This window comes from Melanerpes formicivorus, unplaced genomic scaffold, assembly GCF_026170545.1.
Source record: "Melanerpes formicivorus ecotype bairdi unplaced genomic scaffold, bMelFor1.0.p_v2 SCAF_98, whole genome shotgun sequence".
Lineage (NCBI taxonomy): Eukaryota > Metazoa > Chordata > Aves > Piciformes > Picidae > Melanerpes > Melanerpes formicivorus.
Genome location: NW_027142450.1, coordinates 1,831,155 through 1,954,068, shown reverse-complemented (window position 1 = coordinate 1,954,068; position 122,914 = coordinate 1,831,155). Strand labels below are relative to the sequence as shown.

Genomic DNA, 122,914 nt, shown 5'->3' with positions numbered 1-122,914 from the left:
GCATCGTGCTCCTTCCCCATCTGGCTGAGGAGTGCGGCGGGGAAAGAAGGGCCTTCAGCGTCACACATCCATTCTGTACCGGGGGTCTCTGTGGGGAGCATTTCATACATACATATGTATCTGTATGTATAAAGCACACCCGCAACTGTAAGCATGTATGTCTGCACAGGTGTTTATCTGGACAGGCAAGGCCAGCCTGGACTGTGTTGACTGTAAGATTTAAAAATCAGTCCTGGCCTTTTCCCACCAGAAATCCTGCCCTTTCTGCAGAGGACGGAAGGAAAAAGGAGCAGCTCAGTTCGCTATCAGCTATTTTCCATAACAACCTCCTCACTAGCCAGTGATGTCAGCAATAGGAAAATCCAAGCTCTATCCCAAGCGCTAGAAGTGATAAAGAGGGCACTTAGAAACAAAACATTCGCCTGTGGCAGAGCCTGGAGTCAGCTCTTCTAACCCCACCATGTGGTCACCATGCCAGACACCCTCAGCTACGTAGTAGCAAGGGTTGGAGTGCCCTAGTGCTATCCCCCGAGCCAGTACGAGTTTCAGCTCCTTTTCCCCCTCACGTTGTATCCCGTGTGTTCATTCTCTGGCCCCCGCTGACACATGAGTCATTCGGGGAGTGGAACAGGGACGTCAAATGGCATTTTGAAGCCCGTATGCCCTCACACATATCCTGTTCGGACAGCTATCCCACAGCCATGAACTCAGCCACATGAGGTGCAGATGGACAACCGAGATGTTGCAGAGTCGGTCTCTGGGCTGGTCGTGCCCAGACACAGCAGGGCTGATTCAGTGGCAGCTGTCAAAAGGAGCTGCATTGTAATTGCTGGGAGGGGAAAGTGACAATGAAAAATAACAGTAGCCCAGTTGTTCTCTGTGTTTTGAGGTGTCCACCAAAGAAGGAAAAGTATGTGTCCTTCTTTATTTCACTGTGATGGATGAAGAGATGGTGAAGAGTCTGTGTTTTAGTTTTATATTAGGAACTCAGTCTTTCTGAGTCACAGTATTAAAGCAGAGAGCCCACATCAGATGTTCCTAGATAGTGAAAGCTGACATGAGTCAGGAGAAGGACTTTTAACCATCCCTTTTAAGACTTGCCATTTAATGTTGTGGTTGACACCACCTCATGAGGGTTACTGAACACTGGGGAGAAAGGATGTTTAAATTAAAGATTCTACTTTCTGTGTGAATATTGAAAGAATCATAAGCTGCTAAAAACTAGCCTGAGGAAATCAGACTCCTGCTATTTCCAAAAGAAAAACAGAAAGGAAATACATTTTTAAAAGGAAAAAAAAAGAAAAAAAAGAAAAAAAAGAAAGTACTTGTTGATTTAAAACCCCCAAGAAAACAAAACAAGCAATGACAAAACCCCACAACAAACCAAACCACACCAACACCAAACAAATCTGCAGCTCATGCCACGTGGAAAGTAATCTCAGAGAGCTGTGCAGCCAAGTCTTCAGTAGAAGTACATTGCTGGTGGTGTTCATCAATACTGCTTTGCAAAGATTAAGGTTCAGCCATCATCACCAGGGAACTGATTGAATTCTTCTGCATCTGGCGACTGTTGCCTGAGGTCCTGATCTTTCATAAATGAGGTTGTGCAATGCCAGGTCCGTGTCATAGGGCAGTGATGAGCACGGCCATGCCACGCGTAGCACAGGTTGAGAACTTCAGCAGTGGGTTGCTTTACCAATGCATGGTGTACTGGAGGATGGTTTTCATGTTGCTTGGAAGTCTGCACAGATTCATGACTAAACCAAGGCACTGTGCTAGTGAAAAGCTCTTGCAGAGTACTTCTTGTCAGAGGGTCTCAAAGTTTTTTATCAAGGTTGAGGACAAGATTTCATCTGGTGTCAGCAGTTTGGAAATTTTAGTGAGTATCCTCAGTTAACCTCTCCACACAAAATCCTTGCTGCAAGGACTTTGCAAGGTTTGTTTCAAGTTGCTTGTTTATCTTCTGTAACCCTTTTTCTTCTGTTTCACAACTGGAAGTTGTAAAAAAGAAATAAGGGGAGAGTTGAATAAAGAGGGAATAAGCTGAGAACTGGGGAAGGAGCTGACCACTACCCCTCAGCCTCTGCCTAAAATAGAAGTTTGAAAAAATTCTCCTAGGATTATTTTCTACATCTCTTGCATTGTTTTTCTGAAGAAGCAGGAGACAATTTGAGCTTCAGAGCTTTTTCTAGGGATAGGGGAATCATGCTGTGGTCCTTCACAGAATCACAGAATGGTTTGGGTTGGAAGGGACCTTTAAAGGTCATCTGGGCCAAGCCCCCTGCAGTGAGCAGGGACATATGCAACCAGAGCTGGTTGCTTAGATCCCCAAGCAATGACCTAGAATGGTTCCATGGATGGGGCATCTACCACCTCTCTGGGAAACCTCTCCTTTCCTCCAAGAAGAATTGCTAGTGTGATTTTTCTGTCATTTCACCCATCCTCCTTTCTTTCTTCTTCAACCCCTCTATAAGAATCTGCCCTTCAGAGGATGGAGACCTTTGTGCAGAGCAGATGAACATCAGTGTGGTTCACCACTGCTGCCAACAGTTTCAGAAGCTGATAGTCCTCTTGGTTTTAACAGTATTGACTTCTGGGCAGAGTTAAGTGTTGCAGATAAATGAGGTGGTGGCCTGTGGCCATAGAATGAGTTGGGACAAGACATGGCTCAAGCGACAGGAGTTCAGAATTAATACCTACTGCAAAGATAAGGTAATGGCAACTGCACATTATTTAGGGATTGATAACAGGCTGATGATTGGGATAGGGTGCTTATCTCTGCACTTTGCTCCAACCATTGCTGCCCAACTCAGTGCCAGAACCCCTGCCCATCCTCCTCCCTCCCTGTTACCCCAAACAGGCTTTGCTTCTGGTCCTTGTGCTGCCAGCACAAGATTATATGCATCATGTACAGATGTCAAACATGTTACCTGATTCATCATTCTCCAATTCATGATGTACAATATCACTGACCAACCAAAACAGGTGAAAACCAATATCAAGAGAACAATGATGGGGTGACACAGCTTGTTCAGGATGCCTGTAGCCGTAAATGACCATCTGAAAAGGATGTTCTGCAACCTTTTCAACCCTTTTCAAAACACAGTTTATTTCTTTCACATTGTGATGAGCAGTTATCAGTGTTCTCTGTCCATTATCTCTGACCATTTCCAAAATTCTGATCAAATCTTGGTGCTGTAGCAGTTGCCTTACTAAAATGAGATTCATCCCAATGGTTACCGGCAACAGTTCATGAATAGTGCACTGTGTAATTAAATTGCAAGAGTCAGAGGGATGTGACCAAAGCTAAATAAGAAAAGTCACATCCAGTAATCTCACTAAAATTGGAGTGATTCTTAGTATTTACAACCACGTTGTCTGCAGATTCAAAATTGCAAGCAGTCCTAAAACATACACAGCCTTTGCCAATATACGCAAGGACTGTTTCAGGGTTTTCATCAGGATGAATCTCAAAGTGACAAATACTCTGTTCAGAGTCCAAACAAATGTCCTGAGTTCTTACTGCGTTACTCTCACAGATGAAACCTTGTTGTTCTCGTACAACACAAGATTCTCAATTCACAGTTTGTCATTTCTCATCCACCTTTCGGGTCCATACTTTATGCTTGAACAGATAGACTACAGCTCCATTGTGGTATAATCCTAATGCAATGACAGGGTAAATCAAGTGTATTGAAGCACTGTATATGCAAGAAAGTTGTAGCTGTGTTGGTGTTGGGGTCATAAGTGAAATTTACCAAGCTCAACCAGGATTGGACTTTCCTTTTGAAGTAAGTTCCACAGTCCCAAACTATTTCCCACATTTCAGTGGGGAAAGTGCCTTCTTCACTGTTTGCATCCACAGTTGAACCTGGATAAAACTGAGAGCCAGAGAGAGGTTATTTTGAATCACACCAAGTGCATCCATTCATGATCTTTTACATTCACTTTTTCCCATTTTGGTAATACATTTGATAGCAGCCACTGCTTAGTTCCCAGAGCCAAGAGTTGCAATTTAGCCCGATCACTAGTTGTAGCAGCCAATTTGTTCAATACCTCTGAATCAATAGTATTTAGAACTCCCAATCCTATTCCCAAAACACCAGTTGGATCACTCTACATTCATTTGGATTAGATGGAATCCATTTCCTCTGCCAGGTTGTCCATCCCTGTGACGGTTTTAGGCTGTGCCTTTAAGGAAGGGACAGTTACAGGAACACTCTGGCTGAAGGTTTTGGTGTAGAATGAAAAACAAAGATAAAGTCTAAATGAATTTCATTGGTAGATTGGTAGAATGCAACTTTAAGTTTTAGTTCAGTTTGAGTCTCTGCTCAGTTCCAGTCTGTTCTGTCTTTTCAGTCTGTTCTGTCTTTTCAGCCTGTCTGCTTCTGAGCAACAGCTGCGGGACCTGTTGACCTTGAGATAAGAAAACTAATCCTTGCATGCGCTTTGAGCCTAACAAGAATTTCCTCCTTAATAATTACCTTTTCTCTCTCTCTAACCCTTTTTTGGAAAAGAGGGAGGTGGGGGGAGAGAGGGGGTGGGGGGGTGGGGGGGGAACCCTCCTCTGGCCAGAGGAAGGAGTTTTGTTCTGTATTACTTTCTTTGCTGTGTATTTCTATATATATGGTAAATATTGTATATTGTGTATATATAGATTTGCATCTCATCCTGCTTGTAAATATAGCTCATATCCTTTGCTTCTCTGACTGAGCTAGCTGTGGTTTCTTTGTGGGGGAGGGAGAACTGAACCTTCTCTCACCACCACAATCCCTTGTACGATGCTTTTAGGAAAGGTGAGCAAGCTGGCTGAATTTCTGAAACATTATTTTGCATCAGCAGCTCAATTTGTTTAAGGCACCATGCCAGATTGAACAACATTTGTTCTTGCCCCATATTTCTGATTACATAAAGTCCAATTGGAAAAATCTTTGGACTAAGCACAACAGTTGGTTGGGTGGTAGGTATTACAACATCTATTTTGAGTTCTCCCCAGTACCTTGTATTGTTTTAACCATACATAACCTTATGCAAATCCTGTACAGCAGTCAGATTTAGCCAGCAATATCAACTTTGATTTTTGCATGACAACACCAGGACTTGTAGTCCAATTCCATAACTGTTTGTGGTTTCAACAAGGGATTCAGTTGTTGCAGCTGCTGTTCTACTGAGATGCATGCTGAATGCATGGGATTGCAAAATACTTTCTAACTGGCCAACTGCAAGCTGCAAACTCGTTTTCATATGTGAGCCAAGAACAACATCCGGCACAAGGTAGACCATTTGGACATGCTGGTGTCTTTCATTGGGGTGTGCTTTAGACTATACATGGATCTGGGTTTCATTGGTTAAGTGTAAGAGAAGTGTATGAAAATCATCGACTTTGGGCAATCAACACATTTGGGGGTGAGGGCTTCTATTAGGGACTTCTGTTAAGGGCTTCTTCTGTTAAGGGCTTCTGGGACTTCAGGGACTGTAGGACTCTGTAATGCTGGGGATTCTGCAACACTGTAATAAAGGACTTCTGAGATTCTCTACTCTCTGCATTTTGGGAATTCCATGGTGGAGCAAGGTTTGTACACTTGTCACGCAATGGCACCCCATTATCAGGGGGTACTACATCAGGCTCCTGAATCGGGGGAGCGATATTCAGTAATCAGTCTGCATCATGTTGTGATGTTGTCACCCTGTGCCATGGTAAAAGAAGGCAAAACTTCACTTTGTTAGTTAGTGTAAAGAGAGTATCCACACCACAGTGTATAACTATGGCAAGAAGCATCACTGGAGGTTTAGTTGTGGTATTTATTTTGAATTTGAATATTAGGCCTGATAGACCAGACCAATCCAGTGGATTAATTTGCCAGTTGCACACCACAGAGACAAGCTTGATCAAAGTGAAGTTGTACCAACAGTCACTTTTCTCCTTCCCACAGAATTGGATGATTTCAGCAGTGTAGGTACTTGGGCCCAGGGAGTAGTTACTGACATATTTTTGGTGGCAACATGGGGGAATCTTGCTTGTCACAATTCCAATCTGTAGAAAGACAAGGTTCTGCAGTGATGCTGGGGTGAATTTCAGTTGTCAAATTTGGATTGAAAAGATTTTCAGCAACTGTTATAGAGGAGACTCTTTCATAAAGAGATCCTTCCACTTTTCTGCATCCTACATGAATCCTTTCTCCAATTATTCCAGTCAGGATTCCAATATGATTCTTTTTATCCCATTCTCATTCAAGCAGGTGGTCCACTCCTGTGTCATGCATTAGCACCATAGCTAAATTTGGGAGTCAGTCCTTGAGGTAATGACCTAGAGAGTAAGTGTAACTGACAATGGCCTCAGACCGAGGGCATTTGGCATTCTTTTGGTTATATGTTAGTGGTAAGATGCAGAAAAGTATTATCAGTCCAATCATCAGCCCCACTAGACAACTGGTCATTTTAGAATTTGGGCCTCCACTTTGTCATTCAGGTGCCATCTGTGCGGTTTCTGAGGTCCTTCGGGGTTCTCCTGCAAGAGGAAAACAACAGAGCTTGCCTCCCTGAGGCAAAATTAATATGATAGAATTATTCAGCGGGTATTTATCCAATGCTCCTTGCCCAGGGCATCAGAGGCTAGCCATGAATATGCATTAAGTGGGGTTTTTAGTACCAGTCGCATCTTCCCACGGTGGGAAGTTCCACCAGAACAGGTTGTACTGGGAAGCGAGTTGGATTCCTATAATCATCTAGTCCCTTTAATGAGGGAACTAAAGTAGGATACTTTGGGCAGAAGGCAGTGATTTTGGGGCATCCATTTACCCCCCTTCTGTCATTTACACCTTTTACAGCTTCCCACAAGCAGGCATTCCAGTTACCTTCATGTGACTTCAAGAGTCGCTTTAAGAGACCGTTGGTTCATTAGCTTGAGGATAATAAGGGATGTGAAACGTCCATTAAATTCCTTTGGTTATTGCCCAGTCCTGTACAACTTTGTGAAGTGAAAACCGTTATCAGACTTTATTTCCTCTGGCTTTGGAAAAGTTCCAAACCATTCTTGCAGTGCTTTCACAGTGTTTTCTTCTGTAGCCCTATTAAAAGCTTTTGCCTGATGTTATTTCCACTCCTACCAGCACAAAATGTTTACCTTCTGATCTCTTAAAGGGGCCAATATAGTCCACCTGCCAGGCCTTCCACAAGCCTTTGCCCTCTCGTAAATGCAGGGGGTCATCCTCTAAGGGATGTCTTTCAAGCAGTATGCGGCATTGTTCACAGGCTGATCTGCAGGTTTTGCACATTTCTCGAGTGACAGGCCAGCCTTGGGCAGGGACTTCGGAAGACAGTTAACTCCCTCATACTGATAAGGTGTACTAATAGACCTCTATCTCTGCACAACACCCCTGCTCTCTGAGCCACCCCTTTAGGTGATATCCCTGGTATAATTGGCTTAATTACTTTGAATGGGCCTGTAAGTACACTTTATTGTTTCATCTTCTCTCAAAGCCAAGCTAACCACAAACAAACCCTTTTCCCCAAACGTGTGCAATGTTCCCCCCCCCCGCCCGGGATCCACCTGGGTCCATTTGCCATAAATGTACTTTTTTTTTTGTGAGCTATTTGATCTGTGTTCTTCACCCCCTGCTCACTACACAGGAGAGAAGGATCCAGTTTCCCTGGCAGGCACGCCCCTCCTCAGATGGTTCCACCAAGAGAGGAGCGGTGGGCACAGCCCTCTCCTTAGTCTCAGGCCAGCATTTCACAGTCATTTCTAATTGACGCGTGGATAAGCTGTCAATCGCTTCTTTAGGGATACCTTTCTTTTGGCCCACTCTCCATCTATGTTTTTGGGTGTTCATGTGTTCCCTTCCCTGTGTTCAGTGCCAACTAAGCACTGTCCCTTGGGGCTTGATAGTGGGTGATTCATTTTCACATGCCTCAGGTCTTTAGTTTCAGGTTTTTTAATTTCCTCAGGTACACTATACTGCCTGGCGTGATGTAATAATGCTCTGGCCACTTCTTCCCATGTCCATTGCTTTGAGTCAGACTGGCTCCCCCTGGGTGTTAATTTTTCCCTTAGAGTAGCTTGTATCCTCAAAGTAACTGGAGTGTCAGCTACTTCTTTTTAGAGCTGGATACCTTTTATTTTAAGGGGTTCAGGGGGTCCCCTGATTAAAGGAGTCATTTGGTTTGGATCCACCAGGAGAGAAAGGGGAGATTCAAAAGGGTGTTTAGTTTACAATCATATATCATTTGTAAGCAAGCATCCTTTTTCACATTTCCATCTAGCCACACTCCTGATGTTATGGAAGACAATGCCAGGGACGGGGAGGAAGAACTGCCCATTGTAAGTGCAGATCAGGTTCGTGATCACCTGAAGAACCTGAAAGTGTTCAAGTCCATGGGACCCGACGGGATACACCCATGGGTGCTGAGAGAACTGGCAGATGTGGTTGCTGAACCTCTCTCTATTATATTTCAAAAGTCATGGAAATCTGGTGAAGTCCCCATGGACTGGAAAAGGGGAAACATTGCCCCCATCTTCAAAAAGGGTAAGAAGGAGGAACCAGGGAACTACAGGCCAGTCAGTCTCACCTCTGTGCCTGGAAAGATCATGGAGCAGATCCTCCTGGAGTCACTACTCGCTCAAAAGAATAGTGAAGAGGTGATTGGGAATAGTCAGCATGGCTTTGCCAAGGGCAAATCCTGCCTGACCAACCTGGTGGCCTTCTATGAGCAGGTGACAAAATTAATAGATGAGGGGCGAGCAACTGATGTCGTTTACCTGGACCTGAGCAAAGCCTTCGACACTGTCCCGCACCGCATCCTGGTCTCCAAACTGGTGACACATGGGTTTGATGGGTGGACCACTAGATGGATAAGGAACTGGCTTGATGGCCGCACCCAGAGAGTGGCTGTCAATGGCTCCATGTCCCAGTGGAGGCCAGTGACAAGCGGAGTCCCTCAGGGATCAGTCCTGGGACCTGTCTTGTTCAACATCTTTGTGGGTGACATGGACAGTGGCATTGAGTGCACCCTCATCAAGTTTGCTGATGACACCAAGCTGTGTGGTGCAGCAGACACGCTGGAGGGAAGGGAGGCCATCCAGAGGGACCTTGACAGGCTGGAGAGGTGGGCACAAGCCAACCTCATGAAGTTCAACAAGAGCAAGTGCAGGGTCCTGCATCTGGGTCGAGGCAATCCCAGGCACAAATACAGGCTGGGCAGTGACTGGCTGGAAAGTAGCCCTGAGGAGAGAGACTTGGGGGTGCTGGTGGACAAAAAGCTCAACATGAGCTCTCAATGTGCACTTGCAGCCCGCAAAGCCAATCAGATCCTGGGCTGCATCAGGAGAAGTGTGGCTAGCAGGTCGAGGGAGGTGATCCTCCCCCTCTACTCAGCCCTGGTGAGACCCCACCTGGAGTACTGTGTCCAGTTCTGGAGCCCCTATTACAAGAGGGATGTGGAGGTGCTGGAACGTGTCCAGAGAAGGGCCACAAGGATGATCAGAGGGCTGGAGCACCTCTCCTATGAGGGCAGACTGAAGGAGTTGGGGCTGTTCAGTCTGCAGAAGAGAAGGCTCCCAGGTGACCTAATTGTGGCCTTCCAGTATCTGAAGGGGGCCTACAGGAAGGCTGGGGAAGGACTTCTCAGGATCTCAGGTAGTGATAGGACTAGGGGGAATGGAATGAAGCTGGAGGTGGGGAGATTCAGGCTAGATGTGAGGAGGAGGTTCTTCACCATGAGAGTGGTGAAACCCTGGAATGTGTTGTCCAGGGAGGTGGTCGAGGCCCCATCCCTGGGGGTGTTTAAGACCAGGCTGGATGAGGCTCTGGCCAGCCTGATCTAGTGTGGGGTGTCCCTGCCCATGGCAGGGGGGTTGGAACTAGATGATCCTTGTGGTCCCTTCCAACCCTGAATGAAACTATGAAACTATGAAACTATTTGATTCACCTCTCCCTACTGGACTAAGGGTTCCTACCCACTTCTTTGAATCAAAACCCAGTAAGCCCAGTAAGCAGCTTGCTATGTAAGGCTACAGGGTCCATTTCTGGGTTTCATAGTTAGAAAAACGTTAGCACCCCAATAGCCTGTGGCTTCAGCTTCTGTTAACATAATGTGATCCCTTCCAGGTTTGAAACGTGCCGTACATGTTCCGCCTCAGATTCCCCAGCAGAGTGGGCAAATTCTTTGCGGATTTTGCGTATCTCAGAGGAAGAGAAAGATACCTCTTTGATAATAATGGTGGGGATGTTTTCCCCATAAAATTTCAGTTTTAATGAGAGGCCTCAGGTGAATGGCAGCTTCCTTTGTCGTGATATATCTCAGTTCATAATAGAATCATAAGATTCCTACAGAGATGGAAAGGAGTCTGTGTTTTAGTTTTATATTAGGAACTCAGTCTTTCTGAGTCACAGTATTAAAGCAGAGAGCCCATATCAGATGTTCCTAGATAGTGAAAGCTGACATGAGTCAGGAGAAGGACTTTTAACCATCCCTTTTAAGACTTGCCATTTAATGTTGTGGTTGACACCACCTCATGAGGGTTACTGAACACTGGGGAGAAAGGATGTTTAAATTAAAGATTCTACTTTCTGTGTGAATATTGAAAGAATCATAAGCTGCTAAAAACTAGCCTGAGGAAATCAGACTCCTGCTATTTCAAAAGAAAAACAGAAAGGAAATACATTTTTAAAAGGAAAAAAAAGAAAAAAAGAAAAAAAGAAAAAAAGAAAGTACTTGTTGATTTAAAGCCCCCAAGAAAACAAAACAAGCAATGACAAAACCCCACAACAAACCAAACCACACCAACACCAAACAAATCTGCAGCTCATGCCACGTGGAAAGTAATCTCAGAGAGCTGTGCAGCCAAGTCTTCAGTAGAAGTACATTGCTGGTGGTGTTCATCAATACTGCTTTGCAAAGATTAAGGTTCAGCCATCATCACCAGGGAACTGATTGAATTCTTCTGCATCTGGCGACTGTTACCTGAGGTCCTGGTCTTTCATAAGTGAGATTGTGCAATGCCAGGTCCGTGTCATAGGGCAGTGATGAGCACGGCCATGCCACGCGTAGCACAGGTTGAGAACTTCAGCAGTGGGTTGCTTTACCAATGCATGGTGTACTGGAGGATGGTTTTCATGTTGCTTGGAAGTCTGCACAGATTCATGACTAAACCAAGGCACTGTGCTAGTGAAAAGCTCTTGCAGAGTACTTCTTGTCAGAGGGTCTCAAAGTATTTTTATCAAGGTTGAGGACCAGAGCTGCACAACCCAGCACTGTTTCTCACAAGGTACAATCTGTGAGCAAAGCACATAGGAGAAAGAACAATTGCCTGTCTCTCCCAGGATGTCTTAAGCAGCCTGGGTTGGCTAGCACAGTGCCAGGATACAGAAACAAGGCTGAGATGTTTCATCAAAACATTTTTCCTTCCTACTCTCCCGTTAAAAAAAAAAAAAAAAAAAAAAAAGAAAGAAAGAAAGAAAAAGAAAAAAAATCTCTTTCATTTACGAGTAAGTTTAGTAAGGAGATTTCATCGGGTGTCAGCAGTTTGGAAATTTTAGTGAGTATCCTCAGTTAACCTCTCCACACAAAATCCTTGCTGCAAGGACTTTGCAAGGTTTGTTTCAAGTTGCTTGTTTATCTTCTGTAACCCTTTTTCTTCTGTTTCACAACTGGAAGTTGTAAAAAAGAAATAAGGGGAGAGTTGAATAAAGAGGGAATAAGCTGAGAACTGGGGAAGGAGCTGACCACTACCCCTCAGCCTCTGCCTAAAATAGAAGTTTGAAAAAATTCTCCTAGGATTATTTTCTACATCTCTTGCATTGTTTTTTTGAAGAAGCAGTAGACAATTTGAGCTTCAGAGCTTTTTCTAGGGATAGGGGAATCATGCTATGGTCCTTCACAGAATCACAGAATGGTTTGGGTTGGAGGGGACCTTTAAAGGTCATCTGGGCCAAGCCCCCTGCAGTGAGCAGGGACATATGCAACCAGAGCTGGTTGCTTAGATCCCCAAGCAATGACCTAGAATGGTTCCATGGATGGGGCATCTACCACCTCTCTGGGAAACCTATTTGGGCAACCTCTCCTTTTATATACCAGTGGATCGGATGCCAGCTCATGGGGTCAACACCCTTGTTTAGGGTTGCTTTCCTCCCAGTGCTTTCTTTTGGATTCTGGTGATCTTGTATCATATTTCCACACATAATTCTATGGCCAGGAGAGCTAAGAAATGGCTTTCATTTTTTACATGAAAAACTAAGGTTCCTGTGTAGTCACCTGGCTCCAGAAACTGTGACGTGAGGAGTCTGAAATCATAGCATTATGAATGAGAATTATGTTTACAAGAACTGGAATTATCTTATTTGTTTGCTTGCTTTCTATCATATCTCCCCTTCCTCCTTAAAATGTCATTTACATAATTTCAGCCACCCTTAAACGATGGGTGAATTCAGTATGGCTTACCTGGGTTCTTCAGTTAGGAGCGGTTGTGGGGTGCTCCCAGAAGAGCAGCAGTGGTCAAATCCAGAGCTGCCTTCCCACAACTGCCTGGGGAAAGGCTAGGGATAAAAGAAACTTGATGTTCACTTTGCCATCCCACTGCTGCTCTGTGTGGTTACAGCAAGGTGATAAGATAGCAGAAATCACTCCTGTCAGAAGGGTCAGAAGGGAAAGATAAGTGGGGTGATGTGCCCTGCCTACAGGTTGTTACAAGGATGACTAAATTCTCTGCCATTAATCCAGTAACCAGCACTGAGAATTAGGCTGATAACAGGCTGATGATTTGGGTAGGGTGCTTATCTCTGCACTTTGCCCCACCCATTGCTTCCTGACTCAGTGCTGGAACCCCTGCCCATCCTCCTCCCTGCCTGTTACCCCAAACAGGCTTTGGTCCCAGTCCTTGTGCTGCCAGCAGCAAGAACCTAGCTGGTATTGTCTAAACAGAGCTATACAATGGGCAGCATTGTTGACACTGGATTTTTGCCCTCATTAAAGATGACCTCACAGCCCACCCCTTGGCCACTTCAGCCAGCCCCTCGGGACTGTGAGGCTGTCTTTTGAACTCGGGTAAATAAATTGGGAGAGGAGGGGGAGAAGGGGATGGGGGGCAGAGCAACACAGCAGTCTTTGTGTTGCCACCCTCTCTTCAGCACTGGCAATCTCTGATGTCTTTCTACCCACATCAGACATGGCAGGCCAGGTGCCAACAGCAAGCACATTACATGCCCTTCCCCATTCTCCCCAGCCTGCATTTGCTGTTCAGCGACACCCTTTGTGGTTCTGCAGCACACCCACCCCCCCACCCCCCCCACCCCCCCCTTATTCGAGATGCAGTTTGGATCATAAATGTCCATTATCCTCCTTCTGTGTCTTCTTTTCACACCTACAGCCCATACCCCTCGTCTTCAGGCTGAGACCATCCTCTCATGCATCCCGTGCTTTCAACGCTCTGGACATGCCAAGCATAGACCCGGGGAAATGTCCCCTCCTAGTGGCAGATATTGTGACCCAGCTTAGGTGGCGAGGGCAGTACAACACTTGGCTCCTGCTCCATGGTGTCACGCAGGTTTAGATGCAGCTAACACATCTAAGTTCCAGCTGCATTTAAGGATAGATATTCATCTCTGTGGGAAGAGAGGTGATACTGCAGGGCTGTGAGTATGAGTCCTGGAGATGGATTACCACGTACTCAGCACAGGGGAAAATTGCAGCACCAGGAAAGGATGAGGGCACATCCAAGGTAGTTTGCTGCTGCTTCTGTTTTTCAGAGCATGGTGTTCCATGCCACTGTGTATCCTCTTCATGTGTGTGCTCTGCATCATTGCATTCTACCCTGTTGCCTGGCTGGAACAGCAGCCTGGGCATTTGGGGGCTGCCCAATACTCCATTCAGAGAACAAAAAAATGTTTCCTAAAGACAACAATAACCTGTGATCTAGAGATCAGGGAGGCATCTCCCTTCTGAGCTGCTGGCTGGCTCCAGGTTATTTCTCCATATAGATTGGTTTCTTATAGAGTCCTGTAAGCAGAAGCAGGCATGCCCTGGCAGGAAGAAACTGCTGGTATGAGAAGCAAGAAGGTCAAAAGTAAAATATTGCTGGAACCTCAGCCCAGCCTTCTGTACTCTAGACTTAGCAATGGCACACAAAGATGGAGTGTGCCTCTTCCTGTCTGACATCCCCAACTTTGCCTACATCCATACCTCAGTCTCTTTTAAAGCCTGTGTTTTCTTTCCTCTTGGGCAATGGGACTAGAGCAGGGAGCTGACTTCTTTCCCTCCAGAAGTCTGTCTTGCTTTTCCCTCCTTTCCCTCTTTGCTTAGCTTGTATCTTGTGAGCAACATTTTTTAGTCTATAAAACAGGAGTGGTCCTTTGTCCAAGTCTTCTCACAACTGAAAATCCTTCAGGATTCTCACCTGAGCATAATGCCCTCCCACCGTGATGTGTGATGGGCAGCAGCAGTGTTCCTGACTGGTCAAGGAAAGGACATTCAGAGTCCTGAAGGAGAGGCACTACAAGCTGTTGCCTTGCTGGTCAGAAACATTTTTAGGTGCTGTTGCTGAGAATGAAGCCCCTACCTGCCTGCCTGGTTTTGCTGCCTTTCCAAGGTGTTTGAAGAACCTGTCTACCCTGTCTTCTTTAAAGAATTAAGCTGGAAATACACTCTTCCCTTTCCACATCTGCTTCCTCACTTAACAAAAAGGGCTGCAGACCTCTGTGCTCATTTTAGTTTTGGTGGGTAAAATGCCTTTTGTTAACCTACTGTTTGTGTTTGGAGTGTTAATAGGGGGGGAAACACTTTGCAAGTGTAAAAAGCATTCTGGGCAGGTAAAACTGAAGGGACCCTGCAGCCCAATATTCAATCCTTACTATTTCTGATTACCTTTCTAAAGTGTCCTTATTTTGACTCTCAAGTCTTGTGACAGGGCTAAAATAGAAATGTCATTAAAAAAAAATATCAATCTTTAATGGCCTCTTACAAAGTCTGGACCTCAAGGCACTGTCGAGCTGCAGTAGATGACCAATTACCACATGCATTCACACTTTCACACATTCACACTGCAGGCATTCAATGTGTTCTGGAAGGTATGCATTTTCCTTCATCCAAGCTGTGTTTTAGGGAGTTGTATTTGCAGGGAATTCAGGTATGGAATTAAAAAACAGCCCATTAGAATAAACCTTTATTAGAATAAACCAAACCAGGTTGGAAGAGACCTTCAAGATCATCATGTCCAACCCATCAACCAATCCAACCCACCCAAACAGCTAACCCATGGCACCAAGCACCCCATCAAGTCTCTTGAACACCTTGAATGATGGCGACTCCACCACCTCCCTGGGCAGCCCATTCCATAGCGCAATCACTCTTTCTGTATAGAACTTCTTCCTAACATCCAACCTGAACCTCCCCTGGCGCAGCCTGAAACTGTGTCCTCTTGTTCTGGTACTGGGTGCCTGGGAGAAGAGACCATCATCAGCCTGTCTACAACCTCCCTTCAGGTAGTTGTAGAGAGTGATAAGGTCACCCCTGAGTCTCCTCTTCTCCAGGCTAAGCAGCCCCAGCTTCCTCAGCCTCTCCTCATAGGGCTTGTGTTCCAAACCCCTCACCAACTTTGTTGCCCTTCTCTGGACTCGTTCCAGCAAGTCAACATCCTTCCTAAACTGAGGGGCCCAGAACTGGACACAGTACTCGAGGTGTGGCCTAACCAGTGCAGTGTACAGGGGCAGAATGACCTCCCTACTCCTGCTGGCCACACTGTTCCTGATGCAGGCCAGGATGCCATTGGCCCTCTTGGCTGCCTGGGCACACTGCAGGCTCATGTTCAGCCTACCATCGACCAGTACCCTCAGGTCCCTCTCTGCCTGGCTGCTCTCCAGCCACTCTGACCCCAGCCTGTAGCACTGCATGGGGTTGTTGTGGCCAATGTGCAGAACCCGGCACTTGGATGTGTTAAATCTCATGCCGTTGGACTCTGCCCAGCTGTCCAGCCTGTCGAGGTCACTCTGCAGAGCCTCTCTACCCTCCAGCAGATCAACTCTTGCCCCCAGCTTGGTGTCGTCAGCAAATTTACTGATGATGGACTCAATGCCCTCATCCAGATCATCAATAAAGATGTTAAAGAGCACAGGGCCCAGCACTGATCCCTGGGGCACACCACTAGTGACTGGCCGCCAGCTGGATGTGGCACCATTCACCACCACTCTCTGGGCTCGGCTCTCCAGCCAGTTCCTAACCCATCGCAGTGTGCTCCCGTCCAAGCCATGGGCTGACAGCTTGGCCAGCAGTTTGCTATGGGGGATGGTGTCAAAGGCCTTGCTGAGGTCCAGGTAGACTACATCAACAGGCCTCCCCACATCCACCAGGCGGGTCACCTGATCATAGAAGGAGATCAGGTTGGTCAGGCAGGACCTGCCCTTCCTAAATCCATGCTGGCTAGGCCTGATCCCTTGGCCATCCTGTAAGTGCTGTGTTATTGCACTCAGGATGACCTGTTCCATGATCTTGCCTGGCACTGAGGTCAGGCTGACAGGCCTGTAATTCCCTGGCTCATCCAACCGGCCCTTCTTATGGATGGGCACCACGTTGGCCAGCTTCCAGTCCTCTGGGACCTCGCCAGTGAGCCAGGACTGCTGGAAAATGATGGAGAGTGGCTTGGCCAGCTCATCTGCCAGCTCTCTCAGCACCCTAGGATGAATCCCATCTGGTCCCATGGACTTGTGGGGATCCAAGCTGCTAAGGAGAGTTCCAACCACCTCCTCATGGAACATAGGGAAACTGTGCAGCTCCCTGGCTCCTTCTGACAGCTCTGCAGGCCAGCTGTCAGGAAGACGTTCTGCCCTTCTAGTAAAAATTGAGGCAAAGAAGATGTTAAGTATCTCTGCCTTTTCCTCATCCTTTGTTACAATGTTCCCCTCCGTATCCACCAAGGAGTGGAGGTTGTCCTTTCCCTTCCTCTTACTATTAATGTATTTATGGAAGGACTTTTTGTTGTCCTTCACAGTAGAGGCCAGTTTAAGCTCCAAGTGTGCTTTTGCCTCCCTAATTTTCTTCCTACAACACCTAGCAACATCCTTAAACATTCTGTGGGTTGCCTCCCCTCTCTTCCAAAGATGATACACCCTCTTTTTTTCCCTCAGTTCCATTAAAAGTTCATGAACCATCTAGGCTGGCCGTCTGCCCCGGCAGCTCATCTTTCCAGCACATTGGCACAGCCTGTCCCTGAGCCTTCAACAATTCTTCATTGAAGTAGGTCCAGCTCTCCTGGACCCCTTTGTTTTTAAGGGCTTTATCCCAAGGAACCCTCTGAATTAGTTCCTTGAGTAACCTGAAGTCTGCCCTCTGGAAGTCCAGAGTGGAGGTCTTCTTGCTGCCCCTCTTGGCTTGACCAAAAACCGAGAATTCAATTATCTCGTGGTCACTGGACCCCAAACACCCTCCAACCACCACATCGCCCACCAGTCCTTCCCTGTTGGTGAAGAGGAGGTCAAGCATAGCCTTGCCCCTGGTAGGCTCTCACAGCATGCCATGATGGCATAGAAGTTACTTCAGCCTTCTTGAGTTGATAATGCCAGGTGATTTTATTGCTGAGTCTTTAAGAAAGTAAGGTAAGGGTGAAGTAGCAAAATTTTATGGCTTTTGGTATAGAGTTACATGACATCATCACAACTGTTCTTACCCTGCTAATTTTACCTGGTTGTGTAGGTTTGGGGAAACTGGGCTAAGAGTACCCACTTCGTTTTGAGGTTTTCTGGAATGGCTCTGGGATTCATACCTGCAGTACAGTTGCTCAGAATTTCTCTAGTGATATATCTGGCAGAGGACAGATCAAGCTTCCTACTTCTACAGACTGTACTAGTCTAGGAAGAGTGGGAAATGTGTTGGAGGTATCCCTACTTAGATTTCCAATGACATCTTGGCAAATAAGATACATGGACTGAAGTAAATAGCACAAAATTCACTAGATGAGTAAAAGATTCTGATTTGAGAGGAAGACAACTGTTCAAAGCTACACTGGGAGAGTAACTTGGTGAGATAGCAGTTTTGCAAATAAGGGTCTGGGGGCAAAAGTAGAGCATGTGCTTACAATGTCATGCTACTGCAAGTGCAATTGTAGATGTAGAAATAGTACCATAGGAAAGACACATGGAGTAACTGTCTGGTTCTACTTGGCACTGGGGACACCTTAGCTCTGAGGTTTTGTTTTGTTTGTCCATGGCACCATCCTGCTTTTTAGGCTGCTGGCTCTGTGTTGTGCCTTGGGAATGAGCACTCTGTATAAGAAACTGTGTATAAAGATTAGCAACCCTAAAAATTGAACAACCTTCCCCCTGAATAGAGAAAATAGCACACAGGGAGAATCCAGGCAAACTTACCCTGTCCTACAATAGCAAAACTTTGCATGTGTGACACCAGGCTGTGCAGCTCTGGGAGATGGATGTCTGTCAGGATGGCACCTCTCAAGCCACTGGCAAGGGACTGCATTCAATGTTGTGCCCCTGAGGATGTCCTGATCTGATCATAGCTTCTGTAGTAGGCTGAGAGCACCCCACAGGGACCCCAGGATCCCAGCTAACATGCCTGAATGCTGAGGTAGGATGAGTCTGGAAAGCACTGGAACGCAGATAAAAGCTAGCTGGTATAGAAACATGCAACATCGCTAGTGTGTGGTAGGGTTTCCCTTCTCCTTTATCTCCCCTTTCTCAGTCAGTCACATTTATGCTTAAAGAGCTGGTTCAACCATGTGTTTGACTCATCCATGAATATCAGACACATGGAAGTTCCAACCTCAAAGCCTGATTTGGGGCTTTTAAATGGCCACCTGAGCTTTCCTTATCTTTTCCTACCTATAAAATGAGACCTCCAGGGATTATTTGAAGTTGTGGTCAGGAATGATTAGAGGAACATGAGTACTGTGCAACATAGGACTGGGTAGATTGAGTTGATATAATTGCACTGTGAACAAATGGTCTTCATTTAAACAATGGCTTAGAAAAAACTGATGGACAAAGGTAAAAAAATGTGAATTATTTGCAGCTCCTGAAGAATCTGCACCTGTGCTCTCTACCCAGGACTTGGCCAACACCATCCTGCTGAAAATCAGTGCAATAAGCTCAAGACATGCAGATGTAGGATAAGGGTAGGTCTTTGCTGTCTGTAAGGTCCCTGTCTTAGTTTCCAAAGATATCAGGACTCCTTGTCCTGCATTTCCTCCCTGGGGCTCATGACTGGATCTCAGGAGGTGCCAAGCCCTCAGGTGCAGGGAGCCAGCTCTTCCTCTAGTAGTGTTGGATCTATCACAGACATTTGTTTCACCCCTGGGGACCACATCTCTCCTTTTCAGCTTGCGGGTGCTAATGTGGGTATCAGCCAAGGACTAAGAGGAAAAAAACAGCACCAAAATGTCAGCAGTTGACACCTGAGGGAAAGAGATACTCCTGCAGTAAGTGTCAGAGATGCTTAAGGTTTTGCTCTGTAGGTCCCTGACCTTATTGTGTCTCATCTCTGAAGTTTGCTCCAGGCGTGACAGGAACAGGCAGAGTGAGTTCCCCTGGGTATGAGTTACATGACAGCCAGTGCTAAGGATGTAAGCCTGAACTGCTGATCCACTTTTATCCCCCTAGCCCTACCTCTTTGAGCCTTCCCTAAATTACATGCATAGGATATTTGCATTGTCTTTCCCTGCCCTGAGAGGTAGGGGCATTCCCAAGGTCTTTTTCCCAGTCCCTCTCTATATGCAGTGATTTAGCTGGCAACTTTCAGCAGGTGGCTGCTGGTGGGGACTGTGGTGTGTCCTCCATGGCATGTGTGGGTCCTTCATACCACAGTGATAATATGCAGGGAGCAGCAACCTGCCAGAAAAAGCTTTCCCAGGTGGAATAAATTGCACTGCTGTAATCCCAAACACCTGCACTGATCCTCAGGCAGGATTGATAGATGAGTGTTCTGCCAAGCTCTTGAAGAAGACTGTCTGCTTTTTACTTAGTTTTCAGATGTCTCTGCTGCTTTGTCCTGGCAGTGACAGGAAGGGCCTTGCTTGGGCAGAGTGGGCAGTAACTGACTGAATTTGGCAGAAGACACCACCAATCTTGCATGGAGGTGAGTTCTAGTGGAACTGAGATTTCCTGTGCTTGTGGCTGCTGGGGGATGTGGTCCAAATCAGTAGGAGCCAACTAGAAGAGAAGGCCATGCAGACAGGACCCACAGCACAAAGGGAATGAGGTAGCAAGTGCTCAGACAGCTGTCCTGCGCAGCCTGGCCCAAGAGGCCTTGTGAAACCACAGCTGAACCCAAGTTAGCAGTGCCAGAGAGTTTCTGAATAAAGTAACACATCTTGGGCTGTGGCAGCAGGAGCAGCAGAGGTCAGTCACTATGTGAAGTCATCCTCACACCATGAAAGCACTGGTTGATGAAATGTGCTCAGCAGTGGGCAGCACGCCTTCTGACAGGGACAGTTCAGAAGGAAGCGAGGAAAGGAATGCAAGGTGTGTGCTCAGTGTGAAGGAGCTGATTAGTGGCAGCCACAGGAGGCAAGGATAAGGCTGGAAGAAGACAACAATCTGATCCCTCCCTGTAATGAACAAATGGGAATGGATTTATGTTGCAGTGAGGTTTATATTGGACCTTACTCTGTCTCACAAATGCTTAGCCTGCTGGCATGGTCCTTCCAGAGCCTCCCCACTGCTGCCCTCTGGCCTGACATGGGCAAGTGTGTGGGGAAGTCAGCATATGTGATGGTGTGCCATCACCCAGAGGGACCATTGCCCCCTCTGCTCATAGCCTGCCTGGGACCCTCGTGGAAAAGGCAGCAGACCTAAACCCACGTTACTGGGTGGCTCCTGGAACCGTAGTAGTGAAGATTTGACCTTGGACATGGGCTTTGCTGCACATGCATCGGGGGTCTGGCCACGTCCGGTCCCATGGAGGGACCACACGAATAGCTGGTTGCATAGGGCGAGTGGCGTTATCTGTCCAGGAGGCAGAGCTCACGGAGCAGAGCCGCTCGCTGGCCGCGTCCCGACTTGAGGGAGGCTGCGGACGGAGCGCTGCTGCCTCCCGGTGGCTGCGGCCAGGCGGCACCCCGGTGGTGTCGAGCAGAGAGCCCGAGGAAGGTGGAAGCTCGCCGGCTCCCCAGGTGATCTCAGGCAGGGGAGGGAGAGTGGGAGAGGTCAAGGTTCCGCTGCTGTGTCTCATGTATGTACCGCTGGTAGCCTGCCTTTGTCCTTCCCATCAGGCTACCACTTTTCTGTTCAGCGTGGTCCTGTGCTGCCACATGGCCCACGTTTGTAAGAGCACTGTTACAAAGGGGAAGGGGAGAAAGCTGGATATGGTGATGCTGTGTTCCATCATGCTTGCTTCTGTTAACAAGGATGATGGAAACTCCCATCTCATCTCTTACTTCTGATGCTTTCTGTTATTTTTTTTCCCTGTGCATTGGCCTATGAATTAGTGCAATGTTCACCAGTTTAGGCTTCCACTATCTTGCAAGCTTCTTATTTTCAAACTGTTCCTTATGCTACCTTATCATAAAAGCATGATGAGCATTGCTAGGGAAGGCATTCTGGGGACCCCTTCCTGTTGGGGCTGAGATATAGAAATGCAGGCTCCACATTTGCCAGAAATCTGCTGGGGTGGGAGTTTGGAGGGTTTCCTTGCTCAGCTCTCTCTGTCTGACATAAAAGAACCAGTTCCTTCACTTTTGTGCCTGCTTTTGTTTTCTTTCCTACTCATGTAAGGTCCTCTAAAGGAATGGACTATACAGAGGCTAAGAATTCCTGGTTACTGGAAAAGCTTTTATGGTGTAAGGATTTTTTTTCTCAGTTGCATAACACACCCTTTATTGGCTGGTTCTTCATTTTGTGCAGAGATACCAAGGGAAATCATCAAGTGTTTTGTGAACAGTCCCTGGCTAGAATAAAAGGTTCAGAGGAACAAGTCTTCCAAACAGGTGTTTATAAACCAGCGTATGCCCCTTGAGGAGCAAACCAAGGAATAGTGATCAGCATCCCTCCCTCTCATCATATTTACTCAACATGAGCTTGCAACCTATTGAATTCTCAGTGGTATTATGCAGGGACTCACCTGCACCTGGCAGATAGCTGGTTTGAGGAAGAAATCTTTGTTCTGAGTCCTGCTTTGTGTTTATTGGGACAATGGCAGGTGTTTGCTTGTGATATGCCACAGGACACAGGCATGTGCGTCCTGCTCCTTGCTCGCTGTGCTAAATCGAGGTCAAAGGAGCAGCCTGTGACCAAACACCCTGCCACCGTCACTAACAGCAGCCCACCCTACAGGAAGCAGCTCTTTAAGTACTTCGAAGGAAGATGCTTGACTGTAAGCATGGGTCACCTGGGAGTGAACTGCTGGGTGGTTGCCACCCCAGAGCTGGTTTCATTGCATGGGAGGAAGTACTTTGTGCTTTCAAGCCATGCCCTTTAGGGAATAGGGAATCTGTTCTTCTTTAGATGTGGTGCCCACCTGGGTGTTCATCCTTGTCCATGGTGTTAGAAAGACTGACTTTCCTCTTGGTAATACCAGCACAAAGTTGGACTAGACAACTGGGAGCATAGCGTATGCTTGCTGAGGAGATGCAGCATTAGAGTTATCCATTTTCTGGTGGTTCTTTCACTGACATCATGCTGTATCAGGGCTCAGCAAGGTTGAACTGGCCTTACTGGAATTGAGGTTACAGGAGCTGTGCAGCTGCTTGAGAGTCACTGGTGCAGGAATGCTCAAGATGCAGAGGAGCCAGGGGAATCCATGGAGCATGGAAGGTCCCATCCTCAGACTACCATGCTGAACAGCCTGGGTAAAACCAGGGGGGGAAGATGCTTGCCTGGCCTTGAGTTTAGAGAGGGAATGGTGGTTGGTTTTTGATGCTTGTTAGCTAATGTGGAACTCAACAGAAAATTCTATAGTACATATGTGTATATAATGCACACACACAGAGGTACACACCTGCCTGTGCTGCAATGGAGATTTAAGACACCTTGCAGAGCAATATTCAAAGTTATTCATCATCAAAGTGAGACTTAGTGATCAAGAATATTTAGTTATTATATTCTGAAAAGAGGAAAAATTACTTGTCTTGTAAATGACTTTGCTACATTCTCCTACAGCTGCTTCTTTCCATGCAGCCATAGCTGCAACGTGCCATTCATTGTGAGTCTCCAGCCAGACAGTGAAATCCTCACTGAGGGCCACCATCAGGTGGAGGAGTGCCAGACAGCTTTCCAACGTGAAGGGAAATTTCTAAGTGTTAGTAAATATATATTTCTACACATACAAATATTTGTGGAGGTTTATTACTAAGTTGTACAACACAGTAACAAGTTTCTTCTAACAAGGTCAATTTCAGTCTGCACTTAGGTCTAAGATGCACTTCATTCTGTCTCTACCTTCTCCTCATATAGATTTACCTTAATGTTTTAGAGACACAGGGGTGTTTGCTAACTCCATTTCTATGTCTTGATCCCCAGATAGCAACTTTTGCCTTTCATGTTGGTTTGTCGGTGAGTCTCTCGGGAAATGGTGAGATATCTTAGCCTCTGCACATTCTGAGAATAAGAATGGTATCAAGTCATTGAAATGCAGAGAAAACCCACTTATTTGAAGAAAAAATGGAGATAGCCAGAGAAGACTTGGTTTAAAGGAAAAGTGATGAAAACACCCCCATGTTAATATACTGTGCTGGGAAAATGTTCAAAATGCAGCATAAACAGTTCACTCAGCACCAAGGTACTCTGCTTGGGAAGTCTAGCTTCTTCTGATGTTTAGCAGTTGATTGGGACCAATGCCACCACTTCCCCATCTTCTTGCCCAGGGATAACCTCTAGCTCAGCTCATACTGCCTGGAAGTGGAAATCAAATGCTCCCATATGAGTTGTATGGGAACCTGCTGAAAATGGATTGTCACCAAGAGAATGAGCATAGCACTATAAATAAAAAAAAAATAAAAAAGGGGGAATTGGATGTAGAATTATTTATGTCTTTTTTGTTTCAGTTGTAGCAAAGACTGTCTATAGTATGTTGTGCAATGCTCTGACTTTGTTGTACATGTTTTCTCAAGAATGAGACATCTGGGAAACTGTACACCTCTCTGATGATTATTAAGCACCTGGAAGAAAACTAAAAGGACTGTTCAAAATCCAGATAGAAGCTGGTTATGTTATAGAGCTGGCCACTTCAGTCCTGGTCCTCCAGCAGTGGGGTAAGGATGAGGAATTGAGGACCTTCAGAGCTGAGCTTCCAGTTGTGCTCAATACAGAGTTTTAGTCTAACTGGTCAGCATCATCTCTAACTGATGAAAGAAGTTCCCTTCAGGGCTACTTCAGCAGTGGCTGGTGAGCTCCTGGAGAAGATGTCTTATCAGGTCTGGCAAGAATATTTTACTTTCAGTGTTTCAGCAAGTATTTGTTCTTTATTAACTGATTGAACTTTTTTCAGTCATGGAATTCAAGTGCTTTGTAGTTCTAGTTCAGCGTACAATACTGCTGTTTTGGGAGATATAGGAGCTTTTTGGTGCTTTCTTCTCCTTACACCTAGTTTAAAGCCCTATCAGTGACCCTTACCAACTTACATGCAAGAACCCTTCTCTTTTGAGACAGCTGAACTCTGTCTGTCCTCAGCAGGCCCAGTACTGCATAAATGTTCCCAAGATCAGAGAAACCAAGATTCTGCTTGTGGCACCAGCCCCTGAGCCACATTAGCTGTGTTTTCCTATTCCTTTCAGTGTCCAGTGCAGTCTTCCCTACCACTGAACATATTGAAGAAAACATTTCCTGTGCTCCCAATCCTTCAACCAATTGCCCGAGTGCCTTGGAGTCCATTTAAATAGCTTTTGTACTTCTCTACTAAACCTCATTGCTTCCAATCTGTGTGACCAGTAATGGGCCCTACCAGACTAGCAAGTTTCCTAGTAACATCTCTGACATGGACCCCAGGGAGGCAGCAGACTTCCCTGTGGGATGGATCAGGTCAGCATATGGGGCCCTCTGTTCCCTTCAGAAGGGAATCATCTACAACAATTACTCTCCTTTTATTCTTAACAAAGTAGTTCTAATGCATAGGGCTGAGTCAATTCAGGCAACCCCGGAGATGGACCTTCATCTACTTCCTCTGTTGCCTTACCTGTTGTGTAAGGGCAACTAGGAAGGTGCAGGAGGCTGGGGGGGGCGGGATTCGCCTGCCTCCCCGAGCAGGGACCTATTTCCACTACCCCCTATCACATAGGTTTCCTTCTATTGCCTGGTGGCAGGAGAAGATCCTATACTTCTTGATAAACCTGTCTGCTGCCTTTGCCTCAGGGTGTGGCTCCATCAGTCTATTTCTCTCTTATACATTCCCTGATACTCAGCCTTCCCAATTTCTCTTCCAGCTCTGCCTGCTACGCGGCTGAGCAGATCCCTGCCCTGCTCACACGACAAGCAGGCACCCTCTCTGCTGTCCTCCAGACTCGGACACTCCCTGCAACCGGACACTTGGACAGCTACATGTTTGTGGGCGAACTTCGTTTGGCTCCCCATATTCCTTCTGGCAACAACTTTCACCCGTGTGGTCACCATTCTGTGTCTTCTGGGAAAGGACGAGCTTAATCTCATTTAGCTGTGCCGCCCGGGGTGCTCGCTTCGCCCACGCTACCTGAGCAGCTCGTCCCCACTTGCCAGCCCCCAGCACAGGCGTGCCGCTTTTCCGGCTTTAAAAAGCCCCTCAAGGAGCTCCTTTTTGGCCCGTTTCGCCGCTATTCCCTCTTCCAGTCTGAACTTAATTTGAGCTGGTCTCCTCGGCGGGACAGCAAAGAGGATGCTGTGGAAACGCTGCCCGGGGTCCCGTTTTCGGCCAAACCCCGGCTTCCAGCTTCCTCCCGCAGCGTTCGCAGTGTAGGTGCTCGGCTCCGCGCTGCTGCAGCTTGCAGAAAGCGTTGATGCCTTATGGCGCTTCAAGGATCATTCAGGACTTCCCTGGGACCCGGAGCAAAGGCTCCGAGTCCGGCCCCTCTCCCTAAAGGCGCTTGCACAGAGTCCCACCAGCACTTCCAGCCCTCCCTGCGTCCCGCCCAAGCTTCACAGTAGCTACTCTAGGCTGCAACCAGCCTGAGGGGCCCCCTGAAATTCAGGGCTCCACTTTCCAGGACGGTACCTAGGCTTGTCATCTCCGTTGGGAGACAAAGGATGTGTTGGTGTTTCCAGGAGTGCTGGGATAATAGAGCTGGCGGTGGTTCCTAACAAGGGCAGTGCCACCCACCCCTTTGGTAGGTGTTACCAGCTGTGATGGTATAAAAGAGAGGATGTGTGCGGGCTGTGGGGAGCTGTCGGTGTGCCCTCTCCTGGTTGCTGAGGCAAATTATCTCTTTGGCACTGACTGAGTCTCTTCTAGTTTACAACTCCAGCCTGATCACACGATCTTCGCAATTCCAATTTAAAAGTACTTTGTTGGCAGTGACTAGCCATGAGCTCGTCTCACCTAAACGACAGGGCTGAGAGTCACTTTACAGCCTCAGAGGAGCACGAACTGGAGGCAGTGGGGAAGAAAGCTTGGGACAATCCCATTTATAATGGCTCTCCTTCAACATCCTTGAAGATTCGAGCTATCTACAACCCTAAGTCTATCCTGGAGAAGCCCTATGAGAACTCTGAAGGTGTGGGGGATCCACTGCCCTATCTGGAAAAGAAGAGCAAACATGTGGACAGGAAGACAAGTCCTTTCCTCAGGTGCTGCTTCTGCATCTTCAGAGGCATCCGAGGTAAAGCTCTGATGTCTCACTAGAAAGGATTTACTAGCCCTTGGGAAGAGTGATGGTATAAGGAGCATGTGAGGATGAGGATGCAGAAGGTAGAAACCCAGTGGTGTCTGTGTAGCTCATGAACTTGTGCAACACACTAGCATTACTCTGAAGGCCATCTTTGGCTGACCTGGAAGAAGCATCCTCATTCCATGTGCCTAGCTGTAGCTCTAGGGTCTGTTGTCTCACTGTTACTACAAGGCAGGAGGTACAGATAAACTTAGTGATGTGTTTAGGGTCACGCAGTGAAGAGCTTTGGACAGAGCTTAAATGTCCTGAATTGATAGGAACCATCACTCTGGTGATTAGCTTATTCTGTCTCTGCGGGTGTTTTCTAGATGGAGTGGTACTGGCTCCTGTTACAGTAACTTCAAGACTGATATAAATACCCATCAGAGCTGTACCCTCTAACAGTACACGGGTGACTAACAGCATAGCCTGGTCCTGAACTGCACAGTCTCTCTATGGTCAATTCTTTCTCATTTGGCATTGTAGTTACAGTCTAATGTTATAAATTCACATGCATGCCAGAGCTGAGGCATTAGAGGCTTCTTCTGGCCAGAGAGCCATGCTGGATGGGCTTGATGGATAATTACAGATTGCTTGGAGGCAGTGTATCTGTTACCTGTTCCATTCTGATATCCTTCCCTCTAGGCACTGAGACTTAAAAAGAAAATTCCATTTGTCAGAGGCCAGGGTTGAAACTGGAGTATGCAAATGAAAACAGCTGTCTGGATGCTACAGCATTTCCTCCTCCTATGACTATTGCAGCAATATGTCCTGCCAGCAAGGTTGGCAAATGAGGTGGTTGTAGGACAGACCAGAGATGGAAAGATGAGATCCAAAGGCCAGTGTAAACAAAAGAAAAGCCTCTATCAGCCTCACAGAGAGGTGGGCTTTTTCCTTAAAGAATTTTCATTCTTCTGCATTTTTACTAGGTGCTTCTCCAAACATTGCTGGTTCTCCCTCTCCCCTTCCATTTAATTACCCTACTGGCTTACATGGAAAGTGGAGGTAGTAAAGATAAGTCACTTAGCCAAGCAGAGGTGTTTCTTTGGTTGGTTGGTTTGGAGGGGGGTTTGTTTGTTTTGTTGTGGTTTCGGTTGGTTGGTTTGGCTTTGTTTTGTTTTTGCTTAAAAAAGATTTCCTGGGATTCTGTATCTATATCTCTTTGAGGGTATTGGTCATAGATGGTTTATTTAGTTCTTTTCTTGTTCTTATTGGCTAGGTTGGACTACCAGTGAGTAGCTGCTCCTTCTCATACGATTGCTCAGGTCTGGTCCTCTTTAAACTGTGTCCAAACAATTCTGTGTCTTTTGGTCCCTTACTGCATCCTGCCACCTCAGCTGTTTCACCCAGGAGTCAGGGTGGATGCTGCAACAATTTCTGTGGTATCTGATAGTGCAAAAAGCTCTCTAATCTGTTGAGATGCCAAAGAGCTATTGAAAGGACAGAATTAAATGTGCACAGATCACTATATTGCTTTTGCTTGCTCAAAAAAAAAAAAATAATGATTTGTCCTTTGCCAGAGATGACTTCAAATGTGTGGCCTTTGATCAGCTTTGATCCTGGCTTGAACAAAGATGATTGTTGCATGCTACTGGGGATGGACGTCAGGGCTGAGATCTCTAGGAGCTGCAGCAAGAAGCAAGACTATGGGTAGTATTGATATGTCTTCCATCACTTGGCTTTCAAGTGGAAGTTCTTACGCCTTTCAACTTCAGCAGCATTTCAGAAGTCAGAACAGAAAGCCATTACACAAAGAACAAATACCTTAATGGTATCAAGTGGTTCATCAAACCTAAAATATCAAGGCTCCTCTAAAAGGAAGCATTTATCTTTTTGATCAGCCCTGGTGATGTTTGATGAGTTGCTTGCACTGTGTGAAGAAATTGGATCACTATCTGGTGCAATTGGCATAACTGTATTAAAGTCAGCAAAGCTCCATTGATAGACATCCTGAAGATTATCTGGCTGTAAATCTGATGCTGAAATTATGGATTTGTGTCATTTTTTTGAGTCTTACGATCTACAAGAATTTTGCAAGATTTTTTAGGTAAGCAGGGATGAATACTTGGGGCCTGATGGTTCAATATGCACTGAAAAAAAATGTGAAGCTAACATCAGATGCAGTTCAGCTATGGAAGTCCTATCTGAAGGTGAGCTGTTGCCACTTGAATGACTGATATTAAATTTTATGGTTTCAGAAGAAGAAGACAAACACTGAATTTCTTCAAAGAATAAGATGAAAAATATGAAAGATCAGTCAATAATGAATTAAAACTGAAAACAATAATGATTTAGCAAAACAAGAAACCGAACATATTTCATTTTTTATTGTCCCTAAATATTTTGTTTATGCTGGAATGGTTCTTTTTAGGGGTTATTTAACACATTTTTACAGCCCTTAATCAAGGTTCAAAATGAAGAGTGATTTTGACCTGAGAAGTGACAGAAATCCAGCCCCCAGTGGTATTTTTAGGGAACAGCATTTTGCAATAGGCCTTTGAGAATGGCCATCAAAACTCTCCAATTCCTTCTTTACACCCAACAGGTCTGTGGGGCACTACACTGACTGAGAATACAGCTGAAAACAGAGAGCTTTATGTGAAGACCACACTGCGAGAGCTGCTAGTCTATATTGTGTTTTTGGTGGACATCTGTCTATGTAAGTAACTGTCATATCTCATAGGTGTCAGTTCTGTGTGCAGGTTTTATTGTTAGACTTCCTCTCTCTGTAGGTGTTAAATTTATCGTATATACACTCACTGCAGCAGGCAGGTGTGCTCAAACAGCTGCTTCACACAGAAGTAAAATAACTGATTATTGCTCTAGACCTAACTGACATTAACTAGGTTTATGCAGTATTTTCTGATCCACATCATCAGTTCTAGCCACAGTCTTGGAAGAACTTGCCCAGGGTCTTAGTTTCACAACAAATGTTTAAAACTCGTTGAGCAACTCTAGAAACTTCCTGCGATCAAAGGCACTGGGTTCAGTGAGTGCACTGGGTTCTCTTCTCTGAGGCTGGAGGGGTGGCTGAGGTAATAAAGCAGATGACTTGTACTTTGGTGGATTTAATGTGTCCCTGTACTGAATGCTGATGGACTTTTTGTGGGTAGAACAATGGCTGGTGTTTTGTTTTGGGAAGTTCATTCATTATCACAAATGAGCACCTGTGGTATAGGACAGTGGAGAGGATTATATTTCATGGACTCTATGGCAGGAGAGAAAGACAGACAATACCAGCCTATTACTATCACACTGGCACAGGGAGACAGTGCTTCATTTGCTTTTCCTAAAGAACCAAGACACAGATGTATGAGTGATCACACACTGACTCATCCAAAAGGGGGGTTGGGGAATAGGTAAATGTTCTTGAATGTTAGCTGCTTTATTCTCATGGTGCTCTTTCAAAAGCAGGAAATCTTCTTAGTGATCACCATGATGGATGTAACTCTGCAGAAAGGAGCACTGGATAGTTGAAACATGTTTGTGGAAGTTAGAGCATAGTGGTCTATACCTTCATGGCTTCACATCAGATTTTTAAAATACAGATCATGAACTTCGTTCTGAGAAATAAAATTTCCCTCAGAAATTTTGCCTGAGGACAAAAGTTGCTACTCAGATGTTACCCAGTTGCATCATTCAGTGGTCTTCTCTGGCTTCTGAAGTTTTAGAGTCTGTCAGTTGGACAGACTAAGTTCAGGAAGGTACAACAGATATGTTTGTAAATCCCTAAGAAAGCAGAAAGTAATGTAATTCAGAGTTCCCAAGGTTTCTTCTTTTGTGCCTTGTTCAGCTTACCTGTGATTCTATAAACTATGCAGGAAGTGAATATATAAGATTAAGGGATAACTTTTCTCTTGTCTCTTCTTTTAGTGACATATGGAATGACAAGTTCTAATGCCTATTACTACACCAAAGTGATGTCTGAGCTCTTCCTACAGACCGCATCAGATAGCCGTGTCTCTTTCCAGTCCATTGGCAGCATGGCTGACTTCTGGGTGGTGAGTACAAAACTGACTCAGCATGGAGAGCCCTGGAAACCTCAGCTAGAATGGGATATTCAGTTGCCTCTGAATGTACTGCAAGTGATTTCAGCAAGGCATTTTCCTGTCACAAGCTTTTGTCAGCTTCTAGGAATAGTTACAATATAATTTGCATGCAAAATATACAGTGATTTATAATATAATTTATCCCTCTGAGCACTGTGGCCAGAATACTGGCATGGCTGTTGTGTGTGCCCAGGACAGTCTATTCCCCAGTAACTTACCAGCTAAACAGGCAAGACATAACAAAAATAAATTGCTGTGATATTATGCCCATTGCACAGATAAGGGAGTACTGGCCTGGAGAGTGTTAAGGGTTTTACTCTAGGTTTCCTTGTGGTAGAAATGGCTTGGAATTCTACGCTCCAGTGTATTCCTGCTGGGGTCTTAGTAGCAGACCCATGTCCATTTTCATGGGCAGTTGTGGGAATTGCCTTTAATTCATGCTTGGGCTGGTCTGATCTTTAGATTTATTTTTATGAAGATGGATTAAAGTTTGCACTGAATTTTATCAAATAGAGAGGCAAAAGATGTCTAGGGGCTAATGTATTTCCATCAAAGAACTGAACACAGTGAATGCTGTTGAGATATTGCAACCACTTATCTCTGACAGTCAGCCAGAAATGGTTTGTCTGTTAGCTTTGTCTTTTTCTGTCGTATTAAAGTACAGCACTGTGGCACTATTGTTTCCCCCCCACTGTTTCCAAGGCACTGACCCATACTCTTCATAATTCACACTTCATGCCAAGGCAATTCCTTAAGACTTGTGCTGATTGAAGTGGAATGGACAAAGAGACTTGTAGACTGCTTCATTAATCCAAGGTGCAGCAGCTGTATTACAGGCATGTGAGGGGCCAACAAAAGCCCTGCTGCCCAGCATCCATCTTGAACCACCGGCCCTGATCTTGCCCCTCCTTAGCATGCATCCAACATAAGCTTTTACTACTTTTCATCTCACAGAGAGGGATGGATTAGCTTTTACTCCTTCAAGCCCAGGCTAAGAAAATTCTTCTTCTGTGTGGGCTATGAAGACTTTGCTCTCCTTTCCCTCTCTTGCAGTATGCACAAGGCCCCCTCCTGGATAATCTTTACTGGACAAAGTGGTACAACAATGAGTCCCTAGCAGCACACAGCACCCAATCATACATCTATTATGAGAACCTGCTGCTGGGTGTCCCACGCATGCGACAGCTGAAGGTGAAGAACAATTCTTGCGTGGTCCATGATGACTTCAAGGAGGAAATCTCAGGCTGTTATGATGTATACTCAGAAGACAAGGAGGAAAGGGTCTCCTTTGGGCTCATCAATGGAACAGCGTAAGTACATCCTCTGCTGTTCAGGATTAGAAAAATCCAAACTAGTCTCTTCTAGTTAAAATAACATCTGCTGAGCTGCAGGGTGCTGTGGTTGAGTTTTTCACCTGTGGCTGGAATTCCCCTTGTAGTCACAGTAAAACAATTTTTTGCCTATCAATAAGGTCAAGTGTCTTTTTGAGGAAAAACACAACAAGATGAGTAGCAGAATGGGACCTGTTGTGAAAGCCATGAAAAATCCAGTGGAGAATTAGGCAGAAATTGTTGGCTGTTTTTAAGAGGGTGAGCATAGAGACCTTTGGCACCAGATCTATCAAATGCAAGATGCTATTTGCTTCCCTCCTGGATTTCAGGAGCCAGAGAGAAAAGAGTGCAACTCTTTAATCTTGAAAACTTTTTTCTTTATAATAATGTGAAGTAGCTGCAGTTTAGTAACTCTTTGCTTGCTGCACAAGTCTTGGTCTGTGAAGGAGAAGCTATTGTTCATAACAAAATAGGAGTGCAAGTGTGTTCTAAGCAGAGGCTTGTGTGCACTGCGGTAGAAAGCAATACCGCAGATTTTGGGAGTAACCTCCAGGCAAACAAGACTGTGACACAGCCAATGAACCTACAGAATTTTCTCTCCATAGTATTTTAAGTTAGGTTGTGTCACTGCCAGGAAGTACTAGATCAGAAATCTAGCAATAATGAAGAGGTGATATAGGTTCAGATCTGGAATTGGAATTAAATGCCAGCTCTTTAATTAGAAGCTGCTCTGCGCTTTAAAGATGTAACCTAATTTCTCCCAGCTACAAGTTCATATCCAGGTCTCAGGTGGTGATGCCTTTGCTTACAGCTTGTCTATTACAGGTGGAGGTACCATTCTGAGGAGGAGCTGAGTGGCTCATCTCACTGGGGAAGACTAACTAGTTACAGTGGGGGAGGATACTACATAGACCTCAAGCTGACCAGAGAAGAGAGTGCTGAAGCCCTGCAAGTCTTGAAGGAGAAGTTGTGGCTGGATCGGGGGACACGAGTTGTTTTCATTGATTTCTCTGTGTATAATGCAAACATCAATCTGTTCTGTGTTCTGAGGTAAGCAGAGCCCCACTAAAAATTCTTCTGCCTCTTGCTTCTTAACACCACAGTTTCTTAAAATGCAAATATTTTAATATGGTCTGCCAAGGGGATAGTGGTTTCAGTAGATAGTGTATGGATTATTAAAAAACCTTGGTCATTCTGATATAACCAGCTCCACTTCTCTTCACCTGTTGCCCTGTGGCAGACATAAGGCTGAAAAAACGCATGCACAGCCCTCCCACTCATGGTTTGCTAGATAGTTCATGCTCAGGTTTGATGCCTCTCAAAATTATCTGAGAGCCTCCGTCTTCCTGTTTCTAATTACCAGAGTTTTCTTGTTCCCTTCAAGGTTAGTTGTTGAGTTTCCAGCCACTGGTGGTGCCATTCCCTCCTGGCAAATTCGAACAGTGAAGCTTATAAGATATGTCAGCACATGGGACTTCTTCATTGTTGCCTGTGAGATTATCTTCTGTGTCTTCATCTTCTACTATGTGGTAGAGGAGATTTTGGAGCTACGTATCCACAAGCTTCAGTACTTCACTAGTATCTGGAATATCCTGGATGTGGTTGTCATTCTGGTGAGGATCCTTGCATGCTGTTTTGTGGGGAGGTGGGGCAGTGGCAGGGAAATAAAAGATCCAAAATGAAGGAAGGAATGGGAAAGCTGGTCTGGATAAAACAAGAGCTGATGCATGTTTAGCTCTACTAGCAAAATGAACTTGCAGAGTAAATGGGCACATTCTCTTCTACCAGCTGTTTAGAAGATTATTTCCTTAGAGATGCCTGAAAGACTGTGAAGTCAGAGCATGTTTCAGAGCATTAAGCATTAGACTGCAGTTGTGAAGTGTGACACAAAAAACCCCTGCAACACTAGTTTCTGTGGAAAGCGTAGGTAGAGTGGTCACTGCAGACTCTTCCTCTCTGCAGCTCGCCATAATTGCCATTGGGTTTCACATCTTTCGCACCATTGAGGTGAACAGACTGCTGGGAGAACTGCTGAAGCATCCTGACACCTATGCAGACTTCGAGTTTCTGGCTTTCTGGCAGACACAGTACAACAATATGAATGCAGTCAATTTATTTTTTGCCTGGATCAAGGTATTGTATGGGGTCTGGCTAGTGCAGGCCTCCAGTCTCAGAACTCATCCCCTTGATAGCCTGGGAGCTGACTCCTTTATCCCTCTATGTGAGTGAGAGTGACAGCTATATAAAAGAGGATTTTCCTCAAAGCTACAAGCTCTGTTTTGCAGTAAATCCAGCTTTTTATGTTGTATTCTGAGGCAAATTATTTGGAGATAGCAGACATGGAGATGAGCTCAGATGTTGTGTGGAAGTTGTTTTAGAAAATGCTGTGTAAAATGTAAATGTATACATCCTGTACTGTTTAATATTTTGAAGGATAATCTGGCAAACAATGTTTTCTTTTCATGATGGCCACCCAACATCTGGAAATTACTCATCTCTTGGTGGGATCCTTTGCATTTCAGCCAAAGAATCTTGGTATAGAGGAAAGGCACACTGTACTTGAGGTTCCTTATTAGCCTCGAGACATTTGTCCTTATAGCAGTCCCTTTATATTTTCCTTTGACACAGGGAACCAAGCCATATGTTTATGGTCCCACAGGAAGACAGTGGCACACATGGGGCAAATATCCTGAATACTAAGTTACTGTTCCCCTAGCCTGGCTGTCTTCTCAGTGCTTTTGTACTATAGTGAATCTCTCGTCTCAGTAAGCATGTGCATATATGAGACCTACCTAGCTGATGGTTTGGTCTAATTTTGTCCCTGTGTTTTGTTCTTGCAGATATTCAAGTATATCAGCTTTAACAAAACAATGACCCAGCTTTCCTCCACACTGGCACGTTGTGCCAAGGACATTGTGGGCTTTGCCATTATGTTCTTCATTGTCTTCTTTGCCTATGCCCAGCTGGGTTACCTTCTTTTTGGGACACAAGTGGAAAACTTCAGTACCTTTGTTAAATGCATGTAAGTGTATAAGCAAGAACCATGTTTCCATTATTTCATCAAAATAATTTTAACTGTTGCCAACCTCTTGACAATTGCAAATCTCAGTGTCAGTCAGACACTTGTATCTCATTTGTAATAAAGCCACAATGGTTAATAAGTTACTCACTGTCCTCCAGCTGCAACACCTTGTTTTAGTGAGTTTTCCTCGATGAGGAATTAATTACATGTACCACAGGCACTGATAGGTACATCTTTATTTACTGTAGAGGCAGACAAGGTTGTGCTGGAGTGCTGTAAGGCATGAAACCTGAAAGCAAGGCATAGCCCTCAAGTTACTCACAACCCAAAACCAGACCCACAAAACCCAAAAGCAGAGCCCAGTCCCAAGTAAAGTGTAACTAATTTACCCAAAACACTCAATAACATACACAGTGGTACTGAAGATCGTGAAATGGAGGAGCTGACCGGCTCCCATCCAGGCCAGTGTCCCCGCGAGACCAAATCTTGTCTTGATGGGTCGGAGAGAACAGCGGTGCCTCGCCAGTAGCCATCTTCAGTTTTTCAAGGGTCCTGCGTCATGTGACATCAGGCCAGGGCATCACAGGAGGCTGGGTCGTGGAGCCAAAGCCCCTCTCATGTTTTGCAATTGTGTTATGTAACTTCTCACCCTACTGCCCCTGGGTGCAGCCCACTCAGAGGGTCGTACACCCCCTGCCCAGCAAAAGCCTTCCTCATTCATCTCTCTCAGGTCCATTAGCAATCAAACAAGGGCTTAAAGGTCTTTTGGAATTAGCTCAGGATGTTAACACATTCAATACATTCCCATCCCATTTAGTTTTATAAACAGAGGAACCTACAGATACCTGTTATTTGTTACTCTTATCATACACCTGGGAGCTTCTGCTCAAACACCAGGCATTCCCAGGCACCCCCAGGCAGCAGGGTACAAACACCCATTATTCCCAGGCAGCCTTTGGCAGCTGGGTTCTTCTAATCAAACTCCAATTAACTCTTCCCCATTACACACCTTCATGAACAAAAGAACATGGTGAGGAAACTGAAGGTCACAGAGAGGTTTCTGGTTGTCTGATGTTTATCAGTAGGGATGCAAGTAGCTGATCCTACCAGACTTCAAGACTCCTTGCAGACCTACAATTCAATGGGCATCCACAACAATCCAATGGACATCCCAACCTTTCTATGGGAGTGTTTAGTGAGAAGTTTCAGTTTGTTGAAGCCTAAACAGCTTTCCCTTGATGCGGAGTTAAGTACACTAAGGGTACTGAAGATGCAGAGTGGCTTAATGTCGTTCTGCAGAAAAGCATCATAGCTCATCTGATAACCTAGTTTCCATTCTGCATGACTATTTGTCACCTTCTCACCTTCTGTGGGTCTGTAAAGGTAGTAGCATGGTACTGACTGTGACAGACTTGGGCATATTTGTGGGTTTTATACACCAGCAGGTGGCTTTAGGCCTTGTTAGGTTAAACTTCTTTGTAATTCTGGTGGCAAGAACTAAATAGCTTAAAACAAGTGTTTTGAGGTAGGCTCCATGCTGATTGGGGTTTGTTTTGGTATTTTGTTTGATTTTTAATAAGGAAGAGCCCCAGCTAGAAGCTCTGAAATGTTGAAATTCTTGCTTCCAAATATAACTTTTCATCACATTGTTTCAGTGTCTGCACAACAGCTGCATGACATCTTTTTTTCCCCTGTTTTTCATCAGACAGTGCAGTTTAATTCAAACAAAGATTTGGAACGAATACTCAGGTTTGTTACAGTGTTTTCACAAGGAAAAGCAGGAGTCATGTATTTATCTTATCAAGATGCTAGTTTTAAATACTAAAATGAAAAAGTCAGAAAATTAGTTTTGATATTGTTTACAAAATATAACTGATTTTGATAAGATAGCAGCTCTCCTCTCTATCTGAAAATTGGTAGCCATATAATACTCTAATTTCAATATAAATTCAGCATGAAGTTTTTTAAAATATGCTCTATAATAGCCTGAATAAGATTAAGTAGACATTTTCAAAGCAAAAAATATATTTTTTTTTACTGTAAAGAGGCAATTCAACACCACTGAATTAGGACAATTTAAACCAAAGAAGAGGAAGCAGTATCATATTCCTCTTCCTGCAATATCATATTACTCTTCCTTAGACCTAGAAAACACTCCCAGCTCCCCACAGAGTCCTAATGTGGGCATAGCCTGTCTCTCCCCCTTCTCCCCCTTCTCCCCCTTCTCCCCCTTCTCCCCCTTCTCCCCCTTCTCCCCCTTCTCCCCCTTCTCCCCCTTCTCCCCCTTCTCCCCCTTCTCCCCCTTCTCCCCCTTCTCCCCCTTCTCCCCCTTCTCCCCCTTCTCCCCCTTCTCCCCCTTCTCCCCCTTCTCCCCCTTCTCTGTAATTTCACTGAATAATTTTCAAACAGGTGCCAAAGATAATCTATGAAGATAGCTAACATGGTGTACGAGCAGTGAATGTATGAGAATGCACAGAAAGGGGTGTTGGGGAAGTGAGTTAAAATACCTAATCTCAGTCAGTCCTTCAGTCCACAGGCCTGCTCAGGCAATGTGCAATGTAGTACTTCATACAAATTTCTGTTGGCCCAGAGTGTGTTTTGGTTTCAACAAAAATTCCAAGCAAAACCAAAACAAAACCACTCTGAAGTTTCCCTTATAAAGGCATACTACCCACTGATGCCTTCTCTTGCAAGAGAGTTTGTGAGACTGTAGCTAGGAGACTGGACTCACAGCCAGCTCTTGCTCCAACCAGATCAATTCACTTCATCTCTGTAGTACTACAGATATATTTAGCTACTCAAACCCTGCTCTTGCTTGTGCTTGTGACCATTTGGGCTGCAGGCATGTTCAGAGTTCACCTCAGAACTGTCCAAAGGTCAATGTGTATAATGCCTGTGTGTGACCTTGTGCTCTTTCTCTCCTCCAGCTTCACTCAGTTTCGGATCATTCTTGGTGATTTTGACTACAATTCCATTGACAATGCCAACAGGGTTCTCGGACCCATTTACTTCGTCACCTATGTGTTCTTTGTTTTCTTTGTGCTCCTGGTAAGCAAGGAAGCCCTCCTTGCCCTAGTATTTTCAGTAGTGTTTGAGAGGCTCCTCCTGACAGTCTCTGAGTTAGACACAGTTTCTGTTATGATAACTTTGCAGTGCAAATAGACCAAAGTGGACAAAGCACATGACACTGCAATTGAGGATTGATGATCGGGGTGATTAAGTGCCACATTCACATCCTTTAAGGCAAAGACCAGAACTGACTGGGAATATCACTGGTGTGGTAGCTGAATTCAAGGGGGTAGGTTTAGCTCCACTCCTTTAACTGGATGGACCTCCTACCCACTGAGCAAGCATGGTGTGGCTGAAGTGGGCCTTCCCTTCACCCACTTTAATTTGCCCAAGGGATACCCCATGTGGAAACAGTTCCTTCTTTAAACAAGCCCTGCACATCTATTCCTGACTTTTGTTTATTCAGCTGCTGAAGCGAAAAAATGCCTCATGGTTACTCATTTCTCTTCTTCCCCTTATTCTAGAACATGTTTCTGGCTATCATCAATGACACCTACTCAGAAGTTAAGGAGGAGCTTTCAAGCCAGAAGGATGAGCTGCAACTCTCAGACATCTTGAAGCAGGTGATGAATAGTGAAAGGTGTGGTACTCTCTAGCTAAAGTCTGAAGCATCTTCTGCAAGTCCTTGACCTACGTAAATTTACTAGAGAGAAATGGAGGTTGCCGACTCCACATCCACCTTCTTGGTACATTTTGGAAGCACAGTTCCTTTCTGGGACAAATGAAGTTCCCAGATCTTATGGCAATAGGAAAATGAGAAAGCAGAGCTTAGAGGAATCCTGTTACTTGAGCATGCTGGTAGCACTTCAGTGAGACATTTCTTCCAGGGTAATCTCTAGATGAAGCTCTTTCAGTCCTTGGTAGAGTGTACTTTGATCAATGAAATGGTAAGTCCCATTTTGCTAAGATGAGCATATTGCAGTGGTGCAAATCTAGAGGGTTACAGCTGGGTTTCCCATGGGCAAATCCCAGAAAAGGTGTCAGAATGTAACAACTCTTTGTGCTATGGGACTAATACTCTTAAATATGGGACTAATCTTATATAGCTGAGTAATTATCTTAAAGAGGGAGATTTGGGAGGAGCAAAGCAGAGGGCAGACTTTGTCATGGGGACCCTGGCTACCATGTTGGTGTTGCTTTGAAGGTGTGATCCTTAGAGGTGGAGCTGATTCAGCAGTGTTGTATTTTTGCTTCTGGAAAGCTTAAAATGTCCCTATATTACTTAGCATCTGCACCCCCATATTGCATTGTCTGGTCTGCACTGTTCTGCACAATTCTGTGTCCATTTGCACCTTTGGTGACAGAGCTACAATCGGACACTCACAAGGCTGAAGCTGAAGAAGGAGCGGATTTCTGATGTGCAGAAAGCACTGCAGAAGGGAACAAAGGAACTGGATTTTGAAGACTTCAAGAACAGCTTGAAGGAGTAAGTGAGTCAGCTCGAGCCACTTAACCCTTCCTCTTGCTAATACAGACAATTTGCATTCTGTGTGAATTGCTGGTAAACTTACATTTCTAAACTTGTAGAGCAGTTAGCTCAGATCTGGGCCATGTAAGAAGAAAAAAATAAAAGGCAGTTATTTTTCCTCACATGTTTATTCTCTTGCTTTAAAGAGGTTTATGTTTCTCTCTCATTTGGGATGTTTAAGTTTGTCACTGGCAGAAGGAAACAATACACTGATTTCAAAAGGGGTGCTCCTGCGCTGTTAGAGCCTAACAGTGTCTTTCAGAGCTTTGAGCTTTCTATTCTTCTGCAGACTGGGCCATGCAGACCATGAGATCACAGCAGCCTTCTGCAGGTTTGACAAAGATGGCAATCACATCCTTGATGAAGAGGAGCAACAGCAGATGAAGCATGACCTAGAGGCAAAAAAGGTAAAAAAAAAACAAAACCACAAAAGTGCAAGGAAAGAAACCCTGTGTTTGATAGAGATCCCTACAAAGTAGCTGCAGGATTCTTTGGGTTTGTGGTGTAAACTTAAGTCCAAGTCCAGCTCTGGCAACTCAAATACAGCTTCAACTCTGCCTGGATATCAGCTCAGTCTATCATTGCCTGTGAAGCTCTGTGTTATTCACAGTGAAGCTGACACAGACTTAGTATGATACAACTTTGCAGGAATTTCTTTATCTGTCTTCTAGGTTGCTCTGAATACAGAGATTGAAAATTTGGGGAAATCCTATGGTGACAACTTGGATGAGAACCTGACCTACAGGGAAGCCAGAAAGGACAGCTGGGTCTCCAAAGAAGAGTTCCAAGTGTACGTTTGTGCTGGCAGTAGTTTAATCCCTCTGCAAATGAGGGCTCTGATTCGTTGCTGCTTTCCCTGGACGAACTGTTTACACTGTTGCTGAGCAGCTTCAGTAACATCTTGGCCCTTTTTATGCTGCACACACATAAATGACTACCTCAGGAGAGAACTGGGACAGTAATTTGTTTGTTTCTCTAAAGATTAAGTTAACAAATTTAGGGGTTTACCTCTTGAATAACTGCTGGAGCTGTCAGCTGGGCACTAGGCAATATGCTGTCATGTTTCAGCTCTGAATGTAGCCCAAATAACTCATCCAGGGGAATTTGATACCTTTACTGAAGGTCCTGTGTGAATAAATATTCTTGACTTATGGCCTAGTTGGCCTTTGGCCTCCAGGTCTGACAGCAATACTTGGCTGTTTCTTCCATAGGAAGAGTACAGGATGACTACAGCACAGAGAATCAGGAGATCCTGATTCTGTTGCTGAGAAGCACTGAGCAACCCACATAGTTCCACATAAAATGAGAGGCAGGTGCAACAATTATTAATTGGATTATATTGTGGCTGGACTGTGATCTAAACTGATTGAGATTCATCTGATTACAGATGAAAATATAGTGTAGCAGGGAGTTATGCTGTTAGTGGGTATGAATCAATTATCTGATGTGTTGCATTCACTCCTGTTTGAGATCTGGTCCATTGTCTGCTGTAAATCCTATTGCTCATCACAAGAGAAAGCTTGCAAATACTCTCAATGTCTCTGCCCCCCCCCCCCCCCCCCCAGCACCCTGCAACGTCTGCTGCAGCTGGAACAGTCCATAAACAGCATTGGCTCCAAGATTGATGCAGTGGTGAGCAAGCTAGATGTGCTGGAAAGAAACAAGTTGAAGAGGAAAGACCTGTTGGGCAAACAACTGGATAGTGTTATCAAGGTTGGTAGCCATCCACCATGCATATGACCCAGCTTCAGAACAGGTGACCAGCCTTGCTGTGTGTAAGGGCCTTTGCTTTTCCAATCCCCCTTGACATAAGACAAAAGGGTTGAGCAGAGTCAGCATTTTGTATGATCAAACCTTTTCTATTCAAGCAAAGTAAACCTTCTGCTTTCATGTACCCCCAGTTAACCATGAAATGCATCTGCTAGCTCCTTTAAAGCTAAGTTTATTCCTGTGGATACAATTCACTTGCGTTCATTTGCTTTGTACCTACTTATTCTCAGACATAATTAAAAGAAAAAATAATTCTAAAAATCATAACATCTCTCCCAGCAAGAGCAGCTCATGACAGTGCTGTGGGCTTTGATCCTAACAACATCTTTGCTCTGGATTATTTATCACACACAAGGTGGAAGATTGCTAGCAGTGTGCCTGTAGCATCCCATTGCAGAACTGTGACTTTTGCCAAAGACTGTCTATATGCAGTTAACCAGCAGATTGTATGTCTTCATCTTTAAAGTCAAAGGCAGCAAGGCATGTTTTTATGGCTTTGAAATGAGAACAGCCAAACAGCACAAAGTGCCCTAGCTGAGTCAGAGAGATGCCTCGTTGCAGAGTAGTCTTGTGATCCTTTCCCATCTGAAAGAGTGAGTGTTTTGGGGTGTCTTACTTCTCACGTGAACATACTTGAAAGCTTATTTGAGTGCTTGGTTGCGGATTTGCTTTGCCACAGCATTTCTGTGAATACTCTTGTGGAAGGTGAAAAGGGAAGAATCTTTCCTCATTTGCCTAATGCTTCAATGTGCATTCATCAGTGTATTGCAGCAAACAGTATATTGAGTCTTTAATAGGCAGACAGGCTTGTACTTGGTCTCTTCTCACAGGTAATTAGTGATGGAACAAGAGGGAACAGCCTCAAGCTGCAACTGGGTAGGTTTAGACTGGACATTAGGAAAAAATTTTTCATAGAAAGAGTGGTCAGGCATTGGAATGGGCTGCCCAGAGAGGTGGTTGAGTCACTAAGCCTGGATGTGTTTAAGGGCCGTTTACATATGGTGCCTAGGGATATGGTTTAGGGGTGAACCTTGCAGTAGGGTTATCGGTTGGACTTGGTGATCCTGAGGGTCTGGTCTAGTCCAACCTGACTGTTTCTGTGATTGTGTGATACTAATTTCTGGAAGTATGTGGGAGAATGTTTAAGTATCATGCACACCTTGTGTCTCTATGAGAGTGTTGTTAGATTTCTTGGCAGCGTGCTAACATTGTGGGTCACTTTTTCTCCTTCTTGTTAACAGGAGGAAGAACCCAGTCAGGAAGAGCAGCTCCCTCAGAGCCTAGACCAGCTGAGGAAAGAAGAAGCAGAAGGCTGCAGAATGGAACACATCCAGGGAAACAACTTGAGTGGCAATTCTTCCCAAAATGGTGTCTATCCCATCTTGCCCAAGTCAAGCATGTCAGGGTCTTGGGTGCCCAAGAACATCCCGCCACGTGTGTGATGTGTCCTTCTAGTGAGCAGCTTAGTGCTTCCAGTCTGGCTCCCATGGTACTAAAGTCAGCATTAGTTGTTTCCCCACTGTTAAAATAATCCAGACCGCTGGACAGAGACATCACTCTTGCCAGGAACCAGTGATGTGAAAAGCCAGGGATGCTCTTTTCCAGTGTTATGATGTATAATGTCACAGACCTAGAATTTCTGCCCACACATCTCTGGACTAGGTGGAAATTTGGAGCCAGGTGATGTATTATTTTTCTGCCTCTAAACAGGGCAATGCAAAGTGTGTTAATCTGTGTTTCCAAAAAGCAGAGACCTTTGAAGTCTGTGAACACTCACATCCTGAGTGACATGCTGCAACTTGTTACCAACGCACACAATTGTCTGCAGGACAAAGATGTGGGACTCACATAAACAAAGCAGGATATAATCATTAGTGTAAGATAGAAAGGAGAAACTGTTTGTTTCTGCCAGGTTTCCAACTGTTTTGTTCTGTTGTATTTTGTTTCCAGAATGTTTTGTCAACCCCATCTGTGCAGATGTTGAGAAAAGAAGATACTAACACCTAACTCTGGACAACTGAGAATTGACTCCCAGTGTAACTGGGAAGAGATCTGAAATATAAATGAAGAAGAAGTTGTTACTGGTAGCATCCTAGGCCTAAGTGTTAGAGAACAGATTTCTGATTATATGGTTCATAACACAGTATTTGCCCTAAGAAATACTTTTCTCTATTTTCACACTCCTTAAATTGCATTTTAAGGTACTTCACAAAACTAGCACCATATTTATGAAGTTATGATGCTTCTCCTCTTTGTCAAAGAAACAATTTGGTTTGCAGTTGTGGGTGTTGACACCCACAACTTCAAACATTTCTTCAACCATTTCAGTTGAAGAATATTGTGAAAATGAGATGAATGTAATTTTTTTTTCCAACCACATGCTAAATGCCTCTTTTCCAGCATTTTTCACTTTGCTGAGCCTTTTTTTGTATTTCTTCTCATTTGGTGCAAAGTATTGCTGCTCTTACAAGATCACTGTAAGTGCATTGCAGATATTTTAATCACTGGTGTTCTACAATAGTTAACAAATGGGCGCTGTAGACTTAAAGCTGGAAATGAGCTGTATCACAACTCTCATTAGTGCTATGCTGTTTGGTGTGCCATGCAGTGAAGTGGCATTTTGTGTTACTACTTTTTTAAGATGGATGTGCCACTGTGTTCTGGGGAAAGCCTCCCCTGGGAATGTTTGAAGGACCTTGAGACCAGTCCTGTCCCCACATGGCCCAGGCTCGAGGGCTGTCACAGCTACAAGATATCATTGATAAAGTGACACAGAGGGTCATTCAGCTGTGAAAGCGTAGCAGGGGCTGTGAGACCTTGTCACCCAGCCCACAGGGAACTTAGATTTCAGGAGCTCTGGGTGCAGGAACTGCAGGGTCTCACAGGTCATTTCCCATCAGTTGGTTCTGCTGTTGAGGACAAGACTTCTCACATGGAGAATGCAGCTTTGCTGTTCTGCTCAACAGAAATGTGGCACAAGACACCGCCTCCCCCACGACTTAGCAATGCCTATTGTTTCTGTTCCCCTCCTGAGCTGTGCCAGATATCCAGAAGAGCAGCCCCACAGGAGCTGTAAAATCAGCTTGCCAGGGCTCCCCGCTTCCCACAGACAAGAACAGCCTGGCAGTGTACTCTCTCGTGTGGTGTTGGGTAGTAGTCAGCCTGCCCTGTTGAGACCTGAACCCGCTCTGGGATCAGCCAGGAACCAAAGGCTGCGTTAGTGTCCTAGGTCCAGCAATAGCCTGGCCAGTAAGCTCATTTCCCCCCCTTTCTGGCAGAAAGATCACTCCCTTCACCCAATACTGTGGTTTTGGTAGTACCAGTGCTGCTCAGTGTAAAAGTTCTGTCACTGGTATATACCTGTGCCTGCATTAATGTCTTCTCTCATACATCTCCATGCAGCTGTTTTGTCTGTTCCTTGTCAACATGCTGTCAGGTATATAATGCACCCTAGAGTAGGGCAAGGAAATTAACTGTCCCCAGCAGTTGCTTGTGTATAATTGTCAATTGTGTCCTCAAGCTGGTTGCAAAATAACATCAATACAATGAATACATAATACAGCTTCTCTTTTCAGATGTGTGTTGTCAGGCCTCCCATCAGGAGCTGGTATTATATAGATGATATATGTCTGATGGGCAAAATAAAGTATTTTTTTCCTTGATGGCAGGTGCATGGCTGTGTTTTCATCCAATTTGCCTTCCAAACTGCAGTGTCACATCTATGCCTTGAGGTTGTGAAAATCTTCAGGAGAAGGTTTGGAAAAGTATAAGGTGCTCTGAAGAGGTATCACCACCACAGTTATTTGTATTGGTTGTTACAGCGTCTGGGGTCTGTTAAGCATTGCATGTGATCTGGAGGAAAGGGCTGCCTTAAAGCACACACTCTCAAATCCAGCCAACAGGAAAGAAAGCAGTGTCCTAACCATGTTGTCATAACATAAGTGAGGCATGGTGAGATTCACTGATGTGCACAGGGAGGAGAATGGTAGATGTGTCTGAAAGCAGGCTCAGACATCTGGCAAGGGGCAGCCTCAACTGGCTGTGGCCATGAGCAAGAAAGCTCCTGGCAGTTTCTTCTCTCCTAGAATATGGTGCATTTGACTCAACAATGACCAAGCCTAACTTTTCATGCTTAAAAGAGACATGTAAATGCCCAGGCACCCCTCAAATACAGCTAAGCTTTTGGAGTTACCTTAACAACCTTGTTTCTTTTACCAGTAGGTGTCAGTCAGCACCACTCACAGCCCTTAGCCCTCACAGCTTCTCTGCTTCCTTTTCAAAGCAGGTTGTTAGCAAATTTCCTATTTGTTATACTGAGGAAAGCCAGACAGAAAATTTACTTTCCCAGTGGCAAAGAGACAGAAGCAGAACCCAGGGTTTCCAAAATATACTTTATGATACTAGAACCTCCCACCTGATGATTTGTTGCAGACTTTGCCTATCTCTGGCAGGTCACAGTTCTTCTCTCTCCAACCTGCAAATAGGTTTAGAAAATATTTTTCTCATTTTATGCAGTGTTATGAAGAGTCCACAGCAAGTACTAATATTAGCTGACATCTGCTGTTAAAGGCTCAGCCTTCAGCAATGGGAGGTTGTTGGCTGGAGATCACCCTGTTCCTGCCCCTTTTACTAATACCTCCTAACAGGAGTGGCTTATAAAGAAAACAGCAACATCAGGGAACAACTATGGATATTCATGGAATTTATTAGTAACTAGCAAAAGGGGAGGGGAGAAACCAGCATTATCCAATGAGCCAGCTGATTACAAAGCCAGAGGAACTGCCAGGTGACCCTTTTCCTGCTCACAAAAATCCCTAATTCAGAGCCTCCAAACTGTAAAAGAACTTGCATGGTACTGGAAGAGCAGTAGAAGTGGGTGTGAAGCCCAGCCCCACCTCCTGGGGAATATGTTAAAATTCATATGCTAGGTTTTGAAGAGAGGTGATGGAATTCAGTGTTTGAGGAAGTGACTAAGAAGCCTTGCTCACAGGGTGGTTTCAGAGGTAGCGAATGTCAGGTGTAGCTCATTGCCAGCCGGCCATGCTGCACATGTGGCAAACACCCAAGCGGGTGGCAGAAGAGTGCTAGGTACTAGGTGCAGTCAGCTGAGCCCCAGTCCTGGCTGGGGAGTGCTGAAGGAGGAATGCAGATTCTCAGCTGAGGAAACAATGTGTTGGTTGATGGAGCTCCAGCCTGAGGTTAAGCTGAGGGATGCCACAGCAAGTTACCAAGAAAGACCATGTGGCTGGCAGTGACAGGACTCTATGGCACAGGACACCCCAAACCAGCTCTAGATGGTGCTGTATGCTGATCACTGCCACTCCCAGAAGATACCAGCCATTCCTCTGCTGGCATGCTCAGCTCTAGGTATCAGATGGCACAACAACCTAAGAGACAGTTCAGCAGAACAAGGTATAAGGCAGGAGCTTGGGCTGAGAACCCATCCCAGGTGATAATTTCTGTTGGCTGTGACTACCTACAGGGTTCCCTTCTGCAAAAAGAAGGGAACAACTGAGATTTCTGAGCCTTTCCACTTTGCCTTTTTCTCTCACCTAATGTGATGTCCTGCCCTGTGTTGGAAGCACATGGCATGGTAGTTCTGTGTCAAGGTCAGATAGCACAGTTAGGCATTTAGGAAGGCACAAAGGAAGGGGAAAGACCTATTTTCTTATGTCTTCCATAATACAAGCTGTTCACTGTCACACTACCTCACGTTCTGCTGTTGTGCAGTGACTTTGGAGAAGGACACTCTGCAGCCCTGGGTGTACAGCACCTACTGAAAAAAAAAAAAAAAAAAAAAAAAAAAAAGAAAAAAAAAGAAAAAAAGTCTACCTCTGTTTGGGGCTGTAACAAGAAGTACTAACGGCAGCAGCTCAGGTCTTGGAAGCGGATACAAGGTAAATAGTTTTTAGGACTGGCTGATGGGGCAGCCTGAACTTTGCTCCTGAGGAGGGAGGTGAAATTTCTGTGTAATGCATGTGTCAACATTCAGGTCTAGGAGGGGAGCTGACCTCTGGAGAGCTGAGCTGGGGCAGATAAAATGCAGTTTAATCCTGTTAACATCCTGCAGGCACTGAGGCCCTCAAAAGGGAAGCAGAAGGATGGAGTGCCCATCCCTGACTTGCAAATAGCAATGCAAACTGTATTGAAGGAATTCAGTCTCAGGAACTTGGGCTGAGTGTGAGAGAATCTTGCACTGGGCAACTCGTGCTGCTGCCTCATCTTAGGTTAGTGCTAATTCTTAGTCTGCAGTCTCAGGTTTTGTCCTAAAGGTTTTAAAACATGGGGCAGTCACAACTGTCTCTCTCAAGATCTGCTTTATTAGATAGGACCCAAAGCTTATGTTCCTAGTAGCTGCTGTGCAACATGGCTAAGATACAGTCCTGGTGTAGGTCTCTATTCCCAGTTCTCTCATCAGACCTCATGTTTCTGCTCCCTCTACCTGTGTAATCTCCCTCTCTTCATCTGTTTAGACTGAGGGAATGGAGTGTCCCTATATTTTTATTGTATGTCTTATGGTAGTCCTAGGTTCTGTGTAAAACTAACAACAACAGGAAGTTGGAGCTGTAAGTATCTAAGCACATTTATGATGTTAGCTTTTTAACTACTGAAGAACTGCTGTGGTGGTTTAGATGTACCAGATACTTTAAGTATAGATATTATAACCTTGTCTGATTACTTGGTTTGCTCATCTAATGCCCTTGTGTAGTTCTGTCGGTCTTATGGTTTAGCTATTTGTGGTATCTGTCAGAGTCAAGCCCATGATATGTCAGTGTAGCAACTTAGTTCAATATTGATTTCTTTTACTCTTAGATTTGCTTGAATCCTTTCTTATGTTTAACCAGTCAAGGATTTAGCACTATTATGAATTCAGATAATGGACTAAATCATTAACAAAATTTGGCAAGGTTGCATTTCTTCTACATAATCTGCAAGTCTTGCACAACCCAACTTCCTCAAGGCAAGCACCACTTTAACCAAGTAAGGGAGGCAAGTCAGCACTAGCTTTGACATGATGAGCAATCATGGTTGAAAAGGCATGGTAAGATGGGATTTTGTGCCTGAGGTGATGGATTTTTTGATGCAGCAGATTCAGTACATGTGCACACATCTGTACTGAGTGTGTCTTTCAGACTGGTTTACTGGAGATTTTGGAAAAAAAGAGCTACAAAATTCTCTCACTCATGCACCATGTCTGATACTGCTGTCTTCTGCATTGATCTCAGAGCTGCTTCTTTATAGAGAACGTTGTGATCTGCTTCTTGCTGCATCAGTATGCAATTCCTCCTGCATATATTTCTCATGCACTTTCTTGCTTGCTCAAGTCCCTGCAAAATTTTACAAGCTTTATGAAATTCAGCATTAGGTATGATTAACCCCCCACCTGGGTCCTCAGGGCAATGAAAGCAGCATCCTAAAGAAAGCAGTTGATAAGCAAGATCTGAAAATTTTGTTTCTTGTGATTCTGCTAGACAAAGCCATATCTGACTTGATCAAGTGGTGGCAAGCCTTGGCCCAGATGGAAAGCCAGACTAGAAGGAACTCTCATCACCCCCTTCAAACAGATATTTTTTTGTGATGCTGTGGCTCTGGCTGCAGGAAGATGGGAAGAAGAGACCAGCATCTTCATCAGAGAGAGCAACTCCTTACCTGCTCTGTGTGGATAGGCATGTGCAGGATGTGTCTAGTGTGACTAGACATGTAGGAAAGGAGCAATGTGCAAATGAGAATGATGCTTTTTCAGGAGAACATCTCAGAGCCTGATTTTCTGCTAAGTCACTTCCCCCACACCCAGGACAGCATCATCATCTCTCCTGCTCTGCAATCCTATAGTGGCAGATAGATCACAATCTAAAGGCAGCAGAGGCTAAAGGAGAAAGAGCAAAGACCCAAAACCTGTGCTAAAATGTGCATGAGATCTGAAACATGACCCAGGCTGCTCTTGCCTTGCTCTCAAAGTGCATGGCCTGTAGCATTATTTGTTTAACATCACTCAAGAGAAGCAATAGGTGCTTGGTGCTTACTAGAGCTTTACACTGAGCCTCTGTTGTCTTCTGTAAAGACCACATCCTGTAATCAGAAGGCTAACCGTTTACAAGGCACACGCCTCCCTGCGGATGAGCGGCAGAAAGCAGTGCTTGCAACCACAAGCCTACAGAGTGGTGCAGTGAGAGAAAAGCACAGTGCATAATGTCTGGCTCTCCTCAGGCTTGTTATGAGTATTTGTCTTAAAAATCCCACATTCCTGGCTGCTGTTTCTACCCCCATATTTGCAGAAATCTTCATCAGCAACAGTATGAGCTAGACCAACTAGGTAGTAAAATGATACAGTTGAAAACTACTCCCAAATGAGGTGGAAGATGAAACAGCCTGAGGATCAGAAATCCTTTGAAGAAGTTCAGAAGACTGTTGCTTGAAGAATAGGCTAGAGGAAAGAAAAGCCTCCAGCCACATGCTGTAGTTGGCAGATTTGGGTCCTCCCCATATCTCAAGTCTGTCTCTCTCTCTCCCCCCCCCCCCCCCCCCCCTTCCATCGGGATGTGCTTTAACACAGGGGCAGAAAAGTGGATTTTCCATTCCATCAAGTGTAAGAAGAAAAGTGGTGTTTCCAGAAATTACCAGGATGAAGGGATCCATTATTTCTATCTGAGGAACAGCTAAGCAATTGAAACTGTCAAGAGTAACCCAAACTTTTAATTGTACATTTCCAGTGAGTTGTTCTCTTGCACCACTGTGCAGGCGCTATGTGGAGTAGCAAGTTCATGACTCAAAAATTGCTCACCTCTGCTCCCAAACACACAAGTTGCTTTTCTTGATGTTCTAGGCACATGATGAGATGATTGTCACTGCAGCACATTAAGGGGTAGTGAGTATTTAGGGTCAAAATACGCCTGGAAACAGAGAAATGAGTGCTTGGTGAAACACTAGGGCAAAAGTCTTCAATGTAGGCAGATTTTCCTCAAAAGAGGAAGTTATATCACAAAGGAAACATGAACTCAAGTTTGAGTCTGACCCATACAGTGACTGAAGATAGCATTCTTATTCATTATGTTTGATTCCTGAGTGTACTTATGGCAAATAATACTTATGGCAAAATCCTGACAGATCTCTAAGGTTACTTCAATATCTCCATAAGCTCACCTGCTCCAGACTCCTGTCAGCTCTCTCATGCACAGTGCATCAACAGCATGAAGTACACCAACATGCCTGGAGAGATGCAGTTGTCAGAAAGGGGAAAGGTGAACCTTTGGAGTTTTTATTATTGGTATCAGTTGGGTAGCTAGAAGTATGCTTTGGCTTAGTTGAACCTTAAATTGATTCAGCAAGAGCTGTGTTGGACCAAATGCAATGCTGTACAGAAGTGCAGAGGGCAGTTGAACCGGAGGCAGTTAATGAGGTGGCTTGACAGGTCTGCTATAAACCGTATTTATAGGCTGTAAGGCAGGCTTTTCATGCATTCACAACACCAAGAGTCTAGGGACAGCAAGATTATTTGTAAAGACAACAGCGCTTGGGAGCAGGATGTCAACAAACCAAAGGAAATCCGATTTCGCCGCTTTCACACGTTCTCCTAGCTGGGAGCGCATGGCAGTAAAGGGGCAGCCGGATGGAACATGGGGAACCCCAGCCGGCTGCCGCGACCCGCACGGGCGCAGCGGGGGAGCACCCGAGGAGCACACTGCCTCCGGGAGGTGTGAGAGCAGTGTGATAGTGCCACCCTTGGAGGTGCTCCCGGGACCGCCTCTGGCCCCAGAGGACCCAGAAGGACTGGGACCGTGCCCGGGATGTCATGACGTTTCCAGAAAGCGGGAGAGGGGAGAGAGAACGGGATGCTCCCTCCCCACGCCCCCCAGAATGGTTTTGTACCAAGGGGCGTGCAGGGGCCGCAGGCAATTGACGGGCCACCTCGTGTGGGAAGCCCGTTCGCCCCTCCGTGCTTTCCATTGAACTACGCTGCTCTCCCCCCTTCTCCTCTCCCCGCCCCAGGAGGGCGGGGTAACGGCGCAGGGCAGCCCTCGCCATCCCGCAATCGGGGGGCTCTGCCACGCCGTCACGCCAGGCCCAGCAGCGCTGGCCCGTGCACTGCCTTCACCAGCGTGGCCCACACTGCCGGGGGCGTCCAGTCTCGGCGGCAGTGGCACTACCCTGGGAGTGGCGCAGCCGGGGGCTGGGCTGTGCTGCCGGGCGGAGCGGGGCTTCATACAAACCGCCGCTGCCTCCCCCCATGTGCCTGCGGGGGTTGCGTGACACGCTGGGAACTCCGTGCCGCCGCTTTATGTAACCTGTCGCCCGAACCCGGTTATAAAACGCCACTAAGGCAGCATCTTCACTACAGAGCCTCGACGCCGCCGCTCCGAACGCTGATACAGCCGGGAGGTAACGGCGCAGGGCGGGCCGCGCCTGGGGCGGGGTACGGTGCGGCGGGGCCCTCCGGGGGGAAGCGCCCCTGCCCCGCTAGTGGGAATGGGCTTGGGGAGGAAAGTGGAGCATGGGCAGCCAGCTCGGTTCGTGACTGAAGTTTAGAAACGCACCGGACCTGGCCCGCGAAGCCATGGAGGGACGTTGGAGTGATACTGCTTGTGAAGTGGTGGTGCTGCTACTGTAGCAGCATCTGTAGTCTGTGCTAATCTTTTTCCATCTTTCTGCCACAGCCTCGCATACCCGCGGCGGTGGTTTACCTTCCCAGTGCTAGTTAGTCATAAAAAGGGTTTATGTTCAAATAAACCATAGGACCCATCCAGAATTGATGTGAGGTGTCCAAGACACTCGAATGTTCAAAAGTCTAACCAGGTCTTTGCCCCTGGTGTCACTGTCATCCTGACTTTTTTTTTTCCTCTCCTGGTCTGTTGTGCAACCTTTCAATCATATAAGCCCTCTCTTGCTGATGTAACCAGCATATCCTGTCTTGCTTCCTATAAGCAAGGCTTTCCCAGGGATGATGAGCCTTAAGAGTTCACGGTACGTTTAAGCTAAGTAACACTTCCTTCTCCCCACCACTTTTATTTTACTTATATAGGAAAAAACCTGTTGCAACTTTTAAGTTCAAAACTGATAAGAAGTGGCAGAGAAGAAAGGACAATTCCTATTTCTTCCAATCTGATTCTTCTAGTTCCAGGTTCTTGAAAGGATGACCATCTCTTTCTCTGGGAAGTCACTATTTCAGCAGCTGGTCCTGCTGGCTATCACCCTCTCAGTCCCTGGAGAGAAGAGAAGTGCAAATGGTGGGAAAAGGGTGATTGGTGGCATACATCTACCTTCCACAAAACTTAAGTAACCAGCATTGCCTATCTTTGTGGACACTTCTGTCTCCCTACCCTTGTAGTTATCCACGTAATTACCTTGGCTTTCCATAAGTTCATGGTAAATTTTTACCTTTCCAACAAACACCGTAATGCCAGCAGTTAGAAGGGAAGTAAATGATTAGACCAACTTGTGTTAGTCTAACCTGTCATGTTCAGTTTCTGGAAGTGGCATGTAGCAATTCCTCTCGTCCTTGCTGTAGTTCTTTGGAAAGTGGGTAGGAAGGTTTATGTCTGTGAAGGTACCCGGCTGTAAGTCAATGTACAAGTTATGCCCAGGCCTTGCACAGGCTGCAGAACTTTAAACTCCTTTTTTTCAATGACTGAAGGGGTCCAAACTTGGTCCCTAAACAGAAAGGGAAGCAGCCTCTTGACAAAAGAGCTCTGCTGCTGTGAGTGAGTGAATCTGTATTAATGGTTATACCCATACTTATGCATTTATTATCACGTAGGCTCTGATGTGTGAACAGGGAGAAGAGTTGCTTCCCTTTACTGTTCACATGTCCTCTCTTTCAGGTGCTCCCATACTGAGCCACAGAGGCAGCTTGTCTGCTTGAACCAGAATGCTTTATGACTTTGTGATTAAAAATAGATGCAATATTTAATTTTTCTTACTGTACCAGCATGTTTTTCTGTACTGTGGCATTTCCTAAATTCCTCTTTGTGCGAGGGTGAACTCCTGCTGTTCTTCATGGTAAAAGGTGCCTGCAGACAAATCCAATTTTATCTTCCTATTTCTAGTTGTGAGGTATCTTGATACTCAAGTGACTGAAACACGATAAGCTATGTGTGTCATTTTTATTTTAATCACATGGGTATCTCTGAAGCAAACCTGTGCCAGCAAACAAGGTGGCCTTCATTTTAATAAGCTCAACCCTTTTTCTTCCTGTTCTTAATACAGACTCACTAGTAGATTTTTTTTTTTTCTGCTAGCTTTGTGGGCATGGGAGGGGTGCTAAGGATCTGAAGCAGAAGAGTTTAAGTGATAGCAGCTTGCATTTGTAGTCCTCACCGTATTGAGCAAGATGGTGACCATCACAGATGGTCTTGGTTTTTATCTCATTAGATGGTCTTTGAGCTAGCATCACTTCAAGAGTGAAGTCTCATTTTTGAAGGCTTTGTGTATTGTTCTAAATCTATGGGTTCCCATGCCTTTGGGAACTACTGGCTGTCTTCCAGTGAGGATGTCCATCCTTTTGGAAACTTGGCATGCATAAAGATTCGTATGGCCTGTGTGAACTTGCTTTTCCAAGACACCTTCTGAGGAAATCTTTGCTTGCGTGTCTCCTCCTCAGTATGTTTTTGTGTTCTTTGTCTCAACAGATGGGAACTGCTCAAAATGATAGTGACCTCAAAAAACTCCAAGCAGTGGAGCTTGACCTGTGTAACAAGGACATGATGGCAGACACATCTGATCACAGCATTATTGCTGTTGGAGAAGAAGAGGGAGCGGGCAATTTCCAACGTTCTCTTCCCACACAGGAGTCACTCCGATCCCCTCGGGGCTCTGTTGTGAGTTTCCATAACATCCAGTACTCCATTAAGCAGTCCAGTGGATTCCTATGTAAACGGAAAACTGTGGAAAAGAAGATCCTTCATAATGTTTAGTAAGTTCTTGATTAAATAAAATACCGGAGGGTAGGAATTAATCTGCTGCTGCGAATCAGTGACCTCAGTGTCACCTTCCAGATCCAGCTGTGCTGCTAATGAAATGACCATCCTTCTGCCAGTCTATAGTTCATGTAAGCACATTCTAATTTGCTTTTAGGCAAAATAGCTGGGATATAGCTGGAGCAGTTTCAGTTACTGATCTGAACAAATTAGGACCAAACTTGGGTGAATGATCCTAGGGTTTCCTTAACTGTGGTTCAGGCTGCAGTCAGAGGAAGTAAGCAGCAGAAAGCAGTTGTTCTCTTCAAGATCCAGCTCAGCAGGAAAGGCACTTAATTTCTGTCTTTTGTAGTTGTTTTTTATGTCCAGCTCTGGTTCTGTTCTGACTGGTGGTCTGGGACAAGAAAGGAAAAATTGTTGTTGATTTCAGAATTAAGGAGAAAGTTTTTATAGTCTCTTAAGTTTTCCTTTCAACAGCATTTTGTTCACACCTTACCTCTATTATGAGCTGCATGTGAGCTGTTTTCCATTTGGAAATAACTTTTTCCTTCTTTCAGTGGCATTATGAAGCCAGGCTTGAATGCTATCCTGGGGCCAACAGGGAGCGGTAAATCTTCGTGAGTACTTTCTTCTGCCTTTTCAAATAGACAGGTAACTGTTCAAAGAGGATTTGAGGTTTTGGTGGTTGGGGAAGATGTGAGGGATCTGCAGGTGTAGACCTTTGCATGTCCATGAGAAATCTGGTGATGCAATTTGACCTCATGTACCTCTGTCAGCCTTGCTGGAGTTCTTCCCCTGCAGTAGTGTCATCTGGTCCAATTGGTCATCTGTATTATTGCAGTCAACTTTGGTGGTGGCCTGAGTTAAGATGCCAGACTGCACTGAGGTGACTGGTGCTCCAGTGTATGCTCTGTCCTAAATATGTAATGGGGTAGGGGGTGCAAGTTTCCTTGGGGCAGGAGAGATGTAATCCCCTGTGAAGCCACTGCAGCAAGACTTCCTTGAAGATGGCTGAATTCCTCTCTGGCAAGTGACAAAAATGTGGTATTATGTCAGACTGTAGGATGCTCCAGATCCTTGCCCTAACTTGGCTGTGGGCTAGTGACCTAGTGGGGAGAGATGCACATGTGCTTGGGTTCTTGGGATGAAAGCACTGAGAAATCCCATGTAAATTATCTCCAGACAATGTTGATACTCTTTTACCATGGTTATACAGGAGAGAAGAGAACTCTTTGCCTCTCTCTGGCCTCAGGAATGTGAGAGACTGGCAGATATGGTCAGGATTCACACGTTTGTCTTTGTGGTGGCCCATGATCTTCCTGTCTAAGGAAACTGATGGCTAATCAGGATGTTTTCAAGAACAGCACTTCATCAGGGTGGTGTTTACTTAGCTAGCAGACAGGCTGGTCTCTGCATTGACAATAAGGAAAATCCAGTGTTAAAACAAAATAACTTTCTAGAATTAATCTTCACTCTAGTCTTGTTTATACCCATTTGGATTAATTTCCTTGAGATCAAAGTAGTCAGTTTTGTGCTCCCTTGGCTGCAGAGTACAGCTGCTTGGCAGGGTGCATTTGTCTCTGTCATTTGAGGTTAGCTGTTAATATAGAGACTGAATTTGTCAGTAGGAGGTTGGCTGCTGTGAAATGTGGGGGTTTGTGTGCTGTCATATTGCTGTGGTACACCTTGTGCTGGAAAACCCTAATTTACACCAAGTTTTTTGTACAAAGAGCTAAAGCTCCCAGGATAGAGAACTCCTTTCTGTGCCCCTTGGTTTACACCATGCTGTGAGCCAGTTGTAACAGTAGTCCTGACTGTTGGTACTTACCCAGTCGAAGGTAAAAGCAGCTGCTGGGTCAAAACCTAATGCCTAGTGTTTTTCTGAAGTCTCCTAGATGTGCTGGCTGCCAGAAAGGACCCAGCAGGCCTGTCTGGAGAAGTGCTTATAGATGGCATCCCACAACCTCCAAATTTCAAGTGCATCTCAGGATACGTTGTGCAGGTGAGTAACTGTCTTCAGTGGAGACTTAAGAATTCTTGGAAAGAAAGACTGCATTAACTTCTAGGTTAGGTACTTTTCAGTCTAATACGGTAACAGGTGTTACAGTATGTAGTATTTTTCTGGCATATGGAAGACAAGAGGATCAAACTGTTAACTTCAAGTGAATCATGGAAATGTTTGTCTTCCCAAAGCCACATGGATACCCAAACCACTGGAGTTGCTCTGCCCTGAAGTACTAGCAAGGGTTTAAAAAAAAAAAAAAGTGAGGAAAAACACCCCACAACATCCAAAGTCTCTTGTTGTACAACACAGAAGCAGGTCTATCTGGCAGAAGTACCTTCAAGCTATTAGACAATAATTCAAGGAAGTAAATAAATCCCTGCTGTTCTTCCTCTGATTCTGGCTGGCTGAGACGGAGCTTCATTCTGCTCAGAGACAGGAAAGGCTGGCTGAATCTGTGGAAGTGGGTGGAGGCCTGGACCAATAATAGACCCTCAAAGCCCTAGGGAAGCTGAGGAGAAGGGGATTCTTGGCAGCCACATGAACAGCCAAATCTGGAAAATATCCAGGCTTCCCGGCTTCTCACTGCAGGCAGTTGTGAAAAAGGCAGCTTTTCTGAAAGCTGTCCGCTTAGAAGGGCTCTGGAAGGATGTATGTGATGAGACTGATGCCAAATCTTGATCCTGTGGGTCAAAGATGCCCAGATCATCAGTGATTCATGACTGGCCATAAGTTCTTTTGGAAGTGGTCCCAGTTTGAGACATTTGTCTCTCAAATGTCCAAAGCAACCAAACTTAACCTTAAAATGATAGGCAACTAGGTGAGATATTAAATGGTCTCCCTCCCCACCCTTGTGCAGTACTCTCTAGATCAGTGAAGATGGCCAATGGACTACAAACAACTCCAAATACATAAATACACACTTACGGTGTCAGTTTTATACAGAAGAACATATAGGCATGCCCCTGGACTAACACCTTGCAAATGAGGGTGACATGCCCCAGTTTGTTTGGTACCATTCAGGTAGCTTAAATTCACAGTTTAGTTTCCAGTGTGGTGACATGACAGTTGTATTGGATGTGAAGATAGGAAATGGGAGGCCTGGGTTGAGAGGCTGAGTGTTGGAAGGGAAGTGATAGTGAGAAATTCCTAAACCAGCTTTGGCTTCAAAGCCAGTTTATCATAGTATGACACTCTGAGTGATTTATCACAAACTTCTAGCGCAGCTGCTCATTCAGTTGTTCTCTGTTAACTCCAGTGCCAAATGTGGCTGGCTGGCACACCCTTTATGCTGCTGATCAACTACATCTGATTTGGATGAAGTCCCAAAGCAGGCATGATCCACTGCCCTGCAGCTTAAGGGCTGTGCCTTCAAAACAGAGGCTTTCCAACTGTCTGTCTGTACTGCTTTCAGGATGATGTTGTCATGGGTACAATGACAGTGAGGGAGAATCTGCACTTTTCTGCTGCCCTGCGACTTCCCAGCTCCATCAGTGTTAAAGAGAAGGAGGAGCGAGTCACCCAGATAATCAGTGAGCTAGGATTAAGCAAAGTGGCTGATGCTAAGGTGAGTAGAGAGAAAACCTTTCTCAGAAATCATACTACCGCTGGAAACTAAACTACATGACTCTGGGCAGTATTGCATATGTAGTGAAGCTACACTAAGCTAAGCAGAAACCTGTCTAAATCATGCTGCACACAAGAAATCAGTCTCCAGCTCAGGAGGTAACTTGGGAAGAGGTATGTGTATTTGGTAAAAGAGGATGATTTTGGACTGTGTCCAGTATGTTGTATAAATTCAGAGGGGAAGAGGTCACCTAGTCATTGCACCTTGGAAAGCTGCTCAGTCACTTCCTGGCTTTGTGGGACAAGACAGGGAAATTGTTTTTACAGTGTTGAAAGCTGTGAGGGATAGAAAGCTGGGCTGTGATGGAGAAGTTCTGTGCAAAGCTTGTTCCTCCCAGCAGCATTTTTACTCTTGCTTTACTTTTACCTACTCCACTCTTATTGGAACAGCAGGCAAACTGCCAACAAAAGGCATCCCTGAATACCAATGCCATCTCTGACTGCTGTGGTTATTCTGGCTCTTCTTTGTCAGTGTCATCCTTGTTCTCTGAAGTCATAAGGTGCCTGGTACCTTTGAAAATCAGGCTCTGCTTACTACTCAGACCGAGTCAGACCTGTCATCTGCCGCTGGCCCTGGAGTTCTCTAATGGGACTCTGAAAATGAAAAGGGCCACTAGGTGTGGAGACTTGAACTCCAGAGGACACACTGACTAATTCTTGTGGCAAATACATGATTTCTTCTGCTTGTAGGTAGGAACTGAATTGATCCGGGGAGTGTCTGGAGGAGAACGGAAGAGAACCAACATTGGGATGGAGCTCATCACAGAGCCACCAGTCCTTTTTCTGGATGAGCCAACCACTGGCCTTGATGCCAGCACAGCCAATGCAGTCCTCTTCCTCTTGAAGAAGTAAGAGTTGTTTCTTCAGGGCTCTGTATCAATTTCTGTCATTTCATCAGTCAAAAAAGGGAATGCTGTTATGGCTGAGTAGCTTCCCTGCACTTTTCTTAAAAATAAAAAAACCAAACCACCAAAACAACCAACCAACCAAAAAACGACAAAGAGAGTCAGAAGTGGTAGTGAATTATTTATTTGAGTCTTGTCCAAAACCTTTTGAAGTTTATGGGAATCTTTCCACAGCAAGCATTGGATTGGAGCCCAAAAGCAGATACAGCTTGGACAGTTTCCCTGGCTGCAGAGAGGAGTTGATTGGGAGGGCAGGCCTTGTAATCATCATTTTTTGACCGTACAGCTGGGTCAGTTACAAAATCTCTTCCTCTGCTCTGGCAACAGCCTTCAACTCAGATCAAACTTCACCTGAAGATTTGCCCTGTGTTTTTGAGATGAGCTGTCTTGTGGTACAGAGATGACCAGCAAGGCTTATTTAATGAGTTTCTAACTGTCCTCCTGGGTTCATAGCACATGTTCTGGTTTTGCCTGGGGAGCACATTTTGGTCTGCTGTTTATGGGTAGAGGTCTTTGCAAGAATACGTGTTGGGCAGTACTAATTTTGACTTACAGAGGAAATTCAGCAGAAGCTGCTCTTACCAGAAAAGCTAAGAGAAATCTCAGCTGGTCAGCCTGCTCTGTAATGCCTGCTACTGCCATTGAGTGCAGTAGGACCATTCCAGTTAGTTAAGTTGAAACCTGGTATAAGAAACATAAAGAGGGCTTATACACAGCTCCGACTTCAACCTTTGCTTGCTACAGACAATATCATTCTTTGTCTACTCAGGCTTGCAGTGACAGTCTCTTGTAATGATGGGTGCTGTCTTGAAGGTTATGCAGCCAGCATCTGACAGAGAGACAGAGAAGGGAGAATACAGCTTTTCAGAGTTGAGACCCTCAGGAGCTGAAAAGTGTTTCACCTTCTTTGCATTTATGAAAGTTCAGGATAACTCAGGGGTTAAAAAAAAAAAAGTATCCAAAGTGTGGTGTATTTGCAAGTGTTTTGTTTCTATTCCAGGCTCTCAAGAAGAGGGCGAACCATTATATTTTCCATCCATCAGCCCCGCTACTCCATATTCAAGCTGTTTGACAGTCTGACCTTACTAGCTTTGGGAAAGGTGCTCTACCATGGTCCTGCAAAGCAAGCCCTGGAGTATTTCAGTTCTATTGGTAAGTCTTCCGTGCCAACTGGCTAATGAGTTTAATCTGTGGATAACAGTCCTGTTGTCATTAGGATACCAGAGGCTGTACACAAACAGTCTGAATAGTGCTAGGTGAGAGCAGGAAAAAAAATTACAGAAAAGAAATTTTTCAGATAAGACAGAGCGAGGCTCTCTCCTGGCTCTGTGTCACCTTGCATCGGGACAAAACCCCAGAGTCACTTGGGCTTTTAGATGCATGATGTACAACAGACAAGATGATACTTGTATTTCTACCAGGCCTAGGTGGCAGACATAATGGGTTTTGAACCACAGCCTGCAGATTGGCAGCAATCTACAGGGTCTGATCCAAGAATCTGCTAAAGTTTTAATGCAGGTCAGCAACCGAGAGAACAAAATCATGGTGTACTTTAATCTTAATTGCACTGTTGGGTGGCTGGCCCCTCTCTGAGTAAACAGGGTGAGGGTTTATGACTATGATGGACAGAGAACGTGGAGTGATTTTTCTAGTCTGATCTACATGGCAGCCATGGACACGTTGGGTTTCAGGCTTTAAGGGAGAGGCTTTAACCTGTGTCAGTACTTCTACTCCTTTTAGCATCCCACTGTGGGGATTCCCAGAGGAATGCTAAGGAATAAGCATCCTTACTGGGTTTTTTTGTTGTTTGTTTTTCCCCCTCCTTGTCGCATAGCTGGTTTAGGACTGGTTTTTTGGTTTTATTTTAAGGATATGAATGTGAACCCTTCAACAATCCAGCTGACTTCTTCCTTGATATCATAAATGGTGATTCAACTGCTGTGGCAGCAAGTAAGAGAGATCACAGACCTGCAGACACAGGAAAAGGTAATTCTGATGGAGAAATCAACTGTTGGCTGATATAGAAGGAACACTGTAAGTGGTGATGGCAAGATTTTATTCTCTGGATTTTCTCCAGGCTAAGGGCACTTCTCTCTCTCCCTCTTTTTCTCTCTCTTTTTCTTTTTTTTTTTCTTTATTCGCTCTTTCTTTTTTTCTTTCTCTTTTTTTTCCCCAGACTAACATATATGTACTTTGCTTTGGGCTTCTTTCAAGAGTTCAGAAAATTCTTTTAAAGTGGACCTTTTTTCTTCCTTCAGCAATATAAGAGAGCAGTGATAAATATCAATTTACTAAACCTCTGTGGAAAAGAGTGAAAAACTAGAATTGCTTAGTTTCAAGAGAAGGCTGACAGGAGATGAGCTTTCAGTCACTTAAGAGGCTGCTGCAGAGAAGACAGGGAAGATGGGCTTGAGAGGTGATGGATTTACAGGACAGTGAGAAAGATTGGAACTAGATTAGAGAATGAACTCTAACAATATAGTGAGTAAAATGTGGAGCAATATTTGTTGGGGGATACTGTAGCATACCCAGGACTGAAGGGAACAGTTTTCATAATGATGCTTTTCAGGGATGGGGAAATGGATCAGCAAACATGGATTTCCCCAAAATTCAGTGAAACAAAAGTTTTCTGGTGTTTCATTCTAAGAATGTGTGACAAAGAAATGGATAGGGTAGTCCTCTTACTTTAGCTAGTCTTTTAAATTCAAGAGATAAGGTTTGAATGGGCATTCCTGTTGGTTTGTTGTTTTTCATTAAGCCTCCAAAGTGGATGAGCACATTGATGGGCTGTGTCTGAAGGTAGAGTTCATTGGGAATCATGTTTTGTCTTTCTCCTTTAGAGCCGGGCAGTGAAAATGGAGTGGCAGATGATAACATGGACAGCAGTGTGGTAGATGTGCTGCACCAGAAATATCTCAACTCCAGCCTTTATCAGAGCACAAAGGAAGCACTGGGAAGAGTGGAGCTTGGACAGGGAAGGAAGCAGTCAGTATCCAAGCAGGGGCATGAGATTACCTATGCAAATGGATTCATCACTCAGCTGTACTGGGTGTCCAAGCGTTCCCTGAAGAACCTCATCAGGAACCCACAGGCTTCAGTTGCACAAGTAGGTAACAATTTCTGAAGTTTTCACGCACCTTCTGCTCTCTGCCCAGCAATCTGCAGTTTGGATGAAAGACTTTTGTATCTTTTTTTTTTTTTTTTTGGTAGGAGAGTCTTGTGCTACTGCCACTTAAGTGGAGGGAAATGTCCAGCTATCATTGTTGCCTTTGAAAAAAACACTAAAAAAAATCTCCATTTTAGTTTAGCACAAGGACTGCAGTGTTGAAGACTGGGGGGACATGCTCCACGCTCTAGCTTGCATGGGGAGCTTCTGGGGTGACACTAATTTTGCATCTCACGTGAAATTTTAAGCTGGGTTATTCTTTGACTGCTTCTACTAACATTTCCCAGCCAAAGAATATCAGAAGAAGGACAGAAGTGAAGAGGATAAATTCAGAAAAATTGCCATAAGGCTTTTCATTGTATGTGTAATAGGTATAGATGGACTCACAACAACAAAGTTTAGGGCAGCTGTGAATCTTGGTGATAAGTTTTTTCTCTTACCTGAAGAGCTCCCTCTTCCCTTTCTTCTTCCCACTTCTAGATTGCAGTGACCATAATTCTAGCCTTGGTTGTTGGTGTTATCTTTTTTGGTGTAAAATTGGATCGAAGTGGCATTCAAAATCGGTAAGTTGGAAAGCCACAGCTTTACTCATTTTTCTTTCTGTAGCAAACAGGTTTCAGTTACAGAGAAGAATCAACTTAGAATTGACTTGTGAACCTAACCATTCTTTGTGGTCCAAGTCTCAATGCACTGCATCATTGTATTGCTGGAGGCCCTCAAGGGACTGCAGTTCTATTGGGCTTGCATGTATGCATAAAAGAGATGTGAAAGGAAAGGTAAAAGGAATAAACCTGGTTTTACAGCTAACATCTATAGCAGCACAATTAAATATTCTGTTGACATAGACAGAAAAACATTGACTTGATGGCACAATGATGTCTGAGGTTGCCAGTGTTCATCTTGGCTGTTTACTTGCTTTTTGACTGTTCTGTTTTGCCTTCTAGGGTTGGATCCTTGTTTTTTGTCACCACAAACCAGTGTTTTGCCAGTGTCTCTGCAATTGAGCTGTTCATCAGAGACAAGAAACTGTTTGTGTAAGTAGTGAGCTGCTTAGACTGTCTTATACCCTGGAGTGAGGCAAGGGGGAGTATCTTACTGGCTAAACAAAGTGATTTCCACCAAAGAGTTCATTGCTGCTTTGCAACATCAGATTGTAATAGTAATGCTAAATCAGTCTATAGAGGAGGGGGCTAAAATGCTAAGAGGTGGGGGAAGGAGGGGAGAAATGCAATGCTTATACTTGCTTGCTGTGTCACAGCTTATTGATAAGTGCTTTACCTACCCATTTTCTGGTAAGAGCTGTTTTTGAAGTCTGCATGTGAATCCTGCAGACTGTGAACCCTGCCTGCCCCTTTGCTGACAGGGTTGAAACACTTGTCTTGCAACGGTTCTTAAGTGGTAAGGCTGCAAAGATGAAAGGAGACTTCTTGGAAAAGCTTCACAAGGGGTGCTCAGATAAAGAGGGTTGCTGGCTGGCTTACAAGAGCTCCATAATCAAGCATATCTCTCTTTCTCTATGTATATGAGTGTGTATTAGTATGCGTGTATATGTATGTAAATGTTTGTATATAATATATATACACACACACATGCATGTTCAAAATGTAGTTTGAAATAGTCTTCAGTTCATGGGATGAAAGAGCAAGAGACAGATCCTACGCAATAAAGAAGAAATTGGCCATTTGTAACTGAAATGCACATGTCCACTCACAGGTTGCTCAGAGCAGCTTAATTTTGCTCCTAACAGCTACTCAGAAGTGAATCTCCCCAACACTGACATTGCTTGCCAGTCTGTCCTGGTTACCAGTTTATCTTACCAGCTGTGTTAATGGGGATTTTGGCACCTTACCAGTTAAAGCATCTTTCCATGAACTCCATTAAGCAACAAAACAGTTATAATGACATTTAATTGCCCTGTGAACTGGAGGTGAGTTAATGTCTTAAAGGTGTTTTCCCATTGTTGAGTGTGATTCCTTTTCCCTGGAAGCAGCTGTGAGTTAGCTGTGGATTAAGCATTTCTCCAGTTAATAGCAGTCTAATACTTTTCCATGCTTTTACATTAAGGATTGTTCTCTTTGAAAAGAGATTTAGGGGCTTTTTTCCCAGTATGTTACTTAGCAGCTATAAAACTTTCATTCACTTTCTTCATAGGGCACTCTGTATGACTGCAGGGCCTGTGAGGAAGATTAGCCCTTGCTTTACAGAGTAGGAAGTGAGAGCACAGAGAAAATAATCAATTTGCATATAAAGTGGTAGGGAGAACAGAAACCTTATCAGGATAAACCAGACACCAGAGCCTGCCTCATAGACAACCTCTAAACCTGTACAACTCCCCTCCTTCCTGTCCTCGCAGCCATCAGTACACCAGTGGATATTACCGTGTGTCTGCCTACTTCCTGGCCTTGATGATAGGAGATCTGCTGCCCATGAGAACTGCTCCAGCCATCATATTCTCATGCATCACTTACTGGATGATTGGTAAAGAATTGATGCTTTTGTTGAACTCATCATCTTCCAACACATTTGATTTCTAACTTACTCGGTTTATTTCCTATATCTATTAACATGAAGCTAGCTGAACCTTCAACTGATTTAAGTGCTTGGCATCATGACTTCAGAGGATTCTGGGGCAGAGATACCAGCGGTCTGTGACAGGGAGCTGCTTGATCACACCTTTCAGTAATGCTCTTTGGGCTTTCAGAGCATATATTGTTCCTGCCATCTCCAAACTTGGTCTTTCTTCCTACTTTCCCTCCTGTATGTGCCCAAGAGTACCTATCTGGGATTTGTAATGTGGTTGTTTACTGGATTCTTATCTTTCTGGGTTGTTTTTTTTTGACAGGATACCAAGCTGTTGCAGGCCGGTTCTTCTTCTTCATGCTGAGCCTCGTACTGGTGTCCTACACTGCCACAGCCATGTCTCTGGCTATCAGTGCTGGGATGGATGTGGTGGCTGTGGCAAATCTGCTCATCACTATTTGTTTTGTTCTGATGCTTGTAAGTATATATAAGGGACTGTGCGCTCCTTTGGTAGACGTGAAGATGCAGCTGAGACAGGCTGAGAAGACAGGGTCGAGCCAACCTTAAAAAGGCTGGGAATCTACAGTCCACTAGCCTGGTAGCCCATGCCTGTGATTTTATTGTCAGTATAGTCAAAAGCTTGCTTTTTTATAATCTTGCATTTCCAGTATTAGAAATTTAATTGATCAACTAGATCTTTTTAAAGGACAAAATCTTGAAATAAACTTTAGATTGATTTTTATTGCATTATTTTTGGTTGCCCAGTGGAGGTAGCAGGAACATAGCCTGATTCTATTTGAATTCAGTGTTGCCCTTGGGTTCAAATTACTTCAATACTCTTCTTCAAGGACTTCTAAGGAAGGGAACAAATGAGAGAAACAGAAATTTTGACTACTCATCTATGAGGGATGTGAATTCTTTTTCAAAGAAATAATGTTAGTGATGAAACTTCCTGACTGTGAGGCCTGTCAGGTTACCTTAGAATAAAAAGTACCTCCTGCCAGGGGATGCCTGCTAGCTGTCTGCCTAGATAATTCTGAGCCCACAGCACATCCCTTATTCTTTGATTTGCAACTTAACCTGCTTCTGCAATGAGTTAAGTGATAAGTGATACACTCAAATGCTCATTGTGGGTGAGAAGTGTGCATGCACAGTGAAGGGCAGCTGATATGCATTGAGTTAACTCACAAGGGCATATGCAAGTATCATGTTTAGCTATGAAGTCCAGTGATGCTAAGAATTAAAAGAGAGAACCTTGTTCAAGACAGGAGAGAGCACAGATAGATGTAGGTCACAGGAGAAAGCTGAAATAGTCATGCCACCTTTAAGGCTCCCCCTGGTTTCCTTCTTGTTTCTCCACTTCCTCATCTCCCAGTCAGCCTCTGGGTAGTGCTACCATAGGACACAGTCCTCCAGCACACGTGCTTCTTAGCTCATACGTGGATGTAGAAAACTTTAATGACCTCTTTGCAAGCTGTACAGCTGGAGAACTTAAAGAGTGTGCTCTTGAGGCAGCTGGCTGGGACCGCTGCAAGGTTTGAACCTCATATGTGTCAGCACATGTGTAATAGCAGTAAGAGGTACACTCAGAGCACCTCCATTGGGCAGCTGCACAATCTGTGTAGCGGTGGTGGTGTTTGCAGTAAATCAAGCTTGTGACTCATGAGTCTCTTCTGTTTTATTTCAGATCTTTTCAGGCCTCTTGGTAAACCTCCCTTCTATAATGAGCTGGCTGAACTGGCTCCAGTACTTAAGCATCCCCCGATATGGCCTTACTGTGAGTAGAAGTAGCCTAAGTCTCCTGTGAGCAGTGCAGCCACACTGCTGCTTCTTGGAGGGGTTTTGAGTATACATGAAGTTTTCTTAGAAGTTAGATTTGTTTTCTTTCCTTGCATAGACATAGTAAAAGAACAACAAACCAGCCAACCCCTCAAAGGAGGCAAAAGTTAATCTCCGTGTGAGAGGTGGAAGTCTCAGAGTGAGCAAATCCTTTGTGCCACAAATAAGTGCTGCTTGGACAACAGCAGAGTGAACTGTCCAGTAAGGCACTAATTCCTAGCATGAACAGCTGATCCTTCTGATTTAGAATAAAATCAAATATTGTGTGGCCTCTCCAGGGAATGCTGCTTCCATCTCCTGTCTTCATCCTGGCCAGGCATAACTGGGGGGAAGAGTTCCCTGTAGGAACAGATGTGTGAGACCTCCACTGTTTCAGTATCACTGAGAAATTTTATCAGTGTTGCTGCACACGGAAGTGTCCCCTGAGATTGCAATTAGCCCAGGATGCCAGTGCAGGGGAACCCTTCCCCTCTTGGCTGTCTGTGCCATCTGCTTCAGTGTGCTGGTGCTGGGGTGTTTGCATGCAGTTACATGGTTTTCCCGGTCAGTAGATAAATCCAAATATCACTAGCGAGACAGAAACCTGGGGCTGAATCACTGAAACATGACTTTGAAGCCAAAGACTCAGACACCAAACTGTTCTGCATGTAGAACTCCTAGCAGTTCTTCAGAAAGATGGTGATTAAGAGCTTCAAAATAAAAAGGAACATAAACATGGTTCCAAGAATGGTGACATGTCTTCTTATAATCCTTTGAAGCATCTCAATTTTAGCGTCTCAAATCACTACTTCTGTAAAAATCTGATGTCTGCATCTTTCTCTAGGCTCTCCAAGTGAATGAGTTCAGAGATCTCTACTTCTGTGGTGAGAATTCGAATGTTACAGCATCTGTGGAAGATGCAGGCAGTTGTCCTCCCAATATTTCAGGAGAAATGTAAGTCTTTAACTCATGCTAGTTCTTGGGCCTGAATTGTGACGACTTGCTTAAAAAGTCTGTCTGTTTCAAATGTCTTTATTATTCACAGAATAACCACTTGCAGGCCAGTCTCAATAATTGTTATGTCCCAAAAGAATGTATTTTAGGATTATATAGTGAAAATTTATATAGTAAAACTCAATTGCCCAAGACAGAAGCGGGGCAGATGAACTAAATTAAATGTTGGTTTTGATAAACCTGGTGTCATTTAGCAATGGAAATTCATGTATGGGCAACTACATAGTTGCTGGAAAGCAGTAGACCTGTGATCAGAAACATGCCTGCCCCCAAGAGCTTGTTGTAAATATTCACCTCCCTGCAGATACAGCAGAGGAGCCCAGTTATTAATATCCTAGTGCTACTGCCCCATTTGAAATAGTCTTTGACTATGGATACCTTAAATTGTAGCAATGTAAGTATTTCATGGTACATGCTAGAGCACTGGCAGACTGAGGTTATTGCAGTTAACAGTGCTAGAGCACTGTTTCCACAGCTTTTGGACCCCAAATCCCTGCTATGGACCTCCAGTGATTGCTGTGTGAAACTAATGTCCCACAATTTAATCTGATTCTGAGGTTCACTCATAAATTGACAGCTTTTAACAACAAATGGGATATTACTGAAAAATTATGAGAACCAGAAATCTAAATTTGTCCCTTACACCTTTTCTAGTGATAGGTTATGAAGTTACTCTATTTCTGTCACCTGTTCAGAGTTGAGGGTAGAGGAATCTTTGTGGAACAGGAATAAAAGTAACTATCTGAAGACCTGCACTACATACTAATACCAACTTCTGTCCCGTGCTTTTCTGCAGATGTTCTGGTGAAGCATACCTGTGCAGCCAAGGAATTGCACCTACCAGCTGGGCAATGTGGGAAAACATAGTGGCTCTCTTCTGCATGACTGTTATCTTCCTTATCATTGCCTACACAAAACTCAGGTTTATGAGAAAGTTCACATAGACTCCTATGTTGCCTTGTTCTACAGCTTTTGCAGCCAAAAGACTTCAACTGACTTTACTGAACTTCAGATGGGAACACTGTCCCCTTGTTTCTGGAGCATAGTCTCCATGTGATTGATTGATTTCAGTGCTTAAGAAGAAATGCATTAATGTACATTGCTTAAGTGATATTTTTTCAACTTTTTTTTTTGTAAGAGAATATAATCCTCGTAATTCTTTAAGTACATTTCAAACTATACATTGTAAAGTACTATTCTTCTGTGACCAGCTTACACAGGAACTACTCAAAGGAAGAGGTTTTGAACATGTGAGCTTCTCCATCACAAACATGACGATAGTATTTATGCATTACTATGTTGTCTGCTGTTGGTTCCTCTTCTGTCTGAGGAGAGCCAGCCATAGCCTGTTGAAGATGCATTTGAGTTTGAAGTCAGTACATGGAATGAGTGCTTCTTGCCAAGCAAGAACAGTTACACTTCTGGTGGCTTCTTAATGCAACCTACTAGCAGAAACAACGTTTGCCTGATTAGAGACTGAAGAGCAGGGGTGGAAGACATCTAAGAAGACTGATAAATATATGCTGTTATACTGAAAAACAAAGCAAAACAAAAAATCCCCACAATCTACCAACAGCAAAAAATACATGTACTACGTAAGAGGAGGGGAGGATTTTTTATTTTTAATAAAAATGTGCAAACTTAGCAATAGCAGGTCTTTCTCTAGTCTTAATTCTCAGCCCCACCATCTCTATATAGTGCTATTAACACTACAGACTGAAAAAACCCGTGTAGGTGCTGCCGAGGCAGCTACAGCAACTTGTGACCACACGATGGACTGTAGCATGGCAGCAGCTGCCTCCCCACCGCATTAGCAAAAGGAGAGCTGATTTTAAGCTGCATTGAGACCCTTAGAAGCAAGAGGACCTGCTAAAGGAAAGAAGTAACAAAACATCCTCAAACACAAGGCTAGAGAGTTTGTGAGGGTCAGGCTAGCAGAAGCCCTTGAGCCTGGCATGCAGAGTGCATGTGCGTCTGGTGCTCTCATAATAAATGGTTGTTTCGTGCAAAGGAAGCTGGCACCCATCGGACGCTTGCTGTACCCGGTGACGGAGAACTTTCGCGATACGGCCGGGGAGAGGGCGTGCAGGCACCAGATCGGCGCGCCGGGCGAAATATCAGGCGCCGGCAGCTGCATCTGTTACGGTCACCCAGCAGGGAGAAGGCTGGTATCCACAGCACGCTACTCTCCCTGCCCAGGGTCCGGCGCCACAGCCTGGCCCGCAGGACCAGTTCCGCCCCCGCCCGCTGGCAGTGACGCATGCGCCGCGGCGGCGAGGGGCGAGGCTTCGGCCTGGCGCTGGCTCGAAGGCGGAAGCGACTGCGGCGGGAGGGGGCCTGTCGCCATGGCGACCGCCGCGGAGGGGCTGCCTGAGGCCAGCGCGCAGCCCGCCAAACGTAAGGGGCCGGGGCTAGGGCCAGGGTCGGGGTCGTCTCCAAGTTCGCCCCTTAGCCGCGTGATAGTGGCCGGGTCCTGCCAGGCTGCGGCCTGCGCGAGGCGCAAGGAAGAGTCGCTCGGCGGGGCGGCAGCTGCCCCGCGGTGGAAGGGCTTCGGCAGTGGGGTAGGAGCCGCGTGCGGGGCAGACCCGCGGTCACCTGTGTCGGCCGGCCGGCCGGCTGCTCCCCTGGAGTCGGTGGCTGCATCCCGCCTGGGGTTTACTCCTGTCGTGTGCCCATCACCCCCACAGCGCAGCCGCTTTAGCCGGCCAGAGCCGCGGGCGTCTGGACAGCCTTTTTGTTCAAGCCGTCAAAAACTGCCGACAAAGGAAAGATCAACATGTGTAGCCGAGGAGGCGCTAACTTCCTTCTGTGAAGAGAGAATTAGGGCAGGTTGTGGTAGAAATAGATTTGGAAAAGAAAAGTGGTTCTTGCTTCCCACAGGTGAGAATGTGTTATAGGCTGTGAAACGGATAAGGGATCTGTCCTGTTCGGAATCAATGGCTAGAAATAAACATCAGTAGCATTGCGCCCAAAGGCCCTCAAAAGCTCTCCCCATATTCCTTTCCTGCGATCTATGCGCAGGCAGGGGCTGGTATTTGCAAGTGCGGTCACCCCGGGTGCCTGTCCCTTAAGTACTGCCTGCAGTATTATTTTGATGCTACCTCAAGGAAACTGCTTAGGTTTATTACTCCTTAATCTAAACCTATATGGAAAGTAGGATCGTTTAATCTTTATGCTGTGTTTCTGTACCTGCTTTTACTTAATCCTGTGATGTCTGTGCCCTGTTTAGAGGACCCCGCTGTTGAAACAGCAGAGGAAGCTAAGGAGCCACCAGAGGCAGACATAAATGAACTCTGTAAAGACATGTTCAGCAAAATGTCCACATATTTAACAGGTGAACTGACAGGTAAGGCACTTGCAGTACTGACCTGCAAGTAAGTTTTTTGTTTCTTTTAATTTTCTTTTAAAGAAATCTGTTGTGTACTTTGTCAAAACTGTACCTGTTTAAAGCATACCTCTTAAGAGAGGCAGCTCAAGTCTTGCATGTTGCTGTACTACTAACAACACTGAGATTAGTCATATTAATGAAGTCCTAGAATATCACAAATATTTGTCAGAACAATTCAGCATGATCTCTGCAACATAACAAAAAATTCTTTTTAGTCTTGTGAAAGCTTGTACATGGAGAAAGAAAAGCAGTCTGGATTAAGAAGAATTAGAAGAGAAGCACAACTGCAAGTGTGCAGCTGTTTTGTTTCTGAGTGAAAGCAAGGATCATACACATAGTTTCAGACTTTTGTGCTTTAGAATAAACTGCTGTGCAAAGTGAACTACTCAGAAAGTTAGTGGATTCCATAGGCTCTGATTTGATTCTGCAGCACTACTGATTTGCATGGACTCAAGGGGTATATATTACAGATTACCAGTCTGGATTTGTGCTGTTAGTTTTGTAAACACAAGATCTTAACTGAAAGAATAAGACTAGAAATGTGAGGGCTTAGTCAGGCTCTAAAAATAAATAAATAAATATTGTAAATTAATAAGTATTCATCAGTCCAGTTGATTTTTACAATCCATAGAATGCCATCTCTCTTTTTGTAGAGCATTTTTCTAATACCTGTATTACCATCTACTTTAAAATCTTTTGTCCTCTTGAACAGTCTGCACCCAATTCAAACCACATTGTCTTAATTAAGATAAATTCTGTTCTTTTTAAGCCACCAGTGAAGACTACAAACTCTTGGAAAACATGAATAAGCTGACTAGCTTGAAGTACCTGGAAATGAAAGATATTGCTATAAACATCAGTAGAAATCTGAAGGATTTAAATCAAAAATGTAAGTGAACCAAATAAAGTAGAGGGATAATGAATGGTACATTTGTTTGGGGAATAAAGCATCAAGGAGTCAGTTCACGCTCCAAGAGGTGCTGAAGGAAAGAAGACTCACTGAAACAGGCAGAATGCTAGCCTTGTATATTTCTTTACAGCTATAGACTATGAGGATTAAGAAAACACATCTGAATGTGTCCTGTTTTACCTTTTTTTTTTTAATCTGATAGGAAATAAGACTTCTTCTGATTCATATTGTGTTGGTACTTGAGTCTAGCTAGTACTCTTACACATTTCATTCTTTACTGGAACATGTCTATCAGTATCACCACTTGATTGTTGGGACAGGGGAATAAAGGTGCTTCTAAACTGTTCTGCCTGAAGAATGTATTGGGAAATTCTTGTGTTTCAAGTGTGAGCTGTGTCTTGGAAGTGAATTACTGAGAACTGACAGATAGGATTTTTCTCCTTTTTTAAGATGCTGCTCTTCAGCCATATCTGGAACAAATCAACCTTATTGAGGAACAGGTTGCAGCTCTGGAGCAGGCAGCTTATAAATTGGATGCATATTCAAAAAAACTGGGTAACTATTGTGCCTTTACTGTTACTACCTAGCAGCATAGTGCATTGCAAGGGGATTTAAATGCAAAGCGCCTCTACTTAACAGGTGTGAGCTACAGTGTTGCCTGTGCTGCTTCTGAGCAGCAAACATTGTACATGAAATGCTAAGCATTGGGAAAAGATTGCCAGGTTATATGGAGGTGGTCTAGTACAGGTATTATTGAACTGTAGCTTATGCTGAGGCTTGTGTTCTCTTTTACAGTATGGACTGACCCAGATTTTAAAGGCAGATGTTTAATCCTTCAGATAGGGCAGTTTGTAAAGTTCTACCAGGCACCCAAGTCCCCTTGGCTTTAATACTAGATCTCTGACTTTAGCACCTGGTTCTTAAAACAAAAATTATTGTACCAGTATATTTGCCTAAATGCTTTAGTAAAAGGTTACCCTGAGTGATGCTGTAAATTAACTTGAATTTTAAGATACATGGTAGCTTACAGAATTCAAAGCTTTTACCCAATCCAGTCCTAAAATACTGCTATTTTTCCTTTTGCAGAAGCCAAGTACAAAAAACTGGAGAAACGATGAAATCACAACAGTCTTTAAGTTGGAGTTGGGCTGAGTCAGACTGATCTCAGTGTTTAAGTTGCACAACAGCAATTCTGTATGTTGACAAGAATTTTGTTACAGCTAACATCAAGACTGGTAAATTTTTCTATCTGTTGAATACACTAGGCTGTATTCAGACTTAAGGATGAACAATGTTTTCCCCTTCTCAAGAGGCTCTGCTGCCTCACTTGTTCTGCAGTGAAAAGTAGAAGCCTGTACACAACCTGTATGTTGATACTGGCTGGCTGTATGTTAGTTAGTCCTATGTCCCACACGAAGTGCTCTATCCAAGAAGAGCCCTCCATACCCTATAAGGACATTTCCACATAGTACTAACAGGACCTAAACTACATTTTTTTTTTTTCCCCTTAACTGAGCTCTACCTTGAGAAGATACCTGGGCCTTTGCAGTTATGAGCATGGTATTTAAAACAACTTGGTTTTGTATCCACTTTTATCTGTTTGAAATAAGAGAGACTAATTATTGTAAATTTGCAATAAAACAGCTTGCTGCAACTGTCTCTCTGGAATCTCAAATTCCTGTTGGAAAGATCATGTAAGTTGTCTTCTTGCTTTTTGTAAGGATCTGTTAACAAAGACAAGCTCCTTCCAGCTACTGGCAATCACAGAAGAGAATATGTTTTAAATCGTGTCAAGCATTCCTACAATTACATTCTTTGATTGTCCTGGACCTCAGGTGAAATTCCAAGAAGTTTTGTTTTGTCACATGCTTAGTTAACTTGTTAGAACCTTCATCTACTTTACCAATGAATTTTGATCCTAGTAGTTTCTGAGGAGGCACGCCCAGCACAAAAAGCTGCTTCTACACCAGATTAACAGTGTTCCAGACTGCTAATTTAGCAGAGCCTTTCTTAAGGAACAGGCACTCCCACTCCAAGTTTGGTTTTCTTTCCCCTGCACCTATTGACCCTGGGTAGTCCAAGCTGGCTTTCAAGTTGCAGTGTAGGATAGTACAAGTGCTGATGTAGGAAAGAAATAGTTCCTTCCTACAGGCAGTTTACAAGAATATCTAGTCAGGTGCCAGTGTGGTAAAGATCACAGAGCTGTCAGCGTATGGCCACTGTAAGTAGTCAAGATGGACACTTTTCCCTGGTGTTATTTAAAAGTAATGAAGCAGATGACCTTGAAGAGTCTTCACTGTCACTTTAAAGATAATGGCTTTCAAATGGAAAATAGTTTGAGAGGATTGTGTTCACTCTGAGGAAAGACCTTTCTTGGAATGGGCACCGTTAAAGACTGCAGTTAAGTCTCCCAGAGCTATCCAGACATTTGTATCTCTGTTGCTTTTACCTGTAGTTAGCTCACTGATCATTTTTCTAGCTGTGAAATAAAGTTAGACATTTTGGTATTGTTATCAAAGCAATATCCTCCAACCCAAGAGGAGGAGTTACTAACAGATGAGTTACCGTTTCTGTGTTGGCAGAAATTACACCATGTAGAGTAGCAGCCTGTTTTAAAATCTGATGGAGCACCATCTTCTCAGGATTCCTGGTGTATTTGCACTTCTGCTGGAAAAGAGGATCTAGCCAGCCAAATCTAAAATTTTCATGCCTAGAGACTGGCATTTGAATGACAGCCTGAGCAGTGGCCTCCTCCGTGATCTCTGATGCTGCAAAGTGGTCTGTCACAAGGTGACAATGTGAAAGTCCTGGTTCTCCAGTGTTCCATGCATCTGTAGGTTATACAGGAGCCAGATATGATCAGCTATTGTGGAGGAGAATGACAGATTTTTAGCTGTTTGAGGGTGTTCCTCAGAGCTTCTCTGTTTCCTGGACTAGTGAGGCTTTTCACTACAGCATGTAACACTTGCATGTGGATTAGAGCTAAGTCACTGATCCCTTGTCAGTCTACCCATTGGCCCCTACCCACCTCTAAGAACAGAAAAGTTACTGGCTCCTATAAAGTTGGAAATGGTTTTGTATAGATGGACATCACCAGCCACTGAAATGCTTACTGGGGCAGTTTTTCTAGGATTGAAACAAGACCAATGATCTTGCAGCATAGTGATCTCATTGATTTTCAGCTCTTTCTGGAAAGATGGTGCTAGAGGCACAGAGCAGATGTTGGCAGACAGAGTGATTATTCTTCCCTGCAGGCATACAGCTGGCCCTGCACTCTGGCTTGGTGCAGAGGCCAAAAATAAGGAGCAAAAGAGTTGTATCCCCAGGAATTACATTAGAGAGCTGGCTGTCTGCTGTCTGGAGAAATGTGCTCATCTCCATGTGATAAAAATGGTATCAAGCTCCAAGTGCCAGTGACTTGTCCTAGTGCATAGCAACAAGCCAAATAGGTTCTGCTCATGGCAGATAACCTGCAGATCAAGTACTGAACATGGACTTGGACATGGTCTGTGCTCTTAATGGTATCACAATGCAATTGCAAGTTCAGTCCCTTATTGGATATGGACCATGTGCTGGGAGCCTCAGTTGGAAACAAGACTCCATGGATCCAAGCTGAGTATGGAACTGGATGTATGGCAGCCCTACTCTGTCTTAAGATCAGTACCAGGTACTCTCCCTTTAACAGGTACTGTTTGCATTCTATTTGGGGTGCCAAAACTCATTCCATAGTAAGAAGGATTCAGTGTTGCTGATGTATAGCCTTGTGTATACTCATGAAGTGGGCAAGAACAGCACAGCTTTCCTCTCTGTTTTTACGTTTTCTAGCACTTCCAGCTGTCTTGGAACTGGTAAAGGGTAAAGTACCTTTTCATCTTGAGACCATGGGGAGGCATATAACAGTGAAGTTGTTTCAGGGGTGCTGGTCTTAAAAGCAGAGAAAATTATGTGCCTCGCACCTCTTAAGCATGGTTTAATGTGTCAAGCTTGTCCTGCAGCAGCAAGACTTTCCTTCCATAATGCATGCCTGGAGCATAGTATGTTGCCAAAGGTAGCTGTGGATATGACAGCAGATTGTAGCTGTGAGTAACACCACTCTGGGGAACATGTATACTAGTTGTAAGCTCTAATCAGCACTTACTAAGTCTCCAAAGCTATCTGAAAGCCGAGAATGCTGTCAGTGCCATGAAAAAAAATTGCATGATGCCCTCTAAAACACCATCCATGCAGCAGTTGTTAACAGTTATTGCTCCTCACCCCTGAAGGCCACAGCTTTCAGGAGGACTGAATTGCAGTGGGTAAGTAAATATGGTCACATGAAAGTAAAGTCATTGTATCTTATTCTTTCCATACTTGCCTCACATGGAGAATGCACAGTCTGCATGCATCTTCCTGGCCTGTCCCCCTCACCTCTTCACAGTCAGAGGCCTGCTGTCTGGTTTGTATGTTTGTAGCAAGGCAAAGGGCAGGCTAAAGCGTAGGTTTTAAATATATTCCAGTGACACTGCTGTCTGAGTCTGGTTCTGTAGAGCTGCTTGCATAGCCGTGTCTTGTTTTAAGCACAGGTGTATTTGATAGGTGTTTTGATGAAGTGATCCACTTACCACGTGCAGCCCAGTATGCATTTGGGAAATCTAGGAACCTGTGGCATTGGGGCATAGAAACTTTCACAGAAAAATAACAGGACATTTCTCTGCTCGTTGTCTTTCCTTGACAGCATTGCAGGAAGGCCACGAGGGGGAGATGTGTCAGCAGAGAAAAATTCCACAAGGTAAATCCGTGAAGGCAAAGACCAAATCTTGTTTCTGTTGAAAAAGCTGCTTCTCTGTGTATAGAAAATACAGTGCTATTTTTACACAAAAAAGATGAAAATCTCCAGGATACATGAGGATGGAAATCCTAGCCATGCATTGCCAGCAGCTGCTTAGTATTTTCACATAAGAGAGATAGGAAGTAACAAATCCTTTCACAAATTCTTGAGTACCCCACTTCCAGGAAGGAGAAACGGGAAGAGAACTTTGTGCCAGAGTGACTGTTGGAAGGAAAATTTTGAGACTGACTACCCAGCTGGCTAGAGGATTGTATGGCAGTAGCATCCCAATTACACCAAGACCTGACATCTGTGTCCCCAGTTCAGGGAAGAAGTGTCCAGCTCCAGAGAAGGACTTTTTTTTTTTCTGCCCCCTTAAGAGAGTTCTGCCCAGCTGCTCTAACAGCTTATTCTGAAGTCACTCAACTTTCAGACCGGTACTTTGTGGGGATGTCAGCAGTCTTCAGAATGGGTTTGTAAATCTTTAGTGAAAACTGTGATGAAGTCAACAGCTGAAAAGCAACTCTTTTAGAATGGAGTATATACTTTTTAACCTGGAACTCTATGTTCAATAGGAATGTTAAAAGATATCTAGTGGATGAAACACTAGAACAGGTTTCTAGAGAAGTGGTAGAAGCCCCATCCCTGGAAATATTCAAAATCAGGCAGCTTGGGGCTCTGAGCAACCTGTTCTAGTTAAAGATGTCCCTGCTCACTGCAGGGGGCTTGGACTAGACGACCTTTAAAAGTCCATTCTATGATTCTGTGATAATCAATGCAACATCCCATCAGAGCACAAGCATATAAGCAATAGTAATAGGCAGAAGAAAAGCATGCTATGAAAATATGACAGGCTTTATTAATGCAAGATTTGTTAATGTTTGTCCCTGCTTTCTGATAATATAGTAGAACAAGGTGGCTTTACAAAAGGTCACAAAGACTTAAAAATTAAACCAGTTCATTCAAGTTTGTTATCAGTCAGTGATTTTTCTTTCTAAGCTGTATGTTTAACTGAGGGGAAACAGTACCTACTATACCTACTGGCTAAGTTTGCACTGTTTTTACTGCAGGCTTTGTAAAGTGAGACTTCCAGGATGCAGCTTCAACCCTTCCTGATCCCACATCCCTGTTCCACATTGCAATGGATCCCCTGGGAGATAGTGTCCTTTTCTTGGTGGTTTGCATTGGCTGCCTCCTTTTCTATTCACTGTGGAGGAAGGTGTCTGAAACAGGGAAGCTGCCTCCTTAGCTATTTCCTTTGCTCCTCATAGGAAACAACTTCAGCTTTAGCTGCAGAACAACTTGCCTGAGGCAAGTAGATGTAACTTAGAGGCTGTGGGTTTGTGTGGTAAATTGTTTCAGCTCAATAAGTATGGTCCCATGTTCATAGTGTGTTATGCTTACTATGTACAGTGGTTTTGTATGAACCATATGTTGTGAAAGAAACTCTGATTGGCAAAGTTCTCCCCAAAGTTCTCCAGACAAACAGGTACTTTTCTGTGAGCTTTTCTCTAGTAGAGATGTTCTTTGGGGAGAGTAACTGAGAAGTTGGAACTGGGAAGAGTAATGTGTGTGCTTGCAGCCCACAAGGCCAATCATATCCTGGGCTGCATCAAAAGATGTGTGGCTGGCAGATCAGGTGAGGCAATTCTGCCACTTTGCTCTGGTGAGAGTACTGCATCCAGTTCAGGAGCCCTCAAGATAGGAAGGACATGGACCTGATGGAGCAGATCCAGAGGAGGACCAGGAAAATGATCAGGGGGTTGGAACACCCCTGCTGTGAAGACAGGCTGAGGGAGCTGGGGTTGTTCATCCTGGAGAAGAGGAGGGTCTGGGCAGACCTTCCAGTACCTGAAGGGAGATACAAGAAGGATGGAGAGAGACTGTTTACAAAGGCCTGCAGTGATAGGACAAGGGGCAATAGCTAGAAAAGAGCAGATTTAGATCGGATGTTAGTAAGAGGTTCTTTACTATGAGGGTGGTGGAACACTGGAGCAGGTTCCCCAGGAAGGTGGTTGGGACCCCATCCCTGGATATGTTTAAAGTGAGGCTTGACAGGGCTCTGTGCAGCCTGATCTAGTTAAGGATGCCCCTGGTGATGGCAGAGGGGCTTGGACTAAATGACCTTTGGAGATCTCCTCCAACCTACACCATTCTATGATTCAATGATTCCAGGACACAGCTTTAGCCCTGTCCTAATCTCAAAGCTCAGTGCATATCATGGTGCAGTTTTTGGAGCTTAATTGGTTTTTCTTGTTGATTTGCATTGATCACCTCCTTGACTTTTCAGCATGGAGGAATGTATCTGGAACAGCAAAGCTGTTCTAAGGCCGTTTGGTTTAGTCATGGCACAGCTGGAAAGGAAGTGTGGAGTGCTTTCTTCTTATCTGGTGAGAAGATTTGTGGCAGTGGTGTGCTTTGATACATATACATGTGTACTATATGTCTTTCTTTCATTCATATTTCCATGATTCTGTGATACTTGTGGCTTTTGCCTTTGCAATGCCATGCTGCAACTCGTGGTGTATCTGGCTTATTAATACTTGGAAAGGAAAGAAGTTGTGTCTGTTTCACATAAACAGTTACTGATATGGTAATAGAGTTGTTTCCTTTTCCCATGTAGCACAGATTCAGCTTTCCGTTTTTCCTGTAATCACTATAAATTATACATTACAAGGAATATGATCAAGTTGGGACTTGCCAGTCCTGTGTCTGCATATGAGCGCTTGACAACTCATGTAAACTCACTTTACACTTTTTAGCATGATTAGAATAGAATAAACCAGGTTGGAAGAGATCTTCAAGATCATTGTGTCCAACCTATCATCCACCACCGCCTAATCAACTAAACCATGCAACCAAGCACCCTATCAAGTCTCCTCCTAAACACCTCCCATGATGGTGACTCCACCACCTCCCTGGGCAGCGCAGTCCAATGGGCAATCACTCTTTCTGTGTAGAATTTCTTCCTAACATCCAGTCTGAACCTCCCCTGGTGCAGCTTGAGGCTGTGTCCTCTTGTTCTGGTGTTGGTTGCCTAGGAGAAGAGACCAGCCCCCACCTGTCTACAACCTCCCTTCAGGTAGTTGTAGAGAGCAATAACATCTCCCCTGAGCCTCCTCTTCTCCAGGCTAAGCAACCCCAGCTCCCTCAGCCAAATTGTAACATTGCTCTAATGAACTTTATGTGCATCATAAAATATGATGCAAACTGCTGTTCCTCTAGTCAGTGGCACTGGGGGGATTCTAGTATTATTTAATCTGTTCTCTTCTGCCACAATGGTCAGGTTTGTAATGACAGTTGGGGTTCTGGTAGGTGTCATAGGGTCAATATAGTCTTCTGCTATTGAGAGTGGAGGTTTTATAGGTCACTGGCTATCTCAGTCTTCAGGCCATAATACCTTTCATATAAAGTAATTAAATACGCTGTCAGACATATACAAGCCTTGTAAGACATTTGGGAATGTAACCTTTCTAAAGGCAGGTTTTTCACTAAAAGATGTTCTTCTAGGATCTCAGAAAAACAACAGTTCAGTGTACTACTTCTTTATTTTGCAATATAAATTTGTATTTCACAGGCCTTCATTATAATCACACAGGACATCTGCCCATTCATCACTAAAATCCATTCTCACCATAGGACACAATATGTATTGAGGCAAATATACAGTAGATGGTCATCTTCTGACAGAAAGAAAACCACTGTTACACGCTTTACAAACAGACCACAAGCAAACTGAAAATACAGAGGAGAGTCTGTGGAAACCCTGGGGTACGATTGCCTGCTCCTGCTGAGAGGAACAAATGATAGGGGACAGCGGCAAGAGTGCTCTTAGAGCACTAGTCTACATGCACTGACATGTCAGTATGCTAGGACCCCAATTAGGAACTTAAAGCTAGGTGAGGTAGGTGCAGAGGAGAGCCTGTCGAGAGCTGGCTGTAAGGATTGTGAAAGCACCACAGAATTTTCTCTCAATGAAGTATCAATCAAATGATCTGAGAGTTTCAGGCTCAACAGATTGTGAAATGGCTGTCTTTCAACCAGAACTTTTCATGAGGTTGGCAGCTGGCAGCTGGCTTCTTGTGGCTAACGTGGAAGAAAAGAGACCTCATAAGGTTGGGGAATATTTGCAAGGGTGGTGATTATTGGGGAAAGGTCAATGTCCTTGCGATCTGCAACAGATTTCAAAGTGAAGTTCTGCAGGATGGCTGTTAAAAATATGAATAATTCCATGCGGGCCAGACCTTCTCCTGCACAGACACGCTTTCCTGCAAGCAAAATGAAAAAACATGAGGTGACTGTAGTGTTTTATGGGTAACTTGTTTTAACCACTCTTCCATGAAAGTTCAGACGTCTCAGAATGGACAGGCAGTACTGCAGCATTTTGGGGAAGGAAATGAATGAAACCAGAGGCTGTCTATAATGATGAGAGTGCTCAGTGGGCAAAAGCAGTTTGAAGGCTTTGATTTCTTGTTTTGCAGCTTTTTGATGGTAAGTTTGGGGAGAGCAAAGTTGCTTGACTGAGTTGCACTTCATACATCTTTTCAAAAGCATTTGAGGAAATGTAGTGATTATTAAAAGAGGAAGTCAAATGAAACTCTAGTACAAGGGTTGGAGGTGCCCAGAAGTAACTAGCACCTCACCAGACATGACTGTACAGACCGTGGTGATGGAACCACTAAAATCTTCAGAGAGGTTCTAGGGCAGGATAGACCTAGGATCTGAAATAGAAAGAGGTCTTACCGGCAGAAAATGGCATGAAGTAGTCACTCCTTTTAAAGGTACCATCTGCATTCAGGAAGTGTCCTGGATCAAATTTTTCTGGATTTGGAAATTCCTTGTTATCATGTAGGATAGGATGCAGCATAGGGAATATCATAGTGCCCTAAATTAACAAAGAGAGGAGAAGAAAGTTAAAATGGAGACTTGTTACAGCAAAAGTGACATTAAGAAGTTCTCAGAACTGAACAGAGGGGTAGTCAAAGTTTAATCAGTTTAAAATGAGCAGTTCATGAATAAAAATATGTACTTTTGGTATGGCAGAGATATTTTAAAATGAATTTTAAGGGTAAGTCTGATTAGAGCATTTAATATTGCTTCCAAATAAATGAGAACTTTGCTTACATTTACATAAAAAGAAAGCAAGCTCTATCTCCCTTTTCACTTAGAGGATGAAGTGTAGTTGTCCTCTTTTTTTCCCCCTCCCCCCCCCAAATAAAAGGGGGGGGTTGGACTCAATAACTTCCAGAATCCCCTTCTAAGTATTCCAATTCTCTATCACATTTCAGTGGTTTTGAAAATAAATAAAATTTAACATCAATAAATAAGCAAACAAAAATAAGCTGAGTAGCACTCATCATTGCTTTCAAGAGATTATGATCTTTCTCAGACACAGTGGAACAGACCTTGGGGATAAAATAGTCTCTGAACTTGACGTCTTTGATCACAGCATGTGGGACATTCATTGGAAGGAAATCAATGAATCTCTGGATTTCATGGATCACAGCATCTGTGTAGGGCATCCGGCTCCGGTCTGCCATGGAGGGACTTCGTTCTCGGCCAATCACAGAGTCTATCTCTTTTTGAACTTTCTCTGTTAGGAAACAAATAAGTGTAGGATGGAGAAATCCCCCATCTGTCCACCTAAACCTCTCCTCATAATTACAGCAATTGCTTTTGGCACACCAGGTATATATAAATGTGCTTAGCACAAACATTTCCTTCCTGTGAGTAGAACTAAGACCAATACACATTTCTACAGTGCAAATACAGGTTTCCTTAGTTAGGAGACCATTGCTCCATGTGGTAGTAACAGGAATTGTCCACAATGATCCCATGATCTATTAAGTTTTCAATTCTTTATTTTTGCTTGTATTACCTGCTATCTCTGGGTATTTCTGAAGAATCAGAATTCCATATCTCAGTGTGATGCTGGTAGTCCCTGTTCCCGCAAAGAACAAGTCAAGTGTGGTTTGGCTCAAGGACTTAATGGTGAATTCTGAGTGAGCATTTCCTTTCTCCTGGAAGGCAGAATGTTTTGAATGACAAAGCTAAGGAGCTCAAAAAACCCCAGAATTCATGATATTGGAATCATTGGAATGGGCTGCCCAGGAAGGTGGTGGAGTCACCATCCCTGGAGATGTTCAGGAGGGGATTGGACATGGCACTTGGTGCCATGGTCTAGTCATGAGGTCTGTGGTGACAGGTTGGACTCAATGATCTTTGAGGTCTCTTCCAACCTTAGTGATACTGTGATATTTTCATTAAGTAATACTATGAACCTTCTTGAACATGGTAAAAGCATTGAATTACATCAACCAGACTGGTCATCAGTTTTCCTAACTTGGGCTAGTGCTGCTAATTCTGTGTTAAAAATCCTCAATAGGAAAATGGGGAGGTAAGAATAGGATAGGATAGGATAGGATAGAACTAATCAGGTTGGAAAAGACCTTTGAGATCATCAAGTCCAACCTATCACCCAACACCATGTAATCAGCTAAACCATGGCACCAAGTGCCTCATCCAGTCTCCTTTTAAACACTTCCAGTGATGGTGAATCCACCACCTCCCTGGCCAGTTGACATGCTAAGAAAAGCAAGTTGCCCTCTGTATTTGCAAAGGCCCTCACAACTGTGCCATACCACAACTGAAAGAAGCTGGGATTCAAGCAGTGGTTTTCTTATAATACAATAAATCTCTTGCCCTTGCATTACCTGTTCCATTTTTTTAAGGAAAGCATCAATAAAGTCTCGAGGACAAGTGGGATCCAGGGTTTTCTGGTGTTCTGCTATGATTTCCAAAACAAAGCGATTAACTGTTTCAGTATTTTCTATCAATTTCTGATGAGGCCCAGGTATGTGGTCCATGAGAGTTGGGAAGAAATTGTATAGCTGTAAAAATGAAATAGTGGAAAAAGCACATTCTGATTGGTGTGGGTACAATAAAGTCTTCTAAGTGCAACTATGAGAATGAGGCAATTAAACTGATTTGGATTATTATCCAATTAGATGTAAATGCCTTTACATTTTAGCTGTATTCAGGGATAGACTTCACTTGAACAACTTTTGCAGTGATATCCTTTGGCTATACACTGGCAATTCCACAAGGTTAAGAAAAAAGAATGTGAATTGGTTATTTAACTGCCTTGTGGGATTTCAGGAAATGTCTCCAAATTCATCAAAATCAATAACATGAATAAATAAATGTTCATTAATTAAATGGTTTATTTATTAACAAAATTCTTCAGTAAAACAATGCTCTGCATACCTGTATATGTGTAGAGTTCTGGAGATGGTTATTTTCTTCTAGCAAATCAACTAAAGTTAGGAATTTTTTGTCCTCATAGTCAAACCGATCCCCAAAGATGACAGAACAGATGATATTGGAAACAGCGTGGATTATGAAGTTGCCAGGGTTGAAGGGTCGCTCTGCAACAACAAAAATGGTATTTTTCTTGCAACATTATAGGCATCTCCTCCTCTTACACTACAAGCTTTACATCTCTTGAGACCTGGAGTTTTGCATGCCTTGAAAGGATGGTGAAGGGCTCATCCAATTTATTCTTATCTATCTAGTTGAAGTGAACTAGTTTTCCATGTATGACTGGAATGTGGTTATGGATGACCGTGTACGTTTCAGGAAGCACAAGACTGACAAGGCAAGGTGGTGGAGTTGCTCCCTTTCCCTGAATAAGCAACTGGAATGTGTTTAGCTTAACCCAGGGAGAGATGATAGAAGCATTGAAAGCTTATGGGTAAGAGAGAAGGGACATACAAACATGGATGATATGGTTATGGGTGTTTACTACACACCACTGAACCAGGAGGAAGCTATTGATGAGACCTTCTATGGGCAGCTGGAAGTAGCCTCAAGATCAAGTGCCTTGGTGCTCATGAGCACCACTCTGATATTAGTTGGAAAGATCGCACAGCCAAGCACAAACAGTCCAGAAGGTTCCTGCAGTGCACTGATGACTGCAAGTAGTTGGAGAACCAAAAAGGAGAAGTGCAATGCTGGACCTGGTGTTAACAAAGAAAGACTGGTTGTAGATATTAAGGTTGGGGGTAATCTTGGTTGCAGTGACCATGATATGTTAGAATTTAATATGAGTAGACAAAGAAGCAGGGTGATAAGTAAAATTTCAACCCTGGACTTTTAAAAGGGGAAACTTTCCACTCTTCAAGACTCTACTTAGAACCATCTAGAAGGCTAGGGCTCTGAAAGGAAGGGGAGGTCAAAGAGAGCTGGTTAATATTCAAACATTACTTCGTCCAAGCTCAAGAGAAATGTATTTGCTTGAAATAAAAAATCAAGTAAGGCAGGCAGAAGACTGCATGGATAAGCAAGGAACTTTTAGTAAAAGTCAAAAAGAAAAAGGAGGCTTACAGTATGTGGAAAAAAGAAAAAGGAGCCTTACAGTATGTGGAAAAAAGAACTAGTCAATTGGGAGGATTATAGAGAGACAACCAGAGAATGTAGAGATGCAGCAAGGAAGGCCAAGGCCCTCCTGGAACTGAGTCTTGCCAGAGGAGTGAAAGAGAACAAGAAGAGTGTTTTCAAATACATCAATGACAAAAGGAAGAGCAGGCAAAAAATGTGCCCACTACTGAATGATATGGGAGACATTGTAACTGATGATGTAGAGATGGCAGAGTTGCTGAATGCCTTCCTTGCCTCAGTCTTTACTCCTAAGACCAGCCCTCAGGAACCTCAGTCTCTAGAAGCAAGGGAGCAGAACTGGGGAGATGTGGACATTCTGCTGGTCAGTGAGGATTGGGTTAGAGATCTCTTATACCAGCTGAAAACAAACAAGTCCATGGGCCCCGATGGGGTGCATCCATGAGTGCTGAGAGAGGTGGCTGATACTGTTGCTGAGCCTCTCTCCATCATCTTTGAAAAGTCATGGAGAACAGGAGAGGTGCCTGATGACTGGAAGAAAGCAAATGTCACTCCAGTCTTCAAAAAAGTCAAGAAAGAGGACCCAGGTAACTACAGACCAGTCAGCCTCACCTACATCCTCCATCCCTGGAAAGATACTTTAGACTAGACTAGAACAGAATAGAATAGAATAGAATAAACCAGGTTGGAAGAGACCTTCAAGATCATTGTGTCCAACCTATCATCCAACACTGCCTAATCAACTAAACCATGCAACCAAGCACCCTATCAAGTCTCCTCCTAAACACCTCCCATGATGGTGACTCCACCACCTCCCTGGGCAGCATATTCCAATGGGCAATCACTCTTTCTGTGTAGAATTTCTTCCTAACATCCAGTCTGAACCTCCCCTGGTGCAGCTTGAGGCTGTGTCCTCTTGTTCTGGTGTTGGTTGCCTAGGAGAAGAGACCAGCCCCCATCTGTCTACAACCTTCCTTCAGGTAGTTGTAGAGAGCAATAACATCTCCCCTGAGCCTCCTCTTCTCCAGGCTGAGCAGCCCCAGCTGGTGGAGCAGTTCATGCTGGATGTCATCTCTAACCACATGGAAGACAAGAAGGTTACCAGGAGTAGCCAACATAGATTTACCAAGGGGAGATCCTGTCTGACTAATCTGATAGCCTTCTCTTGAGGTCCCTTCCAACCTCTAATGTACTGTGATACTGTGTGAATCCTCTTAGTGTCTCTTTTATCCTGTTCTCAGCAGAACACTGGTCTGAGTGCCTTCATTCCTCTCCAGATGACACATGCCTGTCTGCCCTATAGACTGTTTATTAGCAACGGCCTAAAGATTGCCACAGAAATCCAATTTAATCATAAAGACTTTGAGCTATGTCACTTGGTTATTACACCTGTTTATGAACTGTATTAGCACAGCCTCAGTTGGATAACCCTCTTCTAAGGGTTTGAATGATTCTGCCTAGCTTTGATAACACAGCTGCATAAGCTTCTAAGCTTCTATAGCATGAGAAAAAAAGCAAGGTTTGACCCAAGAAAGAAAGGAAAGGTATCATTCCAGACAGTGATAGAGTGCATCTCAGGGCTTCAAGAGAAGAAATAACAACACAAAAAGGTATAAAATACTAAAAGAAAAACAAGAAGTCACACAATGGTAACTTGTCATCATTGAGGAATAGCCTGTTCCAAGGACAAATGGCATAATCCCTTCTCTGTCTGACTGATAGCTTCCTGACCATTGAAGACTCAGCAGATGTCTCATCAGCGGCGGGGAGTATATTAATGCTGAGCTTAGTAGATAACAACTCCTAGCTATTTATTAATTGCATTAAGAGTAAGCAATGGCTTTGTACTTTTCAGTTTTATGTAGCTTGCTTACAAAACCTTTTAATACATCATAAACGATGCCATAACAAGGTGAGCTAAAGATGGAGGCTTGCAGTAGGACATCATGGTAGTGAAAGAAGGAGAGCAATGCAGGTAGGAGAGTGTTTCTTCTGTTTGTTGCAGGAATGCTTATCAATGAAGCCAGACTGAATTTTGTAGTGACTCATGGGAAACAGCAATACTTCAGCACTATTTCAGATCCATCTTCCCTCCTTGAAGAATAAGCCCACACTGAAAAGGAAAGTACTTAGAAGTAACATTCTTCTATACTACTAAAAGATGGCTTTATAGGTTGCATGTAGATTTGGTGAAGCAGCCCTAAAGCACTCCTTGTTCCATTGCAGATACACATGGTGCCCTAGCAAGGCATGAAGTCCATATCCTACCTTTTGTGTTTCTGATCCTCTCCACCAAAAAACGGGCTTCCTCCTGGATTCGCTCCTCAACGCCCTTCTTCCCCATCCCAAAATCTCGCAGGGTGGTGAGTGTAAACCGTCGGAGCTGCCTCCAGGTCTCCCCATTGCTGGTCACAACACCTGCCACAGGAAGGAAAAATAGATTTCTGTGAGAAAAAAAGTTTTAGGGTGTTTTTTTTTCCCTCCCCTGAATGGGAGCTACACATTAAGTACTCAACATGCAAAAACAGACACTCTTCTGTGGAGTTACACTGCAATTGCTAAATGCCCCAAACCATAACTTCTCTGCAGTTCTGAAGGTGACAAATCTGATCCCTCTGCCACAACACTTTAAGTAAGACTGAGTTTATTTGCAGTATAAGAAAAACTATGTTAGGGTGCAAATAAGATGGTAACGCTAATACTGGATTGATCTTGGCCACAAGCACATGGCCTTTGCACCGACATAACTGCTCAAGTTTTCTGCTATTCACCTTCACACAGCATATTGTTATTAACAACACCATTAATAATGTAATATAGTACCATGGAATTGGTAGTATTTACCCAGATAAATGCCATGCTGGGAACTGCCCTGGTGTCCTGCTCAGGGACTAATCTTCAATGTGGCCTTCAATAGGGCAGCCTATATTATCTTGTCTTTGTTGTGCTGTGGATTTACCTTTTCCTGGCTCCTTACCTGTAAGTATGTTGTCAATATTTTCACAAAAGGAAAAATGAATGTAAGATCTTAGGGGAACATTTAATGATGAAAATTTTAGCCAGGATTTGAAGCATGCTGAAAATAGAAAGGCACTCATTGAAGCCAGTCTAGGACCTTAAACAGTTCTCCAGGGGTCCAATTTACTCAGAAGTTCAAGCAATGAGTTCAGTCTGTTATTGCTACTTTGTATGCATGAAAGTAGTAAATGAAATCCACCATTCCCTCCACCCTTGACATCTCAGCTGTGTTCCTGAAGCACTGAAAGCATCAGCTTTGTATGTTAACATTATGAGGGATGTACCTGTGTCTTGGAAGAGTTTTTTAATCAGTGGTAGACTGCCTCTTCCACTGAAGTTTTCTGCCTGATCAATCAGAGCTTCTTTCACAACATCATAGCCATATAGCACCACAACTTTTTGTGGGCCTAAATCTACCGTGAAGACAGGACCATACTTCTTGCTGAGCTGTAGGAAAGAGCAAAGTGTCTGAATGTTACTCATGAGAAAAGAAATTTGTAGCAGAGAGATCTGAGAGGTGATGTGCCATTGTCCCACCCTCACTGAGACGTTGTATTGATTAGCAGCCATGCAGAGATCTTTCAAAAGTGAACTGCAGCTAGGGGAAGAAGGAATTGTATAAGAAATAAGAGATGTAACTGGAAATGTTGAGGTTTCAAGTCTGAAACCAAGAAAACAAAATATTATTCGAGAGTTGGCAAAAGAGTTCTGCTTTTCTACCAGGAACATTGAAGAACAATTTACAATGGCTCAAAAAGCAATTACATAGAGTGTGGAAGCAACTGCCCAAAGTGTTAAGTCTAAAATCTCCTGGGCCACATATCTCTGGAAACTGCACAAGTATATGAGATGAGGGTCACTGACCCCTTGCACACTAATCACACGCTCTTTCCCAAGCATCTGCTCTTAACTACAGTTACAGGAAGGTTCTTGAGCTACTTGGTCCAACCTGAAACACTTCTTCTCATGCTCACTTTTAAAGACCAAAGGATCTACAGTCCCAGAATTTTTATTTTGATTTATTTTTTTCATAGTGGGAAATGGAACCACCTAGTGCTCTGAAACAAAGCAGAGTAGCAGAATGCCTGAGGGTGCTCATGATCCTATGTGTTCATGAGCACCACAGCATAAAGGGGCTCGTGGGGGTATGTCTGCGTCTGAACAGGCAACCCAGCTGAACTCCCTCCACCTATCCCCTCCCAGGCCTTGTTCACACAGGGTTCTTTTGACAAGATGAGTGACAACAGTCAGGGAAAGGCATGGACAGCACAATTCACCTCCAAACTGTTTCGCTTCTATCCCTTCACTCGTTACTTCTGCTCACAGGATGTCCTACCTACCTTCTAGGGAGCAGAAGCAGCAAAATGGAGAAAGGGCCAGGTTGCGTTGACAGCATGGACACAGGAGGATAGTGAATACTGCAGTAGCATTAGTGTCTTGATGGCAAATCTACTGCAAGAACTCAGAGGGAGAAAAAGAGTGTACCAACTTTGGAGAAGGGGGCAGGTGACCCAGGAAGCATTTAAGGATATTGCAAGGTCATGTAGAAAGAGAAGTAGATTAAAAGCTCAGTTTGAACTTAATCTGGCCAGTTGCATCAAGAATAATGAAAAGTGCTTTTATAAATACATTAATAACAAAAGGAGGGGCAGGGAAAATCTTCATTCCTTGTTGGACAAAGGAGGGAACGTAGTAACAGAAGGTAAAGAAAAGGCTGAGGTAATGAACACCTTCTTTGCCTCAGTCTCTAACAGAAAGACTGACTATCCCCAGAGCAGCTAGGCTCTTGAGTTGGTAGATAGGGATGGGGAGCAGAATATCCCTCCTGTAAGGAAGTAGTTAGTGACCTGCAGAGCCACTCAGACCCTAACAATCCTATGGGTCCAGATAGGATTCATCCTAGGGTGCTTAGGGAGCTGGCTTAAGAGTTGGCTAAGCTGCTCTGCATCATTTATCACCAGTCCTGGCTAACCAGGGAGGTCCCGCATGACTGGAGGTTGGTCAATGGGACACCCATCCACAAGAAGGGCCAGAAGTAGGATCCAGAAAATTATAGACCTGTCAGCCTGACCTCAGTACCTGGCAAGATTGTGGAGCAGATCATCCTGAGTGCATTGAGCAGCATGTACAAGAAAATCAGGGAATCAGGCCCAACCAACATGGGTTTTGGAAAGGAAGGTCCTGCTTAACCAATCTGATCTCATTCTATGACTGGGTGGCCCACCTGGTAGATGAGGGGGAGGCTGTGGTCGAGCTAGGCTTCAGCAAAGCCTTTGACACAGTCTCCCCCACAGCATTCTCCTGGAAAAGCTGGCAGTCCATAGCTTGGACGGGTGCACCCTTTGCTGGGTTAAAAACTGGCTGGATATCCAAGCACAGAGAGTGGTTGTGAATGGTGCAGCATCCACTCGGTGTCCAGTGACCAGTGATGTCCCCCAGGGATCAGTACTGGGCCCAGTTCTATTCAACATCTTTATCAATGACTTGTTTGAGGGGATTTAGTCAACTGTTAGTAAATTTGCAGATGACACCAAGTTGGGAGGGAGTGTGGATCTCCTGGAGGGTAGGAGGATGCTGCAGAGGGACCTGGACAGGCTGGGTCAGTGGGCTGAGGCCAAAGGGCTGAGATTCAGAAAGGCCAAGTGCAGGGTCCTGCACTTTGGCCACAATAACTCCATGCAACAGTACAGGCTGGGGGATGAGGGGCTGGAGAGCGGCCAGGCTGAGAGGGATGTGGGAGTGCTGGTTGACAGCAGCTGAACATGAGCCAGCAGTGTGCCCAGGGGATATGAAAGGCCAATGGCATCTTGGCCTGTATCAGGAACAGTGTGGCCAGCAGGACTAGGGATGTAGTTCTGCCCCTGTACTACGCACTGGTGATGCCTCACCTCGAGTACTCTGTGTGGTTGTGGCCATTTCGGGAAGGATATTGAGGTGCTGGAGTGGGTCCAGAGAAGAGTGACAAGACTGGTGAGGGGGCTGGAGAGAAAGTGATAAGAGGAAAGGCTGAGGGAGCTGGGATTGTTCAGCCTGGAGAAGAGGAGACAAGTACCTAAAAGGAAGTTGTAGTCAGGTGGGGGTTGAGCTCTTCTCCCAGACAACTAGTGACAGGACAAGATGGCATAGTATGAAGCTGCACCCGGGGAGATTTAAGTTAGATATTGGGAAGCATGTCCTCACAGAAAGGGTGATTAGGCTCTGACATGGACTGCTCAGGAAGGTGGTGGAGGCGCCATCATTGGAGGTCTTTAAGAAAAGATTGGATGTGGCACTTGGTGGCATGGTTTGGCTGATGCCGTGGTGTGAGGTCATAGGCTGGACTTGATGATCTCAGAGGTCTTTTCCAGCCTCAATAATTCTGTGATTCAAATTACAGTACTACTATCAGGTCAGCACAGCATTCATCATTGGTGTGATTATTGCAAATATATAGACTTACACTTGCAATATATAGACTATAGAGATTATTACAATACATAGACTTCAGAAGTATGTATTTCTGAGAAACCTTTTGTTTGCGCTTGAGTCTGACACTTGATCAATGGAAATTAAGTTTGTGGATTAAGCTGAGAAAGTGTAGACCAGACTTAGTTTCATATGCAATGAAGACAACACAGGAAAGAAGAGAGAGTGCTTTACCTCCTTCAAGCTTTCAGGCAAGTTCCGTGGGTTCAGCTGGAGCATGCTTCCAAGAATGGGTAATGTGATGGGACCTGGAGGCATCTTCCCTTTTTGTGATCTGCTCCATGTGGCAATGAGAAGGCATGAGATGCAAACCAGCAAGAAAATAGTGGTCGCTCCCAGGAGCTCCATGGTGGGCTCAGGAAGAGAAGTGTCAGAAGAGCCTGATGTTGGATATGTAAATCCATGCTTATTTATATACTGTTATACCAAAGCACATGGATGAAATTAGCCAATGGTACATTCCTATTCCTGATGAGACATGAGATTACTTATTAATCTGCTCAAGATAAGAATGAGCAAACTAGGGATGAAGTCCTTGTTTGCATACTGATTATTTACTTCTCTGGGTTGCGTTCTTTTGGATAACCATTCATATAGGACAAAAGGAATCACATTGCAATGCTGTCAAAAAAACTCAAAACACAGAAGGATTTAGAGTCTAGCCACTGCATGTATACTTAAACGCTTGTTGTTTGCCGTCTTGTGTAGATTGACATCTGCCAGCCCCTCTAGTATCTGAGTACAGTTGAAGCGAGGTGGTATGGTTGCAAAAGGGCATCATATACCAATTTTTTCCTAGGCATTTAATCGCCTTTCCTGGAATAAAATTATGTAATAGTACCCAAGTCACACACACAGATTTTGAAGAATATTCTCAGTTTACCCTAATCTGATATTTTAACCCCACAAACCATAGTGTCTACAGCATTTGCATTGTCACAAGTTCTCTCCAAACCACAAATACCTTCAGCAAGCTGCAATCTCCTTTCTGATGTTTCTTGAAACTGCTTGAATATTCATATGAAAGTTAAAGGCATCCTGAACAGAGCTTAACAGAATCATTTGTTTAATTAATATTATTTAATACAATGTAAAAAAAAAATTAAAAATAAAAATGCTTCCCACTCCCCTTCCCCATAGGAAACCAGAACCCTACTAACTGAATGAGAACTATGTACATTCTCTGGCAGAGAAGTACAGTAGAACGGTGATCCAGTCACTTGAAACTGAAATGCTAACCCCAGGACTCTGGACTCTGTTGCCAAGTCTTGTCTGAACATCACATGTAGTGTCTGTGAAGTGCTAATGATCCTACAGCCCCTTGGCTCCAATGTGCCTCTCCTGCCACTCCTTCACTCCCCATTCAGTCCCAGTTACAAGGTATGATATCAGGCTGTATATTTCCTTTTTATGTGACTTTATGGAACGAGCTACTGGTCCTTTCTTGGACCATGTTTCAACGCAGTAACAATAGCAAGATTACTGGGGCAAATCAGGGAAGCTTGGAGAAAGCATCCCTGTACAAGGGGATGTGAAAGGGACCGCACATTCAGCAGGTACCCAAGTTTGCTCTATAGAGATTATGAGAGCAATGTATAGGTTTTAACCAGGCAAAGCAAGGTAGTTTTTCACACACCATACCCTTGATCTGCGGAACACCATTCTTTATTAGAATAAACCTTTATTAGAATAAACCAAACCAGGTTGGAAGAGACCTTCAAGATCATCGTGTCCAACCCATCAACCAATCCAACCCACCCAAACAGCTAACCCATGGCACCAAGCACTCCATCAAGTCTCCTTCTGAACACCTTCAATGACGGCGACTCCACCACCTCCCCGGGCAACCCATTCCATATCTTCAAGATATATGTGCCCCAAAAAATAACCAGGAAAAATCATGGGAGAAAAATCACAGAATCACAAAATTATTGAAGCTGGAGCAGACCTCTGAGATCAACAAGTCCAGCCTATGACCTAACTCCACCACATTGACCAGACCATGTCACTAAGTGCCACATTCAGTCTTTCCTTAAACACATCCAGGGACAGCAACTGTACCACCTCTACTGACAGTACTCAAACACAGAGACAGCACTGATGTCTCAGGAGTGACTGGAGACTAGAGCAGTCTGAAAGCATACTCCTCTGTGTTTTTCATGCTTTCAGTCTGTTCCCTGGGAACTAATTGTTAAAATACTGTTGGACAGGATTCTGGGCTGGCTTAACCATTGCTGTGATCCGGTACATCCGTCCTCAGGCTCCTGTGTCCTTATGTTGTAATGTGACATCTCAATGAACATGCTCAGGGAAAAGATTAACGGAGTAGCCTATGGAAATCATCTTGCCTGTTCTTCTACGTATAACATCTCAGCTACTACACTTCTACTACTTTCATACCTGACTTCCCCTAATACCTTGTAGAAAAACACAATATCAACCTCTGTTTTATTTTTATCAGCAATTTGACAAAAGATCTGCCGCAATCAGCAGGAATTAAAGTTCAGTGGTAACTTCAGCATTCAACAACTTAGGTAATAACTCTATTGATAATGTGCTGCACAGATAGCACTAGAGATAAGGTATGAACCACATAATTGTTCTTCAGAACACAGAAATTACATTTTAACAGCTAGCTCAAAAAGCTTGGTTAAATATTTGTGTATGGGCTCAATTGACTTTGAACATAACTCAGAGGAAAAAGGATGAGGCTGCTGAAGTTCATCAGTCGTTTGCAATACACGGCAAATTACTTGTTCAGTCTAATAAGGAGCAAAGAGATGAAGCTGGTAACAGTCTTCATGTAACCTGTACTGTGACTCAACCAACAGTAAATAACTATGTTGCTTCTGTATCCCATCATCTTTGAATGAAGCCAAGCTCTAGACTATGGCCAGCATTAAGGAAAAACAGGCACTTCCCCAAGCCAGGCAGAAAAACATCAGGAAATGGGAAAAACCAGTGCCATACACGGTAAAGAGAAGGATGGAAAGTGAAAGCTGCCAAATTTCGCAGAAGCTATCTGACCTTAGCAGAGCTCCTAAGAGTGCTTCTTCTAGATGCCTGCATGGGCAGTGGAGCTCCTCCCAAACGAACTGCAAAGCCATGATGATTTACACCAGCCATCTGAAAGGTTCATGCCCTGAGAGATATGGAAGCAAAGGGTCAAGTTTATCAGCTGTCCCCAGCTGTAACACCATCATCACTGGGCATAATGCCCAGTGCACCTTTCCAAAGGCTGAGCAGGGCATCTGCAGTACAAACAGGACCTGAACTCAGACCTGCTGGAACTTGGGCTTAACTAAAGGCATTAAGTAACTTTTAAAAGTTGCTTTTCATCATTGCAAGAGATCATAGAAACTTGAACTTGATCATAGCCCATATGTTCTGAGAACAGAGCCTATTGTAAAGAAAAATGATGATGGAAAACTTCACCAACAATTTAAAATGAAAGAAAAATTTGGCAATTGTCAAGCAACAAAACTTTGGCTACACTTTGTCATAACAAATAATTTCAGTGATAAGGAAAACTGATGAGAAATCATACATTTTAAATGTGAAGAAAATAAGTAACTTATGCTGATGCTGAGTGATATAATACATGCTGTCACTATGCCCTTCAGTCCTGCTGGAGACAGAATCACAGAGGTAACAGAATGGTTTGGGAAATTAAAGAGGAAATGAAAGAAACAAATCAGCTCTAAGAACTGACTCCACCACAGTGATACAGCTAGCACTAGAAGATGGTGGTGTAGGAGGATTTTGCACTGTGGTGACGCCATCTCCCTGTTCATTGTGTAGAAAGTCAGTCTACAGTAATTTCCTTAATGTCATGCAAGGAAACTCTAGTAGGATTCGACACAAATGTCTGTAGGAGAACACACTATTGGCTGTTCTCATCAGCCTAGTTTCCCAAACAAGTTCCCACAGACAGATTTACACGTTTTCTTACCACCTGGGTGGCTAGCTTCTTTGCATGGAGAAAAATCCAGAAATCAGCAGCGCTGCTATCAAGTTTACAGGTATTATCTGTCAGTCAGGCTTTTCTCCTAACCACACCAAAACAGAGCAAGTGCAGTAAAAATGTAAATCGTGTTTCCCTACTCCAGGTGGTGACTGAGAAACGTAGAATAATGTCACAAGTAAGGTTGTATCATAAAATGAGAGTGAGGAAAGTGTGTTTAATGTACTCTGAGTCAAAGAGAAGTGCAGAGAGACGAAGGCAGAGGGCTCCCAGGGCACTGCCTGGGAGGGATATTTCTCTGTAGAAGTTGGCGTCAAGTTGGTGAGCATGCAGTGGGTCTGTGGGTGCGAGGATAGAGACAGGTGAGAGATGGAGGACCATTAGTTGCCTTGGTCAAAGACTTCAAAGCCATTCCCTATGTGAAGTCCTTCACCAGTCACATGGTGACAGGGGGAAAAGGAAAATTTTCACAGTTGAGGGGGATTTTGTGGGATGTCTTTTTTACTTAAACACAGAATCACAGAATCACTATGGTTGGAAAAGACCTTCAAGATCATCAAGTTGTTATCTATTATTGGGTTGTCCAGGGAGGTGGTTGAGGCCCCGTCCCTGGAGGTGTTTAAGACCAGGCTGGATGAGGCTCTTACCGGCCTGCTCTAGTGTGGGGTGTCCCTGCCCATGGCAGGAGGGTTGGAACTAGATGATCCTTGTGGCCCCGTCCAACCCTGACTGATACTATGATCTAACGCCACCAGCACCACTACTACACCATATCCTTGAGAACCATCTCTAGATGGCTTCTAAACACATCTGGAGATTTAACCACTTCCCTGGGTAGCCTGTTCCAGTCTTTGATAACCCATTTGGTATAGAAGTTTTTCCTAAGGTCTAAACTAAACCTCCCCTGGCATAATTTGATTCCATTTTCTCTTGTCCTATCAGCTGTGACTTGCAGGAAGAGACCACCACCAACATTTTTACAACCTTCTTTCAGATAGTTGTAGAGAGCAATAAGGTTTCAGCCTACTTTTCCTCAGACTTAAAACCCTCCACTTCCTCAGCCACTCCTCTAGACTTGATCTGTAGAACTTTCACTATCTTTGTTGCCCTTCTCTGGACATGCTCTCAATGTCTCTCTTATACTGACAACTCAGTGGATAAAGAACTGCCTTGATGGCTGCACCCATAGAGTGGCTGATAATGGGTTCATGTCTTTGTTGGTGGCATTGAGTGCACCCTCAGCAAGTTTGCTGACTACACCAAGCTGTGTGGTGCATCAGACACGCTGGAGGGAAGGGATGCCATCCAGAGGAACCTTGACAGGCTGGAGAGGTGGGGCCAAGCCAACCTCGTGAGGTTCAACAAGACCTAATGCAAGGTCTTGCATGTGGGTTGGGGCAATCCCAGGCACTGATAAAGGCTGGGCAGTGACTGGCTTGAGAGCAGCCTTGAAGACAAGGGCTTGGACGTGCTGGTGGACAAGAAGCTCAACATGAGTCACCAGTGTGCACTTGCAGTCCAGAAAGCAAATCGCATCCTGGGCTGCATCAAGAGAAGCATAGCCAGCAGGTCAATGGAGGTGATTCTCCCTCTTTACTCCATTCTGCTGAGCCCCCACCTTGAGTACTGCATCCATTTCTGGAGCCCCTTTTACAAGAAGGATCTGGACATGCTGAAACGTGTCCATAGAAGGGTCAAAGGATGATCAGACAGCTGGAGCACCTCTCCTATAAGGACAGACTGAGGGAGTTGACTGCGCTATTCAGTCTGGAGAGGAGAAGGCTCTGAGGAAACCTTATTGTGGCCTGCTGGCATCTGAAGGGGGCCTACAAGAAAGCTGGTGAGGGACTTTTTAGGGTGTCAGGTAGAGATAGGACTAGGGGGAACGGGTAGATTCAGACTGGATGTTAGGCAGAAGTTCTTTACCATGGGGGTGATGAGACACTGGAATGTGAGACAATGGATGGTAGAAGCCTCATCCCTGGAGGATTTTTAAGGCCAGGATGGATGTGGCTCTGAAGAGCCTGATCTAGTGTGGGGTGTCTGTAGTGGTTCTAGGCTATGCCTTTAAAATTTAGTTTAGATTTTGAGCAGAAAAGTAGAAAAATATGAATAAATCACTATTGGGTGTAAAAAGAAAACCAAAAGATTATCCTAAACAAATTCATTGGAGCCATCTGCCATAAAACAAGCTGCTCCTAAACAATTCTTTCTTTTCTCTGATCTCTCCTGCTTGCTTCGCTCAAGAGAGATTAACCTGCTTTTCAGCTGACCTTGGCTGAATTGTTTGGTTAAGTCTAACCCACTGCTTTCTCCCTGCTCCTTTCTCTCTTGTGGGACAGGGGGCATGTAAATATCTGTATAATATTGCAAATACTGTATATTTTGTACATATTCATTGCATACCATTGTAGAATGGAGTTCTTGTTTGTAAATACAGCATCCATTTGCTTCTAACTGAGTTGGTCTGGCAAAGTAAATGCTGGGTGGAAACTTCAACCCACCACAGGGCCCCTGCCCATGGTGGGGTGTTTGGAACTAGATGATGCTTGAGGTCCCTTCTAACCCTGACAGTTCTATGAACACAGTACTCAAGCTGCAGCCTTACCAGTGACAAGTACAGTGGGACAATCTGCTGGCCATGCTATTTGTGATACAGGCCAGGATACTGGTAGCCTTCTTGGCCACCTGGGCCCACTGCTGGCTCACATTCAGGCAGCTGTTGACCAACACCCACAAGTTCCTTTCTGCCAAGCAGCTCTTCAGTTGCTCTACCCTAAGCCTGTAGTGTTAAACGGGTTTATTGTGTCCCAAGTGCAGGACCCTGCCCTTTGTCTTGTTGAAACCCATATGGCTGACCTCAGAACATTGATTTCATCACAGCAGAAATCAGCCAGGAAGTGCTTAGGCAGTGATTGGTGAACTGACATAGCATTCATGACCTGCATGCCACAAGGAACAAGAACTTGCATAAACTCACAAGCAGTACAAACAGTACCTGGGTGGCAAATAACAGTGTTTTTCTAACAGAACACAAGATGCAGTAGCTTGGAAGGTAATGTAAAAGATGAACTTGTGTATGAACCAAAGCCAAAGTTCTTTGTGCACTTCATGCTGAAGGGAGATTTTCTAAGCTAATCACTGTATTTGAGTTTCATTTAATGTTTGATAGTAATTTGTTCAGAGGCCACATTCTCTTCTGTGACAGCTGTCCAGATCTGGGTCTTCATTCTCCCACCCCATCCCATAGCCAAAGCATGTAACAAGATCTTCCATTTCTTCTCCAATACAGGTTTCATGTGTGTGACCACTGGGTGAACAGGGGCCACATGAAGACTCTTCTGCTGTGGCTCTCACTCCTGAAGCATGATACATGGCTCGTTCCCTTGTCCCAGCCATCATCTTCTCCTGCACATATCACTTCCTCTGGAAATTATGATACCTAATGCATTCTGTCTCACAAACATGAAAGATGTCCCCTATTCTTTGGCTTATACTCATTTGTAATAGAGGAAGATAAGAACATGAACAGTGATTTATTTTCCCCGCTTTAGAGGTGTGCAATGAAAAACTGTCTGTAAAAAAAGAAGCCTCTGGAAGCAGAACAAAGTATAAATAAGAAACTAATCAGACACATTGCACACCCTGTCTGATATTTCATGAGGACCTGGCAAGAGGGTTATTCGATTAATCAGTGCCAATGAGTGGGTTAACTATTTCTTGAACTCAGTTAATCCAGGCAACAGCTGAAAATGTCCAACATCAGACTTCTAAATAGCTTTTGTTGAAAACAAAGAGTGAACACCCATGATATTTTTCAGTGTACCTTTCAGTGTACCATGACCTTTTTCACTGCACTTTTCTGTGCAAGGCATATTGACTTTTCAGACTAAAAGGTATTAAGGAAGGGCTATTATTTGATATTTGATCCAGATGTACTTGAGGGCACTTTTAGACCAACTGAGGGTAAAGGGCTGCCTTTTAAGTATTTCAGACTTAATAAAGGAAAACTTGAAAAATAATTTTAAAAAAGGACTCCATCATCTTCTTTTTACATCATGAAGTCTGAACCAAGCTTCCCCAAGCCCTAGCTTCAATACTGGATTCATCCTTATGACATGGTAATTTGTGCCACAATTGGAGGCAGAATAGTTTGCTTTGCTTTCCACGTGTCCCACAAAAAAAGCAATACAAGTTACTCTTTCTATTGTCTTCTCCTCTCACCTCTTTCCATGTTTTTCAATCCTTCACTAACAAAAAAATATGAGATTTTTCTTGTATCTCAAAAAATAAAGAAGAGGCTCCACAGCCAATGTATCTGCATCCTAGATAGTTGCCTATGTGCCCCCTAGAGTACGTGGAGTCAGACAGGTATGTCTTTGGAGGATTGAATCAAAGGTGAGGTTACTCCCATAAATGTTAATTTATAATCACTCCACTGATGACTATAAAGGTAAAGCCACCAAGATTAGTATTGAGACATTTCTGGCTCTGCTTTCTTCTTAGGCCTCTGACTGAACACGTTATTTGCCCCAATTATGATAACGTGTTGTACAATCTAACTAGCCAAATGCAATGTAGTTACGTCAGCAAAGAAGGGTCACAGAGACCATATAGAAACCTGCAGCTTTGGAGTACATGCCCCAATGTGTACAACAGGGATACAGAAATTTGGACAAACCTGTATGATGCTTGTGCTAATTATCATATACTCCTTGCCAGAGTAATTGTACTAAGAGATGAATAATTCTGTGCCAGTTGAGGCTGGATGCCTACACAAAACCTAAGATCCAGGATGGTGCTCCTAAGACAAGCAGATCAGACAGGAATTTATCTTTTGGCTGAGTTCCCAGTGCTGCCATCTAATGCCAAACAACTGTCTCCTGTTCTGCCTAAGAATTACCCTCAATCTCACAGGCTAAACAATTAATCTCATTGAGAGTTATGCAACTGAAACTCTTGCTACGGTCCCTCACACAAGCTTATTCTTCTCCTCATCTCCACCCAAGTCTGGGACTGAAGGGGTGCGCCAGGGGAGGTTCAGGTTGGATGTTAGGAAGAAGTTCTATACAGAAAGAGTGATTGCGCTATGGAATGGGTTGCCCGGGGAGGTGGTGGAGTCGCCGTCATTGAAGGTGTTCAGAAGGAGACTTGATGGGGTGCTTGGTGCCATGGGTTAGCTGTTTGGGTGGGTTGGATTGGTTGATGGGTGGGACACAATGATCTTGAAGGTCTCTTCCAACCTGGTTTGGTTTATTCTAATAAAGGTTTATTCTAAAGGGTGAGGAAAGCCTTGTCCTCTCTCTCAAACTTCACAGTTTTGACTCTTTGTTAATACTGAGCTAGAAGTATGTGCCATAGACACATTCACAACCACTGCCACTGCCAGATAGGCTTTGGCACAGATGGAGCATTGGTTTGAGCCAGGTTTGACTGCTGCCTCTTCTTACACTCCTTCTGCACACATTTCCAGCTGTGTGTTGCTATACAATTTAGCATGTGTTTAATTCATCTAGTGACAGAGCTGATGTAGTGAAGGGATGGAACTGTAACTCTCCAGTGGGAAATTAATTTACATTTTGTATTCTAGCTTCCATCCAAATCTACCATCAGCTTTTTTGAAAACAAACCAAGCAACCCAGCTTGTTAGGACAGCTGTGTTTCAGTAAACGAAATAACTCAGTTGTATTTCCAAAGGTCATGTACTCATATGTTAACATTAAAAATACTTTTAAAAAGTAAACAAAAGCTAAGTTCTCGCAGTACAGTCATGGAGGTAGTTTATGGGAGGTTGCTGTTTTTCTGCTCACTGCTTATACTTTCTTCTTGCCATGGGAAAAATAATATGGACTAGAGTTTGGAAACAGTGTCATTATTAAACAGACCATTGAAAAGCTGGTAGGTGGCTTGTGGCAAAAAAAAAACCCGAACAAAACTCTCATCACTGAAAGAATCCTCTGTGTGAACCAGCACTGTGCTATTTTGAGAAATGAACAACCTCTGCTGCTTGGCTGGTTTGTTAATAATTTCTGATCAGAATGGGAGGATGCAGTAGAGAGGACGTCCTTTTGCAGTTCAGTCCCGCCAGCAATTGTGTAAGGTGACTCACAGACCATCTCCCCCCATTTGTCTTGCTTGGAGAAATAAAGATCAATAACTTCTAACAGCTGGACTTTGGGATTATTGCCTACAAGTTGCCAGCACTCTGTGGGAGATCAGAGTCTAACTCTAGAACCATGTCATAAATATAGTTGAAGGGGATCTTCTGGGTTTTTTCTTGCAAAGTAAACAGTTATACTTCTGCATTGCAGCACCAGAAAGCACCAATGCAAGGTTGACAACCTCCAATTCCCTTTAGAGAGAGAAGAGAAAAAGTGACACCCACATCCGGCTGCTGGGGTGTGAGCTGGCCAAGCGCTGGCCCCATTATCCCAGAGTTTATAAATATATGAGGGCTGGGTGTCAAGAAGGAAGGGGCAGTCTCTTCTTGCTTGTGCCCTGTGATAGGGTGAGGGCCATGGATGTAAGTTACAGCACAGGAGGTTCCACCTCAACATGAGGAAGAACTTCTTTACTGTAAGGATCACAGAGCACTGGAACAGGCTCCCCAGAGAGGTTGTGGAGCCTCCTTCTCTGGAGACTTCCAAAACCTATCTGGATATGTTCCTGTGCAACCTGCACCAGATTATATGGTCCTGCCCTGGCAAGGGGGTTGGACTTGATGCTCTCCATAGGTCCCTTCCAACCCCTAACACCCTGTGATCATTGCAGCAGCCTTACACACTGTCTTTTAGTTAAGGGCTTCTATTTTTAGTCCCTGTGTTTTCTGTACCCTGCGTTCAGATTTGAGGAGGCATTTTCCATGAAAAGCACAGATAGAGACAAACAAAAATCTTTGTTAGCTGTCCATTAGGTTAAATGCTTCCTCAAACAGGCAGCTCTGCAGGACTGTTTGATAACCATACCTTAGAAAATGCACAGTAAAACATACTATACTAACATGCACACTTGTCACTATCAAAATTCACACAAAGAAAGTGGCAGAAGCTTGCAATTGCAAAATGTTAGAGATGTGTGTAAAGAGAGAGCCTAGGGACCGGCTGCACATGATGTGCCTGAGAGTATTCTTGTAGTCAGAAGAAACTGGGACAGACCTGGAGGCCCTGCACTGATTGCTGTACATTATGGTCACAACCCTGCTGCCATGGGACTATTGTTATCATCACTTCTGGGGGTCTCCTCAAGCTAACTCACTCCGGAAATGACTGCTTTGATGTTTCTGCTGTGAGTGAGAAAGGAAGAGAATCTTCCATGTGGAGGAAGTGATAGGGACAACTTCAACAGATGTCATCAATGTATTATGTCATGATCTCAGATAATGAGGAGTCAACAGGTTTCATCAAGGAAGAAAAAGACAAAAAAAAAAAAAAAAAGCTGTACCCACCCAAAGCATGGGAATGGTGTAATGGTGTCTACACAAAACAACTCAGTGCTGTTATACTGATAACCACTGGGGGAGAGATGATGTCGGTGGTAGATGCGTAAAGTGATGTCTGTGGGATTATAACTGGAACAGTAACTGTACCAGGGGAATGTCAGACAGGTCTAGGCAAAGCCACAAGCTCTTGGAAACTCTGAATCTGAGCTCAAAGGTAATTGCAAGGAAAATCATACCAGCAGGGATCATAAGGGACAACCCCATGACTTGCTGAGATGTAAAGAATGAAGGTCTCGGTGCTGTCAGCAATAAAACTGTATCAAAGAGGAAAATTCTATCCACATACTTACATATACTTTCTTAGAAATACTGTAGCAAGATACCAGTGCATTCCTTTTTACCAGGCAGTAAAGACTCACTGGGTTGACAAAGGATATGAACTATTCTTTAAAAATGCTTGATGTGACCGAGGGGATCTAGCGGCAGCAGAGGGCACCAGTCACAACATCTGCCTTTCTTAGAGCTAAGAATAACCTTATCCAAACCAGTTCCCTCCACTGCCCAAGGTTCCTTGGAGCCTCAGGCAGTTCTCTAGGACTCCCTTTGCATCTCTACCAGGTTGCTTCACTTCTCTGGTGGCTCAGCATAGAGTACTGCTCAGTTACACTCTTCTCTCAGAATATTTACCCCACCTCCTCCCTTGGTGATTCTTGCCCACTCCATGGCCATTCCCACCCTCACAGCTTGTCCTCTGAGCCCCCTCAGCACCTTTCTCTCCTTGCTTCAAGTGCCACTGCCCCAGATGGAATGAGCTCCATTGCAGGTGCATCTCCCTGCCTGCCCCACACCATGTGAGATCTCCCTGGAGATCTTCCTGCCCCACAATCCCCACTCCAGGACTTCCATCACTCCTTCCTATACTCTGCAATGACCCACATCTGGAGTTTGACAGGTCATGGCCACTGTGACTCTCATTTCATAAATTTATAGAAAGACACTCTAGAGAACTCTAATCTCATAACTTTTCTATAAAGAGTTTATGTTTCATAATCTTCCTGATGCTCTCCCAAAACACAGTGAACTATCTAATACAGTCACAAAACTGCTTCCAAATCTTCCACCTGAAACAAGCAGAGTTTTGGGAATGCAAGGGAAAAGTGGTGACAAACCGTGGAAGACAAATTATCAAAGGAGTAAGATTCATATGAGAACTCACATCATAGTAATATCAGATATTTTTCTCTGGTTTTCTTCAATGACTCACACCCAGACCCTCAAAAGCTAAAACCTTTCTACAGCTGCATCCCACTTGCCCTCTCTCATCTCCTTTGCAGGTCTGAATGTGCACTAGCACTCTATGTGTGGGAAGCCAGCCACAGACATTGCTCACTTGGTGACACAGAGCCCTGGCAAAGCTCACCCAAATCATTTGTGTTGCACTCACCTGTGTAGAGGTCATGGGCAAGCAGATCGTTATTTCTTTTACCAGGAGTACGTCTTCATGCTGTAGTGTGTGAAAGGTTGTCTTCCTCATACAGTTCATTCTGAATAATACCGACTCACACAAGCAGTCATGCTGTAAGAGAGCCTGAAAATCAACTACCAGTAGCAGGAAGATTTCACCATCCTTATGGAGAAAGGGACAGAATTTGAATCTTACCAGTTATGGCAACAAAGAGCCAAAATCTGCCTTCAGTAATTTTAGTGAAACCCAACTGACTTTTAAGGAATGACTAGAGAATTACAGTCTTTGTAATAGAAAAAAGTTGCATTTACTGCTCCTATCAATTTAATTAGCTTCTTGAATGTCTGAGGAGTAAAAGAACAGCATGATTATTTACCTTTACATTAGGAAGAAACAAGTGAAATTTTCTATCTTAAAATGCTCCAAAATTTGGAAAACTCAAAATGCACATCCAAAATGTATTCTGAAATGCTATTGGCCTAACAAGATTTGGTGTGAAAATACCATTTATTACTCATACAAAACTTGTTACTTATAGGAAATCCAGCTTTACATGCACTTTTGGGGGGTTTGCCAGGGAATGTACTCAAAGTGAAAAGAGTCATCTTATCTGTCTCTGGGACTTTGGAAAGGTAAAACTATACCAAAAGGAATAAAGAAGTATCACAGAAAGGCCACAGATATGTAGCTTCCCCCATCAGATTTCTTTTTCAGTTGTCCAAGGATTTTGCCTTATTCCTTTGAATCCTCATTAATTGACTTCCCCTGTTAAAGTGTGCATTTATAAATGATGAAGTCTCAAAAACAAATGCAATTTGACTTGACTGTCTCTGCAGCACAGACAAAGATTTTTTTTTGCTTTGTTAGACTGCCAGCAATCTTTAAAGATTCACACAGGCCGAGTTCAAAAATTGCCAGTGATGATGAATCTACCACCAGTCCTATTTCTTATCTGATTTTTTTTCTATCTCTAGCTACTGGCTTTTGATGTGATTTTGACTGCAAGGTTTATTTCTATTGATAAAGTTTTAGAAGAGATAAAGTGATAATAAAGAAACCGAAGTACTACCTTTTGCTCAACAGTGTCTTCACACTAGTAGTATTTTGAGTGACTCCCTCTTCTTGTAGAGGCCTGCAGAAACAAGGCAAAAATACAAGGAAGCTTATTATTTCTCATATGTATGCCAGTTGCCTGTTGACATACCGGCATGCATGTCTGAAAAGTTGCTTCTAATTTATTCTTATCAAAGGAAGATCTGTATCAGTCCTCAGACTTCTAAAGTGTGTTTAACTCTCCATCATGGCTGAGCCAGTCACTTCACCAGCGCACACTCTTGCAAAAAAATGACTCACCAGAAGAGGAACTTGTTCAGAAAAAACATCACAACAGAAGACCAAGCTCTCTTCTCCCCTCTGCAGGGTTTCCATTTCCAGCACAGCATGTTCTGCCAAGTAAAAATAAGGTAGCACTTATATACTTCCTATAAACACACGGGCTCAGCAAGGCTGCTTCTGACCTTTTGTTTCCACATGGCCACAGAGATTGAATCTGCTTGGTTTAGATTTGACCAAACACAGCTTTCTTACCATTCGAAGTTCACCACTGACCAGACAAGAGCTAGACAAAGCCAGACCGTTCAAAGATTTACACAAACACTTTGTGAGACCTGATCATCAGAGGATCAGACTGGATTTCTCAGCATGCATATGTGGTTTTCAACATGCCCTCTGGATAGATGATCCTGACATTATTAAGATAATGTTTAATGTTGATTATTCAGTAACAGTGATTGCTACTAACCATTAGTGGATATAATGCAAGTGGCAGCAGCCAGTGCCATAGACACCACTACTATAGAACACACAAAAAGGATATTTACAACATTGCCAGATCTGAAAAACTTTCTATGCAGCTTTGACAATTACCCTCACAGTATCTTCCTCACAGATGGGAGAGAACTGGCTCATTATGTCATGTAACTTTTCCTGAACAGATCTTAGGAAAGAGAAAAAAGATTGGAGTTTGAATTTGATAGAACCAAAGTCCTCAGGGCAGAAATTAGAGTTGCCTCTGCTGTCATGGCTGAAATATCTCTGGGGCAAATTACATGGTTCTGCTGAACTGAAAGAAAAAAGCTGCTTTAGAACTGCAGGCTGCAACTGAAGAACACTGTGCTAAAGGTAAAGTATCTAACAGTCATTGAAGGGAGATAAGAACAGTGTGTTATATATTAAATATCTAACAGTCATTTAAGGGAGATAAGAGTTATCCACATGCTTCACCTGCCCCAGATACAGTGGCTCTTCCATTGCTGTGTTTCCAACATGGATAAAAGGACTCAGAGAATTTGCTGCCAAGTCTTCAGGAAGACCAATGTAACACTTGCCTACAAGGACGAGGCAATAAGGAACGTATGACAGCCAGTAGTTTGCACATGATGTGTGTCACAATGCATGTGAGGAAGATGCTCAGACAAGGTACTTTAAAGTGAATAAAGAGCTCTACAGACAAGCATCAAGTTGGGAAAGAAGTTACCTTCAGTGGCCCATACAAAAGCATATTCTCAGACTAGTTCCCACCACTCACACAAACTGTAGTATTTACATTGAGTGTAAAGTGTTCCTCTGCTGTATCTGTGCTGAACTGTCTGGCCAGACCTCCCAGAACTTTCTTCTGTATACTGGTATATGCAGGCACCCAAAAGCCTGAATTGACTTTAGAGTGAGCTCTATTTTAGTTAATTAAAGGTTTAATATTCCTAGCATCAGAGGTTAACATGTGTTGATTAAAATGTCCTACAACTCCTGAATCAAGGGGCTATAGCAGCAGAAACCACCATAGGCATGTTCCCATATTAAGTGAGCACTGTGAATAATGACAGGAAATGGAAAGGTCTAGGCTCCTTCAAAGACCAGTAAGTTCCTCTTTGAACAGGAGGCTCAAAATATTTCCAGCTCTGTGAATGGTTTTATCCATCAGGGTGCACTGTAACCAGGGAATTGGACCATAAGCAGGGAGAGTGTCTCATGTTGCTATGTCTATAGGACTCTTTCTGGCTATTCTGTCAAGTTGGAATTCATAGTTATAACCTGAGGAGTCTCTTATTAAATAGCTTCTGTAATAAAAGAGAAAAAACTCAGCCAGGGAGCTAAAAGTGTACACGAGCAGTTCCCCTGCGGGGAAGCACACTATACTGCAGGAATGAGTTGCTGAAGGAAGAGGTGTGGGGATGTCTCCAGTACAGTCTGAAAGAGGACATCTTACAAACATGGAGCACAGGCACATTAGCTGGCCAAATCCACCTCTGCTGTCCAGCAGACACTATTGTTCACTACTTGGGAACACTGTTCAGAATTGCTTTTCTGCCTCACACATATCAGGGCAATAGCCATATCTAAAATTTCCAAATAGATGACAGCAGCCTGCTTATGACATTCTTGCTCAGTATCGGTAAGGGTTGTCCTCTGTCAGTGCTGTTAGGCGAGACCACGTGCGAGAAGGTGGCCAGCAGGAGCAGGGAGGCAGCCTCAGACGGGCAGATCTCTGCAAAGCAACTTGAGCATAGAGGGAGCTCCTTCATGGTTTTCCATCTAAGCCCCTATTTAACCGACAAAGTCTAATGCCAAGGCAGAGGCACAGAGTGCTAGGGGCAAGGGGTGCTAGAGAACAGCATGCTCTTGTGAGAGATTTGATATGTTTAAAGTCTGCCTTAGTGTTGCAAAGGATGAATGAGGACTCGTCAAAGAAAAATAAATTTGAAAAAAATCCCAACAGTGATACGTTGTTTGCCCTAGGAATCACAATTGTGATTGAACAAGATCACCAGCTCTGGGGGGGAACCAGGACTCGTCCTGTTGGTACTGGCACTGTCCAAGGCAGGGAATTTATTTTACTATAATTTTGCTGCCCTCTAGTGCTTCGGGAAAGGATCTGCATGCAATTACCAGCCAGAAACCCATTGCCTAAGCAGGCAAGGGAAGTATGTAATTTCCAGGAATGAACAAGAAAGGATCAAAATAACCAGCAATATCTAAAAAGGCAAAATTTAAAGACAACTCTGAGGGGGTATAGATCTATATGGTCACCAATTATTTCGAATTAGCTATGTCTGTTCAGGGCACCCCTGGAATTTTATCCATTTTTGTGTCCAGAATCAACAAACTACCAACAAACAGATCTTCTACCTTCCCTTTACTGTATCCTGAGGAAAATGCTTTCATGAAGAGACTGGTAGTTGCTGAAGATAAGGTGGCAATGGCAAATAATCCATGATAACTACAGCTGCTTGACACTGAATCTGACAGGGGCTCCTTAATATATTACAGAGACTAAATTATCTTCTGGCCTTGATAACTTTAGGCCAGCACTCAGAACATTCCTCATCATCTTCAAAATATGCTCTATTCACCTCTGCCCTCGCTGGGCCTTTTCTGTGGCTAAAGAAAGCTCATTAAAATAAACTATGTGCAAAAATAATCTCTACTCATACTTACTTAGGGAAAAAAAAAAAAAGAAAGAAATAGAGACAAACAAATGAACCAACTCTGAGGAAGTCACTCTGCTGCTTCTGATCTTAAAAGTGATAGCAGTGGTCTGTGAGAAGCAGCTGACAGACTACCCACCCTCCTCCCCATTCTGAAGAAATTTATTGTGTACCCATTAAATTAAAAAAAGAATAAAACATTATTGTGTTAGAACTTACCTCACTAAACCAAAAGCTGTACATTTCCATTCTCTGGGGAGACATGTCAGAAGCAGCAACACTTTCCTCAGTATCCTCATCTCAGAGCACAGGGCAATTAACTTTTCCAGTGTTTGCAAGAACAAGGTATATTCAGACTGGAATTTAATTCTTCAACAGATGAAGCTCCTCTCCCCTGCCTCTGCTGAAGACAATCAGCATCTTGTGCATTGTTTTGTCCATTCCTCTGGACATTCACAACATCAGCTTTTGCTTTGCAAATTCAGGCCTTGTGGTCAGATCACTCACTTGACACCCTCTAATTTTCTGAGTGGTTATGGACAAATCTCTATAGGGTATAACTGCTCCCTATGTGCATAGTTGTCATAAATGCTGTGATGTCATGCCATCTTCCTTACAATGTATTTATGTCCCTGTGCATGTGCTTGTATGCATGTGAATTAAGATAAGCTGGTGAGTAGCCAGTGCCTCCCTTCCCTGCATGCTGGCTGCAGCAGTGATGGCAGCACGTGTGTCAGTGCATGTGTCTCTGCTTCCGCAGGATCCTGGAGATGAGGCTTCCTTGATGTACACACTCTGCTTCCCCATACCTTCTTCCCCTTCCTTCTTTGCAGTGTTCAGACTTGATCCCCTGCCATCTGCATAGCAGAGTTTACAGACTTGAGGAGGCAACAGCAGCTGAATTTGAATGCCAAAACTGGTGCAAAGAAGAGGTTGAAGATAAACCATAGAAACACAATAGTGACTGGAACTAGTAAGGCTGGTCCACTGGGATCCAGGTCTGGATCTCTTGAGCTGCTGGTTGTAAGCACACAACCTGTTGTTTTGATTTTACAAGTAAGAGACCTAACTCCATAGACAAACTGCAGACAGGCAGAAATGCAGCTTGAAATAATGACTGATATAGCCATTGAATCATGGGTGTTGTCCACTGTCTACATGCTGTCCACACAGTGCTAATGGGTAAGATGTTTAAAGAAAGTCTTACAGCAAAAGGCTTCAGTAAATGTATCTATTCAGTTTACCAAAAGAAAGGGGAAGGATGTAGCAGGGAACTGGTCAGAGGAGGATCTTTGGTCACACAAAGTCCCTGCAAGAAGCTTTTGTTTGCAAGAAGCAAAAACTGAATGCACACAGAATTAGAAACACAGCATATGTCTTTCAGAGCAAGAGAGATTCACCAGTGAGGCAATTGACTCAGAGTGAAGCATGTATTTGGGTAAACCATGAATGGATGTTTTCACAGAAGACAGTTTCCCAGATCAAGCACCTCTGTATTGAACTTAGAGAGCTAAATGCTTCAGGGAAATCTAAAGACCTGTGCCGTGCTGGCACCAAAGTAAGTAATCAAAGCAAGTAATCAAAGCCACATCTTTTGGCCATAAAGTTTCATGTCTCAGTTAACCTCTAAACTTAGCAGCTGTGTGGGATTGTGCAATATTTATTCCTGTTTATAGTACAAATAAAGCAAACCAAGCACTCTGTGCTACTATCTAAGTATGTGCAGTTGCTTCCTAGTTACCATACCATGTAGCCTCTACTGTAGCAGGACCGGCTTAGTTCCTGATTGAAACTTGCAAGTTAGGATCAGGTCTGCTGGGTTCTGCTCCGGTTCTGCTCTACACGCAACAAAGCAAATAATTCTGAGTGTACAAGTTGTTCTCTAGAAGGTTAAAATTAGCAAGCTGCAGGTAAACACCTTTCACACAATCTCTATAAATTAGCTCAAATCAGAGCTGATCTGCTGCATTTCTTTGTCCTTGTTCCATTTCCCTGGGGATTGACTGCAAAAGAAACAACTGATAAATTTGTAGCTTACTTCACATGGGATGACTGTGAAGGATGTGCACTTTGTTTCCAGGGCCAGAGAGAATCATATTATTTGAAAGGAATGCTTGGGTGCTGGGAATGTTCCAAAAAGAAGTTTACAGGGGTAAACTCACCTCACAAAAAGAGAAAACAATGGGAGGTCAGTGATGAGAGCTAGGCTGGCTGCAGAGGAATAAATCTTCACTGTCACTGATGAGTCCAAAGTCTCAGAGACTTTGGCAGGGAAATTCCTGCCCTGTCCTCTCATTAATGGGCTCTCTCTGTCTTGAGGCCTGCTTTTCTTCTTAAAGAGAGGCTTTTTAAAATCTGCTTGGGGGAAAAAGATTAGGCTTTCTCCTCTGTTTGTGACAGCCCTTTAGGAAAACCCTTCCCTGTTAATTTCTCCCTAGCACTAATGGTGTTTTACAGCTGGAGTGTCCTCTCCTGTGACCATACACTAAGAGGAAGGACTGAGGTGCCAGAGCCCCCTGGATTACTCATAGGACTTTCTGAAGTGGACATCTTCCAGTTCAATCTTCTATCTGATTGAGAGTCTCGGCAACTAGAAAAGACAGCAAAGAAGTTCCAGTTGAAGAGACAGACTAAACTCCCTTGGAGTGGCCAGCAGCAACAGCCATCCAGCCAAAACCCATGCTATTGGCTGTCAAATCTCATTAGATGTGGGATAATGCTCATCAAACTGCAACACCTATCACAAAGTTGAGTGCATGACCCACTTTGGAGGGAGCTGATCCTTTAATTTTCACCTGGGAGTGATCCTGTAAGCGGACACTGTACCTTAGTACTGTGACTTAGGAGATACCTCTGTGCAAGTCATGGATAAAGATGTAGGGAAGGAACCCATGTCCCATGGATAGGAACATGATTTTCTGGTGAATGGTGACTGGTTGAAAAGGAAGCAGGAAGTGGAATAGCGACATGTGTGCCTAGACCCCCCTGGAAGAATAAGCACTTCATTATTTCATAGAATCATTAAGATTGGATAAGACATCTAAGATCATCAAATCCAACTGACAACCAAACACCACCATGCCCACTATTCCATGTTCCAAAGCACCATGTCTACACATTTGTTAAACACCTCCAGGGATGGTGACTCCACCAGCTCCCTGGGCAGCCTGTTCCAATTTCTGACCACTCTTCGAGTAATGAACTTTTTCCTACTATCCAATCTAAATCTCCCCTGCTTCAGCTTGAAGCCATTTCTTCTCATCCTATTGCTAGTTACATGGAAAAAGAGACTGACCCCCACTTCACTACAATCTCCTTTTAGGCAGTTGTAGAAAGCAAAAAGATCTCCCCTCAGCCTCCTCTTCTGCAGACTGAACAATTCCAGTTTTCTCAGTTGCTCCTCATAAGGCCTGTTCCCTAAACCCTTCACCAGCTTTGTTACCCTTCTCTGGACATGCTCCAGCAACTCAATGACTTTCTTGTGAGGGACCCAAAACTGAAACACAGTACTCAAGGTCTGATGTCATCACTGCTGTGTAGATGATCACTTCCCTACTCCTGCTGGCCATGCTATTTCTGATACAGGCCATCTTGATGACCTGAGCACATTGCTGGCTCACATTCAGACAGCTGTCAACCAGCACTTTTCTGCCAGGCAGCTTCCCAGACACTCTGGCCCAAGCCTGTAGCATTGCTTGGTGTGGTTGTGACTAGAGCATAGGACTAGGCATCTCTGGTGCTAGTGTTACTTTTACCCTCCTTACCTTCATCCACAGTCGCTACTGCAGTTGAATCAGACTGGTAATACTGGTCTTCAAAGCTGCGCACTTAATTCCCTAAAACTCCCATCCACCCTGCTTGTATCCCAGGTCCACAGGCTAGAGCAGAGGGAACAGATGCAAGAGAATAGCCATCAGCCTCTCATTCCATATTTTGTTTAGACAGACACTTGACTATGAAGATCATTATCATATGAAAGCTGAAGCAAGAGGACATTCGCGCTACACAAAACTTGGACCTGGCCTGTTGGATATATTGCATCATATCATTGCATTTTTTAATCTTTAAGTTGTGCCCTTTTTTTCTGGGTGTTTTTTGTATGTTTGTGGGGGGGTTGTGGGTTGGTGTGTGTGTGTTTGGTTTGTTTAGGGTTCGGGGTTTTTTGTGACTCATACGGTATGATCTCTGATCTCTTGGTCCTATTCCAGCGTCGATACACAATTGTGTGCCTTGGCTCCTACAGCCACCACTTCTCATGGATTTCAGTAAAAGGAAGATGCACAAGTCTTAAATGTACTTCCCCCAAAACAGGAACTGGTCTTACCTTTCATATTTTTGCTGAAACTCTTTAGCTGGGGGGGGGGGGGGGGGAGGAAGGGAGGTGTAAAGAAAGTGAACCAGTCTGCCACAAAGAGGCTAAAATGAGTTTCTATGCCTGCTCCATATGAAACAGGAAGGTCATACACGTTACTAGTACACTTTCCATGCTAAGTTCAAGAGCTTCATGCTTTTACACAGCACAATGCACTTACTCATAGAATCATAGAACCAATAAGGTTGGAAAAGACCTCAAAGATCATCAAGTCCAACCGGTCACCCAAGACCTCATGACTATTAAACCATGGCCATGTTTTCAAGACATTAGATATTAAGAAATAAAAAGCTAGATGTTCATGCTCAGTTTTGTTTCACTAGCATGAGAAGCTTTATTATCTACTGAGAAAACACACTACAGGTTGGTGAAGCTAGCACAAGGAACAAATTCTGGGAAAAATAAGCAAAACCTGTTATTAACAAAACCACAACTCTTAATTTTTCCAAACCTCATTTTAGTTTCATTATCGCAGTGATTCTGTGAACTCTAACTGAAGCCCAAGTACTTGAACCTAATCAGCTCTAAACAAAACAGATGAAACTCAGTTGTTTCTAAACATGTCATTATGCTCAGATGGCCAAATCTAAATAAGCCTCATAGAACCTGCCAATTAACCCTCCTCCACAACTTTTATCATTATGCAAAGTAGCCTCAATCCTCCACAAAACAGAAGAAACTATCTACAATACCCAGCAGTTTCAGCCACAAAACAGAAATTGAGAGTAAGCACTGCTGGGTCTGTCCTTGTTGCCGTTGTGCTAAGCAAAAGATTTGTACATACACATGAAAGACATTGAGCTCTGCTGGCAAAGGCTAAACCAAACCTTCCTAGTTTTATGTAGAAAATACATAGGTTTATGTTGACATAAAATTTTCATCTCCTATGAATCAGGCTATCTCATTTCATGTGAACTCAGTAAGAAAGTGATAAACCCCCCCATCTGTTACATTAAGAACATGTCCTGCTTCTACCTTCATCCTGATTAGGGCATTCTCAGTTGTGGTGAAAATACTGAACATTTGTTTGAATCAGACTCAAAATTATGCATCAGCTTTGAAGATTACATCTTAATCTCACCAGTGTCACCTATTCAAAATAAGGAGGATTGTAAAGATGTGACTTGCTTATTGCTTGTGATAGTATTTTCCCGGAGTAAAATAAGTTAATCTGTGATGATACTGTTTTGACCAGGAGAGGAAAAGGTAACAGAAACACGAGCATTGATTCCAAGACTAATTTAAAAAGCATGGAAGAATAAAACTTGCAACAAATTTGACCCAGAAGGCTGACACCTAGACTTTGTCTGCAAGATCAGTCATAATCAAATTTGTTTTGAAAGCCCAGGTGGGCTGTGGGTCAGTTTCGATGGCCTTGGTGGCTTTCTGATTTTATCCAGGTCTGAAAGTTCGTCGAAAAGAAGCAGGTGTCACTGGAAAGTGTCACTAACTTTACATGCCTTCAAACTTTCCTGGATAGCTGCTCAAACAGCAACACTGTTGGGAATGCGATCGGGGGAAAGGTAGTAGTAAGGAAGCTTTTTATTCTTGTTGCGCTCTGTGATGGTGCTGACAATCTCATCCAGGTTCCTGCGGAACTTTGCCATGGCCTCTTTCACCGGCTTCTCCACAAAGTGCTCGTCTGGGTACATGCCCAGAAACAGCTAATGGAAAAACACACAGAAATCATGCTTTGAGAAAGCAAAAGCCATTCTGTTTCAGCATTGTGTTGTCCCTCAGATTAACACCCAGAGCTTCACAAATGCCACTGTTACAACAGTACTGTCAATATCTAAGCTGGCATACACTGGCACTGCCAAGGAAAGGTGCTGTGCCACCTCCACCACTGGCTGCTTCTTTCCACCCCTGCATCTTTTGATAGTAGTGAGTCAGGTGTCTATGTGGCACTTCCTCCACCTGCAGGGAGTTGTTTCACTGAAAAATCAGCAGTGTTATTCAGGCCAGTGGTCAGCCAGATCAGCTTCCCAAGACAGATCTTTACATATCCACTCAAACATTTGTGCTGCTAGAGAAAAGGACAACATGGCAGCAGAATGAACAGCCAGGGATGAAAGTGGAAGACAACTTCTTCTGTCAGTGACAGTGAAAGTGTCTGTTGACTTAAAACTGTACTTCAAAGTTCAGCGTCACAGTTGCTTCAGTCACCTTGGACTCTAAGGGTGCCCTGAATACTGTATTGCCATTATGCATACTGGCATGTTACCTGCTTCATATAATCATTCCCCAAAATACTAGCCATGCTACTAGATTCTCAGCTGAAATCTGTTACTTTCTTCAAGAGGAACTTCATTTGAAGTACTGTCTGTCCATCATCTTCCATTTAAAGATCCAAAACAGATCCTCCAGACACAGTCTTTGGGTGAGACAATCGAGAACCTACAACCTCATTTTACATGAGGGAAATGGCTATAGGCGGTGCTTGCAAAGCCTCCTGTAGGCTTGTTGTGTTTGCACTCCACACCAGCCAGGCACAAGCCACAACTGTAGTGCACACGGTATCGGCACAGATTTTCCAAAGAGGCAGGACATGGGAACACAGAGGTGCTATAGCTTCTCCATCAGCGCTACTGTGTCAAAGAGTGGAGAAAACCTCCTTCCTTCCACACCAGCATCCGTACTCAACAATGTTATGCTTGAGTTTAGAAGCTTTCATTTTGGTTGAGCCTAGGAATAAAAATACAACTTCTTGCTCAGAGCTGGTTTGCTGGCAGAATGAGGGCAAACCCACACCACTGGTACATCACCACAGAAAGGCAAAGCAGCGCTGTAATCTCATGAGCCCATGTGGTCTTGCTACAGCCCTTATAGTCCTGTCTACATCTCCACCACCTAGAGAAGGGAGGTTGACTTACTTCATTGTCCTGGAATTGGCTCAAGGCCCAGACAGCTCCAAGATGCCAACATGAACGTCCCCTGTCTGGTAGAGTCTCCACAATTTGCTCTATGGTGACTGTCCCCTTTTGTGTTGGAGGAGGGCAGCGCATTGTTGGTGGGGCATTGGGAATCCAGGAACACCAGTCATACTGCACAACAAAGCAGAAAGAACAGTGAAAAACTACAGGGGCTGGTATTTAAGAACACTGCAAAGAAAAAGGGAGTTTGCTTCTCTAACATGAGCCTCTCAGAAAGAGAAGATACCAGCTGAAGGACAGAGAGATGCTGTAGAGAGGGACTGAAGGAACCAAGGAAATCCCTACTGTCCTTACAAGGGAAAGACTTGGCTTGTCAAAATGGAAGTAATTATTCTGCTAGCCACAGGCATATGCCACACAGCCCAGATTTATCAGCCAGGCTAAGGACTTAGCTATTTTATCAGAAGAATAGAATAGGATAGGATAGGATAGGATAGGATAGGATAGGATAGGATAGGATAGGATAGGATAGGATAGGATAGGATAGGATAGGATAGACCAGGTTGAGATTCTTATTTAATAATCTGAGGCAACCATTGATAAAACCCCTATAATTAATGAAATCCCCTTTCCACCAGTTGCTTTTACTGGCAGAATTTTCTCTAAGCACATGCCTACAGTACTGCGGTAAGGGAATAAGAGAGGCAAAGGATGCTGGTGGATCATGGAATATGGCAAGTGAATGTGGCCACAGTGAGCACTAGATTGGGAACTCAGAATCATGTCTTGCCTGCTTAAATATTGTGGGATGGTGATGTCTCATTTTACCTCAGGTACAACCCCAAGTTTTGTGCCATCTGAGGTGTTGCACTTGCCATAACTCTTCCTTTCCCAAGTACTTTTTCTTTACCTTCATACATATCCCTTGCCCTGCCTGAGAGTCCCATTTCAGTTGTGTGTCATTCTTACACTGCTCATTCTGTTCTCTTCAATGTGTAGCCATCTCCTCCTATCCTCTACCTTCTTATGAAGAGTGGCTGAGGGAACTAGGATTGTTTAGTCTGGAGAAAAGGAGGATGAGGGGAGATGTTACTGCTTTCTACAACTACCTGAAAGGATATTGGATTGAGGTGGGTGTGGGTCCCTTCTCCCTAGGAACAAGTGACAGGATGAGAGGAAAAAGCCTCAAGTTGCGCCAGGAGAGGTTTAGATTGAATATTAGAAGAAAAATGTCCACTTTCACTGGAGTATGCTCCCCAGGGAGGTGTCTGAATCACCATCCCTAGAGGTGTTTAAAAGACCTATAGATGTGGTTAGCACCAGATTTGTTAGAGTTAGATAGTGGTTGGACATGATGATCTTAGAGCTCTTTTCCAACCGAAACAATTCTATGATTCTATGACCAAAGCCTAGATCCTCACAGATGTACTGCTTCAAATGTCTGTGTATGTCAGTGGGAGTTAAGTATCTGGGTATCACTGAAAATGTGGATTCTTCTCCCACTGACTTCAATGAGATTTTACTTTGTAGAGGCTTGTCTGTGCTGCTAGAGAAAGAAATGGAGGTCCTGCAGATGTGCAAGGCAGTTTTCGACTAATTAACTCAGGACCCTTGGTAAATAGTCCATTAGACCAGCTAGATCGATGTAGTGCTGGGACAGAATTGCTGGAAATAGTCAGCTGCACCAGCTCATAGACAAGATAGCACCTGGCTCCTAAGCCACATCTAAAAATGGGATGTATACTCCTCTGGCACAGGCATGCTGCTAAATTAGTGCAGTTTACAGGAACAACCCCTGGTAGTCACTCACGCATACACTCACTGCAGATGTGAGGTAAAGCCCTTAGCATAACTCATTGCATTTAACTGCAAAACATGCCACAGACAGCCAGCACATATCCAAACCAGGCAATTCAGGTGATGAGTGGAAAGCACAGCAGCTAAACTGTGCACCTGAACCCTTCAATATTTCTGAAAGAGGTCTTGAAAACCTGTTTAAATGCTTTAAAAAGTAGTTTTCCATAATACAATAATTAAAATATATAAGTCAGAACCCTTTAAAAAAAGCATTTGAGCATTGGTGCATATTTAGGACTCCAAATGCCTCTCTCAGCTTCCAAAACACTTCAGTTTCAACAGGCCTCATGGAGATTTGCAGATGGCTCTGCAGTTATTTGGACCAGAAAGAAAAATGCAATGTTTGTACATCTACTGAAGATCATTTTTCAGACCTTGCCCTGTTAGATGCACCTCCCAGCTCAGAAAGAAGTCTTCCCAGAAATTCCTACCTGACCAAAATTCACAGCCGCATGCTGGGCTGATGTGGTGAATATTATCACTGTGAGATATTCTGCTAGCTTCTCTCGTGTCCTGATCGTCTTGGGAAATCCTAATTGAGGGAAAGAAAAAGCATGAGTAACCCAGTTATGATGTAACCCAGTAGTAATCACCTACTGAAAAGGCATGAGTTAGAGGACCATGTAGCAGCTACTGAAGAGCAGAGCATTCTCTTTCTGTATCTTGCTGTGTGGTCTAACAGCAGCTACTCAACCTCTCTGTGTCTTGGCTGTTCATCAGAAAATTCACATTTCTACCATCAATGTGATGGTAGATGCAAAATCAACTGGAGAGGGGGAAGCAGCACATGGTAGCTCTAGCCACCCACAAAGCCTAAGGAGGAGGGAGGAGGGGATGCACCATCCCTTCCTATGTCCCGCTATCCAAAGCACACTATGCTCATCTTAAAGGGGCTTGGCATACTCCCAGGCAGAGCAGCCCTCCTAGGGCAGGAATGGCAAATGGAGGGGGAACCCTGAGTGCAAAACTCTCCACTGCTTATCCTCCTTCCATTCTTTACAGACCCAGCCAAGTGCTCCTGCTCTGTGCCCCAGCCCTTAGAGTAGCAGCAGTGCGGACAGGGATGCTGAAGACCCAACAGGTTTCCCATCTGTAGTAGCAGACCTGCCACCAGTGGTGCTTGCAAAATCTCACCCCAGCCAGAGCCTTGGAAAGGCTCGGTACTTGTCCCATATCAAGATGCTTAGGTCAAAGCATGAAGTTCCTGCTAGCAAGCCATTTCTAAGCCTTTCCTAGAAAATAACTACAGAAACAAAAACTATGGCAACTAGGTGTTCCCCAATCCTTTGCTTGTCCAAGCAGGTAGAGCCCAGGAGGCTATTATATGCTAGTGTATACTGGTAATGAGTGGAAACATCACAGCTTTGCCTGGAGGTCTCACAGGAAAATATGCAGGCATGCAATGCCAAAGTTATCCGCCCCAGATCACTGGCCAACAGGTGTTTCCAGATGTAAATCAGTCAAGACAGTATGAAGAATCACCACCTATGTGCATAAATTCATGAAAAGCTCCTTGAACATAATGTGAGCAGCAGAAGAAAACATGCTTAGGGAAAGACAGGAGAGCCTTAACTCAGGTGGGAGAATCGAGCTGTGTTATGGGTGAAAGCTGCCATGGGCAAGTAACAGTTTGCAGCGAATGGCAGGCAGTGATGGGAAACAAAGTAAGGGTCAGAATCTGTGGCACAGGAATATGGTGCCTCCTGGGGGAGGGAGAGCCCGATCCAGAGTGCCACCCATAAGACTGAGCATCTTTGGACTGAGAAGGAAGAGGATCTCCAACAGTTCAAGGCATGCTGTGCATGCAGCACTGCTGTCAGCAGGGACTTGACAAGCTACAGACCTGGCTGGGCAATCATACCTTACCTGAGGCCTTCACGCCCCTCATCCCATAGACATAAATGTCTTTGACAAAGGCCTGGAGCTCCACATCCTCACACACCACTTCATCGTTCTCATAGTAGATGTGAATCACATCTGCTGCAAAACTGCAGACACATGAACAAATGAACAAGACAAAATGAGAAGGAGAAAGCTAGAATGCCATTCCCTGCAGACCTTCTACAGACCTTGCAGATGACTCAGATGATGCATAGGGAAAAAGAGAAGGGCAAAAGCAGGTCTGAACACCCTCCTACCTCCTTCCCACAAGCAGTGGGAATGTACAGAGGTAACTTTGATTCATTTATGACTGCAGCATCACTTCTCCCCCCACAAAATGATACTGGACCACACTGCATTCCCTGAGAGATAATGAGCGCTTATTTGAGCCTTTGCTCCTGGCTGAATATTTGTCATCACACCTACACCCTTTTTTCACTTAATACAGACTCCTGCTGGTAAATCCATGTTGCCTGCACACTAAGAACAAGGATTCCCAAATTGTGATACCCTGTATGTGGGATACTCCAAAGCTGCTTCTGACCTTTGAGGGTCCCTTCCAACCCACGGCAATCTGTGACTCTGTGAATAGTTGATCCCCTCCTACTGCAGATCTTCTTCACAAAACCCAGGTGGCATACTCCAAAGCGGGGGTGGCACAGAAATCTTCCACTAAAGAGCTTTTACTTCCATCCACTGCATACAACAGACATCTCTTCAGGTTCTCTTCTCAAAATCTCTTTCTATAAAAGCTTCCTAGACTAAGTCACCCCAGAAAGAATAGCTGGCAAAACAGTAAGATAACAGAAATAGTCCTGAAAGCAGTAAAAATAGGTAAGCTTGATTTCCTGAAGGTTTGCATTTCATGACTGAATGACTGATGAACCGAGCTATTACATTCTACTAGCTCTGCAGGTACCTATAATCTCTTGCTAAATATTTTCACGATGACCTCTTAGGTGAAACATTTGCCTGTGGAAGCGGACTGATGGGATTAAGAATTGTTATCCAATGCAGATTCCTCCCTCATAAGAGATAAGCAGCTTGCAGTTTGGCTAAGAGAAACCACATTGACGGATTTGTAAAGGTCTCTAATCAAGTTAAGAGTTGTTGTTGAGGCAAACAACTGCATAAGCAGTAAAAGTTTAAGTAACTTTGGCTTCCAGAGGAAGCCAAAGGAAAAGAAAAATCCTTCAACATGCAGAGATAAAGCTGCCCTACGTGAACTCTGCCTCCACCACGTGCCAAATGCAGAAGGTAATCCTTCTCTTACACAACAGCAGTATTTTCCAGCCCTTTCCAATCAAATATAGATTAGTATACAAAGTATGGATGAGGTCTTTTGGGTTGGAATATCCATTCACATTTAGATCAGAAATAAAAAGCTGAGTAGTAGGGAAAAAGTTTTAAAAGTTGAGCTTCATTGTTTCTACAGTGACAACCTCATCAACTTTGTTAAGTCCAGGCCATCTACCACATGTGAAACAATGCTGAGGATAGAACTTACATCATCAAAGGAGTGGAGACGGACACCCCTGCAGAGACATTTATGGTGACTAGACACATATATGACTATGGTCCATGGGTCAGAATATCACACACTCAAAAGGGTGCCCATGTCATCTTTCTCCAGCTAGGTTAACACTCATAAACAGTCAAACTAAATTGAGTTTATTCTATTCTATTCTATACTTGAAGAGGTATATCTTGATCAGCAAAGAAAACACAGGAAAAAGAAGGTGGACAAACCCTGGACTACATCAAGACGTTAACCACAGAAGTTATAACTTCCTTTTCTCTCAACTGGGCACTAACAATTGCAGGAAATATTGCAAGATATCTCTTGCCAAAACACACACATAACACAGCAGACAAAGATGTACCCAACGCTTGTCACATTGTGCTTGCTTTATAAATCCCCTACTCTGTGTACACAAAAGATCTGATTTTTAATGAACACGCTTTTCAAAAGCCATGTGACCAGAAACAGCTGTATAGTTAGCAAGGAATTTATGCCATGCAAAAACACATTGTTTGTTAAATGGAATAAAAACCATGAATCATCCTATTCTGAGGCGGTGTTTCATATGTGAAGAGAAGTCACTCGTGTGGTTGAGCAGCCTTGTAGTACCTCTCCTGACTCAGAAGCTCTGCCCTTCCTCACCAGACTTGGGTCTTGTAATTTTAAGGCATTTTAAGAAAAGTTTGGCTCAAATCACTTGATGTCTAATTTATCAAAGCTTCAAAACACAGCTCTTGTACAATCCAAGCTTACATTTCTGCCTCACAAGAACCTTGATGAGGTTATGTGGCTGGCTCAGAGCTGACTTCTTTCTTAGTTTGTATATAGCTGAAAAAAAAGAAAGGCTAAATAACCTCCCTTTGCAGGGATAAATTCCAATTCTTTTAACTCTGTGAAATCCTATGGAAGAGTACATACATATAAAAGGGCCTCTGAAATACAGAATGCAAGAAAGCAGGCCTGAAAAAAGCAGTAAGAGTCTTCCAAGGGGGTGTGTTTGACTATATATTCTTCCTCAGATGAGATATGTTGGATGGAAAAGGTACCATATGACTAAACAGGTCAGGTTCTGTTCACAGAGTTGTGAAGAAGGGCAAAGACACAGAGACATGCCTCTGTGACAGTGACTTTACTAGACATTTGTAGAACTAAGGTCTCTTACCTCTTTATAGCCTCCCAGACTTTAATGCCATCATCCCGGTAATAATAGTAAGGGATATCCTCTTTGCTGTCCATCCCTTTAGCTTTGATCTCCTCAGGAAAGCAGAGTGAGCTATAAGTCAGATCCTTCATTGCTTTCTGCACCATTTGTACATGTCCTCCTCCACCTGTAGCATTTGCCTACGGGAAGAACGGTAAGAGAGGAATAGTAGGAGATTATGCTCACTTTATGCCAAGACTGGCTTTCCAAATTTGCAGGAGATGATATTCAGAATATTGGTGAACCTTTCAAGAAGAAAACCATATCTCCACACAAACATCTACTGAACAAAGAGGTCTGCTGCAACTGTGTATTTTGCCTTCAGAGATTTCACACCTCTCCCATGAATCACTGTTAAAATCCACATTTCCTCCATAGGTACAGTACCAGCTTGTGGAACAGTAATAATGCCCAGCAATACCCAATTATCAAACACAAAG

At 44.0% G+C, this 122,914-nt stretch overlaps 5 protein-coding genes and 1 long non-coding RNA gene across 9 annotated transcripts in view; 4 read left to right on the top strand and 2 right to left on the bottom strand.

The window, feature by feature from the left end:
- The first annotated feature begins 26,418 nt into the window (after positions 1 to 26,418).
- On the top strand, positions 26,419 to 42,938 carry PKD2L1 (polycystin 2 like 1, transient receptor potential cation channel). The gene is made up of 15 exons (XM_068166150.1): positions 26,419 to 26,713; positions 29,307 to 29,420; positions 30,635 to 30,762; positions 31,864 to 32,120; positions 32,967 to 33,191; positions 33,526 to 33,754; positions 34,104 to 34,274; positions 34,982 to 35,163; positions 38,091 to 38,211; positions 38,697 to 38,795; positions 39,537 to 39,658; positions 39,990 to 40,107; positions 40,372 to 40,490; positions 41,266 to 41,413; positions 42,712 to 42,938. Exons 1-15 carry the CDS (start codon positions 26,419 to 26,421, stop codon positions 42,910 to 42,912), a joined length of 2,529 nt encoding a protein of 842 aa, XP_068022251.1. The 3' UTR covers positions 42,913 to 42,938.
- An 8,581-nt stretch (positions 42,939 to 51,519) lies between these two features.
- ABCG2 (ATP binding cassette subfamily G member 2 (JR blood group)) lies at positions 51,520 to 69,082 on the top strand. Of its 3 annotated transcripts, none has more exons than XM_068166180.1 (16): positions 51,520 to 51,847; positions 54,094 to 54,377; positions 54,939 to 54,998; positions 56,269 to 56,383; positions 57,798 to 57,950; positions 58,700 to 58,857; positions 59,915 to 60,066; positions 60,784 to 60,900; positions 61,755 to 62,020; positions 62,561 to 62,643; positions 63,025 to 63,114; positions 64,434 to 64,558; positions 64,923 to 65,077; positions 66,288 to 66,377; positions 67,263 to 67,372; positions 68,229 to 69,082. In XM_068166180.1, the coding sequence occupies exons 2-16, from the start codon at positions 54,094 to 54,096 to the stop codon at positions 68,374 to 68,376; spliced, it is 2,106 nt and encodes a 701-aa protein (XP_068022281.1). In that variant the 5' UTR covers positions 51,520 to 51,847; the 3' UTR covers positions 68,377 to 69,082. The 3 variants fall into 3 exon arrangements, with proteins under 3 accessions (XP_068022281.1, XP_068022280.1, XP_068022282.1); XM_068166179.1 differs by lacking the exon at positions 51,520 to 51,847 and adding an exon at positions 52,635 to 52,692; XM_068166181.1 differs by lacking the exons at positions 51,520 to 51,847; positions 54,094 to 54,377 and adding an exon at positions 54,400 to 54,512.
- A 620-nt stretch (positions 69,083 to 69,702) lies between these two features.
- BLOC1S2 (biogenesis of lysosomal organelles complex 1 subunit 2) lies at positions 69,703 to 73,384 on the top strand. Of its 2 annotated transcripts, none has more exons than XM_068166183.1 (5): positions 69,703 to 69,829; positions 70,662 to 70,778; positions 71,590 to 71,709; positions 72,181 to 72,285; positions 72,817 to 73,384. In XM_068166183.1, exons 1-5 carry the CDS (start codon positions 69,778 to 69,780, stop codon positions 72,846 to 72,848), a joined length of 426 nt encoding a protein of 141 aa, XP_068022284.1. In that variant the 5' UTR covers positions 69,703 to 69,777; the 3' UTR covers positions 72,849 to 73,384. The 2 variants fall into 2 exon arrangements, with proteins under 2 accessions (XP_068022284.1, XP_068022285.1); XM_068166184.1 differs by lacking the exon at positions 69,703 to 69,829 and adding an exon at positions 70,114 to 70,312.
- A 1,877-nt stretch (positions 73,385 to 75,261) lies between these two features.
- On the top strand, positions 75,262 to 87,245 carry LOC137455406 (uncharacterized). Its single transcript, XR_010990819.1, has 3 exons — positions 75,262 to 75,415; positions 76,445 to 76,498; positions 87,161 to 87,245. It is a non-coding gene; the product is annotated as an uncharacterized lncRNA (long non-coding RNA).
- LOC137455405 (cytochrome P450 2H1-like) lies at positions 80,067 to 91,804 on the bottom strand. Its single transcript, XM_068166173.1, has 9 exons — positions 91,592 to 91,804; positions 88,237 to 88,399; positions 87,203 to 87,352; positions 83,804 to 83,964; positions 83,251 to 83,427; positions 82,416 to 82,557; positions 81,943 to 82,130; positions 81,281 to 81,422; positions 80,067 to 80,805 (listed from the first exon to the last, which is right to left on the bottom strand). The coding sequence occupies exons 1-9, from the start codon at positions 91,763 to 91,765 to the stop codon at positions 80,624 to 80,626; spliced, it is 1,479 nt and encodes a 492-aa protein (XP_068022274.1). The 5' UTR covers positions 91,766 to 91,804; the 3' UTR covers positions 80,067 to 80,623.
- Positions 91,805 to 113,455: 21,651 nt separating this feature from the next.
- ALOX5 (arachidonate 5-lipoxygenase) overlaps positions 113,456 to 122,914 on the bottom strand; it is a 30,780-nt gene continuing 21,321 nt past the window's right edge. Inside the window, exons 10-14 of the mRNA XM_068166148.1 lie at positions 122,436 to 122,614; positions 119,737 to 119,858; positions 118,302 to 118,402; positions 116,014 to 116,184; positions 113,456 to 114,804 (exon numbers count right to left, since the gene is read on the bottom strand). Coding sequence (XP_068022249.1) covers positions 114,625 to 114,804; positions 116,014 to 116,184; positions 118,302 to 118,402; positions 119,737 to 119,858; positions 122,436 to 122,614 — 753 coding nt within the window. The 3' untranslated portion in view covers positions 113,456 to 114,624. The remainder of the gene's footprint in view (positions 114,805 to 116,013; positions 116,185 to 118,301; positions 118,403 to 119,736; positions 119,859 to 122,435; positions 122,615 to 122,914) is intronic.

Coding starts and splice junctions, on each gene's coding strand:
- PKD2L1 (XM_068166150.1), top strand. CDS start 26,419: ATGAGCTCGTCTCACCTAAACGACAGGGCTGAGAGTCACTTTACAGCC. Junction 30,763..31,863: donor GCATGGCTGACTTCTGGGTG/GTGAGTACAAAA, acceptor CCTCTCTTGCAG/TATGCACAAGGCCCCCTCCT. Junction 41,414..42,711: donor AACTGGATAGTGTTATCAAG/GTTGGTAGCCAT, acceptor TCTTGTTAACAG/GAGGAAGAACCCAGTCAGGA.
- ABCG2 (XM_068166179.1), top strand. Junction 60,067..60,783: donor GGAGTATTTCAGTTCTATTG/GTAAGTCTTCCG, acceptor TTTTATTTTAAG/GATATGAATGTGAACCCTTC. Junction 67,373..68,228: donor CCCAATATTTCAGGAGAAAT/GTAAGTCTTTAA, acceptor GCTTTTCTGCAG/ATGTTCTGGTGAAGCATACC.
- BLOC1S2 (XM_068166183.1), top strand. CDS start 69,778: ATGGCGACCGCCGCGGAGGGGCTGCCTGAGGCCAGCGCGCAGCCCGCC. Junction 69,830..70,661: donor CAGCGCGCAGCCCGCCAAAC/GTAAGGGGCCGG, acceptor TGCCCTGTTTAG/AGGACCCCGCTGTTGAAACA. Junction 71,710..72,180: donor GAAGGATTTAAATCAAAAAT/GTAAGTGAACCA, acceptor TCCTTTTTTAAG/ATGCTGCTCTTCAGCCATAT.
- LOC137455405 (XM_068166173.1), bottom strand. CDS start 91,765: ATGGAGCTCCTGGGAGCGACCACTATTTTCTTGCTGGTTTGCATCTCA. Junction 83,428..83,803: donor AGAACTCTACACATATACAG/GTATGCAGAGCA, acceptor TCATTTTTACAG/CTATACAATTTCTTCCCAAC. Junction 82,558..83,250: donor TCCTTAAAAAAATGGAACAG/GTAATGCAAGGG, acceptor TCTGCCTTCCAG/GAGAAAGGAAATGCTCACTC.